Source organism: Glycine max, chromosome 10 (genome assembly GCF_000004515.6).
Source record: "Glycine max cultivar Williams 82 chromosome 10, Glycine_max_v4.0, whole genome shotgun sequence".
NCBI classification, from domain to species: Eukaryota; Viridiplantae; Streptophyta; class Magnoliopsida; order Fabales; family Fabaceae; genus Glycine; species Glycine max.
This window is the reverse complement of record NC_038246.2, coordinates 42,742,348-42,873,087: the sequence shown is the minus strand read 5'-3', so window position 1 is coordinate 42,873,087 and position 130,740 is coordinate 42,742,348. Positions and strand designations below refer to the sequence as shown.

Here is a 130,740-nt window from a genome sequence, read left to right as displayed (position 1 = left end):
GTCATTAAATTTTGGGATAAAATATAAAATAATTATAAATCATTCCTAAAATGTGATTTCATATTCAATCAATAATTTTTTCTGAGATTTTAATCATTGGTTTTTAATATGTTTAAACCTTCCTTTGCAAAAACAAAGTAATGAGGCCATATTAGGACTATAGAGGTTCTGTTGTATTCTGGTTAGAACTAACCAAAACTGGCCCAGGTAGGCCTAAAGTTGGACGAGATAACCCAATCTACTCTTATTATTGGGCCCATACCTCGTAACCAGCATAAAACAAAGTAATGGGTATAGTCAATAAAAACACTGAACTAGTAACATTAGCATCCATGTAGAAGGAAAATGGAGAATTTGCCCCACAGATGTTACGGGCATTAGCTGCATTTAACCATCATCGACACATATAATTACTCCACTGAAATAAGTCTTGAATTTCTATAAGTTTTTTTTTTAATTTCTATAAGTTAGTGTGATTATTTTCAGGAATTATCAAACCTTGTATATTCTATGCCCCTATGTGAATATATGATCCATGAAATATTTGTGTTTATCAATCATCCTCTAACTTGTGCTTGGTTGGTGGTTGTTCAACATCTTAAGTATTGTATGTCACTATTCATTAGCTACTCAAATTGGTGAGACCCAATTTGTCTACATCTGCAAGAGATACTGCCTGAATTGTGTTGTTAGATATGAACTTAGGCTTGATTAGGGTTTTAGACATATATGACATCGATACCATAAAAAAGCTACAATTGTAAAAAGAAATTTGTCTACTTTTTTTCTCATCACTTATAAATAAATACTTCATTCAATCCTTTTTATAAAAACCAAAAAACTAATTTATTAAGCCCAATAAAAATAGTTAAGTTATTTAATTTTTTTACACGCCTAAATTTTATTAATATATTATAAATTCAAATTTTATTTTAAAAAATATCCATATAAATAAATGATGACGTGATTTTAATTTCTATACATCATCCGTGTAATACTTTTTGAATAAGATCAATTAATAAGAAATTGTAATAAATATTATTATTATAGTAATTATCATGTAAAAAAACTTATTAGAATTATTCACTTAAAATTATCACTATTATCATGTTTATCAGGATCACCATTATCACTTATAATGATAATAATAAAGACAATAATAATGATAATGATAATAATCATAATAATATATTATTATAATCATTACATAAATTATTTTTTTAAATGATTTTTTAATCTTAATGTTTTATTTTTATTTTAAGAAATGAGATTGATTTCATTCTCATGAAAATCATTTTTATTACTAATCTAAACTCATAAAATAAAACAAAAGTTTGAGATTAAGAGATTCCCTTAAAACCCATTACTTATCCAAGGTCCAGCCAATCTTACATATAACACATTCAAATATAGAGATTAACGGAACCATGATAACCCAAAACCACTCAATAATTTCTCCAATACAGCACGGCCATCAAACACATAGTGACTCAACATTGCAATTAAGGTTTTGGGCAGAAATTTGAGGTTAAGAAAAAAAAAAAACAAGAGAGGCAGAAATTAGAGATCTTCCTGAATTTCCATTGATCACTCTGTGTGAAAAAGTTATACGGACTTGGTATCCAAAGCAGTATTTGAAGGGTCGATATCCAATGATGATGGAAACAAAAACAAGGGTCAATATCATTAACCCTCAATTTCTCAAAATATCTTCATCATTTTCTCTGCAACGTCTCATGGTACCAATTGTCTCCTTTTCAAACTCAATCAAACCATGTAACCTGGTTTTGTTTTAGTCTTATTTAAGAAAGAAAGAGTCTATAAGGTCGCGGACAAACTGTACCAAAATGAAAATAATTTGGATTTTGAAATGGATGTGTTGTGTTGTCCATTCTATATCGAAGAGAGGGATCCACATTATTCTCTTCATGACTGAGTCAAGTCAAGTCAAAGTCAAGTACAAGTCTAAATTCCATCTCCTCCTTGATAAATGCATGCATGTCTTTTGAAAGGAATATTAATCGATCAAAACCTTAGGCTATGTAGCCTCCATGACATGACCACTGCCCTCAGACAATAATGCACGCTCTCGTTATAATATATATAAATCATTCAATATTCAAACCATAACTTTAGGGTTCATCACACAGGGAATCACATTTTGCTATTTCTGGTTTAGTTAAACAACAAAGGGTGTCATATAACTTGCTGTTTACCTCATACAAGAGGATAGTCACAAAAATCAATCAGAACTTGGTCTTACAAACAAAGTGTGTTCCAACCCAAGAATGGTTTTTCAAATTTACATTAGTTAAGAAGATGGTTCACCTTAGGCAATCAAAGAATCTTAAGAGATAAAAGTATATTTGATTTTTTTTTAATTGGCAATGTGCTTTCATTAGATGATGTTATGTTGATTTGTGCATATCTTTGGTTTTATTGTTGCTATTTTCATGTGTCAGGGGATGTTCTGTTTTTTTTTTCTTTTCCCAAGTTTGTTTTCATCCCTTGTATAGTACTGTTTTCTTCGTACAAAGAAAATATCTCAATGTCAATTTTATGATCCTCCCTGTCCCTGTCTCTTTGCTTGTTCTTCACTAGTAACTACGCGTGCATTAGAATTCGCGAATTTATTGTTGTATGCAGATCAGTTTTTGATGATGAAGTATTTATGATAAAATAATTTGTGTTTTCATATTTAATTTTAGGTACGTAAATAGCTAAAAGAGCATTTGTTTTGTATATTTGTTTAGAGGGTAACATTATTAAGGGTCGTTATTTAAGACATAAAATTTCTATCATACTGGCAGAAAACATTTCCTCTCTATCATGACCCCTAAAATCAACTCCTACATGCAGAATTAATTTTCTTAAATTTTTCTCATATATATATATATATATATATATATATATATATATATATATATATATATATATATATATATATATATATATATATAATGACGCACCCTCTAAAGTATGTGAGAGGAAGCCAAAGCCCAATAATTGATTATATTGGCACAGTTGAAAGTGTTTTGGACTCAAGCCACTCTCTGTCTATCCTTCTACATAATAATGCACTCCAACTTTGCCTTTTTGGTATTTGGGCTTAAGCTTCTCTCTTTCCATTTTTTTAGCCGTTTTTTTTCTTACAAATTTTTGGTTGTCCTCATATTAGTGCAAAACAGGCTTTATGAAGTTTTTTTTTTCAATCCTTTACTGTGTTATTTGAATAAATTTAGTACGTCTTTGTTTTAATTTTTTTAATAAAAATTACTTTGCTTCAAAAATATTTTAAGAAATTTTTAATTTTTTAAATAAATTAATTCAAGCATATATAATGAATATTGGATTGTGGATGTGGAATGACTCAAATGAGCCTTGGAGCTAATGCAATCTACGCGGATATTATCACAATGGGATGGGGTGACATTTCTCATTGTTTAGATTATACGACCTTAAAATTTATTTTCCTTTTGCAATTACATTAAATACTTACACAGGAAAAGTTCATTATCCACTGTGGTCTTAGTCCTCTTTGGTCTAGTCTAGACCAAAAAATACATAGAGAAAACATAAATTTATGTTATAGAAATGATAATTTAGGCATAAACTCAAATAGTTAAGATAAAAATTAAAAAGAACATAAATTTAAATTGAGATAGTAAAATCTAATATAAAAATGAATAAAAATTGTTTATTATTTTCCGTCGACCTTTAATTACATCAAGACCACCATGTTATAACTATAAAATGGATTAATTGGTTAAATTTGGAGTACTTTATTTTCTTTTTTATATATGAAAAAACTATTACTATTCATGCACTTAATTTTTTGTTGCTGCTTTGATTTAAGACACAAAGGTAGTATCATTTTAGTCTTATATACAATGAGTGTAATTGAGTTGATAATATATGCTGAATTTATGAAGAAATAATTGAGTTCGATACCCACAAAATATATTTTGAAAAGAGATGATAAACTTTAAGTTTTATTAAGTTTCAATTAAAGATTAATTTCATAATTGATTCAAAAGGCCGAATGAAAATACTTTGAAATAAAAAAAAATCATTTTCTTATTATCTTCCCTTCAAAGTTCTAAATTCCTAATAACCAATTGCATGTAATATATTTCAGGTTAATAGAGTAAGTTCTTGAACTTCATAAAAAATAGTGAAATTCTTAAATTTGTTAAGAATATTTAATTATGAGTTTAATGATTATACCGTTATCCTTAAACTAATTTTTTCAAATTAAATTCTTAATTTTAATATTTTTTCTAATTGAATCTCTGATTAAAAATCCTCAAATAATAATTCAGAAATGTACATGAATTATTGTTGTATAATACTGTATGTATGATGTTGTTATCTTATTTCTCAAAATGTGTCAGGCAACAGAAAACCATGATTTAGACTCATTAAAACGGTGGTGAGGAAAGCCAACTTTTTGGGGGAGGAGCGAATTAGAAGTTAGAAGAGAGACAAAGTGTCATATTTAGCACCAAACCAACATTGGTTTTCATGCAATCTGTTTTCATTTGGAGGTTGCGATTATTCCATCAATCATTCAAGGCATTATTCCCTCTTCTCCTCGAGAAAAGATAAAAGCTAACTAAAGCCCACCACCACTGTTCCCTCTGTCCATTCAACCAGACAGACAGTCCTCACTCTCTTTTTCTCTCTCTTCCCCTTCAGTTTCAGCTTATTCTTAACAAAAGTCATTTATTCCATTCCTTAGTGTTTAAAGCTTGTTCTCACTTTGCCACTTATTTTACACTTCCCACAATATTGAGCTCTAGCTTTTCATAATCCCACTTCAGCTTTACATTGTACAACAAACAAAGAGAGAGAAAGAGAAAGTTGTGCATATCACAGCCAATCCACTTTCATATAAAAAGCCAAAATTTCCCTCACTGACAAGAAAGGCACAAAACCCTCACAATATCTATCTTGCAGACCCTTGCTATAAGTGTACCAAACAAAGTATAAACCACCATACAGATCGATATATCTATCTCCATATCCTACCTCCTAGCTAAGCCACCATAGCATAGATCGATAACCCTTTTGCTTTCAAACCAAATGAGTTAACCTCATTATATTGATCCAAAACTCCATTAAACTCTTATCTAACTCTTAAGTTTAAACCTTTGTAGTTTGTTCTATACATATAACCGTGTGAGTGTGAGTTATTGTTACTAGTTGAGAAAAATGAGAGGAGGTATTTGTAGCATACAGCTTCAGGCTCTTACACCTGAAGCTACAACTGTTGTCAAGCAAGCTGTGAATCTTGCAACAAGAAGAGGCCATGCGCAAGTGACACCTCTTCATGTTGCAAGTGCCATGCTTGCAACTTCCACAGGCCTTCTTCGTAAGGCTTGTCTTCAGTGTCACTCTCACCCTCTTCAGTGCAAGGCTCTTGAGCTTTGTTTCAACGTTGCACTCAACCGTTTACCAGCTTCCACTTCAAGCCCTCTTCTGGCTCCTCAATATTCCACCCCTTCACTCTCCAATGCCTTGGTTGCAGCCTTCAAACGTGCTCAGGCTCACCAACGCCGTGGTTCTATTGAGAACCAGCAGCAGCATATTCTTGCCTTGAAGATCGAGGTGGAGCAGCTCGTGATTTCAATCCTTGATGACCCTAGTGTTAGTAGGGTCATGAGAGAAGCTGGTTTCTCTAGCACCCTTGTGAAAACAAGGGTTGAACAAGCTGTTTCAATGGAAGTTTGTTCACAGAAGGCTTCTTCTGATAGGAGCCATGCCAAAGAAAATATCACTAAGCCCCATCATGTTGTTCTTGGTGGTAGTAATAATGTGTCTCCATCATCTGGACCTTTTGGTCAAGTTGCTGGTGGCTCCTTCATGAAGCCTAATTTAGACCATGTTAACAATGATGATGTAACTAGTGTGCTGAGTGAGTTGGTGAGGAGAAAAAACACAGTTATTGTAGGGGAGGGTGTGGCCAATGCTGAGGGAGTAGCTAGGGAAGTGATGGAGAGGTTTGAGGTAGGGAATGTTCCTGGGGACTTAAGGTATGTGCAATTTGTGAGCCTTCCTCTCATGTGCTTCAGAAACATTAGCAAGGAGGAAGTTGAACAGAAGCTTATGGAGATTAGAAACCTTGTGAAGAGCTATGTGGGAAGAGGGGTTGTTCTTTACTTGGGTGATCTAAAATGGTTGTTTGAGTTCTGGGCTAATTTTTGTGAGCAAAAAAGAAACTACTACTGTTCTATAGAGCAAATGGTCATGGAGCTTAAAAAATTGGTATGTGGTAGTGGGGAGTCTAGTAGACTGTGGCTTATGGGGATTGCAACTTTTAAGGCATACATGAAGTGTAAAATATGTCACCCATCCCTAGAAGCTATTTGGGAGCTTCACCCCTTCACAATTCCTGTTGGCAGCCTCAGCCTAAGTTTAAATTTTCACAGGTAATTAATTAATTAGTTATTCTTCTATATTTACTTAATTATTAGTCTGGTTTAGAATTTTTTTATGCTTTTCAAATTTCTCTCTTTCCTTGTCCTATTGTGTGCTTTGTTGTAACTTAACTTCTCTGTTGGGTCACATTTTTCAGTGATTTTCAAGCTCAAGAGAGAAGCAAGGTGTTTTTCAAGGATGTGGCTTTTGAAGATAGAACAGGAGTCAGAAACCATCTAACTTGCTGCAGGGATTGCTTGATAAATTTTGAAAAAGAAGCTCAGAGCATAACTAACTGTATAAGTAAGAAAGTTTGCACTGCTAGTAGCTTGCCAACGTGGCTTCAAAATTGTAAGGAAGAGAGAAGTGACATAATGGAAGATCAGGTTTGTATACTAATAGTCACATTTGACTAAAAAAAATATAAAAAAATATCTATATTAAAAATTATTTGTAACATTTCTGATTATTTTTTCTTCTTTCTTAAACAGGAAAGTTCAAGGCTTGAGTATCTGTGCAAGAAATGGAATTCCTTATGCAATTCAATACACAGACGACACCCTTCCATTATTGAGAAACCAGCTGTTTTCTTTGTTTCATCATCCCCTTCATCTCCCACTTCTGTTTCCTCAAATGAAAGAAAGTCCAACTTTCATCACAGCCACCTAAATTGGCCAATCATTTCTGAATCAGAAAAGTCACCAAAAGAATGTGAGTTATACACTGAAACTGGTGATGATGATGATGATGGCTATGATAGCAACTTTATAATGTTCATGCCAGATAGAGATGTCCCTAAACCAGATCTTCTGTCAAATCCAAACTCTAGCCCCAACTCGGCTTCTTCAAGTGAAGCAGTGGATGGTTTGGAAAGCACTCAAATGTTCAAGGAACCTAATGCTGAGAATCATAAGATTCTGTGTGATGCTTTGGAGAAAAAGATTCCACAGCATAAAGATGTTATTGTTCCAGAGATTGCAAGTACTGTCCTTCATTGTAGATCAGGAATGAGAAAAAGAGGATTAAACCACTTGATGAACAGAGAAGAAAATCAAGAAACTTGGATGTTCTTTCTTGGTGTGAATTCCCAAGCCAAAGAGAGCATCTCAAGGGAGCTAGCTAAAGTTGTTTTTGGCTCTTATAGCAACTTTGTCTCAATTGGCATGAGCAATTTCTCTTCCCCAGAAGATGATCATGATTCCACTGATGAAAAATCCAAAAGGAAGAGGCCAAGAGAAGAGTTGAAAAGCAGTTATGTTCAAAGATTCGGGGAAGCAGTGAATGAGAACCCTCATAGGGTGTTCTTCTTGGAAGACTTGGATCAAGTTGATTACTTCTCTCAAAAGGGTGTAAAGCAAGCAATTCAAAGTGGAAGCATAACACTCCCTAGTGGTGAATCTGTTCCTCTCAAGGATGCCATTGTCATTTTCAGTTGCGAAAGCTTCTCTTCACCAAAGTTGAGAAAATCACCATGTGCTGAAAACAAAGGGAAAGAGATCACTGTGGATGATGAAAGTTCTAGCCTCTCTTTGGATCTGAACCTAGCCATTGAAGATGAAAGTGGAGGTGTGGCATTAGGTGGAGACAATGGCATCCTAGAGTTAGTTGACAAACAAATTAATTTCAACATACAAGAATTGTGATGATAGGAATAATGGAGAAACAATCTTCTGTGTTAAATTTGAGTGTTAATTACTTTTTTTTCTCTTGTATTGTTTTTCAGCTACACTTAGTGAGGTCGGGGGAAAGAAAAACATGAATGGAAAAGTAATATTAGAGACATAGTTTTGATCTGCGTTTCTTAAGCTTGAATGCAGATGGTATATTTAGGAAGAGAACGTGTCTGTGTATATGTTAATTAATGTGCTCCAATCTTTTGCATGTAATTTGGTTCCTGTTTTAACTAAATATATTTTAATTTCTTGTTTCGAATAAAATTTTGTCGTGTTCCACATTCACCCACATTCACCCGTCATTGAGAGTTTATTTAAAATAAAAACAACTTTAAAATAAATGTTTTTGATATAAATATTTTTTAATAAACAAATAGAATCACATGCATTATTCATTCAATAAATTTATACAACATTTTTTATAATATTGTTTTTTTTTTCATTTCTCCCTCTCTCTCTCACACATTACGTTATTTTATCATGTATTCATGATTCCAACTAATATTTATTTGACAAATTTTTAAATTGAAATTTACGAGAAAAAATAATAACACGTATAGTATGTGTCATGAAGATGAATAAGAATCGTGGATTACTTAATATTTTTTCGTTTCGCATCGGTTATCTGAATTCTTATAGCATATTCCCTCTCTCTTCTTCCTATGTCTTTTAATTATACAGAGTTTAATATAAAGAATTGTATAAATATATTTTTCTCTTATCATATTTGTTAATTAAAAATTTCCATATTATTTATTATTTATTATGCTCCATATATTATATGACATATTAAAAAAGTTATATATACAAGTCAATAGAAATATCTTATTTTCGTGGGAAATTTGAACAAAATGACGTTGTTTTTACTTAAAATTGTCATAATCCTTTTGTCTTGTCTTTTGTTTCCCCTATATTTTTATTATGGAAACAAAAATTAAAGATTATAAAACATAAACTTCCAATACCCGGAAAACAAGACTCAAACTTCTACCATAATTATAGGGAAAAAGTAATAATATATTCTAGCATTAAAAAATAAAGGAAAATGAAGCAAAAAGAGGAAAGCAAGTATATATATTTTAGATCACTTTCAATATGGGATCCAATTTTTCTGTTTTCTTTGAGAAAAACAACTGGAAAATTACAGGCCTTCTGTTTCTGAAACAGGACTTTGGCAGTCACAAATGCTTGGCATTCATACAATTCCTTGTCAGGACAGCCTACTATTTATTTCAGCTTTACTCATACATACATCTCCTTCAAATCAAAATGTGAATCTCCAATATTTTGAGAGAAAAGGATGTATGGACCAATTTATCCTATATTTAGTATCTAAAAAGATAAAATAAAATGTATGTATAATGGTAATATAATATGATAAAAAAAATAAGTATTAATAAACTCACATTTTGCTCCGCGAACTTGTTTACTTCATCTTGCGATTAAAATAATAAGATTGCATGCGTAATTAAACTGACAATCTCCCTAGAGTGGAGATGATCACCTATAGGAGGTGTTTGAAAAGTATATATATAAACTATGTACACGATGTGTAATTGATTTTGGTCTTGTGTATTATATATGTCTTGTTAAGGGATGTTTTACTTGTAATTAATGAGTACAAGCAGTCAAGCATTAAGGTGGTATGAGGTTGTCCAAGTTGATAAGCTCAAATACTGTTAAAAGAAATTAAGGTTAAAGGTTTTGAAAAGGTGTGGATGAAAGAATTATTCATAGCGTAAGCATTCTGCAATTTAAAGTAAAAACAAAGTTTTCAAAAGCTTTTTGTTTCAAAATCGTTTTATCATGAATTGGGGGGAGTACTTTAAAAGCTTTTAATTTGTTTCAAACATTTTGTGTAATTAAATGGATTTTCACTCGAAAGCCTTTGCTGACAAACAAACTTATAAGTTAATCAATCATATTACAAGTTATAATTTAGGTTATTTTCATTGGTTTGCTAAACATGTTACTAACATGATATATCATTATTAATAGCCTAAATTGTTAGCAAAGTGTCAAATTGAGGCTTTTAAAGACAGACATAAGTTGATCCTTAATGCTCTAAAAGATGCAAAGAAGTGGACATGAATTAAATGGACCTTTCTAAAAAAAAATATATGCATTCAAATGTGCCTTCCTCAACTTACAAGAAACCTACGGCCTCCTTTCGAAAAGATTGTTTAACCTATCTTTTCAATGTTTCAAGGTCTAGCATCTTATAAGCTGACTCTAAATTATGCAATATTCTAAACTATCATTATATGCAAAAGCTATTAATTCTTTACCGTTAGTTTACATCAATTTAATTTATTAATTGAACTATGTGTGGAGCTAGGTAAACAATAGCAATAAAGGTAACGAGAATTAAATAAACTGTTTTATTTTATAAGCATCAATAAGGGTAATGAGAATTAAAACATCGTTTTATAATGTTTTAGTTAATACAATTAAAAATTAAAAATTACTTTTACATTATCTTTAATTACAGATAGCAGAATTTGTACTGAAGTGGGACATGTCATATTTGCTTGCATTCGAGCTGAAAGCAAAACGCACAATTTTTTAATGACATTAGGATGATAGCGAGTCCCTCTTCGTCATTTTCTCTTTAGCAAAAAAGTGGTCAAGGTATAGCAGCTAATGTAATAGACTATGTATGAACATGGTTTTTAATAGACTGTGTATGAACGTGGTTTTTTTAAATAAAATGATAATTTAGACTTTTGAAATTTTGAATATTCGCACAGTGCAAATGCTTTCCTTTTTCATAGCACATACATATTATTTTATTATATTTACTTTTTTTCTCTTCTATTTTTTCCCTCTTTGAGCCAATTGATTTATTATAATTTTGTTCACGTACTCATGCACCACAACAACTAATTGGAGATTAATTTCTTTCGAGATATAAAAATTACCAACGTAAGTTTTGCCTCTTTTAATAAAAATTTCTTCATTCATATGGTTACAAATCAAACCCTTAATAATATGTTTAACGGGTGTCTGAACTTTGTTGTTACATGATATGATCTATATTTCTTGTATATACTTATATATAGTTTTAAATTAATTAAAACTGGTTAATGCATGTTGGTGACATAATTTTGGTTTATTCATATTGCATTAAAAATCATTGTGATCATGTTTCTCATTTAAATATATCGCTACTAAAAAAAGCGTCAAATATAAATATGTTTTAGAAAATATTTCAGTTAGTTTTTAATTTTATTTTATTAGTTAAAAAGTTTGTTAGATTGTTCGATAAACAAATTTTTTTAATAATTTTTTAATAGTTTTTAGCATATATTGAAACATTACTTAAAATAATATTTTTTTAAATGTTAATTTTTAATTTTTAACTTTTTTATATTTTCTTTCATTTTTATCTTTGATATATATATTTATTGATTTCATTATTATCTTTTTTAAATAAATCATGATATTATTATTTTTTTGTCATTTTATATTTTTTAGTTACTCTAACAGTTAATATTATCAAACACTTTTAATTTGATAAACTTATTTTTCAACCTAACCTAATTTTATCAAACATATCAGGTGTTTTTTTGCAAATACAATTCAAGTACATTTGTAGGGAAATAAGACTTCAGAATTAAAGATGAAAAAAATTAAAGATCTCGAAAAGGTGGATAAAAGAATTATTCATAGCGTAAGCATTGTGCAAAGGAAAAACAAGTTGTCAAAAGGTTCAAATAAATGGTGGAGGTTAAAAACCAAGGGAACTCGCAGAATCAAGTGTGAATATCATTGAGAAGCATCACGGTACATACATTCCAATGTTCTGCTTGGAATTCTATACGAGCTAGTTTCCTATGACTCTAAAGAGAATGCTATTTTATTCCTTTCAATTGTCACAGTCATAGTAATCTCACCTCAAAAATGGAGGGAAAATCTTTTAACTATCAAATACCAACCATATAACAAAATATATGCCACTTGTTTAAAGTTGCCATAGCTTTTATACCTGACAAAATTGTGAATTATTCCATGATTTAAACTTTTTATGTGTACTCAGCTTCGTTTTTATTTTTTTTCAAGAACTCTTTTGCTGAAAATACTAACCAAGATTTCTTTTAGAAAAAAAATTCTCTAATTCTATTTTTTCTTTAAGGTTTCAAGTATTTATTGACTTTGTTGATAATTATTTTAATTTTTACTGAAAATTTTGATTGATTATCATTAGTTGAGTTTTTTTTCCTCTTATTAATAACATTTTTTCATAAAAAAAACTTAAATTTGAGACTTTATCTAATGAAATTCAAACTTTGTTTTATTCAAATCAACCTAATTGGTATCATAGTTCTCATTTAATTTAGCTGAATATATTTAAAAGCTATGTATTAATAATATTTTAAATAATTAATTGTTTGCTTATATGTGTCAAATATTTTTGCCAATTTTTTTTCTTTTAAACTCCTCCAAAAAGATAAATATTATATAATCAATAAAAAAACTACTTATTTTTAAAAATTTTGAGTAAACAGTTTCTTCTGCCAGTATGTTGCTAGCTGCTATGCTGGTTGGGCAGAATAAAACTTACACCTTTTATACTCTCTTTTTAAACAATATAACCTACCCTTTAAGTTATATATAACTACGTAAGCATAAAAAAATAATTCATTTTTTTATTTTCCTTGTTTCTTTTTCCTTCAAAGAAAGTAAATAGGAAAAGAAAAGTTATAACCAAACTGAAGTGACCCAAAGTATTGCTAGCAAAGTGTCAAAGGCTTTTAAAGATAGGTATAAGTTGATCCTTTATGCACTAAAAGATGCAAAGAAGGAGACAAAAATTACATTGGCCTTTCATTAGTAGAAAAAAAAAATAATCTGTGAATTAATATGTGCCTTCCCTAACTTACAAGACACCTACGGCTCCTTTTTGAAAAGATTGTGTAACTTTTCTTTTCAATTTAGCATAATGGAAACTATCTTCAATAGAAACTATTTTCTTATCTTTAATTTACATAAACTTCATAAATGAAATTTTGCGTGGAGATAAACAAGATATATTAATTTTTAGTCCTACTTTAAAGAAATAATTTATTTAATCATATTTTTCTTAAAAAATATTTTGTTCATATTCAAATAATCACCACTTCTCGCTGGCCTACACGTTCAATGTAAGACATTATAAACGCAAACATTTGGTATGCTATATAATGAACAATTATCTTCTCACTCTAAAAATGCTTTGAATGTGATTATTATTATTATTATTATTATTATATTCATCTTAAATAGCCAATTTCAATTGAAAAAGGTGAAGTTGCTTAGAGTATTTCCACTGAAGTATTGGGGAACAATGATAGCATGCGTTCTGTTTCTGGCAGCAATAATAGGTGCCTTCTTTCCCTTTTGCTTATTTTGCCACCAATATATATATATATATATATATATATATATATATATATATAGAAAGAAAGAAAGAAAACAGTTGTTTATAAGGGTCGGAATATGAAATATAAACATTTAATTACTTATTATAATTCGAAGGAATGGAATATGATTAATTAAATAAAAATAATTATAATTTAAATTTAAATTAAATTAAATAAATTTAGTTAAGTGATCACAGTGCTTTATGAAAATAAATATGATTTGATAATGTAAATTTATGATTATGATATTTTTATTATTAAAAAAACACATTCTAAAATGTAAAAATTCAGCGATGGAGAGAGAAACCGATAATTATATCAAAGTAACATCGGTCCCTATTTCAATAGCAAAAACATATTTAAAGAAATCCGACTGTATAGTGTAGTATATACAATATTTTGCCACCCAATTTTGTCGATAATGTTATTGAATATTTACGACTGAAATATTTGGTCGCTAACTATGTAAAAATAAATACAATAAAAAAAATGAGTACCAAAAAAGTGGCAATCCAAATAATTTATAAAGCTAGTATATCACCCCCTTTTTCGTGCATGGAAGTGAGCACAAAAAAAATGAAATCCATAATTATTCTATAATCTTTAAAAAGAGTGGGAATTTAAAATACCTGAAAAAAGTTTGATATAAGTACAAGTTTTAATGGTTAAGATTATATTTCGTTTTTTCTTTATATTATTTGATCCTTTATATAAAAAGAAAAATGTATACAGTAAAAGTGGAAAAATAATTAAGTTTGACCATTTATGTATACGGTGAAAGTAAGATTTTTTTATATAAATAAAATAATATACAAAAGCATTATAATAAGTAATTTGATCTCAATTATATTGACACCACACGTCTAATGTAACATTCATTTGCAACACACTAAAATTCTCTTATATTAGTTCTTAGTTCTTACTAAATATGTTTGCTCTTTTCAAGATTTAGACCAAGCTAACATGTTTGAGGCGTATTGCACATTGATATCTCGATTGAAATACTAATCAATGGTATTTTTTTTTCTCTAGAAATAACATTGTTGCTTATTTTGATTATCACATTTGATGTAGATTGTTGATTTAAATTGAGTTTTGGTGGATGTTAATTGATATTCTCTAAGTAGATTGATGTTTAAGATATCCTGATAAGAATAAGTTGACACTCAAGTTAGTAAATATTTTACTAGGGTGACAATTCATATATTAAATTTTAGCTTATAAAATAATGTTAGTTTATAGAGACTTGAGATACCAACAAGTCGTTGGTCCGAGTGGTATTGGATTCAATTAGGTCTTGAGATTAAGTCTTATAGATGAAAAAAATGTGATTAGGAGAAAAATAATCTTACTAGAGATGGACAACCAAGTTCCTGATGAATATTAGTCATAAACAAAGATATTAAATACTTCGTATCAATAACATGCTAATAAAAAAAAAAGACTTCAAGTGGACTTAATTATCTAGTAGAGAACTAAGTTGATCATCTAGAAGGTAATATTACTCTATCGTGATATAATAATTGAATAACTTTGCTTCAAGATAAGATATGATCTATTATTCATAAGTGCATATCACATGTTTAGACATTAACTTTAATCAACACTTATATTTTGGTGACATGTTATATGGATAAACTCAATCTAAAACAATGTTCATTTCATACACATATGTTATGTGGTGAAAGATTAACATCTTTCACTAAACTTAACATTATTGATCATATTTAATTGGTTTGGTACCTACATATTTATACTTGAAGAGGATTGATAGCAACACATTCTCCAATACACTTCTTTTAACACACACTTTATTATTAATTAAGTTTATTAAAAACTATAAAATGAGGATATAAATTAACTAATTTAATAATAAGTGAGACTAAAAAAATATATGGTTTTCAATCAATTATAGACGATAATAGTTAAAAATGTGCTGTTCTTCTAAAAACTTATTGTATTGTTAGATTTTTTTTTTTTTACTTGGAATACGTTTCCTGCATGTTAAACAAATGGAGTATATGTTATCTTTTAAAATGTGTCATTTCTTCTTACAAACTAGTAAATTATGATTGCTTTAATATTAAAATCAATTAAAATAATTGTTGAACCCAAAAATAACATTTAAAAGTGTAGCAATGAACTCAATTAAAGAAATTTAAAAATATTTCAATTCTTTTTATAATATGTTATACATATGGGTGTGTATAGACATAAAAAAAAGTATGGGGCCAGTGCTATAACAACTAAATTTACCTATGTACTTATAAATATTTTTATTAATATCTTTTTAAGTCTAATATACAGTACCATTATCAATATATATATATATTATTTATCATGTACCGATACGCATGTTGTCCACTATCTTACTATTCATTTATTTTATGTAAAAGTGAATCGGCCAGTTTATATATATATATTTTGTCACTAAATAGTATCCATATCCTTGAGCACCGTACCCATTAGAGCAAGATTGTGGGATATAACACAAATTCTTTTGTCAAAAAGCCAATCTCGTGTGATTAATGTTTTTAAATATGCAAAAATCATTTTCACACGTCTTTATTAATTTGCCCATATCTACATTGATTTTCTATACTAAGTAAACTTGACGATAAAATCAAATATTCAAATAAATATCTTTGTCAAAGAAAACTATCCTCTTTCTAGATTTTCCGCTTATAACATTAATCGGTGCTATTCCAATGTTAACATAGTAATCCCATCACATAGGTTGCTTTGCTGAAGAGGGACAGAGAATTGAATCAATCCCCATGAATTATACACAATCCGACAGCAAAAAGAGTCTTTTCTAGACTAAATCTTTATAGGATCAAGCAAGAGAAAATTTGAAAATGCGTATCAAATGCTGTTTTATGAAGAAGCCGTCCATTATAGCTAGGCTGCTGCTGCCATTTCATAAAATATTATATAAATCATCAAGAATGTGCTATAAACGATGAATCATTATTATAATGCAAAACGGTATACAGTCACTTGGTTGTGCTTATAATTAATTAGTAAAGTGTTGTTAATTATTGGCTAATACAAGGGATGCCGTAGCCAGATCAGTTCATAGGTTAGCATACTTTTATGATTTATGAAGGTGAAACAAAACGAGGGAAGAAGGAAACAACTTAATTCCAAATGTATCAACCATGTTTTGACTCTAGAATTTTTTTATATCAATTTTCGTTTTTTTTTCTGAATAATAAGTTGGTATAACAGAGAGGCATGTTGGGACTTCAAACAAAGATCCACTTAGAGAATTATTGTACAACCTTAAACTACAAGCATCTAATTACAATTACTCAACTAATCCTTAGATGTCAAAGAATCTTCTTAGAAACAAAAATGGGACAGTTTTGTTTCTCCAATTCGAACCTTTTATATAAGAGGTTTAATATTTTCAATTTAGATCTTTCTTGATTATAAATCTTATTTTATGGGTGAACGATTTCTAACAAAGGTTGCATGGGTTCTATAAAAGAATTTTCATTGAATAGAAATTTTATTATTATTATTTTAATATATGCAGTAAAAATAACTACGAGAATGTCCGACCCATATATTTTTAAAACAGAAAATAGAGTACGTGATGTGATATTTTATAATTACAATAAATATATATCAACCAAAATAAAACTTGGAAACAAACGAGCAACCCTTAATTAGTAAAAGAATCTATTTATTGGTATAGCTTGAAAAAGTCATATTATACCTAATCTTAAGTTGTAACTATTTTTTTTTACTTTTAATATTTTATAAATGTAAATTATTGAAAGATTTTTACTTGTCAATCATGTTTTATCTACCTACAAAATTTAAATTCAAAATTTTATTTAAGAAATCTGAAGTCAATTTCAATTATACCAACACTATTAGTTAGGAGGGATCACTTTTATCAAATGTCAATTATTTGAACTATTTCGTACAATATGATCATTTTATTTAATTTTCTTGAATTTCTTTATTTTATCGTCATAAATTTATTGCACAACGCATCCCAACGGCCAAAAGGTTCTTTAGATACCAAGATATTGCCACCAGTCGTTATGGATACTTTAAATCTTACAAATATGATCTATAAATCATTACAAAGGAAGAAAAGTAAAGATAAAGAGAATTGAAAAGCATGACCCCACTAATTGTATTCTTTTTAGGGGTCATTAATGCTCAAAAGCATTCAAAATGTTGATACTTTTCAAAGGCAGTGCAACCTTTGTTCTTTGCTTTGAATATTGCAGTTCTTTGTCACCCAAAACGACCCATAACACCTCAAACTTTTGAGGCAAGGGAGATAGTGGCATATGAGATTGGCATGGAGACAAAGTTTCCACACCTTGAGCTTTTGCAGTCTTTAGGAAAGAAAGAGAAAAAACAATAAAGTTTGAATGGCTGTGTTCCCTTTATGCGTAGAAGGCCACCCTCTTTTCAGTTCTCTCTTCTTTCTATTACTACAAGTGAATTTTTTGCATGAAAGTAAGGGATTTCTCGGATCTAGAACTCCCAATAATCAGTGTATAATTGTGGACAACTCTCTCAGACACATTCATAGCATCATCTGTGCAGTGACCTTGGATCCTTCAACTAGCTGGGGTCAAACAAAGATGGATCCATTAGATCATTAGTGGGGGGAATGTTGTGTAGGAATGATCTATCTTCTAAAGGCTAAGAGACATCACAGATGACCAGTCAAAAAGGAATGTTGCCATTCAACTTAACGAGAATGGCTAGAAAAAAGATAAAGATTATATGAAACTGCTTACAAAGATTTTTTTTTTTTTTGAGGTCCTTCCTTATTTTAGGCTTACAAGGATAGAAAAAACAAAGTAGGGGCTTCTGGAAAACAGAGTTACCTAACAAGGATTCCATTTTCCTCTCTTCATTTTTTTTTTAATTTCTCATCATGCTAAATATATCAAGCAACATATAATTTTCATAATATAGTTTTGGCAACTTATATACTCAATGCTTTAGGTTGCTAAATATAGTTTTGGCAACAAAGTCTGTTCCATACAAAATACAGCATTCTAGTATTCATCAAAGCCACAAAAAGGAATAAACAACGTCAGGTAAGAGCATCATACACAGGCCCATGTATAATAAAGATACAATATTTTGCATGGATTTTAGTTATTCACACATTTGGGTCCTTCCCAAACCTCATAAGCACATGTGTTGCCAGCATTGATCCCCTGCGAGTCATTTCTGCTATTCTACCAAGCAGTGGCAGCTTCACCGTTTCTCTATTTGAAATTGGTTTTTTCTCCCACCTATTAGTCATATAGGATTGGAGGAATTATTATTTCGTACACTGTTTATTTAAAGAATAGAAGAAATATTTACTTTTTGAAACACAGACGAAATATTTGCCTGGGCCGTAAGGATTTATTTTTCTTAGGTTATAGAAAGAACAATATTTTTTTGGTGAGAATAGAAAGAACAATATATTGACTTTAGTATCTAGGGACCAAAATGATCTATCATTTAGTTTAGTGAAATCTATTACATAGTCCCCTTACTATCACTAAATTTGGAAATTTAGGTTTACAAATTATAAAGCAGATTCTTTGACACGAACGACCTCAGTAAAATCCTTGACAATGATACTTGTTGATAAATCAAATTAGATATTGCCTTCTACTTAGAGTGAAGATGCGTTTATAAATCTAATCCTTTTCTAATTTATAATTATCAAGTACTAAGCTGTAAATTCATCAAGTTCATATTAAAAATCAAAGAATAACCTGACATAATCCTTACATATTAAAGCCCAAGATTGCTTTATATTGTTGTAACAAGCACAAAATCATAATCGCTTCTAGAGTTACTTGAAATCACCAGTAATCAGTTTATATGGAAAAACATGCTGACTCTCTTCATGCAATCATGCACACATGCAAATGCAAGTATACGTACTAGCATGCAGTTAGGGGTGGAAATGAGCCGAGCAGCTTGACAAGGGTCTTTGACTCGGCCTATGTAAGGCTCGGCTCAGCTCAGCTAGTTTACTATAAAGGTCAAGCTCAAGCTTTTTAAAAAGTCTTTTTAGATAAAAAGGTCAAACCCAAACTATAAAAAAAGCTTGTTAAGCTTGACAAGCCGGTCTCTTTAACTAACAATAATAATAATAACTTTATTTTATCAAATCTTATCTTATACAGATTTTATTTCGTCCAGATTTTATTTCATCCAATCTTATCTTATTTTGTCCAGATTTTATTTTATTTCGTTTATGGGCTTGGACTTAAAATAGATTTGTAAGTTTTGGGGCTGAGGACCTAATCCATACATTTTTTAATATTATGCTCTTTTTATTTTCTTTTGATATACTTTGTGTTTTAACGACTTGAATTCAATATGATTTTATTTATCAATTATTTTTGGATTTGTATATTACTTATACGAAATTTTATAAGCTTCTTTTTTTAGTTAGTATTTTACTAAGTTTTAAAATAATTAATTAATCAAAAACTTCTTTAAGCAAGTTTTTAAATAGGCTCGTTGACCAAGCCAGACTTTTATATAAGCCGAGCCGAACCTTTAAAAAAAACCTATGACAGGTAATGAGCCAAACTCAAGCCTTACGTATTCAACTCAAGTCGAGCTCAAGGCCTTATGGTGGTATGAGTTGTTTCGTTATGACTAAGTAAATAGATGTGCAAGATTGTGTATAAAACAATGTTGAATTCAACAGTCACTCCATAAGTATTCTCTTCAGTGGCAAAAATATGACACTCAGACAATATAGGATTAATTACCTTTTTTTCAGTACTATTAAAAGTACAGAGTAAAAAATAATCCTAAAATGTCAAATTGAGTATTTTTATTTTTATTTTTATTTTTATGGAAAGCAGAAAACAGTGTGTTCAGGAGATTAATGCATACCAGTCCTCATGGCGAACAACTTTACCCTCCTCAATATACAACTTGATAAGCGATACCATATTTATATCCTTCCCCAAGAATTTGTAGTATTGCTTATTGTCAATTAATATCTGTATGCAACATTCATCAATTTGGATCTTCCAGTAAGAGATCAAGCAAGCACTTGAACCTTTTTAGCAGAACAAAAAACTGAAGCGCTAAATTCTACATTAAGTGATACCAGATTTACTAACCTCTCCTTTTCCTGGTGAAACCATATTTTCTTTGATACTATATTCCACAATCTTTGACTCCTTAAATACCTGAGGTATATGGAAACAAATAGAAGTTGGAAATTAGCTAGATATTAAGAAGAAAAAGTGAAGAATGAGACCTGAAATAAGATAATGTTATAGATTATTAAATAAGCCATATAGTAATAACTAATCTACTTCTAATATTAAAAAAAATTCCATTCTAAAGAAAATAAAAACGGCACTCCTTACTGTTAAATTATTCACATGCTTAATAATCCACTAACATGATACAAGCTTAAGGCTTTTTCCTCTGTTACTTCAAAACTTGGTGACATTATAGTCACTGAAAGAGGGTTAATACCAGAATTCTATTATGCAACAATTTATATATAATGCTCTCTTTCAATGAGTACAAAAAAGATCAAATAAAAGCTTGAATGGACTCTGATTCAATGCCGAGTTTATTCAAGCAGGGCCTAATGTTTTTGTTACATGTCAGGACTTTCAGGCCACTACTATTCCTCAGGGAAGATTAGTATTCTATTTAGATGCAGTGCAGAATCCAAAGCAAGAATAAAAATGGAGTAATGTAAAACCTTGGGAAGAGTATAGAACGCTGATTTGATCTGTTTCACCCTGCATTACGTATATATGTATGCATGAATTAAAATCATGTGTGGGAAAAACAAAAGAAATAAGAAAACAAAAATACATGCATACCCGTGTGCACACATAAGTGGATCCTCATATGAAGCATGTGCGGCATAGATTTCAAAGTCGCGAGACGTTGCACACGATCCATACCTTAAATTGAAATTGAAATTGAAATTGAAAATACAACACCAATCAATCAATATGAATGAATACAACAGTTGTTCAGCCAAAGCAGAGAGAATTCATGAATGTGTTTAAAAAAAAGGAAGTAGTAAAAATAAAATGGTTACAGATGCAGAATGTGAGGAATTATGTGATCAGCGTAAAGCTTGTTTGCGGCGGAATCGAATGATTCTTTGTAAGTCCTCTCCGTGGCTTCAAAATTCAAATCAGAGCTGTTAAGTTAGGATGAAGAATGCATTTAGCAGCAATGATTAGGTTAAAAATTTATTACCAGCAGAATGAGAAGCCATTGCTGCAAAAAATTGTTCGAAAGCGTAACAGAATTGTTGACGAAGTGTTGGGCGGTGTATAGCATTCGTGGCGCTTTACCCATCAACGTGGCCATATGCTTCCCTCTCCCCATTATTATTTTTATTAAAGTAAAATCAATTCAATATAATCTATGATTAACTTGAAAAATATGCTGACAAGTATGGATTATCCTTGGTATAGGATTAACAAATGGAAACGAATGATTAGTATAGGAAAATTTTATCAGTATTTTTTTCATGATTTTCAATGTAAAATATTAAAATTGAAAAATTAATTTATAGATATTATACATGTTAAAAAATAAAAACTATATATAAGGATATTACAATTTAAAATTTACAGTATAAGGATATTACAATTTACAATTTCCAATATAAGGATATTACAATTTACAATTTTAAAAATTGAAGAAATAATAAATAACTTTAATAAAAAAAATTACAAAATATTTGTAAAACAAATGTATCTCTCATGACTTGTTTTCAAAGACTAATTTTAATTTTGTAAGTAAATTCCTGCAATTCACAACAACAAACAATGGGAAAACATTGAATAGACTAGATGGTAAATAAATCAAACCAAAGCTATCAAACGTTGGCAGATAAATATTTAACTAATTTGTAAAAACATTTCTATTTGTATTGTTATGGGATAAAATATGTTGATTCCTCTCAAATTTGAAAAGTTTGTCTTGAGTCCCTTTCTTTAAAAAATTTGGTAATTTTTTTGTCTCTTCAAAATACTTTAGATAACACTTTATAAAAGGATAAAAAATAATTTAGAGAGATATTAAGATTAAAATTGAACATTTCAAAATTAGAGGATTAAAAAGGAACAAATTTTTTAGAAGGATTAAAAATAAACTTTTAAAATTTTAGAGAGACTAAAAATATATTTTATCCTATTGTTATTTTTATGTGTTCATATCATTTATCTTTACTATTCATGAAGGATTTTTTTTTCCAAAAAAGTAGAAGCTTGAATAGTAACTTCATCATCGTCATTGATGACTTTACCACTATGAGTTAACCTTAGTTTTGTATTTGTTTACTGCAAAACTATTCATTAGAAAGGTCACAAGGTAATAAAATTTCCACATTTTCTAATTTTAAAGGAAGGTCGTTCATGTCCACGACAAAGAATGTAATACACAAAAACATGATTTTCCACACTTTGTATTGTTTATTTGTCATGATTACGAGCAACCTTCCTTTGAAATTAGAAAATGTAGAATTTTTCTACTTTCGATCTTTTGAATGAAATGTTTGGTGAAAACAATACACAACCAGAAAACTAAGATTAATTTGATAGCAGTAAATTCATCAATAACAAAGATAAAGTCACTATTCAAATTGTTATTTGTTGGAAAAATCACCTTCACAATGAAGATAAAAAAATGTGAAAACACACAAATAACAATAGAAATAACAAAAGACATAGAATTATTGTAGTTTTTCCTATATCCACAAAAACATTTCTAACAAGTATTAATTATCTCAAATTACATTTTAAGTTTAACAAACTTAAAAAAAGCCTCCTCATTACAAGTTACCCTCTCTCACTTAAAATAGTGACCCACCATCCCTAGGTTAGGTGGCCTCTTCTCTCTTTAGATGACACATTTATATAGTGAATGTCTATGATTTTCTTTGTAAATAAGACTGAACATACTTTAATTATATTTTAATTTGATGATGAAGAAGAACTATATATTACATCTAATAAATATTTTATTTAACAATAATATTATTATATATTATATCTAAAGAATATAATAAATAATTTCATTTAATGTTTATATAAATACTACTTTAATAACATTAAATATATATACATATAATTAATAACATTGAATAATATTATAATTTCATTTAATGTATTTAATTCAAATGCATTAAATTATATATATATATATATATATATATATATATATATATATATATATATATATATATATATATAACAATATAGCATCAAATACATATATATCATTCATTGAATAATATTACGGAGTATTAATTATATATTTACTAGCATTTAATAAATAAAATAAATGACATTTAATGTTTATATAAATACTACTATATTAAATAAAATTATATGTACTATATATATTTAATTTATTTAATATGAATGCATTAAATTTTATATTTAATATTATTATTATATCTAATGAATATAACAAACGATTTCATTTAATGTTTATATAAACATTATTCTCTCCATCTCAAAATAAAATATTTTCTATTTGACCCAAACCAAAAATTATAATAAATATTACCTTCTCCCAAAACAACAAAAAAATTATCTCAAAATAAATGTTATATTTGACTTTTATGTAACATTAATTGTTCTTTTCCACCAATATTTCTAATAAATGTTACTTTTTGATTTTTGAATTTAATATTAATATTATTATTTTTCATTTATTAATAAGATTATTTTTGTAAAAGTAATATTTTTTTTTCATTTATTTATTAGTTTTTCTTAATTTGTATATATAAGTAAAAACACAAGTATTAGGGTTGTGTGTGTGTAAACTGATATTTTTATATAGTAGTAATATTATTTATTATATTTATCAAATATAATTTATGGTTTTTTTTATCATATTATCAAATATTATTTTATTAAATACAATACAGTTATTTAATTTAATAAATTTAATGATAATATATGCATATCAAATTTACATTATAAATGAATCTATATATAACATACTTTTAAATAAAATATAATCATAAAAAAAATTCCATACTTTTAAGGGATTTGCTAGCATACTCGTATTTGTTCTACATATTTATTCTTTAGTTAGAGTACATTAGAAAGTTATATCTTAGATGAAATATGTTAACAAGTTACCACCTTATGTATGTATTTTAAAATAATTTCTATTCATAACTTACTCAGAATTCGTACTTTAAACAACTAAACATATTTCTTCATATCACAAATTGACTTCAAATTCATTCAATTATATATAATATATTAAAAATATTTCAAAATATATTATAATATTTCTCTTCAATACAAATCTTGCATAGAGATAATCTCCTTTCCTCTCCTTTATTAGCCGTCAAATATTAGCTCCCTAAAAACCATACTTAAACAACCTATAATGTATAATGTGTTAGTTTCTATAAAAAAGAATAGAAAGAAAACATTTTTTTTAAATCCTCTGACATTCTCTCTCCCTTTTTTGTCCATATATTTTTTTTAACATTCCCATAATTTTGGAAGATGTTAAAATTCCAACCCAGGGGAGGACAGCAGATTTTATTTTATTTTGCCAACATGTCTTTATTTCTTCCATTTTGTTTCTATTCCATCCCTTCCTTACATCCCAATGTACCATATATAGCATGCAAAAATTAAAAATGGAAATAACAAAAGAATTACAAAATAATGTTTGAAATTTGATGGTAGAGTATTACACACCAAATCCCGTGTTTACATATAATCACAAAAACTTGTACACGTGGTTCAAAAAATCAATGCTCCAATAAACGGAGATTCTACTAGCAGACATACATTTGCTTTGAAGACTAAACATCTCACGCAACAAATCAAGTGAACTATGCACAAAATGTACGGAAGCAGAGTAATTCACCATCTTATCACACTTGTGGCAGTACCCAAAAGACAAAAAATGATAACACTCCTTTTCAGCCCCCAAATACAACCTGGTGAATTATAACAAGTGAGAAAAGAAACAAATCCACAACAAAGGAATTAACCACTAAATAGTAAATAGTAAATAGTAAATAGTAACATGCACAAATTAAAAGACGCTTACCTTATAAGCAATTATTATACCTCAAAAAATTCACCCAACATTCGGTCTAGATCTTCTGCTGAGTATTTGATGTACTTCTGAGGATTCTTTCCGCTCTCCACTAGAGGCCTGTAACACAAATATGCACTCATTGCAAGACCGCAAGGCATAAAAAATGCAAACACATCAAAATATGAATTGTTAAATAGTGAAACAGTAACTAGATAAAACTGTAAGATGGGTTAATTTGCCAATAAGAAAGTCGAAGAAGGAAACACTAACAACTAAATGATTTTCATATAACCAACAACAACAACAACAACGCCTTATCCCACTAGGTGGGGTCGGCTACATGGATCAACTTCCGCCATAATGTTCTATCAAGTACCATACTTCTATCCAAACCATTAACTTCTATCAAGTACCATACTTCCGCCATAATGTCATATAACCGCCGAGATATATTTCAAAATAAATTATAATTAACCTCCCTATAAATTGCATCCTAAACACTTTCAGTGCACAAAGTTTAAAGACTTGCATTATAAACTACTCATGTTTGATGAACATACTTTAACTCCCTTGATAGAAATGACATAATAACGTTGGAAATGAACCAAAATGAGAACAAACCCAAATCGTTTGACAAATGATCTATAGGCAGGCAACAAGACTTCAGCAACTGCAAGCCTAAGAGACTCTCGCAACTCAGTGTCAGGAACTGTCCATTGAGATTGTTTCTGATGGAGTTCCTCAAACATAATATTGAATGACTTAAACCTGACAACACAATACACATTGATGCGTGAAAAGAAGTGCAGAAAATACTCTCCCTAAACAAAAAACTCCATAAAAAAGCAACTGAAAGGCTACCTGTCTTTAACAATTGCTCTTGAAGCACCGCTACTGCTTCCGGTTCCACCATCACCACCAGCAGTACCACTCCCACCACCAGATGAAGTAAGGCCCTGAATAGATAGGCACTGAAGAATCTGCCAAGGAAAAGAATCAAAATTAAAAATAAAAAAAAAAAGACAATTTTAACAAATATTAATGTTGGAAGAAATAGAGCAATCACATGCAACCAAACATCAGGATATTTTAAACCAATCTACTCAGATGCCTTTATCATTAATAACAAAATATCCAAGTGACATCTAAGCTGCAAGACAACAGTCAGCAAAGTTACTAGAACAACACCTTTGCCCAAGCATTTCTTTTGTATTGATTTGCATGCTGCTGCACAATCCTCCTATGTCGTTGTACCCAATCATCCCCCAGTAAATCCTTGGCTTCAGACCTAAAATAGAAGAGGATTAGGAGGAAAAGGGACTTTTTTTTTTTAAGTGAGGAGGAAAACTGATTTTGAACCATCAAAATATGCAATAAAATGATGATTCAAAGAAAATAGTAACCAAAACATGTCAAAGACATACCTCCGAACCGATCTGACAATATAATGAATATTGTTCATGAGAAAAAGATGTGTCAACGCAAGGTCTTTATACTGCTTTGATTTCCCATCTAAATTGGTTTGCAAAGCTTGCATTATTCGCACTGTCACAGATGCTAGCTGTGAAGAATCCTCACCACCCTCAAATTCCTGAAAAAGTTGCTTCAAGGTGGATTGGTAGCTGCAAAGTTTAAATAATTCTGATCAGATCATATATGTGAAGATCGGATCTGTGATGAAGATCCTGAATAAATTTACACAACACATTGGAGAAGAGTACACAAGCTTAAGCATTATCCTTCTTAAATAGGGAAGGAAATCCGAATTTTAAGAAATAATTTCTATAGAATATAAAAAATATAACAGAATCATGGGATTGCACAACGTATCAACAGGATGGTTCAGTAAAAATCTGACATAATGCACTAAAAAGTCCATGAGCAGAAAACCGCGGAACTGTAAAATAAATTTTTAAAAAACAATATAAAAAATAATGACTAACATTTTTGTCATCAGTGAACACAGCAAAAAATGCTAGAAATAATTGATGGTATGGCTACAAAATTGGGATCAGATGACAACATAGCTGAACTTACTCAAATAAAAACTTCACATAGTTAATTACATAGCTTGTTAGAGGATGGACAGTTCCATCTGTTACTGCAGTCTTCGTAGCATCTTTCTCAACTGCCTCTTCAAAATCTCCAAAGGTCTCCTGGGCTGTTTGTGCAAGGCGTTTTGTCAAACTAGTTGCAGCTTCTCTTATTGCAGAGCAAGCTTTGCCTTTAAAAAGAGTTTCAATCTGCAAATTGTCAGGTAAAATAGTTTATTGCATGATTTTAACACCACCACAATATGCCTAGCACTTGTTTTATGTACAAAACAACCACCCAAACCTATTCTGTACCATGAAGGTCAAATATACCACATCTAGTGTGGTGACTAATATAAACCTCTATCAGTTAGAGGTTGAAAGTAAGAGCTATGGCAGATGACACTAATGAGAGAATCATGATGCTTTAATTGACATAAATTAGCCTCTAGACATGAGCTGGAGCACCAATCAGAGACTTTTTATATTTACTAAATGTTTTTTTCTCATGAATGTTATAAATAGTGAAAGTATCAATATTATAGTTCAAAACTTGAGTTCTGGATAAAATCTATGTATATGTGAAAGACCAAAATTAAAGTCCCCTTTCATGGTAGTCCCAAGTTATAGAAGACATCCATAAAAATGTTAAAACATAAGACAGAGTGCAAGGCTGAAGTATAGGAGTTCAGTGATCATGACAAATTTCATGATTGCCATGACATGAAAGTTTAAAGTACACACACACAAAAAAAAGGCACAGGCACTTGAGATTTTACAATGGAATATTCTTTCTTAAAAAACAATAAATAATTATATTAGGGGCCTTTTACTAGTCTCATAGACAACTGAAAAGGAAACTACAGATAAGTTAGTAATCCAATTGAAATGTCACTGGCATGTATAGCCCCTAACCTGTTATGATAAATAAGGAGAGTTATGACTGGCTACAGGATACGAAATAAAACATTACAAATTGACCTCATAAGATTTATGAAACCAGTACACCAAAGACATAGCAGCAAGATTCATGATTTTGCATGTCAAAAGCCATACCTCTGAATGAAGTTCTTGCATTATTTCATACATGTCCAAAAGTACAAATAATTTTTCCGGGGATCTCTTGCTTTTGGCAATTGCTTCTCCAAAACTGAGTAGCATAGAGACACTGTTTGTAGTCACCTCAGCGAAGCACTGTTCACTGAGTGAATCAAAGCCTTCAAATATCTGATCACAAACTTTCCTCTCACCAGCAAACAACAATTTCACCTGTTCGTGTATAATTACATATTTGAAAGATATTAAAAAATAATGAAGACAAAAAACACAGCACCAATCCTACAATCATCTTCATCTTACTGCTATACGCATGAAATGAATCCAGTTTCCAATTTTGGCTTCCAAAATCTCCCACTGCAGCTTTTGAACATCATCTTTGTTGAGTTTCTCCACTCCAAGTTTTTGGAGGCTCTCTTCCAATACATGAGAACGGGCATCCCTAAATAATAATGATGGTGATAATCATAATGATATTATACTATTATAGTAGTAATATTAATCATTGTCGGAAATGTATATTAAGTACATTTATGCATTATACCTAGGGGTGTCAAAATCATGTTGTTTATTAAGCCACTGCAATGTTTCTCTAATGCAGTCTAATTAATTTTCAAGCTCCACATGCTCTCAGCATGAATTAGACTGGGTTAGAACAGGTTAGGGGTAGCAATGCAGCACCCTGTTCAGGACCTAGGAACGATTTTCTTACCAACCACAAGACCATAACTTCTAGTCTGCAAACTCAAAAAATCTAGAATCCAAGCATAAGACAAGCCATCATTTTTCCCAGGGATCAGTATCTAGAAGACACCACCCACAGTCCCCCACATAGACTAATAAATGAATCAATCCAATAAAATAAACAGCCTCCAAATTAATTCATAAGAACCTTAATCTACTGCTGTACAGATTGAGGCCCTAATATTATCAAGCAATTTCTTAAGATAAAAGTTCTGTTTTACGTTGAGATGGCTTCCATTTCATTCTTCCAAAAAAGCAGCCTACAAAATTAGAACTAGCAATAAAGGACGGCATATGTGTCTAAGATATACCAGCACCACTAGAAAAGAAAAAAGCTTGCCTCCCCATATTTACATTAGAACCCCTGACAGTCAATGATGATGTGTAACAGAAACAGACCAAGGTTGGGATCTAAAAACAGAAAATCTTAGGGGGTGTTTGGTTTGGTTGTTTTCTGTTTTCATTTTCATTGGAAATAGAAAATGGTGATGAAAATGTGTTTGATTGGATTTCTGTTTTCATTTTCAGTGAAAATATTTTTCCAAACGAACCAAAAACTGGAAACAATAAAATCTCGTTTTCAGTTGAAGTCAGGAACCTCATTTTGGGTAAAATGAAAACGCGGTGGCAAAGAATGTAATTTTAAACAAATCTAAAAATACATTTCCTTTTGAAAACGCATTTTCAGTGTTTTTATTTCTTGAAAGCAGAAAACAAGAAGTCAAACCAAATATGTTTTTAGAATTCTAATCTTTTGAAAATGAAAACAGTTTTCAGAAAATGAAAAATGCAAACTAAACACACCCTTAGAGATTGTTGTAATGATTGGCGGGAAACTAACCAGAATAATGACAACATAATGTTGAAACTGATCACGTGACAGAATTTTTTAACTGCAAGCTAATTATTGACCCAGCAAACTAGAAGCTAGAAACATAAGAAGACAATGGACTACGAATGATTTCATATCCCTAACAGGCCTATATAAATTAATCATTTGGAATCAATCCCCAATTGACACTTCCTTAATTCACAAGCATTTCTTAAATAGTTTCCTTCCTATACTTTTAACTTAAACATCCTTGAATGTGGTAATGTTCTAAATGGTAAGATTTTAATTTTCATGCTCAGTACAATTTTTCAAATATAGACGTCTACTACAAGGCAATGTAAACTTTTCCTTCTGTAACATAACAGACAACTAAACAACAACCATTACCTGTATATTTTGAGTAACGGTTGTTGGTGGCCAGCTTCAACCATTTGCTGAGCTAAATCATGTAGCAGTGGCAAAAATCTTGGCGGTATAAGAGCGGGAGGTGTGTATACAACAGCCTCAGCATTATTGTTGTGAGACTCAGAATGGTGATTCTTGCCACTAGGATCACCCTCATGGCCAGGTGATGAAGGTCGCATTGAGTTTGGAAGGCAGTCAAAGAGGCGCTCAGGTTCCACAGGTTTGCTGTAAGCACACATAATAAAAGAAAATATCATGATAACATAAATAAAATTTTCTCAAAGCAAGAGGAAGAAAAGAATCACATGTATACTAAATAGCCATACTTCATAGGCAAATTTCCATAGATGCCTCAAGGAAACCATATCCTTTTATCAGGAAAATCATATTCCTAAATAATTTGAGGATATTACAATAATAAATAGCATCAAGGAAACCGCCGTGCAACTAACATCTAAGAACCACAGACAACATCAACACTCAACACACTTAAAAATGCATTGGACTTACAAAAGTTGTTGTTTTATTTAACATCATACGTAAATAAACCAAAAACAATAAGAAACACCCAGTAATGTTAGATATTAGCAGCAAGCAGTTGGAGGAACCAACTATTACACAGGTAATTGAACTGGTTTAGCATTAGTGATCGGTTTATCTGATGAAACATCATTTTCCTGACAATCTGACACAGCCATCAATGATTATTGAGTTCATGTATGCAAATAAATTTTTCACCAGACAAGCCAAAAGATGAACATTAAGAACAAAAATATATACCTGTAAGATAATAATAACTGCCTAAACTCATCTTCTAGCTTCGAAATAGCCTTAGCTAGCAAATTATTAGCATGCACGACAATGCCATCACTACTCTTGAAACCCTTCTTACTACCAAAAAACTGAATGTTGCTTCTCAACTTATCAATTGCTTCAAGATAGTTTTCCAAGTCTTCATGTGGCCCTTTAAGTATTTTTGCCTCTGCCTGTATAATAGATCAATGCAAACATAAAACAATGCAAATGAGATATATGTACCACATATCTTTTAAAAAGGAGGAGAAAAGTCCTGAAATTGTCATCTTGTAAATCAATTTTTTTTTAAGTACGAGCATACGAAATTTTTTCTCTTCCCAACTTTATCAAAGTTCAGCCCAACAGAAAGCACTTCAAAACAATAAAAAAAGATAGGAAAAGAAGACATGACTTGGAGGAGAAAAGAAAACAACAACTACAACAATAAAAGCCTTATTCTACTAGGTAAGGTTAGCAACATATAGCATATGAAGTCATTTGGCTCAATTAAAGACCAAATCTCCAGAGATATTATTATTCAGCATGAGATCCCCCTAACAACCTTCTCCATTGTCCTTCTTGGTCTCTCTGTCCCCTTCTCCTTTGTCACAGGACTAAATACCATTCAATGTACTCTCCCCACCAGTGCCTCTAATGGCTTGCTTTGTAAGTGTTCAAATTACCTTAACATATTTTCTGTCATCTTTTCCTCAAACCATGCCACACCAATATCTCCTCATGCTGTCATACACAATCATTTTATATCATGTCCTTTCTTTTGTGGTCATGCATCCATCTTAAAATTCTCATTAACATTACTCCCACCTTTTTCTCATGTTGTCCCTTTAAAGTCCAACATTCACTATCACAGAGTATACTCAGAAGTATAACAATACAATAAACCTTATCTTGGAACTTGATAGGTACTTTGTGATCCCAAATAATCTTGAACATCTTTTTCCTTTTTAGTCATCCTGTCGCATCCTGTGGGTGACATCTCATTAGTTTCCCCGTCATATTTATCTCAGATATTTAAACTTAGAAACTTGTGGTCTACATCCTCTCCCATTTTTACATCCAAGTCATATTTGTCATCTCTTGCTAAAACTTTAATGTGTATACTCTGTGCTATTCCTACTTAAGCGAAAACTCTTTGATTCCAAAGTTTGTCTCCAAAGCTTGAGAGTAAATTCAACTGCTTCTCTAGATTCCTTAATCACAATTATATCATCCACAGAAAGTATGCAACTAGTGATAATCTAGAGTTTGTCTCCAAAGCTCAAGTTTAAATTTAACTGCTTCTCTACATTCTTTAATCACAACTATATCATCCACAGAAAGCATGCAACTAGGGATAATCTAGAGTTTGTCTCCAAAGCTCAAGTTTAAATTTAACTGCTTCACTACATTCTTTAATCACAACTATATCATCCACAAAAAGCAAGCAATTAGGGATACTCTTTTGTATGTCACTAGTAAGCACACACATCTATGACAAGAGTAAACAAGTAAGGACTTAAGGGCACTTGATGTAATCCTATTCCTGCAGTTAAGTCCTTAGTGTTCTTTCTTGGAGGTCTTTCACCAGTAGTCACCACATCATACATGTCCTGTAGCCTGGATATAAGTCATGTGAGCACCTTTCTTTTCCAAAGTATTCCAGAACACCTTTCTTTTGCTGCTCCAGATACCTAGCAATTTACTGATAAAAAAAAAGATTCCTAACAATTTTGTAGTTGTTCAAGGCATGTTCTTGGACATTTTGTTGAGAATTGTGTGTGAGCTTCTGGTTCAACTTCAACACATCTTGTCTTTCATCTTTTTTTGAATGATTTCAATAACATTGTATTAAAGCAAAAACAAAATTTGCAATAACATCATAATGCACAGATCAGTTAAGTTGACCAAATGAGACAAGGGTCAGACCTTCAGGTTTGCAATTGACCAAAGCAAACATTTGCAACAAGCATGTCCTCCACTAGATTATAGAAACAAAGCTAAAATGAATATAAGTCGCATTGCAACAACAAAAACATACAAGTGACAAGCAGAAATGAGTCATGCAATCCTTTTCTAAATAAAAAGATAAATACTTTAACCTGAATTTAGTAACACATTCACGGTGACAGAGAATCTGATATTGTAATTTCAATTCATCAATTCAACAAAGAGCAACTTAATTTAAATAATAAAAAATAAGACACATTATGAGAAACGGATCACGGTAGCACCAAAACAAAACCAACCTGACGATATTGATCGAAGTGAGCCAATATAACCTCCGCAGCCTTCAAAGTCCTATCAATATTCTCATGAGCCTTCCTAATAGAGTGAGTTCTAATCTGCATACACAAATGGAAAAGATCCAACTTTTAACAACCCTTCAGATCCCCAATTCAAAAACGAACAACCCCCTCCAAAACAAATCCCCATTGCACCCAAGTCAAAGAAAAGTCAACTCATTTCCCAAAACCCCATTTTGAAGCCAAAAAAAGCAAACTCGCTCCCAAAATCTCGCCCATTTAATGGGCAAGAAGAAAAAGGGTACCTGAGTTGGACGCATGGCGGTTTCGAGGGCGGAGAGACGGTGGTCGAAGGAACCGAGAATGGTGACGACGTTGTCTGTGATGGTTTCACTCTTCTGCAGACACTCTCTCATCATCGCCGCTTTTTCACTCAGCAAATCAACACCTCCCACTGCAATTCCCATCTTCTTTCTTTCTTTCTTTCTTGTTGTTTTTGTTTAAGTTCAATCTTCTGAGAAAACCATAACCTAAAGAAAGTGAAAGAAGAAATCAGAGGCTATTGCTGGTAGAGTCTTTTTTTTCAACAATCGGTAGAAGCTGTGAAGGTGATGTTAGGGATGGTCCCACACTTTTCTGGTCTTTCCACTGTTGTCACGGATTATTTTTCTACGAATAAAAAAAAAACACTCAATTAGCTGTGTTTTTAAGATTCATATGTTTGGACTTGGTTGGTTGTAGATGAAATAGTTGTTGCATTATTATTTTGTTTCCCATGCTTTTTGAATTGTTTTATACCATAATCTTACTCCTTCAAGTCTTCAACAACAATTTTGTTGTTCTTAACAAAAAAGAAATTGTTTTATGTGTAAAATAGGCTCCCCTTTTCCACATGGAATCAATAAGTATACATTTGTTTCAGTGATAACTCATAATGTTCCACATCGCATTTTCATTGTCATTTTTGAAATTTAACTAACAAAATAACGAGCTTGTCATTAGAGACTGTTTTTTAAAGTAGTAATAATAATTACAAGTATGAGTGAAAATGATTTTCCGTTTAAAAAAATTTAGTATTCTTATTTTGTAATATGTTCTTTTAAATAAGGTAAAAATATTTTTTAAAATAATTCAATGGATCTACACTTGTAGTACATAAATTAATAAGTTTAAGTCTTTAAATAAACTTCCCTAAAAAAAGATTTAAAATAAACTAAAGAGTATACAATATTAAACATTTAATGACATTATTGGATTTGTGTGACTTCAGCTCTTTTTGGAGTGATGGAAATCTTTTCATTTTTATTTTCAAACTAAAATTTTGAAATAATTTTTAAAATCACTTTAACTCACTATTCAAATAGAAAAAAATAATGTTAAGTTTTACAAGTTATCACGTCCTTTTCAATATTTTTCTCAACCATCTTTTTGCCTCTCATTCAATCTTCTTCGTTACTCATTTAATTTTTGTTAGAGATAATAAAATAGGTCGACTCTACTTAAAAATGTATTTGTTATGAAAGAGATAAATAATATGTCAAAGAAATTTTATATTTTATTTCATGAAACTCATACCTTTTACGTTCTATATTAATTCAAAAATTTATCTTTTTTATTTTTTTCTCTAAATCAAACACACTCTAAATTCATCCAAAAAAAAAAATAAAGAGCTGGCATGGATCGTTTTAAACATGATTTGAAGAGGAGTTTTTATAGTCTAATGTGACCATAGCCATTTGAAGTACTTAAACTGCAAAATAAATCTGTACAAACTACACTTGAATATTATTTTAAAAGCTTGAATTGAATCTAAGCCTTTTACATCCACTTACCAAAGCCTACAACCCACAACAAATTTGGCTAGAGGAAAAAAAAAAACATTATGATAACAAGTTCACACATCCTTATTGTTTCTTTTGTTGTTTTCTTGACACGGTTCAACTTCAGGTAATGGCACCTCATTGTTAGGATTTAGATTCCTTTTACTTCCGCATAGCTCCATTTCCAGAGGAGCTTGCTTTTTGATCTTGCTTGCTCTTTCCACCTAGAAAAATAAACACGATTCCAAATATCATGAAACAAACCACTCAACTTTATTACACACCGCTTTCGTCATTAATATAATACTTTTTTTTTATAATTTTCTTCTGTTTTCCCTACCTTACAAACTATATATATAAATTTTGTTAGCAAGATTACGTGTTATGTATTAGAATGATATGTATAAAATTTTATCTAAAACTTATCAAATATTATTAGTTTAGGTCATGGTTGGTCTTGAAAATTAAATCAAAACAGCTAACAAAATTCAGATCACTAGACTCACAACGTGTCTCATTTCATGTCTCACCAATAAATTTTAGGCACTTCATTTAAAAATACACCTGTACATTTTTTGTATTTCCTCTATAATGCGAAACGGTGTTATTGAGTATGTCAAGGTCTTATGGATAATATGGGAAATGCAAAAATGTACAGATTAATTTTTAAATGACGTGTGAAAATTTTATTGGTGGCACTGGTGATCTGAATCCAATTAAGGAACACTCCTAACAAAAGTCGTAAATGAAGAAAGTCATATACTTTAATAAATTTGTAGTGACACCTTTCTATTTCACATCCTGTTTGTTGTTTGTTGTTGTTCTTTCATATTTAGAAATATTTCCTTACCTTCTGATTTCTGACATCTTAGAGTGGGTATCAAAGGAGAAAAGGATGCCCTTGTCCCTACTAAAAAGTCATTGTTTTTGTGCTCTCCTTTAACTATTTGTGCCCAAGTGTATCTTTGATGCATTGGTAAAGTTTGCACATTTTCCTCAACACCCTGAAAAAATATATAAAATCAACACCAAACTAATTAACACTCACATCATAGAATTTTTTGCTGATTATAATATCAATTTAATATTTGGAGTGGACTCGAGTTTGAAGTGTGAAATAAATTGAGATTTAGAATTTGAAATAGAATTGAAAAATATAGTTATAGAGGTTCGCCCAAAAGGAGGTGTCCAATTCAATCTTGAAAGAGAGTCATGAGCAACAAAAGAGTGCGATGGTGATGGTAGAGATAAATTGATGAAATGAAAAAAAAAATCATCTCTACAAACTTGTTATTTAATCCTTCTCTTTGTGTGTTTTGTGAGTGTAAACAAAAATATCAATTCTCACAAAATCATATTCAGACATTCAATTCAAATTTCATGCAAGACTTTCTAAATTTGATCTAGATGGTTGATGTTTTTCAAATTCAAATCTGGCAGATGTTAATTTTCGTTCCATTTGGGGACAACTTAATCACTAGGTCCAACCTAAAATTTGCCATGATTTTAGATTGCATGCAGGGATACGTATGATCAAGAGTCACCCTTATGGATCTAAGAACATAAATAATAATAATTCTTTTTTCTAAAAATAAAAAATTTGTTTCAAATAAAAAATACTGTTTTTAAATAAATTAATAAATTTAAGATTATATTATTTTGGTACATTCAATTAGTGATTTTCAAATACTGTTTCTTTTAAAAAGTTTTATTTCTTATTTTTCTATATTTTTTCCCTAAAAAACTATAGTGGGCGACTCCTTTATTTTTATAACATTTTTTCCGTCGGTCCATTGTGACCCTAATTACAACATAATTATAAAAAAAATGTAAAAAAAAGGAACTTATTCATAAGTTTTTCTCATTTTCTTTTATTTTATTGGATGTTAAAGCTAGATAGAAGTTGAGTCAACAGAAGATGGAAGAAACAGATCAAAACCTGGTAAATGGGAACAAGTTGATTTGATTGTTGATTATCAAAACTAGCTACTCGAACAATGACTTCTTCCTCACCGTTAATGAGAATATCATTGGTAGGTTGATTTTGACTGTCTTCTGAAGTAAGGCTTTCACCAAATAGTTCATTCAAAAGATAAGGAGGTAGCAAAAACTTCACTTTTTCTAAATCCAAAGGAAGGTCGTCACTCATTTTTCTGACAAAGAAAAAAACAATAATGGGAAGAATATATGAAAGTCTGAGACATGTACTCTGAGTGACTATAGATTATAAATATAACAAATGTAAAATTTACGATTAAAAATAGCATACAATGTTATTTCAAAGCTCCGATTAATGAATGAAAAATTCGGTATGAAATGAATAATATATATATATATATATATATATATATATATATATATATATATATATATATATATGTGTGTGTGTGTGTGTGTGTGAATTTTAATAAATTTTTAAAATAAACTATACTGATAACTTAATTATTATATGCAGTCCATTAACATCTGCTAGTATTTTGACACATGATATGATATTTTTTGTTCAATTAAAGAAAATTAAAGAAATAATAAAAATTAGAAAATATTTGTAAAATAACTTTATCCTTCTTCATGACTGGTTTTCAAATACCAATTAAAGACTTCTTGAGGGGGGAATGGAATATGGAGTTTGTTGACACCTTGAGATAGGGAAAGTCTTATGCAGACTTCCTTGCAAAAATGGGTCCTAATTCTGGAGCTTGTTTCCGGGACTGGACGAATTGCTTTTAGCAGATGCTATGCTTCTGCCTTTCCTGATATTGTAATCTTTTATGTTCTTTTTCTTGTCTTTCTTGTCTCCCTTCAAAGATAAAAATGATTTTTTTCAAAGATAAATTGATTTTTTTAGAAAATAAATCAAAACTTTTAGTTTTATTGAAAAATAATCTAAGATTACATCCTATGTCTCAATCTATGGAGTGAAAGATATTTATTGAAAAATGTTAACTTCTTAAATCAATTGAATAAATCTCAATACTTTTAAGGATTAATCTATGACTTTCATTTGGGGATATCCTAGATTCATAGAAAAAAAAAGTATACAGTCAATGCTTTTAGTGTTGAATATTCTTATAAACATATACATTTATTTTATGGTAAGTTAAATGTACATCATTTAAAAGGAGTGACGTAAGTGTATTGTAAAATTTATGACTATTAAATTAAGTTTTTATAGATGAGAACCGTTAAGATTAAAAAATAAAATAAAAAATTATAAATTTTCTTTTCTTATCGCTTACGGTAACTCCTTGTTTGACTATGTATAATAATAAAGTTTGAGACACGTGTTCTTGTTTGTGAGAGACGTCATCTTTCTTACACACATCTCTTCACCTAACAAAATTTCTCTTACACGCATTAGTTGCGCATGGGCACACACACCTCTTCACCTAGCAAAACTTCTCCTTCACTCATTAGTCGCACACAAACACATACCCACCTCACCTGGCAAAATTTCTTCTTTGCTCACTAGTCGCACACACACCTCTCTTCACCTAGCAAAACTTATTCTTCACTCATTAGCCACACACACACACTCCTTTTCACCAAGCAAAACTTCTCCTTCACTCAATAGCCGCACACACATAAGTTTTAGACACATGTCCTTGTTTGAGAGACATCATCTTCCTTACGCACACACCTCTCTTCACCTAACAAAATTTCTTTTACACACATTAGTCGCGTGTTCGTGTGTGTGTGCGCGTGCACACACTCCTCTTCACCTAACAAAACCTATCCTTCACTCATTAGTCACACACATACAAACCTCTTCACCTAGCAAAACTTCTCCTTCATTCATTAGTCAATCGGCATGAGCACACACACACACACCTCTTAACCCACCAAAATTTCTACTTTACTCATTAGTCGATCCGCACATGCACGACTTTGTGGTTATGATATCCTCACAATACAAAAAGTTTTTATATGACATTTTCCAGAAGTCCCCCTTTGATTATAAAGGGACACATATTTTTTAGGCTAGTAGTTTTGTGGGTTAATGGATTAACAACTTCTTATGTTGTTTATATTTCCCACCCTTTTTGCAAGCTAATTTCAATAATGTCTTTCTTGGGTTTTGCATTTTATTTGTTTACGAAGGCAACTGCTAAATGCACCTCCCTTGCGTAATTTTAATTATTTATTCTCAAAATTGATCCTTTTTAAAATCTAGATTTGCAAAGTATTGAAATCTTAATACTTCCATAAACTACTTTTCGAAAATGCTATCATGCTTTCTAGAAACTACTTTTCATAAGTGTTACAACTCTTTCCAAAATTTACTTTCCAGAAAACAAAAATAGGGGTTTATGAATTTTTCTCAAGAAAAACACCAAGCATAATTCATTAAACGTTGATGCCTTGGAGTCCGCGCTCAACACTTTCATAAAAGGATTCCCCTCAACACTACATATTAAAAATAGGCTTAGAAGGTTGAATTTGACCCCAAATTTTTAAAAAGCTTAATTTAATAATCAAATTTTTAAAAAAATCAATTTGGTCTCTAAAATATTTTAAATGGTTCAGTTTGTTCTTTAAGTTCTAAAAAAGTTAGAAAAGATATTGATTCATTTTTAAAAATGTGAGAACCTTCACCTTTTAAAAATTTGAAAACCAAATCAATTTATTTTTAAGAACCTGAGTCTAATTAAATGTTTTAAAAATTTGAAAATCAAATTAAATTATTTAAAATAATCTGAAGATGAAATTAATAATTAAGTCTTTTAAAAAGATTTATGGGGTGATTTTTTTATTTATTTAAAAAGGAGTGATAATAACAAGCCCCTTCCATTAAGTGGGCTTAAATGGCCCATTATAAAGCCTTCTAATTTGCACTTTGTCTCTCTCTTTCCGTTCCCTTGATGTAATGGCTTTATGCCGATTCGCTTACTCTTATTCTCCTGCTTCTGCTTCCACCATTTTTCGTTTCCCGAAATACCCTTCGAAACACACTAAATTCTCCTTGCTACCACTCTCATTCTCAACGATGGAAGCTCCTCCAGAAGGTTATCGTAGGAACGTTGGTATCTGTCTCATGAACAATCACAAAAAGGTTCGTTCTTTCTTAATCCTTATGATTTTGGTTTCCGATTCTTATTCTTTGAAGCTTAACAATCTGTGTTGTGCAGATTTTCGCGGCTTCGAGGCTCGACATTCCCAATGCTTGGCAAATGCCTCAGGTCAGTGATTCTTCTTTGTTGCAATCTATCTCTATAAATTCAAATAATAAAAAATTCAAGGTTAATTACCAGTTGGTCCTTGAACTATTTTAGAAATTTTAAATAGTCCCTAAACTACTTTTTTAGTCGAGTCTCTAGTTTTCAAAACTGCCATAAATGATACTTTTTTTGCGGTTTCAGTGACAAAAATTCAAAAAACTAACGGCAGGACCTTTTTTTTTTAAAAGTTTAGGGACTCAATGATTTTTTTTTTAGTTCAGGTAACTATTTGAAAATTCTCAAATAGTTCAGGGACCAATTAGTTAATTTAACCTGAACTCAACTTTCAAAAATTATCATCTTCTTCACGAAATGAATATATTTTTTTTCTTCCAAAAAAGTGTTAAACAATTGAATAATGTTGCACAAGTGTGAGGATTTTGAAAAAAATTATGGTAACTAAATAAATAGCTCCGTTGGAAGTGTTGGTGCACTTTCACATGGGCCATGGCCATGGGGTATCATTGGTATTGGTTCTTTTCAAAATTTGTGATATTTTATAAACAATAAAAAAGGAAACCTGATGAGTTTGCACTTTTACTTTTCATTCAGTGTTTTGTTTTGCTGAAAGAGATGATGTACTGTAAGTTTGTAACATAATCATGTTAAATGTGGCATCTTTTAGGGTGGTATTGATGAAGGTGAGGATCCAAGAAATGCAGCTATCAGGGAGTTACGAGAAGAGACAGGAGTTAATTCAGTAGAAGTGATCGCTGAGGTGCAAATTATACATTTCTTTACTTGCTAACACCCTACAAATTACATGCTTGGTTGTGGTTAATTTGTAAGTGCCAAATCAGTTTTCACCATTCTATTAACTGGTTCATTTGATTCTAGTTGTTAAATTGTTGCATCTCACCTTTTTAGGATACCCGTATCTGCTTGTAGCTTTATTATATACAAGGATATGAGCACTTTGTATCATAGTTGCATCCTTTGTTATTTATTATTGATTAGTTTTAGAGGTTTTAGAATGAGTGAAGTGGACATGGTCTTCTGAAGGTGTGGTATTGTATGTGTTAAACTTTGTTTGATTTGATTGGATGCGATGCTTTTATCTTTGAAAAGAACAAAGAAGTATTTTAGTTTACATTGTCTAAGGTTAGATAGTTAGAACTTAGAAGTTGGTTTCTCATGGAAGGAAAGGAAAGGAATTTTGATAGGTTGGCAGCTTTCCAATTTGGTATAAGGACAGATCTATTCTGGAGGTTGCAAGTTGAGAGAAATCTGAAACTCACAAGCATGAACAGTGGTACAAGAAAGAACATAACGATATGGTAGAGAAAATAACAGCTTACCTGCTTCGACCTATCCTAATAACCATAACTTAAAAACTCATTACCTTAAAATTTTCTTGAATCTTGAGTTCATAGACATCTAAATATCTAAGGGTCCACTTGGTTTGAGAAAAATGTTTTTTTTTTTTCACTTTGTTTCCCATTTTCTAAAGTTATGAGGAAAAAATGAAAACAGGAAACAAGAAAAGTTTTTTCCCTATATTGTATAAACTTTTGAAAATAGGAAAAGTAAAAACAAAAAATGGAAATAGGTAAAGATGTTTTAATGAAATTATAAAATCTTTTAAAAAAAAATAATTAAATTAGGCCTTTTGAGGTGTGTTGAAGAAAATAACCAGCCCCCGTTCAAAGTTGCTAATTATTTTAGAGTTACAATGTTACATCTAATCATTGTAATCTGATCTATGAATGTCAATTAATACACTCACTAATATTAGTTTTCATCTAGCATAAAATCCTGATAAAACAACTTTTCTTTTTCCTTGTTATAATGATAAATGTTCATCTTGGTGGCTTTCTGTTGTAGGTACCATATTGGTTAACTTATGACTTCCCACCAAAAGTGAGGGAGAAATTAAATATTCAGTGGGGATCTGATTGGAAGGGTCAGGCGCAGAAATGGTAACCACTTGAATATGCTCTGTCTGGATAGAATACAACTCATAAGAACTGTACACAACCATATTATATAAAGTTTAACAACCTAGAACCAATCATATAACAATTTGTGGGGCAATAAATATTTTTGACATTTTTTTTACCCTCCTATTCAATGATGAGGCTCTAGAGTTATGCCTATATGCATACTTGTATAGTTGTGTGTTCAACTATGGATAAGTGCAGGGGACAAGGCATCAGAATTGGAAGGCATGGAAGAAGGGATATTTTGTTTTGGCTTTAAGTAGTGTTTTTGACACTTTTGATATACACACACAGGTTTCTTTTTAAGTTCACTGGGCAAGATCAAGAAATTAATCTTTTGGGTGATGGTACTGAGAAAGCTGAGTTTGGGGAATGGTCATGGATATCACCTGAACAAGTAATTGAGCTTGTAAGTATACGTGATGATGACAACTTTTTTCATACTTGTCCAAAGCCAATTAAGATGGGGTACTGTACAATATATGACTTGGTTTGTCTTCTTTGTGCAGGCAGTGGATTTCAAGAAACCTGTCTACAAGGAAGTCTTAGCAGTGTTTGCTCCACATTTCCAATAAATCTTATCTTTGGCTGAAATTGTTACTGATGCCTTGGGTGATTATGAGGGCTGCTTTAAAAAGAATGTATTCCAATTAACTAACGAGACCATTATTCTCTTTTTTCTCCTCTTGGCCATAATAACCCATAGGGCGGGAGAAGAGGGCTGTTTATTTTGTCTGAATGAAATATGTATTGTCATGAAAATTGTTGTGCAATGTATTGCATTTGCATCTGTCCGCTGTTTTTGTCATGATGAAGTATTGTTTTTTCTTATTCATAGGAATTGAATATGATATCAGAAGTTTTATAAAACTCACACACTATGTTGAACTAATTAGGCAAGACTCTTTTGGTACAAGGAAATATTGTAACATTGCATTGTAAAATTTATGAACATTTAAATTGATAATGCATAGATGACCGATTGTGATTAAACAAATGAATTATATAATTTAATGTATTTTTTTTACAAACTTTTAAGTATTTTTTTTTTTTTTGCTACAGAAATGAATGCAAAAAAGAACTAAAGCAAACAAAGAAACTAGCCCACCCTAAGGGTGTTTAGCCGAAACATAAGATATCTAAAGCAAACTTAGGAGCCTCATCCCAAATTGTAAGAGCACTATTCTGATTCACTCCCCACCGATCTATAGCTAACTTACCAGCCACTGAATTCTCCTCTTGGGGAATAACTGAAAACGACATGGTGCAATCACGATGCAGCATTCCTCTGATCTCTAAAACTATGTCCCCATGTAGGTAGCTAGAAGTTAAGTCTATGTTAAGAGGGTAGAAACTCATAATTAGGACATGATTTGTGGTTAATGAGTAGAAACAATAGCATGAACATTGACTCCATCTCGCCATGATGACATTGCCACACTGTCATATTGATTTTGATTTGTTTTTTCGGTGTAATGCTTTCACAAAACGGTTCATTAAAAATATCAAGAGGTCGCAAAAATTCCAAAGACCACTGAGTGTCAAAGCTTTTCCTCCTGATATTTTTAATTAATTGTTTTGTGACCAAAAACATTACACTGGGAATAAAGTTCAGAATGATAGTGGCAATGTCAACAATGACGAAATGAAGTTACAGATCAAAATGTTATTTTTGCTCATTAACAATCAAATTTAGTTGTTTCTATTTATGAGTTTCTCCATCTTCTGATCATAGAAATCATAAGTATTTTTTATTGAAAATAATTTTGCTTGAGTTGAAGGTAAACATTATGAACAACAAAACTCTCTATTAAAGTATGTAATTACATATTCAAAATTCAAGAACTAGAAATCCATTATTAAGCTAAAACAATGTGATTCTAGATTTTTTGGTTTAAGAAGAATGTCTCAGTATCGGTGGCAAAGAAATACACGAAAGTTAGAGTGATTCTAGATTATAAATAGAAAACCATGAGGTAACGGCTATCAATTTTAAATTGTAAAAAGAAAAAATATACAATGCCCTTTCAAGACTATGCTTAGTGACTAAACATTTAAGTAATATATAATATATAAATTAATAATAAATATATTCTACAATTGTAATAAAATTAAAAAAATATATTATAATAAAAATTTAATTATTATACACCATCAATGTATTTAATATCCACAAATATTTTTACACATTCTTTTTTTATTCAATTCAATAAAATTAAAGAAGCAATAAATATTTTCCATAAAAAATATAAAAATATTTGTAAATTATTTTCTCTCATAGCCGTTTTTCAAAGAACGGATTGAATTTTGTAATTAAATTCCTTCAACTCGTGCAAATCAACAATGAGAATGCGTTGAATTTTGTAGATGAAACATCAATAAAACCAAGACCAGAAAAAGTCGATCGAAAATATTGAATTAACTCTATATTAGATAATGTATTAAATGAATCATAAATATGTTTTACAATTATAATAAATTTAAAATATGAATTATAATAATAACTTAATTATTATAGACCATCGATATAAAAAAATTATATTAACGTCCATTAATATTTTGACACATTTTTTTGTTGGATTCAATCAAATAAAAGAAACAATAAACCAATTCAATAAAAAAAAATTAGAAAAAATGTAAAATTAATTTCTCTCTCATGACATATTTTCAAAGATTGGCTTTAATTTTGTAACTGGATTCCTTCGATTTGCGCAATGTTGCAATGATGGTAGAAAAATATTTAACTAATTCTATATTGGGTGATATATTAAATAAATAATAAATGTTTTATAATTATAATATTAAAAAGTTATGTTGAACATTAATGATTATACACTGTGAGTGTTAAAGATTCAAAGAAACAATAAATAACCTCAATAAAAATTGAGAAATATTTGTATATTTAATTTCTCTCTCATAACCTCTTCAAATTTTGTTTTTTAATTTTGAAAATGAGTTCCTTTAATTTCCGCATGCCATAAAGAGAATGCATTGAATTCTTGAGATGATACATTAATTTTGAAATTGAATTCCTTTAATTCGCGTATGCCCGCAATGAGAATGCATTGAATTTCAAAGACGAGACTTTAACTATTGAGATAAGATTTTAATTTTATAATTGAATTCCTTCAATTTGCACAAATGGACAATGAGACTGCATCTATCAAGTGAGAACGCATTGAATTCCTAAGACGATACATTAATTTTGAAACTGAATTTCTTTAATTTCGATAGACTCACACTGAGATTGGATTGAGTTTCAAAGACAGATTTTAACTCTTGAGATAAGATTTTAATTTTGTAATTGAATTCCTTCAATTTCCACAAGTGAAAAATGAAAATGCATTAAATTCCTGAGACGATACATTAATTTTGAAACTAAATTCCTTTAATTTGCATGACCCACAATTAGAATGCATTGAATTTCAAAGATGAAACTTTAATTTGAGATAAGATTTTAACTTCATAATTGAATTCCTTCAATTTGCATAAGTGGACAATGAGAATGCATTGAATTCTTGAGATGATTCATTAATTTTGAAACCGAATTCCTTCAATTTCAATCCATCGAATTTTTGAGATGAGACTTTAATCTTGTAATTAAACTCTTCAATCCACGAAAGTAGACAATGAGAAATTTATATTTGACAATGGAGAAATTTATTTTTCGTGTGTTTCTGTTCATGTACACTAAAAAATCCTACATTACTTAGAGTTAAAATCAAATCAAAGGTTATTTATAAATACTCTCATCTCTTAACTATCATTATCAAGATGTCTCTTAAGAACAAAACCATGACACTCCATTGAATTTCAAAACAGACAATGGCTAGAATGTAGTGACTAGCAATGTCACCTAGTTAGTAATATTATGCCCCCATTGAATCAATCAAAGCTAGTTCTCGAGTTTGTGACTATGTATTGAGATCTCAGCTTCGCATCGCTCCACAAAATTACTTATTGCTAATTGTTGGTAAAATATTATTTCTGAGATGGACTGAATCCAGCTTTTAAGAAGAAAAAAAGCTTTTTGCAAAATACACTTAAAAGAGCAGTAGAAATTAAAAAAGACATAAAAGTATTAGCAAAACTGATTTTTATTATGGCTTGAACTTTAATTTAGTCTCTATGTTTAGTCTTCCACTCAGTTGTAAGATGGAGCTTCCACTCAGAAGTGATATCTAATTTGTTGAATAAATGAAAGTTTCAAATTTGTGATAGGATTTTTGTCTCTGGATAAATGTATTTGATACACGTATTGAAAGAGTAGTACAACTGAAGTAAACTACACGTATTGAAAGATGTTAGGAAAATGTTAGATGGGAAAACAAAGCTCAAGTTCAAGATTTTCTGCGTGCTCAAACTTTAAAGTAGACAACCCAATATGAATTTCAAATCAAACTTATTTATGAAGAAATCAAGGTTGCAACTGATGAATTTTTTTTATCAAGAACTCTCTATTTGAAAGCAACGATGGAACAGCTTTCAGGAAGAGAACACATTTTAAGTCTGAATTCCAGTTTCTCACAAATGCTAGACATGAAAACGAGGTCATTCTTAGCAAGAATGCATCTCTAACCTGAGCAGTACTTAACAAGGGTAATCTATGAGTATAACATGTAGATCTTATCAATAAATTAGGTTAGAGCACTTACTATGGACTTTCAGTTAAAAAATGAAGTTAATACCAAAGCAAATTCCTACAACTGTGTATTAAGAAAGAGTAAGATCTGTCTCATGAATCCTTGGTAATGCTTCACAGCATACAATGTATTAACTAAGTTATCAATAAGCAGTTTAAATACCCTATCAATCATGCAAATGTAACAAATTAACTTTTAAGAGCCATTAACAGCAGTCTAGCAGCATAAATATAAATCATCAAAGCAGATCCATTCAGGGCAATTAATTTTCACCACGTGCTTTTCTATTTACACTTAACAGGTGGAATAAGAAACAGAACCTTGAGAATGTTTTCAGGAAAAGCTGGAACATTGTTGAAATTAGTAAGTGTTAGAGAAAAATACAGAGAGCGAGATAAATTGATCCAGAATTGTACTATTGATTAGTGTACAAGAACCTAATAATATATACACTTTTAGGACTAATGAACAGAAACAGAGAACCTAATTAACTGACCACTGTCAGTTCAGGGACCTAACTAACACATGAGCTTAAGACCTAAGTACAATAGAAACATTATCTGTGATAAAAATCAATGATACTTGTTAGAATCGTACTCCAGATTCATTTACATAATTAGCACATGTTGGAATGTAAGTCAACTATTGTTGAATTATGACTTAGGAGTATGGAAATAATTGTTAATTTAGTCCTTTGATAAGTAACTGTACTTCAATGCACTCATGGTACATATAAGATTGAATGTATGTAATCTATTCTCGGGTGAGAAATTTCATAAGATAAATTAATTCTTCTAGGTTAAAGATATTTCAAACTTTTTATAAATATATTATGCATTATGATGTTGCAGGTACATTGAGAGTGCATGGAAGTCTGGAAAAAAACTTCAAACATAACTGTATGGGATGAGTGAGGATTGTAGGCACTTTGAAACAACATTCAATATCTATCGGCACCAAACATATAATTATGGCTCAATCAGAATTTTGCAAGTTCAAAACAAGCACAGTAAGAGCACACAAGATCGTCAGAGCAGCAATCTTTTATTGACTTAGAAACCACGGCTATGTAATGCACCTTACTACCCTGTACCAGAACAACCAGTTAGTTGGCTACAGCATGATCATAGTCATTATTCAACAACGGCAACATGGAACAACCACAATCAAAAACTAAGGTCCCAATAATATCTTCGAGACTACTGTTTGAAATTTGCAATTTAATCTATATCAACTGAGATACTTCACAATTGCTTGATTCAAATCAAATTATTACAGACTCAAATCTCAAACTGCAAAATCAGATTAAATTGCAGCATTTCTAATCCCAAAGAAATGTTCCTGTGTTTAAACTAACAAAGAGGAATTAGGTGCAATACTTTAGAGATTTTAGAGAAGCAGATATAATAGATGGGTCTTCTGATCAATTTCAACCCTTGATACCAACGATGACTGGTAACAATTCATGTATGGTTGGACTGAGTGAATGGCAGGTTGCTGGATAATTGTGTCACCTTTACACAAAACTGTCCACAGAATCATTGATTAGAAAGGTTGTATCATAGATCAATGAATGTGAGACAGTTTGAGTTCTTTTCATTTTTTGGGGGTTGTCTATTTGGTGGGTACATAGAAAGAAAACATTAAATATATTTACTAAATGATCTAAATTACTTAAAAAAGAAAGGAGTGAATGATTTTTGTGACCCCAATAAACTAAAATAAATACTTTATTATCTGATTCAAATTTTTTATTTGACTTCTTATCTTGTGCGACGGGCACACAGTAGAAAATATTTTTTACATAATTATAAAATCATTTTATATAATTGTTGTGTTTCACTAGCATTACTCTTCAGTAAATCAGATTATTTGCACAAGGACGAAGTTATATTTTTCTTTCAAGTAGATCAAAAGAGGAAGCATAAATGTAGTGTATCTTATCAAATCAAAATCCATTCTAAACAGCCAGATATCGTTCCATAATGATGAAGATTTTCCATGAGAAACAGTATTGTGTTCCTCCATAAATGCATAACCCTTAAGTGAAAATTCCCAGAAAGAAAAATAACTAACTATCGAAGACATTACCTTCCAGAGGTTAAGTTACTGTTCCTCAATCATTCCCTGAAAATAAACAATACTTACACTTACAATCTCAATCTCCTTGTTAGTGAATCACAAGACAAAGTTGGAGCACAACAGCAGTGGGGAAACAGAACCAGAACCAGAACCAGAACACAGTCCTCATTGCGCTAGTATGTTTTGTATGTGGTCTGCAACAATGTCGGCCACAATCTCAGGCGAGAACCGTCTTATCATGTCATCCCTTGCCTTTCTGCCTTTAGCTGTAGCCTCAGTGAGATTATCCATCACCTGTCTCATAAAAACCCGAAGTTTATCCTCGGAAGGTTCAGCCCAAAGGTGTCCCTTGAATGGACCTTCTATTACTTCACTCATTCTATCCACAGGCAGTGGATAGCTATTATCCTCTGTCAAAAACTCAGTTGGTCCTGACCAATTTGTCGCAATCACGGGCAATGCCATTGACATGGCCTCCACCAGTGGTCTCCCCCATCCTTCCCCTCTGGAAGGAAGAACAAAAGCATCAGCTGCCCTGTAAACTCTCGGAAACTCCCTCGATGCTATGTGGGTATCAATCACATACACTGAAGCCCAACCACTAACTGGTTCTACCATATCAGAACTCTCCACAAAATCCAATATCTTGTTCCCGAAATCCCTGTCGGTATGATAAGGATTTGTTAACAAGTACAAAGCAACCCTATCATCCTGTGAGAATTCCTTCAAGTATGATTTCAACAACACATCCCACCCTTTTCTATACTCCCACTTGAAGACACTTAGAAACACAAAACTCTTCCTCACACCAGAACCTAAGACAAGTTTTGCTCTAGAAGCAAGATCCAATGGCTTGTACCTCACAGGATCAAAGAACTCCACATCAACAGGTTGAACAATCTTCACCACCTTGGAAGGATGAACCCCACTTTGCACAAATGTAGACTTGTGAAACTCTGTAGGAACCCAAACATAGTCCATTCTATTACAGCGCTCCACGTGTTCATCGTTCACCCTATCGGTCTCAAACATAGTCCTGCCAATCACAGACTTGAAATCATGGTAAGAAGATGGAGGGCATGGAAAGGTTTCAAACAGTGGAGGGTACCAAGCACCAGGTTCACTGTGGCAAATCACAATTGTCTCATTCATTCTACATTGATTTTGATACAACTCACTTGCCAAGTTCTTCATATCATGTGGCAAACCCTCCCAAAACTCAAGAGATTCAAGATCACCATGGTGCTCAATTGCCAACCTAAAAGATTGCATTTTTCTGTGGCCATGAAGGGCCAAAACATAGGACCAACCTTCTGAGCTATACCCACCACCTGAAAGAAAGGGGGCCATCCATAGCACACAATGGGAGGGGAAAGAAACTGGTTTGGGGGGTGAAAAGAGAGACCCAATTGCATGAAAAGGGGGTGGTGGTGATGTGAGGGAGTATTTCAAAAAGTGAACTTTGAAGTAGTTTGTTCTTGTGAATCCCAAATAGATTGCTGTAAAGAGAACCAATAAGGAAAGTGTGTGAATTGTAAATTTTCTGAATTTTGATATGAAGGGTTGGGTTGTTGTTGGATTGGGGAGAACATGTTGTTGGCTTGATTCAGAGGAATTCATGATAACATATATGGATGTAGGAATCACAGTATGATTGTATAAGGCAGAAAATGAGGGAAATCAACTGATCCCATTTCTAATGAATGATAAATTCATAAATCTCCTCACTCCTGGGACTGGAGAACCCTAATTAGTGTTGCACTTTTTGCTGATGACTCAATGTTTCATTGGCTCTACATTTTATTTTAGGATAAAATAGTAAATACACTTTGGCTCCTTTGTTTATTTAAATTTTCTTAATCATAATATTAATAAGAAATATTTATTACAGAGATTAATCTCCGTCAAATAGAGCATACACTATTTTTTAAGTTGGGTATCCATATTCTCCTCCCAAGATTTGTTTCTAACCTTTTAAAAAATATAAATATCAATCATATTCTTAAGAGATATGTTAAAAAATTAATTGTGGTTTTTTTATTAAAATACATAAAATTATGCTATTTATAATTTTTTATACTATAATAAATATTTTTTTCGTTTTAATTTCTTAATCAATTTCTTAAGAACATCGAGAACAAAATCTTTAAAATAAAATTTTATTCTTTTCATATTTAAAACACTATTAATAATTTTTAAGATATTGGCAATCATAAACCGCCAAAAACGCAAATCGCAGAACAAAAGAAAAAGGGCAAATGACACCCCACTTCCGGTTATGAACCCCCCAACCGCCGCAGCCACACCGTCCCTCCACCGGCGAAAACTTCACCGGCTTCATGACCTGCCTTCAATAGAACAGCGAAGCACACACCGAGAAAAGCCTTAAACTTAGCCTAAAAAAGGTATGCAAAGTATCATCTTTAGCCGCTTTACGTTAACTCTCACTGACTTCATACATTCCCTCCGATGCAGAGAACACAAAAGACCACCATTGAAGATTCACCTGATTCCCATTGAACTCAGAGTATCTTTCCCCCATCCTTGAGTTTGGGCCGGAAAAAACCTTAATTTGAAATTTCTTTTGCAGTAAATTTCCCAAAACTATAACTCCAAGTTTAGAGCAAAATTAACTACTCAAAGTCATAGTTATAGACTTATAGCATGTGCAAGTTTTTGTATGCATCGTCAGCTGTGAACGATTTAATATTGAACTCCATCCAATCTCAATATAATTTTGTTTCCCTATCTATACACAAATAAATGCATGTGATTGAATAGAACATAAACTTTGTACACTAGAACCAAAACCAGAGAGGCAAAACATAATAAAACTTTTTCATGATTATACAAGTTATAAATAAGCCTTAAGCAAACTAGAACATCTTTTTTAGCATCTCTACAAATGCTTGATAACATCCCTCATCGTAGGTCTCTTGCGTGGATCCTTTAATGTGCATCTCAAAGCCACCAAAAGCACCTTGGCAACTTGTTTCATCACATCAGAATTTGAAATTTCATCAGCCATCTCTGGATCAACAATTTCGTCAATAACTCCTGTTTCCTCCCAGACAGATCTAGCCCAATTAACTATATCCGTCCCTTCCATAAATGATGCATCCAATGGCTTCTTTCTGGATATCAGTTCCAGCAAAACTACCCCATAACTGTATACATCAGATTCCTTACCCTTTGTTGTTGTATAGGATTTCTCTGTAACATACCAACATTTAAACATGTTATTAGGAGGATTTGGGAATAAAAGACGCTGTTATGTAACAAAAAAAAAAAGATGCAGTTAAAATCATATGGACTGGTGGATAAGAATTACCTGGTGCTATATATCCAAGTGTACCAGTAACAGATGACGACTGTGTTGAGGTAGAAGGCTGATCTAAAAGCTTGGAAATACCAAAATCTGCAATATGAGGCTCCATGTCAGAATCTAGAAGTATATTGCTGGTTTTGATGTCTCTGTGCACTATGACAGGATCACAGTCATAATGGAGATAAGCCAATCCATGAGCAATTCCAAGAGCTATCCTATTCCGGACATTCCATTCTAAGGAGTATGGTGGATTCCTCTCATGCAAAGCACCATGAAGGCTTCCATTTGGCATGTATTTGTATGCAATTAGACCATAGTTTTCTCTCAACCAGCACCCTTCCAATTTGACCAAATTTCGATGCCTAATCTTTCCAATGGTTTGAATTTCTCTGGTCATGCTTGAGCTTTTCCCTTCATCATGAGCAAATACAAATTTCTTTATAGCCAAAATTTTGTCTGGACCTATTGCTGCTTTGTAAACCACTCCTTGAGCTCCTCTGCCAATAATATATTGATCATTTAGATTTTCTGTCGCTTCCATTACTTCATTAAGAAGTGTTGGAAAATCATCCTCCTCAATGATTATGGCTTCCTGCTTAATTTTTCTGATAAAGAATATACAGATTAACCCCAGCAGCAGAACAACAAATACTAAGGATCCAAGTGCTATCATCACAGCTTCAACTTTACTCAGCTTTTTTGACTTTTTTGAATTTGTGCTACATGGCTGTAAATAGCTGCTCACAGTGAAATTCGAGTCACACAGACCAGGATTGCCCAAAAATGATAAAGAAGAATTTGGTAATGTTGTTAGCTGTTGTGGCACAGGACCTTCAAAAGAATTAAATGAGATGTTGAATTCAGATAATGAACTGAGCTCATCAAGAACTTGTATACTTCCTGTCAAATTGTTCCAAGATAGATCCAGGCTTAGCAGATTCTTCAGGTTTCCAATCTCCCTAGGAAGTTCACCTATCAGCCCATTAGCACTTAAATTTAGCTCATATATCAAATTCACCAATTCTCCAATTGATCTAGGAATGTTTCCTCCAAACGTATTTCCACCAAGTCGTAACTCGTTGAGCTTTTTAAATTCTGACAAGAAAGCTGGAATACCACCATTAAAACGATTCTCTGAGAGAATTAAAGTTGTTAATGTTGTCCAGCTCTGAAAACTTGAAGGAACCGAACCATTCAAAGAATTGAATCCGACATTAAACTTGATCATTTTGGCACAGTTTGACAGCTGATGTGGCAAAGGACCTTGCAAGTTATTGTGAGAAAGATCCAAAGTCTGAAGATTCACAAGGTTTCCTAGCTCTGAAGGTACAAGACCCGTCAAGCTGTTCATGGACAAATCTAAAAGAGAGAGATTTGTGCAGTTTCCCAAACTTGATGGAATTGCTCCACTGATATTGTTGTTGTTGATGCTCATGTAAGAGAGGTTTGGATTAGTTTCAAAATCAGGAAGTGCCCCAGTTAAATTATTATCTTCAAGTCTCAACCTTGTAAGAGTTGTACACCTTCCTACATCAGGAGGTATGCTGCCAATAAATTGATTGCCACCCATATTCAGCCTGACCAGGTGCTTTCCAAAACAAAGATTTGGTGGGAGGGTACCAGTGAAATTATTATACATAAAATCTAACACCACCAAACTGCTATTGATTCCTAAGCTTTGAGGTATGACTCCGGAGAACTGGTTGTTAAACAAGGAGACATTCTTAAGATGTTTAAGCTCTGTCATCTCAAGTGGTAGCTCGCCCGAGAGGTTATTAATGTACATATGGATCTGCTCAAGGCTTTGAATTTTCCATATGCCAAGTGGAATTTCTCCTGTCAAATGGTTTTCAAACAATCTAAGATCACGCAATTTACTCAAGTTTCCTAATTCGCTTGGAATTTCTCCTTCAAGTTGATTGGAATTCAAACTCAACTCTTTCAGTGATTTGCAATTACCAATCTGTGGAGGTATTTTCCCTGACAATAGGTTCTCCGGAATGAATAACATAGAAAGGTTGGGCAGGAGGCCGAAGGTTGATGGTATAGTGCCAACTAAGTTATTCCCTGAAGCATAAAACTCTATTAGACCACTACAATTCCCCAAGCTTGATGGTATACCCCCACTAAAGTTATTGTAAGAAATACTCAAAATAGACAACTTTTTGCAATATCCAGATCCCAATTGAACAGTACCTCCAAGGTTATTATAATTGAGATATAACTCTTGAAGATTTTTGAGATTATTTAGACTCTCAGGAATAACTCCCTCTAATTGATTCCTTTCCAAATACAGATTCTCTAAGTTACTACAATTTCCAATGGATATTGGAATTGTCCCTGACAACTGATTATAAGAAAGATCCAGAGTGACAAGCTTAGTGATATTCCCAACACTTAAGGGGATTGAACCAGTTAAACTGTTTCTGCTAAGATCCACTTCTTCCAGGTGAGAAATTTCAAACAAGGATTCAGGAATTTCACCATTAAGGTGATTAGATAAAAGGTATATATGCTTCAAATTTTGCAAGCTTTTGAAGCTCTCAGGTATTCCTCCGCTAAAGTTGTTTACAGAAAGGTTCAAGTACTCAAGCATGCTACAGTTCTCTAATTCTGGGGGGATTTTCCCAAAGAAATCATTATATGATAAGTCTATGGTTTGCAAGTGAACCAAACGTCCAAGATCAGGTCCTAATTGACCCAAAATCGAATAACTAGTGAGGTTTAGAGAAACCACATTGTTGGCATTATCACAATGCACTCCTGCCCAAGATGAGCATGGAGTGGAATCAGACAACCTCCATGTGGAGTTTATGTCACTAGGCACAGTAGTCCAATCCCTCAAGAGGGACAACAAAGCCAAACCATCAGAGTTCAATGCAGAAGCAGCATATAACAAGGAAGAAAAACATAGAAGCAGCAAGAGATACAGATACCCCATATAGAAAGGAGCTAGAAGGAGCCACAACAAGGTACCACAAAGACAAATATGATGCTAATAAGGTAGCAAAGGTTTAAGAGAGAATAAGCACTTACCTTCTTGCAGTTTGCAAGAAGAGCAAAGAAAGGTGGTGAGTTGTTTTGCACATGAAATAAGAGAAGAGGAGGTAGAAGCTGAAAATGAGGAATCTATTTTGCTCTTCTTCATATAAATAGTAGCATTGATCCGGTGCCATGCAACTTTGAGCAAAGTTGGTGTCTGGTAATTTTTGGCTTGTTTAATGTATAGATTACTGTGGGTATGGTTTTTTGTCCACTTGCACTCTTTGGTATTAGTTTTTGTTTTCCGTTTATGGATGAAAATGATTAGTTGCTGACGTTGGAAAATACATATTATAGAAATACTAATAATTTAATTAGAATCTACGTACGAAGTGGCTGAGGTGTGCGCCGTCTTCTCTTTTATATGCGTTCTGACATGTTTCAAGGTGGTTCTCTCTTCTACGGTACTAGCTAGCTACTTGAAAAATAAAGAGGGGGTGATATTTGAATATCTAAAAAATTTGCAAACATTCCATTAACATAATTCATTTTTTTTCTATCATTAATTTTATTAATAATTTATTTTTCATCTCTTTCAATATCTCCGAAGGTGTATACACCCACAAGATGTCCAATAATGATTTTTGTAAAACATTTTAGAAAAAAAACATGTTTTTAATCTTTATATTTTTTTGAATGTGGAATGTTTTTATATTTTTGTATTAATGAATTTGTTCTTCAAATTTTAAAATAGGTTTAATTTCTCTGAATTGATTATTATTTATTTATATGTTGTAAGATTATTAATTTTATAATAATTATTTAAAAAGTTATGTTTATATTGGTTTTAAAATAATTGACCGTGTAAAACATTAATTTATAATTAGTAATGGATTCACAAAAATGCATTAACGATCAAGCAGCGATTCGATAATAACAAGGTTTGTCAACAAAGAAATGCGATTCCGATTTATTCTTTATCATTATTAGTATTCCACGTCAACTCATGAAATTTGTACGAAAGCTTTTTCGGATGAAATAATGGAAGTGTTCAGTGTTCACACTTATGACTTACCTATTGTCTCTCGTGGACAGAACTTGTCCATAACTTTAAAATCAAAGTCCAAGTGTTCAGTGTTCACACTTATGATTTGCCTATTGTCTCTCGTGGACAGAACTTGTCCATAACTTTAAAATCAATGTTCAATGTTCACATTTATATGTGCAACCTGTTCTTTTTAACTTTTTTTTATGCCGGCTGCATTTCATATTGATTTTTATTAAATATAAAGAGTTCATTATCACTAAATACAAAAATTAACTGCCTGCAAATTATTCTAATTTAATGAATGATTTTGAGTTTAAATACAAATACGCATTGTGTTAAATGTTCAAAGAGATAGTTCAAGTTCAGTCACAAATACTTTGTAACTCAAGATGTATCACTTACTACTTTAGAATTGGAAATGGATTTTCTTACAACCTCTAGTATCAACATTTTTTTAATGTTTAAATAACAGAAACTTTTTGGCTGTTTTTTTTTTTTTTTTACTCAGAGGAGGAGGAGGATTCGAAACATTAAGAAAAAAAAGGATAAACTGATAAAGTAGGTACTATTCCACGGGATAAAGTAGATTCTACTAAACCGTGGAGAAAATCTTAAAAGTCAGTTTTGACAACTTTGAGGTCAACAAAGATTGAATTGAAATTCAAGTCCTTGGAGCAACTGCGTTCCATCATAGAGGCGCGTTATTATTAAAAATAATTTTCTTTTAGTATCTCAGAAGTGTATTTAGTTAGTTGTTATTTAATATTTTGTAATACTTTTCAAGATTTAGTTGATGGAAAAAATGTGAAACAACAAAAAAAAATGAAATTAATAGTTGTGTTATGAGATAATTTATATGTTTATAGTTTTTATTGTACAAATAAAAAAATAGATAAAATATGAGAATATTACTCTTTTTAAAAAAAAATAAAATTAAGCTAACAATCTTGACTTAGGTTTTATTTATGTCTATTTCAAGAATTGCAACCGGTGGGAACTAGAAACACAGATTTATCTATTTTTTCGGCGAGTGAATAGACATTTTGGTCTCTGTTTTTATATCTATTTTGCAAATTAATTCCTATTTTTTTGAAATATAAAAAATAGTTTCTATCTTTGCATAAGTGTTACAAAATAGTCCTTAACGGTTAAATTTGAAAGTAATGTCATTAGTGAGGTGTATTGTTGGCAATTTTAGAAGCTTCTAACAATGAATTCTTTGAAAACTTGATCAAAGTTTCTCCAATCAGTAAAAAAGTGACAGATGCAGGTTTTCCATGGGCTTCACTCCTGTCATCTATTGCAAAGGAAGGGTAAATCTCTTGAAATTATGAAGCAATTGTACTTCAAAATTAAAATAACAAAAAACACAATGCAGTTTTCATTTCAAAAACGTAGTGCAGTTCTTTCATATTTCTTCAAGATACGTTAGCATTTGCCAACACGAATACACAGTGGTGTTCTTTACACGGTAAAATATTGTTTGTGAGTCAATCAATTGTGGAGATTTTTGTGAAAATAATGACAATTGAAGTTGAATTAATAGTTCAGATGAGTCCTCATAGATGCATGTGTGACTGCAGGACTAGTAATATTAATCTTTCATCGTTCATTCACAAAACGTACTTAATAGCTTTGGTGGGAGCTGAAATTTGTAGCCAAAAGCATGTGGCCATGTGCAACTGTGTGAGTTATTTCAAATTATGCAAGAAAAGGGAAAATTTTCATATTTATGGTTGTACTGTGTATGCAGGATAAAGTTATATAAAGTTTTGCTTTGTTTAAGAGAGTGAAAAGAAACAAAGTAGGAAAAAAAAGATTTTTTTTTAATTTGTTTAGTAGAAGAAGATTTTTTTTCTTATCTCACGTTTGAATGTGCAAAAATAATATATATATATATATATATATATATATTATTTTTGCACATTCAAACGTGAGATAACTATGGTGAAATTTTGCACGAGAAAAATCCTTTTGTATTAAATGACAGCGCATAATATTTAAATTCTGATAAATTATTGTTTTTAGTCTCTTATATAATAAATTGATTTTTTTTACTGATTTTTAGTCTTTTGTGATGATTTTAAAATATAAATATTAACGTCTAAAAAATAAAAATCAATTTATGATAACAAAAAAATGTCATAAAGTATTAATTTATTATGTGAGAAATTATGAAGAATAATTTGTCAAAATCAAGACTATAAAATATTTTTAAATTTTAAGGAACTAAAAAAATACTCTCCAAATTTAGGGACTAAGATAATAATTAAGCCTATTTCTAAATATAAATTCTCGATTTTGTTTTTGTTATAGTTTTTATATACTTATATAGGTTGTATTTGTTAGGTAGTACTACTGAACAAAGAGAAAAATATAAGATAAGTATTTGAATTTTTTTTTATCATGTGTATTTTTTTTTACTAACAAATAAACAACACAAGCATAGTAATATAAAAGTTATTAAAATATCCTTTTTATTATTAATTATCTTAATATAATTTATATTATTATTATTATATTTTATAAGAATTCAAAATACATAATACATATAAGCAAGTTAACTAGGGAATAATGTAAATTCGAAATACATGACATGATATATTTATTATAACTAATAGATAATGTGAATTTAAAATACATGACACAATATTGTTGTTATAGTATAGTTAGTAGATCATATAAATTTAAAATACATGACATTATAAGTTTATTGTAACTAGTAAATAATGTGAATTTGAAATATATGACATGATATAATTGTTATAACCAGTAAATAACATGGATGTGAAATATGTGACATTGATGCGACTAGCCGATATTAAAATATAGATGTATTTTTTAAATATTTTGTAATTAGGATAAAAAGTTATTCCATTATTTTCTCACCAAAAAATTGAATTTTCGTACTATCCTCGTCCGATCAATTTGTATTATCCCATAAATTATTATTTTAAATCAAACTTAGTACACAAATATTTATCCTATCTAGTATCATAAATTTTAACAAATCAAACGAACGGATAAAGGTTTTGAAAAGCTATTTGCAATATAGAACTCATAACTTTATATTTTTTGTTGAATATATAGAACTAGTAACTAACCATTTGAGCCGTAAATACTCTCCAAACTGTTATTTTTGAACAACTTATAACACGTAAATAATTTATTCTAATTAATTAATCTGACCCTGACCCAGACCCAGTAATGAAATTGGGCCGCGCCTCATTTGAGTTGGGCCTGAAATGCTGTGTACGTAATACATACGCAAAATTTCCCTTGATGATAGCAATATTTGGGTGGAAGCTTCTATTCTATCACTGCAGAAATTGATGAGAAAGTTCCCATCCCAATTCGGTGGTTTATCGCGTTAAGCAAAAAACCCAATCAAAATTCTAAGTCTCTTTGTTTACGTTGTTCGTTTCCCTCATTGCTTTGTTCTCTTCTCTCTTCTCTCTCACATTCAACTTCAAAGGCGTAGAGTGAGATCCGAACGATGAAGAGAGTATTCGGCGTCAAGAAGAACAAGGATCCTCCTCCTTCCATTCAGGATGCTTCCGATAGGGTTCTTCCCTTTCCCTCTCTCAATTATCAATTTCGTTCATTCGCAGATCTGTTCAATTTTCGCATTTGGATTCGCGTTTTGAAGCTAATATATTGAATGATATTATGGCCCAAACCCTAAATTGGAATAAACGATAATTTAGATTATGTTAGGATGCTATCTGTTGAATATTTATGTTTGTTAAGATTTTGTAATTCGGATTTTATTGAAACACTTATTTTTTGGAATAGTTAATTTTGTTTCATAAGTTTTTACGTTTACATTGGTTTTTATGGCCATTGTATATTCATCTATGTTTAGTTGGTTGGCTTGGTTTATTGAGTTGCTAATTGTTGTGTATTTTTCAGATTACTAAACGAGGTGACTCGGTGGATGACAAGATTAAGAAGCTTGATGCCGAGCTTAGTAGATATAAGGAGCAGATTAAGAAAACTAGACCTGGTCCTGCCCAGGAAGCTGTTAAAGCTAGAGCCATGAGAGTTCTTAAGCAAAAACGAATGTGAGTTTTTCTCATCTTTGTTTGCTTAGTTTATTTGTCGTCGTTCAAGTTTATTTGTCATTGTTGACAAATTGATTGAGCCAGTTATGGATCAAAGATGGGAATTTATTGCACGATTTGAGTTTGTGGGCATATATAAAGAAATTAAGAATAGGATAGCTTTGTATTAATGAAATGGTACATTGATCAGAAATTTGGTAAACATGAGCTACTGTTGCAACTTAATCTTTACGTTGATAATAGGGTTTATTCTGTCAAATGATAATAACTTTGTCATATAATAATACACATGAAATGAATATTATATAGCGGTATTCATATAACAATGCACTACGCCTTTGGTCAGGTATGAAGGCCAGCGTGACATGCTGTACAATCAGACATTCAATCTCGATCAAGTTCAATTTGCAGCTGAAGGCATTAAAGATGCTCAACAAACTGTATGTATCAAAGCACTTATAGTTTTCTCTGTGACCCTTACCTATATTGAACTGTGTTTTATCTCGCATCCATTTGTGTATCATATTTCTTTGTTCTGTGCAAGAATATGTTGGTGATTTAATTCATAATAGAAGATGTATATCATAAGCAATATTCTACAAAATTAAATCAAATAATTTGTGGAACAGCTTCATTCTTCCCTCTTTGAAAGCAAGTGATATGATTGGTTGCATTATTGAAGTTGTGGCTAAGGTTATTAAGCAGGAGGCTTATTAGCTGTGTGTTTATTGAATGGGGAGACTTATGGTTCTTGTTTTATAATTTACCCTGGGGTGTACTTTGGCCCAAAGGTACTGCTTTGTGAGTTGTGACCTATTGGTTACATATTTTAGTCAGGAACACAGCCTCTCCACTAGTTAGGTAAGGCTGTGTTCATCTGAACCTCTCTAGCCCCCACAATAACGGTAGCCTTGTGCAATACTGGCCTGCCCTTCTGTTTAATGATTTACTGTTTCTTAACATTTAAATTCAAATTATTTAGATGTCTGTAACTATTTGTAAATTCTAGAAGTCTGAAGATGCCAATTGTATGCTATATAAAGTATAGTCGATTGGGGTAACCATATTTACTATAAAACATTCATCTGTCTTGGTAGCGCTTTAAGGGGCATGGTTCGAGGCGGAGCTTTGTCTGTACCCTGTTTGGAACCTGCTGCCTACCTCATGAGAGGTAGGTCATGAGGTAGGAGATGAATCGTCTGTCATTTGGGAGGGGTCTCTTCATAGAGATATTTACATTATGCCTTCTACTTCTGTATTAACAAATTCTACTATATTTTGTTTTCAGAAATCGGATGACCTCAAAAAATATTTTTTCATGCTGATATAAAATTTAAATTCGATTGTTTACAACTTGTTCCTTTTTTCCCCTTTCCTTTTTCAGATGACAGCTTTGAAGTCTGCCAACAAGGAGTTGAAGGGAATGATGAAAACTGTGAAGATCCAAGACATTGATGTATGTATCTCTTTCCTTTTCTCTTATAGCTTCTATCTAAAGTGAAAATTTTTAAAAATTTTGTCTTAACTGTTGATCCATGCTATGTGTAGAACTTGCAAGATGAGATGATGGACCTCATGGATGTAAGTAATGAAATTCAAGAGACTTTGGGTAGAAGCTATAATGTGCCTGATGACATTGACGAGGATGATCTTATGGGTGGTATGTTAAAAATTTGGTTAGGAAGCTTGAGATATTTGTTGGAAATCATTTTCAAAAACTCCTAGCTAACATGGCTCCATAGTTGGGCAGGGTAGTGGGATTTTGTGGCTGTGATGAAAATTGTTTTTTGTTGTTGTCATGAAGCGGTTTGAATGACATGTTTCTTTATTTTTTGGTTTTGGTAAAACAGAACTTGACGCATTGGAATTAGACATGGGAAATGAGACTGAAGCTGATGGGGTCCCATCCTATCTCCAACCTGATAAAGAACCTGATTTGGATGCAGAACTTAACTTACCTCCAGCTCCAACAGGACAAACGGCAGTGCCACCTGGCAGATTCAATGCCCAGGTATAATGTTTTGCTCCTTGTATATATATACTGCTGCTTTTTTGTAGTTGTTAACTGTACTTAAAATGAGGGGGTTGGTTTGGAGGGGGGACTTAGTCAAGTCTCATTGTGGAAAACTTGGGTGTAAATCAGGTGACTTTTGTCTTTTGTTTGAATATTACTTGGCTGCAGGTTGGTCATGAGATATAGTTGGCTATGGGTAGACAGTAGACACATTGTTTCTCTTGTGAAGCGATTATTTCTATAATGCTGGAAAAGATGTTGGAAAAATGGTTTTTATTCAATGCAATTTTGGCTGTAGGATGTCTAGACTGAAATATATTTTCTTTATGTAAAATTGATTGTGGCACAGTCTTGGTAAATTATTGGCCAAAACTGTCCAAGATAATTGAATTTGATTTTGCCGTAGATTTAAATTCTGAAGGTTGAAATACAAAGGCTGGAATTAGAATATTGAAAATTAGCATAGCGAAGTTGCTAGAAAGTGAGGCTGTTGACCTCAAGCACTTTAACTGGCTGTAGTTGAAATGAATCAATAAGTGGAAAGTAGTATGGTAGTTTCAACACATCATCCACTGATTTCTTAATTATATAGGGAGGAGGGAAAGCCCATACTTAGTGCCAATTTTTGTGACAGCTGTATAGGATGTTAAATTTAGGGATATTGAGGTCACATTCTTATGTATGATGATGTAACTTGTAGGATATGAATCACTGCTTACTTTTCTTTTGTTCATCCTTATTTGTGTCAGCCTTTGTATAGCATAGGCAGAGCAGATTATCTGTTGGTCTGGTTAATAGCTTACTGACAAGTGATTCTTGAGAGACTGTTCAATACAAGAATCTGAACTGAATAAATTACTCAATTTTCTGCTTTTTTGTTTTAAATGTTATGTACCTTCCATTCCTGATTGATTGCTTTGATACTGACAGACTGAGGACGAACTGGGTTTACCTGCTGTCCCTCGGGCATCCATACGCGGTTAAAGAATGTTTTTTTATATCTTGGCATAGCTAGTGAAGTCACGAGCAAGCCCTTGTAAAGATGTGCAGATCTTGAGAATATTGATTGATACAGTGATTTAATTGGTCTGGTGTTTCCATTATAGACTTAGTGCCTTTTATTTTCCCTTGTAATAAACCATGTGGAAGCATCTTTGTTTTTTGTATGAAGCTTTTGGCTCGGGAAAAAAAGGGAAAAAATGTTTGTCGAAAGCTTGGAACCTGCAAGTAATGTTTATAAAGGAAATTTATGCATACACATTTGTTATGCAAATTTTGTTGTCTCCATTCAGATGATTTTAGTAGATTTCTTAATGTATTTGATATTAACTGAACCCATGAATGTGATAAATCATGGTAAAATTGTGAACAAAATGTGGGGAACTTGATTTTGCAAGACAGATTGGGTCGAAAGCATAATGATTTTTATACAAATGATTCTGATCCTGAAATGATTGTTTCCATTTTTAAAGAGCAAATAAAGGGCAATTGAGTTAAGTGGGCTTAAACTTTTTGTCTGAGAATATTACCATTTATTTTTGGATTATTACTTTCTTTTTCATCTCATACCCATTTTTCTTTCTATTTTTCTCTTTTCCATCATATCAATTAACTCATTTATGACTTTGTTTATCTTAATTTTGTATTTCTTATTTCCATCTTCCTCGCCCATTTGGGTCTTGTTATAATTCGTTGGGATATCTGAAAGGAAGTTATTAGTTGAAAATGTGATTATATTGCTGAGCAAAGGAACTCCGTTACTTCTTGAGCAGTTGAAGACTTGAAGTCCAAGAAAAAAATGATTTTTTTTTTAAAAAATATTTTGGCTAGTTATGCAGCCATCATTTAGGTGCTTTATAGTTTTAATTTTTTTCTTTTTTTGGGGATGAACATTGTGCATGGATTTTGGTTTATACAGGTGTGCTGCGAAGATCACCTCACCCAATCAGAATAAAAAAAGTTCAAATTAAAGTTTGGGTAATGATGCAACCATAGTTTAAGTGCAACTTCAGTAAACGCCAAAGGAATTTCAATTCATCAACTAGAGTTGAATGTTAGGGAAAGTGAATTATTTTTCAGAAGTGAATCAACAATTTGACGAGTGAGTATCAAATTATAATTCTCAGACACAGTCTATAATTGTTATAACAATATTAAAGTTGATTGATCTTATGCAAAATATTTTATATATAAACACACACATAAGATTTTTATAATTTGAATTATTAAACTTTAATATTATAATCATAGAAAAAAAAAGTTATCCTTGAAAATCCACGTCCAATCAAAATATTGCCAAATAGTGGAATCAAAAATTGGTTTTGAATGCTTCAAATTGTAACCCGCACTAGATCTAAAAAAACAGTAACCTCAATCCCGTACACGCAAAGTTGGTATTTTTAAATACATTTATATGTATATATGGTCAACTTGTACAAGTCGTTAGTGATTATCAATTTAAATAATGTTTTATAGTCTCGAATTTTGGCTGCTCTAGTGTAATTACTCTTCCAATTTTCTCAGTTGATAATGGTTCAGAACTAATTGAATATAAAGTTGTCACAGTCACACATAAAGAAAGAATTTAGCTTTGCACAAAGTCCTTGTCATGTCCACACCGTAGGAAATTTCTCGCAGAACGAGAAGCCAACTAACAAATTAACAAAATTAAATTAAAAGAGGGTTAACACATGAAATATGAAAAAGACATGTACAAACGTTGACCCCCCAGAAAAACTATATATGATGCTATTTCCTACCTCATCAAATTTTGTTAAACCTCGTAAATCACCAAATTAAGAATCACATTAAGCAATTTCATTCCACAAATTAACCCCAACCCATTCCAAATTTTCGATCCAAGATGAACAATAGCACCAACAACAAGGAGAACAACGGTTTTGACCCAAGTGAGTTCACATATGGAGTAGCTTTTGTAATTGGCTTGATCTTCTTACTTGTCAGCATAGCTTTGGCATGTGTGCGTCTGCGCATGGCTCGTGGTCCTAACATGCTGAACATTTTGGCTGGTATTCCACCATCTCGCCATGCAAGATCATCAGAAGAAGACAACTCAGCTGAACAAGGGCTTCATCACATTGACAAAAGTTTTGAGAGGTATCCAAAGCTGCTATACTCTCAAGTAGAGAAGGGTTCAAGTTCATCAAGTGTTGTTTCTTCTAGTTGCTCCATATGCTTAGGTGACTACAAAGAAAGTGACACGTTGAGGTTGCTTCCACACTGTGACCATCTTTTCCATCTTGCTTGTGTTGATCCTTGGCTTAGGTTGCATTCAACTTGTCCCATATGTAGAAAATCATCTATTCATGCTTAGTATTGGGGATCACATCTCTCCTTTGTTGTTGTAGAAGATTTGTTATATTAGTTAAATCAGTATATATATATATATAAGGTTGTAACTTAGGAAGATTAATTAACCATATATTTGATCGATCAATTGTTCTGCTGAATTGCACAATGACCTGTTGCTACTCTGATGTCTCATGATAGTGCGCACACAGTTTTGCTCTCTTTTAGTATTCTACAGCAGCACTCATGGTTTCGTGTAGATAGAGTAATTAATAACTAATAACTACAACATGATTTTTTTTCTTACCCTTATTCTATGTTACTTTTTGTTGTATTACTTTTTTTCTTAGCTTCTTCCATTTTTAATGTTTTTTTGACTGAATGTTAACATCTCAAATATTCTACAGTGTCATGATGAATATTCTTTAATTTTAAAATAAATAAACAATGCTTGTTAAATAGAGTGGCAAGTGACTTGCTTACTTTAAATAAGTATTTTAATTAAAATGCACCAATAGTATAAATTTTTATTTTATTTTATAATTCAACTATAAATTATTGTGTATGATAACGTTGCATATTTTATAATAATTATTTTAAAAGATATATTTATTGGATGATTTCTAACTGATAATATAAAGGTTTTTACATTGAAAATGTATGAAAAAATAAATTCTTAAATAAAATATCAGACTGTATAAGTTTTGTGAATATACAAATTAAATATTATTAAAATGTTTATCATTTTAAATGAAATTATCTTACTGGACTAATTTATCAGGGTCTAATTACATTGACTTTTAAATATTAAAGGTTTCATAAAAAAATCATTAAAATAAATCATATAATTGATAAATATATAATAAAAGAATTCACATTTGTTTATTTAATTAAAAGTATTACTGTTAATAAATTAAGAGTGCGTTTGGATATAAAATTTTAATTAAAGAAAATAATTTATCATAGAATTTAAATTTTTTAATCTAAAATTAATTGTTTAAACTTTTTATGAAGAATTTAAATTTTTGGAATTTTAAAATAGAATTTTAAACAACTAAAAATATAAAATTTTAAATTTCTTTTAAAAGGTGAGAAATTGAAATTCTCTTGATAGAAAAACTCTCCAAAACTTTTTATGTATTTCCTTTATAACCTTCTTCCTCTCTTTCACCCGGAAGTTTCCGAAATCATGTTCTCAAACTTGCGACTTTCCCCTCACGCCAGAAATCCTATTTTTTAAGAAACATCGTCTGAACTCATGGAACGTTAATCGGGTGCAGACGTAGGGGGACACATAGAGCTGCATCCGCCAGTTAGGAAGGAGAGCAGTCGTAGCTACCCATCACGTGATGGAGGTGGTCGCCGACGTGGAGGGTTTGGGTCATGTCTTGCATTGTTGACGGAGTGTTGTCAGGTACGGTGGTGTACGTCATCGTGTTTCAATTCCCCTGTGACTCTTCATGCCGCATCAATATTCTTCTTGGAAGCAAATCAACTGTATTTTCTCTTCTCTTTGCATTCATTTTTTTTTCATCTGACAATTTTTTTTTATCCAAATACAAAATTTTAAAAATAAAAAAATTTCAGAATTATTTAAAATTCTTAGAATTTAAAATTTTCTCATCTAAACACACAAAGATCGTATAAGTATAATTTTTTTTACAAAGACCTAAGAAAATTACAAGAATGATTAAAAAGATAATTTGGAAAATGAGATATAACTTTAAACCAACAGTCGTGCCCGGGAGGGGAAAAAAGTATAAATGCTTATAACACATGACCAAACTATCCATCTTCTATATTAAGCCCTCATCAGATTGAAATTTTAATTTCACGTCATTTATTGATTTATTTTAACTTCACATAAATTAACATGAACTGAACCATTGATCGAAAGTTACAATTAATAGTAGCCGTTGATTGAATTTCACCAAATTTAACATTAACGAGTGATTAAATTATTCAATTAATGCTTCTTAAAATGATTATAATATTTCATTTAATTATTAATTAAGGATAAGTTAAAAAATATATACACACATGATTATTTTTTTAATTTAATTTATATTTCATGAACAATAATGATTAAAAATAAGGATTTTTAAATAAAATAACATATTATACTGTTAAAGAAAAGTATATTATAATATATTTAATTATTTTATAAATACGTAATTAAATTTAAAAATACATATTTTAAATATATATATATATATATATATATATATATATATATATATATATATAAGATCTCAATTAATAAAATCAATATCAAAATTTTTTTTAGTCAAGTATTAAATAAATTATAGTCTTTATTTGTTGAGTGAATAATAATAAATAAATAAAAATAGCATTTAATTTTGAAGTATCTATATAGAGCTAAATTTTAAAATTTTAAAAATAATATTTACTTAAATGTTTATAATTATATATTAAATATTTTTTTAAACCATAATTAAATTTGTAATAGTCAACTATAAAAAAATTTCAATGTCATTTTATTGAAATCTTCAACGGACCTAATTTTCAAAATTAAAAACATGAAACAAGTATATAGGATTTTTTTTTTCTGTAAGAATTGAACACATTAAGAAAAAATTTAAAACATTCATATATTGTGCTCAATCAACTAGTTAAACTCCTTTGGTATATAAGTTTAAGAATGAATATGATCATTGTTTTCAATAAAGAGACAAGAGATTAGTGTAATAGCATGTTGGAAAGGAAAAAAAAAAGAAAAAAATATCATAAAATCTCTAAGTTTTTGTAAAATTATTTAATGTATATTTTTTACTTAAAAATCTTATAAAATTTATTAAAATCCATCAAAATGTATATATTTTTAAATACCAGAAGATTTTTTTAAAATTATAAAAAATCTTAATTGAATATCAATCAATTTTATTAAATTTCTTAAAATATTCTTATAATCTTGATTGAATATCAAATGACTTATAATTTCTATTATTTAAAAAATTTAATTAAATACCTCAAAACTCTTTTAATTTTTTAAAATCCTAATTAAATACACTCTCTCCTTGATTAATTAATTATTGGTCATTAAAAAGGATACTTGACAGATTATATAAGATCCAAAGCATCCTCTGACCCATTTACATAAATATTTGATCCAAGAATATTGCCAAGCGTAGACGGAATGAAGTGCCTGCCATAAATGATAGTCCTAGCAATTGAGGGCAGTCGTACCATTTAATTTAAATATTGGTAGAATGTGATTCATATAATTTTGCTTGCTTACAATTTTTTAATACTTTGTTAGCAAATTATAACTACTTGCATCGGTTCTCAACAAACAATTGCTTGTTGCACGTTGCAACAATGCCGTCAAGAAGTAAGATATTTCTACTAACGAAGAGTAGCAAATTCTATATAAAATTAATATATTTGTTATCCCTTTGACGTATAAAAAGTATGGTAAAGGTGAGTTTTGTAACTATCGAACACTGTCAACATTTTTCAAAAGAAAACTTTAATTAACACATATACGGTAGCATGGATATAGTATGTTTTCTGACCATATTTCTTAATTTGTGAATGTTGATCAAATTATAAAATTCAATTAAACCTAAGTCATTTTTTATTCATTTTGAATTTAGATAGTAAAAGAAGAGAGATAGCTACAACATGATACAAGTCTATTACATGCAACATGAACTTTGCCGGCAAGGATACATGCATTCACAACCTCTTAAAAAACAAATCATATTTTTTTGTTTATTCCTTTTGCGCATAATTTTTTTTTAGTTGACGTTTTTAAAGTTCAACTTTACAATATTAATCTTTAACATATTAATACTATTTTATTATAGAATTATCCAAAGATTTAAAATATCTTTTTCAAAATCATATCCATGCACAGATTTAACAAAAAAACACATTTATTGGAAATTTAAATATCTAATTAATTAACATACAATAGCAAAATAAAATAATGAGAATTCATTTATATTCATTTGTATATCTAATTAGCATACACTAGCAAAATAAAATACCTGATCTAATTAACAAAATTTCCTTAATACATATATTGAAAATTTAAATTGTTCACATTAATGCTTTTATTATATAATTTATGCACAATTTTGAAATACTTTTAATAATCAAATTCATGCACTCAGTTAACGGAAAAAATATATTTAATGAAAAATTACATTACTCATATTAATGCTACTCATCATTATGCAATTTTAATTATTATAATTAAGCTATACCTAATTATTGTTTTAGTCCCTGAATTTAAGGGATGTGTTTTTTTAGTCTATGAAATTTAAAAACTTTTTTTAGTCTCTCAATTTCAACAATTTATTTTTTTAGTCCCTAATGTAATAAATTAAAACTTTATTTTTAACACTTTGTAATAGTTTTAAAATACTAATTCAAAAAAAAAAATTATTCATTTTTTTTCCAAATTGGTTTTAACAACTTTTAAAATAAGTATAAAAATTGATCTTTGTTACCAAAATTAGTTTTAAGCACAACTTAAGTACTGTTTTAGTATTTGAATATTGGGTGTGTGTTTTTTTAGTCTCTAAAATATAAAATTATTTTTTATGTTTCTGAATTTTTACAAATTGTTCTTTTTTGTCACTAACATAATTAATTAATATTTTATGGTGATTTTTAATTGTCATAAATCATTTTTTATTTTTTAACCGCTTAATTTTACATTTTTAAATTGTCACTAAGTATTAAAAAATCACCCCAAAGTGTTAAGAACTGTCATAATGTGTCAATTTATTGTGTTATATGCTACAAAAACAATTTATCAAAACTCAAAAACTTAAAAAATATTTTTAAAATTCAGGACCTAAAAAAACCTCTCAATTTCACGAATTAAAACAATAATTAATCCATCAAATTTATAATATATTTCTAAAATCATATTCATGCATAATCCTGGTAAGACCAAATAAAATTAACAACACAAAATTATATTTAATGAAAATTAAATGTCTAAAATTAAGTATATTTATTATACAATTTATTTAAACAATTATAATTAAGTTAATAATAAATATTTTGAAATCAGGTTCATGCATGTAAAACAGATTTTTAACGGTCAATTCGTGATTTAAAAGAATGATGTAACTTTATATAGTTTATTTTATAAAAAGCTCAACGTTTAAAACATGAACAATCTTAAGGTTTAGGGTGGTAATAAGTTGTGACTTCCGACAACTAAACAGGATTTTAAATAATTTACTTAATATAACTTTATACGTTATATTTTTTTATAAATTCAAACTTTAATAATAATAATAATAATAATAATAATATCTACCAATAAGAAGAAGATCGAGTAAGAAAAATTAGTTTCTTTTTCTTAATAATCAATTATAAAATATTATGATTTTTATTTTTATAAATCCAAATCTTAAAAGATAATAAATATCCATTACATATCATAAATATAAAATAATTTTCGAATATATAATAATAGTGTAGTTATTATTAATAATGTTATCTTTTTAAAAAAATTAATGAGAAAAAACATAATAATCAGTAATATATGAAAATATAGTATGTAAGATTTTTTTTATAAGCAACGTTAAAAAATTAGTAAGACGTATAATTATAAATAATAAAAGATAAATTAAAATATATAAATTTTGCATGCAAAATATGCTAATTCTCAATATTGTCAGAACTGAACCGGTCATTAGATTTACTGATCGGTGAGGAAGATACTAGTTCAAGGGTTCAACCCGGATCAAATCGATCTTAACAACCTATTTCTTTTTAATGATTTAATGTAATATCCTTGTGACATTGGACAAAAAATAACATAAGATGCATAAATTGATAAAAAAAATTTTACTTAAAAGTGTTATAAGCCATAACATATGGCAAATCTAATCCAACATAATATCTAAGTTCAATATTTTTTTATAACCAAAAATATGTTGTTTTGAATTTTTTATATAAAAAAAAAACAGTTTTAAGCAAAACCTATTAGATTGAGCAAGTGATCGGTTTCTGGTCGAATCGACCGGTCCAGTTCGAGTTTCAAAATCATGCTAATTCTTATCAAATAAAAATAATAATTCTTATAAATAAATAAATTTTAAAAATATAAGAATAACAACAACAAACACATAAGACACGTTACTTTTGAGGGCATTTAATTTAGGTTGGGACAAAGTTAACTAATTCAAAACTTCAACAATATTATATAATAAACCTAAAAAAAATAACATGACTTAATTAAATATATATTTAAAATGATTAAAAATATCCTTTTAAAATAATCTTTTTTTTAATAAAAACACTATTTCAACAGTACATGTTTACTATCCTTTTAAATAATTAATAATTTAAAAATTATTAATTATAAATAGACAAAATTCAAGTACATGTTTACATAATATCCAAAATAAATAAATGAACATTCAAACTGAAACCATTATACATATATATATATATATATATATATATATATATATATATTCATATTTATTATATCTTTTCTTTTTGAATTTATACATTTCATATAAGTATTTTATCATTATTATTACTTAGAGAAAAAATAATGATAATAAATTTCAATAGGTTAATATTTTTTAAGACAACATATGTTTAAGTTAAATTTTAACTAATCATTTTCTTCAAATATATATTGAAAAATAAATATAAATATAAAAAATATTTAATTTAAATAAACTCGTGCAAAGTAGGGATTTAAAATCTAGTTTAGTATGTACTTTCCACCAAGATTGCTATTGAAACTCATTCGCAATAAATATTAACACCGAAATAAAAACAAAAGAAGATTCATGTTTTTTATATGAACATCGCCCCCTAAATTTTGACTTAGAATGCTGTGAAATACGTATTAGATCGATGTCACCATCGATCATAAGAATCATGAAGATATATCAGCTTGAACGTTCAACTTATTATATAACCATACGGTACGCAGCGACTGCAAACAAAATAGACTTCCCATAATATAAAAATTGAGAAAATTAATAGGTAATGCTCAAGGTAACTCCTTAATAGGATTTCTATCACGCAAATTAAGCATTAACAAAATCATATATATATTAATCCACATTGCGCATAGATACTCTTGAGCCTCACATAAACTATTTTATCATGTGATGAATAGTTCAGAGGAAACCGCGCTATTGCTTGTGAGCTTTATTGTTCTAACCCTTATAATTACACTCACAGCATATGTGTGCTCTAATAACATTCCACGCACTGTTCCATCTGTGCCTGGTGGTGCCACACACTCCAACAACAACCACACTACAATCACTGTGGAGCCACCCGAGCCACGCTTAGATCACACCAATGTACGAAGCTATCCAAGTCTTCAATTCTCCAAAGCTAAATTGTGTAGTAGCAATAGTAGTAGTAGTAGCTCTTCAAGTTGTTCCATATGCTTGATGGATTACAAAGATTGTGATTCCTTGAAAGTGCTTCCTGCTTGTGGTCATTTCTTCCATGTCAAGTGTGTTGATCCTTGGTTGAGAATCAGTTTGACATGCCCGGTTTGTAGGACCCCAATAGCACTCCCAGATATATGTAAAAATTTGGAATGATTAATAAGGATATGTTTCATATTTAATTGACTCTATAATATATAGGGAGCTTGAATGTTGAGTATTGATTTTAATTGAAGAGAAAGAAACTAAGAGGATCTAACTAGGTACATGAGTTGTTGTAAACCGACTGGTATTTGTCTTTTATTCTTACTAATAAAAAAAATTGATGGGAAAATTCTTCTTTGTGGTGTGGCATTTGAATGTGATTTTACGGTTTATTTAGTTGATGAAATATGGTGTAATGTTTAAGGATAGTGGTTGAGAGGTGCTTGACATGTTAAATTTGATCAATGCCCATTCATGGTTGTGGTTTTCAGACAAAGTTGGAAGGGAAAATTTTACCTTCTCTTCTCAAACTGCTGCTTTGATCATCTTCTTGTATGAAATATTTAGGTTAATCAAGGTTGATACCTGTTTTGTAAAAGAGTTTGTGTATCCCTTAAACTTCTTTTAATAATACTCCTTAGCTTAAATATATAGAGTAATCAACCACTAACTTAATTATTTACTGTTATTTTAGTTCTTTAACGTGTGTTAATTTAGACTATTGTAATTATCAATCTGCAATTTTAACTTTTTTGAATCTGAAACTTAAGTGACTATTTACTCATTATATCTGCATATAAAATTACTGTCACAATCTTCGTTCTTATTTCAACTTATTAACCCATCCTTGCATCTTGTATTTCTACAAAACGATAGAGAAATATACATACATATATATATATATATATATATATATATATATATATATAAACAAAGAAGCTAGATATGCCTCCATTGAAGGAATCCAAGATATTAGAAAGCAAGCAAGAAAATCCAAATATCCCCTTACAAAACTACCATATGAAGAGAGTTCGCAATTGAAAACCAAATCACTATAAAATCAATCTAATCAGCCTAAAATGCACTTACCCTGCATGCATATTACACCTACATAATCCAAAATCCAAATAAAGCACCAAGCACAGATAAAAGTTGCCCCAGCGACACAGTGAAACTTTTCCCACCTACCAATGCCACTGCATTAGACTTTCCCTCTTGAGTGGAAGATGGAACAGGAGAATTCCCACCATTACCTCCTGAAGTGTTTGTAGTGGGAGATGGAGGGCTACTCATGCCACTAGATCCATGAGGTTGAGGAGCAGAAGCATTTGGTGATGGTTGTGGAGAGATATTGATTGGCACTTGAGAAGGTGATGGTGATGGTGATGGGGGTTTTTCTATGGAACCTTCATGTACAGAAATCACAATCTTCTGGCCTAGACAACAGTAGTTTGGGATGTTGCATATGAAGAACATCACACCTCTCTCCCTCAGTGGAAGAATTACTGGGCTAGTATTGAATATCCTTAGAGGTTCAAGTGATGTGCAATGCTCGTACTCTTTCTGTGATACCTGAATTAGGTTGTAGAATTTGTCATCGAACTTGAATTCTGTGTTAACATATCAAAATTCATGAGAACTGCCATATGATAAATTTAGCAATAACAAGTATTGTACATATATATAACTACAAGCAATCATCATTCCACCAACCTTTGGAATGATTGAAGACAAAGAAAACAAATAGACAGTTAAACAATTGATAATAAGATCGATTACAGATCCTTTATTCTATATAGTGTGTTATTGTACATTTTAAAGGATCTAAATCCATGTGCTCTAGCCCAAATTAAATTGTTAATATCAAATGTACTTTTTTATGAAGATAAACATAGTGTTGGAAGTACCTGTACCTGTATGTTGTCATCATTTATCAAATATAAAATGCACATTTTTAAAAGGATGTGAAATATATGATATATGATTATCAAGAGAATGGTATTCCAAGCAGTCAAATGACATACATAAAACTAGAAAGAAATTAATTTTTTAAATAACCTGCTTAATGAAGCTAGAGTATAATGTAAGAAGATTCAAAACATACAACAGTTTTAGAAGTGATATTTTATAGCCATGAGAAGCAAATTTGAGATCTTTTGGAAGGAAGGAATTGAACTATCCTACTATGTTTCTATCTACCATAAATATATCAAAGCATAAGTAAGACATAATCCTCCAAAATAATATAAGAGCATTTCTCATTAGGCTTTTACCTACAGAATCGCCTACTCTTATGAATTGGGAATGTGACCAATTATTGTAGTATGTTGGATATGGTGGAATAATCCAGCCTGCTGAATCCCCCACTGTGAATGTCGTAGCGGAACAGTGACAAAAGAAGGCTAAAAACAATGCCGAAAATGAAAGAACAAAGGGGTTTTGATGCTGCAACATGTTGAGCTTTTGAGCAAAGAAGGAAACAAGACAGACTAAAAATTGAGGAACAGGAGAAAGAGATGTTAAAAATGTTTGGCATGCAAATTAAACCATCCAGAGATGTAACTGTACATTTAAAGGTGATGGGGGAATATTAATATTTATTTATTGATGGTTTTACGTTAAACGTTATAGAGAGAATAAGACTAAACTGTATTTGTTGAACTGATGTCTTTTGACTATTTTAAAACGGGTTATGAATTTATTTATGGTGATTACTACACTGGAAAGATGAAACCTATCCAAGATATAATGAACCAGGTAACGAGTGGTAGAAACTTTCTATTACAGTTTTTAATACAATAACTGGAATTCAACATGCAACTGTTTCAATGCCTCATTAATAAAAAACAAAGGTCTCAGCATTCTTATTTTTCTTAAGATCTTATGCTGCTGCATAATGCTCATATTCTTATTTAGTTTCTTGGTGACGACTATGTTATGTAGTTTTCTTGTTTCTCATATATATTGGTTGTGCATATGCATGCATCTATCCATACAAAAGAAAGATTAGAGAGTAAAATAAAATTGAGCAAATTACACCGACACTCAGCTTTTTAAGATTGCACATAATATCACTGTCTTTTTAACGTTTATAGTAACTCTCCTGATGAGGGTATATGATATTATGTGTTTTTTAGGTAAGAGGGAGTGTCATTGTGTCAGTGTACTGTATCCAAACGAGTAATGTATCAAAAACATAAGAGGGTTTAAAAAGACAATAATATTGTTTACAATCTCAAAAAATCACATAGAACCGGTCTAATTTGCTCAATAAAATTTAGTTAGCCCACACTACAAAGGAAAAGAAGGATATTCCCCTGGCTTCTGATACAAGAAATTGCTCTAGAATATTCATACCTTTCAACAAGTAGGATCCTTTTATTAAGGTATAAAACTAGATACATTGAAAAGGCACACTGAATCTGAAATTCTAAGGACCTTCAGATTGGTCCAAGAACAGTACAAACAGGCAATGCAGGTGCCTATCACCGGTAAAAAGAATTAAAAGAATGATCATTATCCAAAAAAAGAAAGAAAAAAAATCCAGTTCACACAAATTCAATTAAGTACAAACTCTATCACAATGGATAGAACACACTAAGTATAAAACTCTATTACTTTAACTGATATTCTTCTTCATAAGCTAACAGCAATATGGGCACAAAATCAATCCATTCTCATTACACTGAAGGCACTGATTGCTCTCTCCATTTTCCGCCATAACCTTGTGGCTTCCATTACACTTGAAGCACAGCACAAACCTTATCCCTCCACATGCATCACAAGGACCATTAGAATAATCCATTGGAACCCCTTCAAAGATTTTCCTCAGCTTTCCCTGCTCATGCAAACTCAGAACTTCTTCTGCTCCACCAATGTACCTGCCCTTCACAAAAAGCCTTGGAGGCACTAATTTCCCCTCCAAACTGCTCCACAACTCATCCCTGAACTCCTTGTGCATTGAAATGTCCCTCTCAAAATACAAAACCTTGAAACTCTGGAGGAGGAAGCGGATTTTGTTGCAATCCTCGAATGTCTTCAGGATTCCCCTAAGTGTCGTGGTGTAGAAAATAACCATTCCGTCGCCCCCGGGTGGACACTTCTCTTCAAAGAACATCAAAGGGTCAGGGTCATCATCTTCCACTTTCTGTGAAGACTCTTCTTCGACTCTGCTTCTCCTCTGTTCTTCTGTTATTCTAGAATGTTCCTTCACGGCTTGCTCGAACGCGGCCAGTAGATTCGGATCGAATAGGCTGCCGGAGTTCAAGTCCGGCCGCCGGAACGATGGAACATCAGTGTCTAACAAAGGGATTTTTCTGTTGCTGTTTCTGTTGTTGTTATTGTCAGCATTTTCTGGTGAAGACTTTTTTTCCTCCAAAACCCCTCTCTGTTTTGAATCTGTTTTTGCTCTGTTCCCGTTCTGCAAAACACCCTTGTGGTGTTGTTGGGGTTTCTGTGAACATGGACCTATGTTCTCTTTGTTGTCATTGTAATCATCTTCTTCCTCAAGGTCTTTCATCAGCTCTGCAACGTCGATCACCTCGGGTTCGTCCTGCATTTTCTCGCAGCTCTGAACAACTTTCTCGGGCTTGTTTTCTCGGGAAACAAACGGGGAATGCAGATTGAAACTCGGAATCTTTGGGAGAAAATGGACGTACCCATCTGAGGCCTTGATCTGGAGAATTAAATCTTGCTTCAGGATTGGTTTGATGGATTTGAGCTTCTTCAGGAATTTTCCTTTCACCCCCTTCATTTTTTTTCCTGAGATTTTCCAACGGAATTATCTGCTAAACAGAGAAGATTGAAATGGGCTTAGCTGTCTGAATTGGGTTAAAGAATAAAGAGTGTGAAAACAGAGAGTGCCAACAATTTTCTTCTTCTTGGATTCTACTCACAGAGTAAGAGAGAGAAAGTGTTTGTGCGTGTGATGTCACATAGTTGCAACGGCTATAATTTTTGCTGAATGAATTTTAAAATCCAAAAATGTTACGAAAAAAAGTCTCTCGCAGTGAATGCGCGCCACGTGTTTAGCTAGATGGAGACAATTATTATTTTTTTATTCTTACTATAATAAAGTATTTTAATAATAATAATAATAATAGTAGTAGTAGAACAGACTGAGTAGTGAGAGCTGTCAACTGTGATTTATTTATATTTATATTTTTGTTGTTTTGTGTTGGCAAGAAAAAGTTTGTGACCAACGTTCCGGATTTGTGAGGGGCCTACCGTTTCTAGTGTATATGCCATGCATAAATTGTTTTTTCATCTTTTTGGTTTACTTTTTCCGTTTTGATGTGAACTTCTTTTAAAGAACTTTTAAATTTGTCTTTGAGAAATTAGCGTTAGATTTTCAAAATACTGTAAAATTTTATCATTTTTAATCAATATATAGTATGCTTATTAAAGTGCATTGGTAATATATTTATCAAAACTCAATTATTTATGCACCAAAAATGTAAAATATATATATACCAGTGAATATGAAAATTTTGTTTATCAATTAGTCATCAGATATTAATAATATATATATATATATATATATATATATATATTTTAAGGATATTAATATATGTTTTAGTTTAATTATTATAAATGTTATCAAACTTATTATATATAACAATTCGTAATTATAATTCAAATGACAATATAAACATCATTTACATTTTTTTTTTTAAAAAAACTCTTGACATTATTTACTGCTGTATAAACTATTTATTCAGACTTCTTCTAAAAAACAATTTATTCAAATATAAATAAATTTTACATTATTATATATCACCATAAATCATTATATTGATAAATTACCTTAAATAAATATATAATTAAAAATAATATCAAAAATATATTTTGATGAATTAATTTTAAAATTAACAATAAGATTGAACTGTCAAGATAGATTTTAAAATTTAAGAGTTTTTTCTTAAGTAGGACTCTAGAAGTAAGATACGATATATGCATAGTAAATTTAGCAAAAGATAAAAGGATTTTGGCTTAGAAGTAAAATTGATAGAAGATACAACATGTTTCTAAGCTTTATTATATGAAATCAATCATATAAGATAATCGTAAAATTAATGAGAATGCTAGCAAGATGTGTTAAATGGAGAAAAAACATTGTGAAAAATTATTTGTGATCGCAAAGTGTATACCAAACTCAAAGATAAGTTTTATCATACAATTATACATATGGTAGTGAATGATGAGATTTAAAGGAACACCATAAAAAAAAGTGAGAACAACATAATGAGAATATTAAGATAGATGTGTGATCATACAATAAAATATAGGATATAGAATGATGTTATACTAAAGATTGATGTAACATCTATTGGAAAAAAAGTGACAATAAATCAATTAAAATATTTTGAGTATGTACAAAAAAGACCACAAGGGATGTCACTTAAAAGAGTGAATTGCATTATTTTTAGCACGTGAAAAAGGAGAAAAGGGAGACTAGAAAGGCATAAGAAAAAATCATCAAAATATCTTAGATTTAATATTTTTCAAATTTTGATTTTTAATCATGTTAAATGACATCGTATGATCCACATGGTTGACTTCACGTTATGGGATAAAGTTTTGTTGTGATTTTATCTTGATTAAAATGTAATTTTAATCTTTTTATTTTTTTCAATATATAATTTTGATCCCTTCATTTAAGCTTTAACTATTAATGCCATTAAATTGGACAATTGGTTTAAAATGATTGATTATAAAAACCAACAAATTAAATGTCTCAATTTTTAAATAAAGGCCAAATTTCTGAATTTCAAAAAGATAGGAAGTTTAGCCTTTATTATTTTTAACTTGGGAAATGACTATTTTGATTAAATCGGTAAAATTTTAGTTTTTAGAAGAATGTAAATTATGATTTAGTTCTTGAATGTTTATTTATCTCATTAAGAAAAATAATGACTCTCTTTTTAAGAATCTTAACGATTGATCGGTTAAAATTTAGTGAAAATTTTAATTTTTAGAATTCTCATTTAATAATTATCTTTATATTTATATTAAATGAGAAACTTAATAAAATTGATAACCTTCAATAAATTATAACTTATTAAAAAGAGATTTTTTGAGAGGAAAGAAAATGTCAAAGAGATCGTGTAAGAGAGAGAGAGTATTGCTGACATTTTTCTTATTCATTTTGTTTTTCTCATGTTATTTGGTAACAGCAGTCACATCACATCGTTGAATGAATGACGTGTGATGATATACTTCCATTAAACTCGAGCTGATTCCACTCACTCTATAATGAAATGAGTCATCGCCTCCAACTTCAAGGCATTATCGTCACTTCCTTTCGCCAACCCCACTTTTCCTTCTTTTCCCGTTACACTTCCACAACGACAAGGTTCATTTTTCTTCGCACCCCATTTTATAATACATGTTAAAATTTGTATTTTTATTTTCCTTTTTTCAGTTTGTTAATTATTCTGACACTTTTCCGTTAAAGGTTATCATTTTCTAGTTTTAGTTGCGGGAAAAATTTGGAAATGGAGGAAGTGAAGGGTGCTTCAGACTTGTTGGTGGGTGACCCTGCTTTACTGGAGAAGAAAATTGATGCAATTCGATTGGGTGGTCCCCAGAAGCTTCAGGTTTCTTCATGCATTTGGTTGATAATTTATAATTAATTTAAGTGTTGTATATTCCATTTTTTTTTGTGTGTGCGCTTGTTGAATTGGTTCAGTGTAATGACTAGTGACAATATAAATGGGTACCAGTCAAAAAACTTTTTTTTTTTTGAGATTTTTCCAGCACAATATGTTTCTCTTTTTATGGTTGTGTTAACAGATTCCTGCTACCGGGTGATTGCTGATTTTGATGCTACGTTGACAATGTTTTGGGTTAATGGAACTCGTGGCCAAAGTATGTTGTTCTCTCAACGTTTTATTTCTCCCTTTGAGGCTTTGATGCAAGAAAAAAATGGAAAAACTGTCATTAGGAATTGATATGTATCATATCTCATAGAATCATTTATACTTTTGTAGCCAGTCATGGTCTTTTGCAGCAGGGTAATCCAGATTATAATGCCAAAAGGCAGCAGTTATATGAATATTACCATCCATTAGAGTTTTCGCCAAATATTGGACTTGAAGAGAAAACAAAGCTCATGGAAGAGTGGTGTGTGAATTTATTAATGGTTATAGGCACTAAGTTAAACAGTGACTTTCAGTATTGACATTAATGCTTTTTGCTGAAAGTCTAAATGTGGTGTATCAGGTGGGGAAAGGCACATGGTCTTCTTGTTGAGGGAGGACTTACATATGACTCAATAAGACAATCAGTTGCTAATGCCAACATAGCTTTCAGGGAAGGTGTTTGTGAACTTTTTGAGTTTTTGGAGGTAGATTTCCCATCCTTCTATAAGTTCTTAAATGTTGATATGTTCATTGTATATCAGGTGAATATATGAAATGAAATATAGATGCGTGAAAATTCAAATATTCAATTGCTGAAACTGGTTCCTGTATTCTAGTTGTAATTTTCAGGAAAGAGATGCTCCTGTGTTGATATTCTCAGCAGGGCTTGCTGATATCATTGAAGAGGTCTGATAAATTAATTTTGTTATATGATGACAAGGTTGCTGGACAGTTGCTTTTCACTCTCTTCTCTATTGTTGTTTATGCCTCTCAATTGCATTGTATTGCTTTTTTTGATAATAACAGGTCCTAAGGCAGAAACTTCACAGATCCTTCAAGAATGTGAGGATAGTATCCAACAGGATGGTATTTGATGATGATGGCCGCCTTGTAACTTTTAAAGGTGATTCTATGTTTCCTGCATTCATTAGCTAAATATTTGTTGGTTTTCCATCTCGGTTTTTATATCCAAATACATCTTTTTGAGGCCAAGGCATTAAATAAGTGCCTTTAGGTTTCACTGTCAATAGAGAGAAGCAAATATATTTATTTATTTATTTATTTCTGTCTACACCCTGGTGAGTGGGTTTGGTAAAATAACATTGCAAGTAATATTTGCTGATAAAAAAAACATTGCAAGTTTTATTAACAAAAACTAACCAGTAATATTTGCTGATAAAAAAAACATTGCAAGTTCTATGGTGTCTCTCACCATGACTGCCTAACAAACACGAGCGCAATGGATGATATGTCACTTAGTGTTGGGTGGAAAGTCTTTGATACCTGCAATGTTTATTGCATATTTTGATGAATGTTTCCTTGCTTGGGAGAACAAACAGCTAAAGAAATTTATCTTATGTCAGTAAATGTTGTTAAATGGCGACACCATTGCCATGGTGGAATGGCATGACAGATTTTTTGCCAACTGCCATAGGCAATTTGTGAAGAGAGGCCTGCTAAGGTTGGTGCCATAGGTTTCAATGGCGTGTTCATATGGAAGAATTTTGCCCTTCTGCCCGTCTGCCCGTCTGCCATTGGTAACACTTCTCAGTACCTTATTATGTGCTGTATCATACAGGGTTTGAAATCATGGGTGGGGTGGGGGTGGGGGGGTAACAAAATACTTGGTGAGCTTATGCATTGTAATTTGAAGCATGGCAGGTTGCTCAAATAATGCGACCACTATTTTGAGTGTGAACTGGATATGAACCTTGCCTTAGGTTTTTAAAACACTCAAACCTAGACGAAATCCCTTGATTCCCAAAATATAGAAACTTTGGATACATGTATTACTGTCTCTTGCAGGGTAGCTAATAACATTCTAGAATCTCTAACCTTGGATATCTTCATCATAACACCAATGATACCACTTGTTACTAATGGGTCCAGAATATGTATGAGAAGTGACTCAAATGTTGGTTGGATTGACACTTATTATTAGTAAGTTCTATATTCACTTTCTAGAATTGAATAACATATTGCTAATGCAAGTCATGACCAACAGATGAATTTCTTTTTGGTTTTAATAAATCCATCTTATGCAAATCCAAACTTCTCACGTTAGTTAACTAGGAATTCAGCAACAGCAAACTGAAAAAAACTTGCTGAAATGTAAATGTTGTCTTTACTCCCAGTCCTAGAGTCTTGGGAAATTCTACTTTTTCCTTAAACTTTTTTCAATGCTTTTTCTGTGCTGAACATAAAATTTAAAACAAATATTTAACTGTAACTCTGTAAATTGATATTGGCTTTCATGTATAATTGTGTTTTCTTATGTACAAATATTATGAGTTCGAACATTGCAGTTCATGGCTGAGTTGAAATATTTAAGTGCTTGTTGAATCACTTGAATGCTATTGGAGTATTTTGGATAAAATACAATTTTGGGGTGCTTTTAAACCAAAAAAGAACTAATTATCCCGAAGCTAGAAGGCTCCTTGCTATGCAAAGGTATGGAAAAGGGTCATTGTACGCAGCCTTACCTTTGGATATGCAAAGAGGTTGTTTATGGATTCATACCCATGACCAACCAGTCACCAAGGTGCAACTTTACTGCTGCACCATAGCTCACTTTGGGTGGCTTTTAATCATCTTGATAAAATTAGTTCTTACTTTTTACTTATAAATTTTTATTACAGGAAAATTGATTCATAGCTTAAATAAAAATGAGCATGCTCTTGACATGGCTGCTCCTGTTCATGAGAGATTGGGTGATATGGATGGTTGGTCCTACTGATGGCAATGCCTCATTGAAGAAGAGAACCAATGTTTCCTTCTCGGTGATCACACCGGAGACTTGGGAATGTCTGATGGTTTGAATTATGAGCCTTGCCAAATTTCTGTTCTTCTAATTACTTGGGTAACATGTAACTAATACATATGCTCAAGTGTATAAAATTATTGTTGCAGGAACCACAACGTTGAGAACTCACTTAGCTGCTATCAAGAAGCTTTTGATGTTGTTTTTGTGGTAAGTGGATTGGATGGATGCTAGAATATGTTTAGATTCTTTGTTCCTTTAGTATGAGAACAGTCCTTTTATTTTTTGCTTCGGTAAGTGCCTCTGCAATTGTGAGGAATAACATCATATTAAACTAAACTAATGCATTGATGCATGTTCATATGTAATTTGACTTTAGGTGACTACTGTTTACTCTTGCTGTGGTGTTTGATGTTGTTAACTGATAACATTTAACTGACATTATATTTCTAACGATTTATGTTCAGTTGAAGTGAACATACCTGGAGAAGGAATTACTATGCAGCTAACCGTAACTTGCATTTTATTACCTGCAGAATGATGCACCCATGTGGGGAGTTATCAAACTGGTCTCTCATATGTGTTCAAGTGGGAGGTGATGTTTCCAGCAAAGATATATCCTTAAGCAGTCTCATTCTTTTTTGTTATATATCTTAGGATTCCTCGTCATGAAATTTGTATTACCTATAGTTAAGAAAACCGTACACGAGCTCAACCATTAAAATGTTTTGTTTTACTGAACAATATAAATATAAATTATAAAAGTTGCCAAACAAATGGAAACATTAAGATATGTATCTGCATGAGGTGCAGTTGTTTTTGAACTGCATATGATCTATTTCTTCTCATTATATATTGTCTCTCAGATTTTCTCTAGCATGGTTATGCCTGTCAGTTTTCCCTTCCTAGACATGGCTGGTGATTAATTTTGCTAGTCCATAATTAATTTACTTAATATGTTACAATAATTCTGTAGTATGTGCAAGGTACTCCCAACTTTTTATGTCTCGGCTTTTCTGTGCTTTTGGTTTTGTGTACATAACCATTTGGCAGGTTTCATAAAAAAATAGCACACCAAAACATTAACTGCGTCAGGTAGGCATCTATGAGAATATGAAACTTAGATCTTAGTGCAAGTGCTTTGTAATAAGCATAGACAGTATTTGAAGCTGTAACGTATATTTGAAATAATTAAATTGCACTATAGTTTGAGTGATTTAACCGAAATGAAAAACTACCTCAACTTTGGGATAAACCTTGACATTATGTTGCTGGCTGTAATAATTTTTTTTTTTTGCTTTCTTCGTAATTTTTTGGTCCATAAGAGGAAAACACGCTAAGAGAAACAAATGGGGCCCAGGGCACAAATGAAGATACAACGGAACTTCTTTTTGTAATCCGTTTTTTCTCCTAGCACTGTCCTTATTTTTTTAACAATTGTTTACAAAAATATCATTACTAAAAATTAGTTTCTGAAGTGTTATGGAAAAATATTTTCAAAAATTAATTCTTAGAATGTAAAATAATTACTAAAAATTGGTTTCTCAAGTTTTGTTGGAAAAGATTTCCTACAACTAATTATTAGAATGTAAAATAATACATTCCAGATACTAGTTTTTAAAATATATTTTAAAAGCTTGACATGACTAAATCACTATTTAAAAGTATATTTTATAATAGGACATTTTCATTCAGAAACCTGTTAAAAAGTCTACATTGTGATAAAACATTTTAAATAAGTCAAGAAACCTAAATCAAAATAAGCTAAAGAACTTAAACTTGTACACGAGTGCCTTAAGCCTAAATGCTTTGGTAGAGAGGAAAGAAATAAAGTATATAAAAATGAAAGAGAGATAATTTTAAAAAAGAGAAATATAGTAGAAATAAAATTAAATGTTGGATTTCTTGATTGAAAAAATTAGGTGAGAAATAAAATAAAAATAGAATGATAACATATTAAATTACTTATTCACCCTGGAAAAATACGAGCGTACAATTCGGGGTATTGGGATAAGGTTCATGACCAACAACAATCCTCAAAAGGATAGAAGAGTCAATCCATTGTAATCTTAATTGCTTAGGTGACTTGTTAAAAGAAGCTGAGACTCACTATATCATGAGTTAAGTCTTCCTTAATTCATCTCAATCAAACCAGCAATGTTATTTTGGTGGTCATCTGTTAATATATTATTATAAAATCTAAAATTGTCTTTTTCAAATGAAATAGATTTTTAAATAAGTTTTGTCCTAATCTATTTAATAAATAAGCGTGAGCTAGGCTTAAGAGGAACAATCTATGTTCCCTCTTTGCCAATAATATTTTGGTGACAATCTTTGTTCCAAGGATAACTGATTGATGAAAGAAATAAATCAATCATATATGTAGCAAGAGAGCACAACTTGTTTGAAATATTTGGATGAAAGTCCGAATCCTAGTCCTAGTCTCCTAGGATAACTGTTTCTGCCTCATTGCTTCCACAAACACCACACAGCATTCGTTTTTCAGTGGTTTACTTGGCCTTCAATTGTCGTCGTGTTGTGGATTTCAACGCTAGCTTTGATCCATGATTGTCACTTAATTAACCCTGCTGCAATTTGGATAACTAGTCCCAAACAAACCATCCTCATTAATTCCTGTGAAATGAACTGGCTTATATATCTCATGAAATGTTAGGAATGTTAGATTTCCAAATAAACATATTTCCTTACATTATTATGATTTTTTTATTCAGAGAAGACAGTATCTTTCACCGGAGATAATTATACTTGAGCTGAATAAAACTAAAATTTAATATATTATTCTTAGCTGTTCTGATTAAGCACCGTCAGGGTCGGATTTCACCTGAATTTGATTCATATCCCTAAAATTGTTAGATGTATTTGTTGGTATAATTATTAATCATTATTATTTAGCTGGTGTTGGGCACAAAATGCCAATCCATTTCTTCAAGACTCAAGCTAAGTGTTCTACATACAGCTTGTACCAAATAAGAGGGCCGATCTCATGGATAATGATGTATGGATATCTAGTGTTATTTGACATCTTGAAAAAAGAAAAAGAAAATAATATGATATGATAAAAAAAAGGTCAAATAAGTGTTTATTATATATATATATATATATATATATATATATATATATATATATATCATCAATGTTTGTTTTTCTCTTCCAAGTTCCAATGTAGGTTTCCTTCTCAACTCCACTAAATACGTCCTACATACTGTACTAATGTTTTCTTTCATTTACTGTTCAAGTATGCTATTATTGGAAACTTTTGACAACAGCTTTAAGCATGACGTTTCGGCTTTTAGCAAATTGCTAACTCCCATTTACATAAGTATTGCATTTCCTTTATCTAATTGCACGATTGTGTTGAGGCTTGAGATAAATTAAAAATAACCAGCCCCATATATATCACCTGACAATTAACAATGAAAAATACCTACATATAGGTGGAAGATCATGATGGTCTTGCTAAACTTGAGTATGATTATCTCTTATTTAGAATAATACCTATGGTCTGAAACTAAAATAGAGACTTAAGATATTGAAATGGCATTTTCACAGTTAGTGTTTTAGATTTTAAATTACCTGGAGTCTAGACTAAAAAGTGCTTTAGATTTTTCAGTTTTTTTTAGTTTTCAACTTGATCATTTTTAATTTTAGTAGTCTACCAGTTTTTGAATGCTTCTAGGTCATACACAATTGTGAGTTACATTTTTTTATCAGCCTTGAAAAAAATAAATATGAAAATAGAAGGGAGTGACAACTGACAAGTAACATACATATAATGTGCTTCTGTTAGACAACCAGTGTTAAGATCCCAAAAGTCTTAACATAATCAAGAACATTATTATTTAGAAAACCAGGCCACGAAAATTCTAAAAAATTGAATCTTCAGCTCAGGTTAAGCAATTCAAATATGTTTCTAATACAAGTTAATCGTTTAAAACAAACTCAGAAGAGGAAAACATGAGTTATCAATTAGAGAGTCCCTATAATTGCGTTGAAGCAACTGCAAACACCACCACATTGTTGGCAAATCAGCTATTATTGCATCTTGCATAATCATGGGTTACTTGAGGTGTGTGTAATGGAACTCAATTTGTAGTCTATGATGAAGTGGCATGGATGCTTTCAAGCCTTTCTTGACATCAACTTGAAGCTCTCTTATAGGAATTGCAGCCAAGAATTTCTTTATGTACTCTTTGCATGACTCCTTGCCACTACATATGATCCCTTCCCTTCTATCATTGCTTTCATTTGGGGTGATTATGAAAGATTTATCAACTACATTTTCTTGTGAACCATTTACCTCCACTGTTTTATTTCCCTTCTTACTCAGTTTCTCAACTTTTGTGCTTGTATCAAACTTCAAGATGTAGGCCTGATTGCATCCTTCATGTAGTCTCTCCCCCAAAGTGTCAATAATGTAGTAGGCATCTTTCTCAACCTTTAGGACAAAAAAATGGTCATTCCAACTTACTATGTACACCAAAGGCTCCCTAAACATGTGAAGTTCTGAAGCAGAATGGCTTATTTCCTCCCATATGCTATCAAAGGACATTGCACCATGAAGGAAGTCAAAACCTTCACCCTCAGGTTCCTCTGGAATGAAAAATCCAACAAAGGATTTTTCTGACACTACAGATACTGCACAGATTTTCGCTTGCAGAACAGTTTCAAGATCAAAGTGTTTATCTGGAAACTTCTTTATGAAGTCCTTGTTCTCACAAAGAGTTCTCCATTCTGATGATCCATCTCTAATCAGGCTATCAAATTCACACTTGATAGGCATCACAACTTGGTTTGCTTTCAACCAATCTGCAATGAGAGCAACTAGGACAGCACATGCACTCTCCCCGGCAGCGCATTCACTCCTTTGATCAATTGAAGCAAAAAAGATTTGGGTATGGAGCTTCATCTGTCCATCGCGGCTAATGACTTCTTTTTGCTCCCAACTCCCTACAGTGAAACTGTTCTCCTCAAATTCAGGAACAAATGATGGACTAGTTGTGATATTTTCTATTTTATGCCACTGCAAGAACCATGTACACTTACTTAAATTGCTTTAAAGGCTGTTCTAAAATACAAAGACAGAAGTAAAAATGGAAGAAAAACTACAAGTTGTACATATGATATATACCTTTCCACTAGTGTAATCATCAGAAGAGCTCAGCAGCCTACGATCATAGTCAATATCATCTCCACCCTCTTCTCCGTGTTTTTTCAGAAGTAGCTCCCCTTTCACCTTGGAAGATCTAAAGTGAAGTTTCCTTTTCCTCCAAGAAAGGATTCGGTGTTTTGAATTCTGATGCTCAATCTGATCACATGTATTATAATTCTCAACATGTGCACCCCCATAATCAGACTTTTGGCTACTATAGTAGATCCAGCACTCATCTTTACCATTAATAGTTGAACCTGAATATGGTGATCCTCCTGCATAGTTTCCAGAGGCCAGAGTCTCATAACTCAATGAATGTCTCACACAAGAATCCTCCTCATTCACCTCTGACTTAATTGCAGCATCATTATCCAGTGAATCCACGTCCGATGTATACCTATTTTCAAAATCTTCACTTCTGTTGGAGCTCCTACCATCACTTCCTTCATCTTTGGAGCTTGCCTTCTTGGCTCTTCCAGTTGATACATAATCAGCAAAGAATTTTACTCTTCTCAGACCCGCTTTAAGTGTGGTAAACTCATCTTTATTTATTGCGAGAGCATCAACAGAACTGGGTGATGAAGGAACACACATAGTTGATCTTTGCACTGCATCCAAATATTCTTGAAGGGCCTCCAGTTTCAGTAAACTAAGAGACAACTGAAAAGAAACACAAATGAAGTTCCATATAATTTCTCTTTTTTGGATCAGGGAAGTAGGTTGTGCATCTAATCCAGTTAGGCAAGAGAATCATTAAAAGTAATTATTATGAGTAAATAGTGCATACACTAATGGTGTAAAGGTTTTTACACTATCATCTAATCACAAAACATCATGTATAATAAGTTTGCTGATTTTTACATTAACTAAGTTATACCAGCGACGACTTCTTATTGGTTGAAAGTGTACAATAACTTACATTGATAGTGCATAAAAATCAAACTCAATTATAATATTCTAATCAATTTCAAAGCATAAAAAGAAAAGGAAGGAACAAAAAAGAACTTACAAAAAGTGAGAGATTAGTAATATCATTGGTGCCAGGGACATTCAAAGGAACTACAATTTCAGTCTCTTTATCTACAGCTGCAGGAACGTATTCAGCTAAGTTTATTGATGTAACACCAGCTACAGAAGCTCTGGTTTTTGGCCCTTGCTTAGATATCTAATTCAGTACAAAAGAAAGTAAAGAAAATTCAAACTATAAGATGAGGAATTGGATCTTAGTTATTTACTCCAAAAATTAAATTAAATTAAATTTCAGCATAAATAAAATTCTTGGTTGAAATGCTGTAAAATGCTAGTCAAACATACAAGAGTATGCAACTGCATTGGTAATAACACTGTAAAATAATTTTTTAAAAAACAAATAGTGAAAGATAAGAATACTGAACTGAAGGACAAGAACTTTTTCTAAGAAAACAAAACCAAGAAAGATAATAGCTCATGAATGAATACAAGAATCAGATCCCAGAATAATTTTTTAAGAGAAAATTGTCATAACAAATTGTTTTATTAATCCTAAAAGATAAATATTTTTTCATAACAGAACCAAAATTGCAACTAATAAAAAACTGTCTTTCCAAACACAGTGACAATTGATAGCATTTGGTAAAATGGAATGGAACATTTAGGAGTAGGACATGAGGTTAAAAATGATATATATTTTAGTTCCACTAAAAGGGTGAAACCAAAACGGAATAGCACAAGATGCTCCATTTTGTTTTATCCATGTGTGAATAAAAACATTTCATGTGCTTCATGGCCCATCAAATTACTTCATGTTCTACAAGCTCATTTAAGTCATTTGGCCATAAATAGGTGATAGATAGATCAATAACTGATCAGAAAAAGTTCCTGCCAAGAAAATTCTATTAAATCACATTTCCATTCTAAAGGATGTCTTTCTCCTTTTTTGTTCTGCAAGATTTTCTAGTGACAGCTTGAGTCAAGACTAACCCCTCCTCTGCCAGCTATCTTACGGGCATATTCTCATGTCCAGGTGCATTTATAAGGGAATTACTTCCCTTACGTGTTGGTAAGTTTCACACCCAAGAAATCAAAAGTAAAAGCTTGCCTAATAAACAAGGACACAACAAGAGACAGGAATCTTATAAATATAAATATAGATACACATGCACTGTAAAAAATTTAAATTATAATAAGAGGTGACAAGATCATTATACAATATATAAAATTAACATAAAAACATAAATCTTTAATTAAAGAGAAAATTAATATTTAATAAATTACTATCATTATTAGTTATTGCTGTTTTCATTTGTGTTTAATTATTTGTATTACTTTTTAAAAAAAACTATCGCATGTATTTACAGCTATTCTGAAGTATAGGTAAAATATCTGACATGAATGCTTGTTTCCCAATTTGGTAAGACAACCCTTGTGTAGTTGTGTTACTTTTGGTGTCTTTATTCATTAAAATTCATATACTTAAACTGGATGACAAATTGTTCAAGATAAAATGATTTAACTTGACTAATTTTTCTTTACATTTTGAACAACCCATTCTGCAAAAAAAGTGCAAGCAAAAGGAATGTGTAAATTCTTTCTTGAAATGCGCCTTTCAATGTGCAAAAGCCTGAAATCATGCTTGACAAATGTGCAAGCAAGGAATGCCTAAAGGGGCATTTCACCATGGTTCCTTCATGTTCTAATTCTACCAGCTACCAAGCGTATCCTAGTCCCCAACCCAAATAAAGTTCAATTGTAGCCAATGGCCATCAAAGAACCTTAATTTATGAAACACCTCCAGAACTAAGAAAGGCACTGTAGTCTTGTTACTGCTTAAAAGACCAATGATGACAAGCCAAGATTTAATATATATATATATATATATATATATATATATATATATATATATATATATATATGAAGAAATTTCAATATATGCGTAATGCATGGCCAGTTGTGTAACAACCAAAAAAGGAACTAATATTATTATAATTGAAATAAATAAATAGTAGAAAATAAGAAACAAAGTGGATATTATAAATTTAACAAGGAACTCACACTGGAGACTGTTAGCATAACTTCCCATGGATAAAACACGTTCTCCTTATACCTAGTAAAGTTGCACACATTTCTAAATTCCTGATTCCATTCAACTACTCCTGCATCATTAAGACCTTCTTCTCTGGTGAAATTTCTCTTGATGGAACGCCTCAATGAGCTCAAAGCCACACCTTTCTGACCCTTCCACTTAATTTCAACCACCTTGGACTTCACCTCCTCAGCTTTCTCCATACTTGTTGACCCTTCAAGCCTGCGCACTATGAAAACTACTTCAAATTTCTTAGATGAGAGAGGTGGCCATGGAGGCCAACTCATCATCTTCACCACCATTATTGGTTCAAAATTGGAAACTTCCAAGTTCAAACCAAGACCAACAGAAGTGGTACTACTGTGGAGAGACCAATGGCAAGGAGATTGTGGGGTGGAAAGGAAAAGACTGTTTTAAGGGGTTACATGAACCAAAAGTTTGTATCTTTTCAGCAAAGGGTGTCAGTGATTGAGTAAAGTTCACACTCACAGGGTTCTCAAACAGGATGAGAGAGAAGAAGGTAACATACTTTTGGAAGACGGTTGAAAACTTTTTGAGGGTGAAAAAATGAAGGTACAAACAATGATGGGTTTTGGAAATTTAGAATATATATATATATATATATATATATATATATATATATATATATATATATATATAATGTATTAAGTATGAATGTGTTAATAAATTATAATAATAAAAATATCTTAAAATATAATAATAATAATGTAACTTATTAATATATTTATATTAAAAAAAATAAAAATATGTACTTTAACAAATCATATATATATATGTTTTGTGACACAGTGACAAAAAGATTCTGAAAATCCAAAGGTAGACACTAGAGACAGGTTGTTCACACACAGTTGGAAATTGAAGTGAGTGGGGTGTAACCTTTCCTCAGAGTGCCGGCCCGGCTCACAAACTATTTCCACCTATGTTCCAACAAAGTACTACACTAGACAATGATGATGATAATATGCATTTTCCCAAATTGCACAATTCACTCTTGCTGTAAGACTCCAAAAGCAAAATGACATAGGACTCATGTTGCACTAATGTACTGTTTTGGCAATATGTATTTCTATGCTGCAACTCATGTTATTTGTAATCTTTTTAACCTCATTGATCAACATCTTCTAAGTAACTTTTGTGTCCAATTAAAGATAAATGGGTTGGTGGCTCCAATTGAATTACACGATTCCATAAAGCCAAGGTTCCAACTCTACCTTGCTTGTTGAGTGATATGACATTATGACATTTAAGATAAATGCTATTGACACATTATTTGATATTTTCTTTTTAATATTTTTTTATAAATAATTAAAATTTATTGAAAATAATTAATTTTGGTGGATCGGACTTCTCACTTAATGTTTCTATTTCCTTATTTAGTCACAAAATTCGATGATTTTTAATAAATGTCAGTAAATGATAGAGTGTTTGAAATAAAGTGTGAACAAAATTCTATTTAGCTTTCTTTCATCAAATAGGAAATATTTTTAAAATCCCTCTCAGGTGGGATCTCAAATAATTAAGATTTTACTAATACTTGTAGTTAAGTTTTTTTTTTTCCATAGACATTATTAAAAAAAAAATTGTTGGAGATACCCTGGAATGCTAAATGTAGACATTTATCATATTTGAACCTTTCTTAATTTGTCATGTTATAGAAAATTGACTTCTTTATGCTAGACTCAATTCCGCTGGTAAGCGTAGTTAAGTATAATCCTATTTGTTAAATTAAAGCTAATTATTTTCCTAAGATTTCATTATACTTCCTAAAAATAATGTTGGTCATAAATGTAATTATCTTTTTTATTGATGAATAAAATTTGCATTTTTTCTTGACAATTATTTAATCAAGTCATTTATTGATAATGCAGTGGGCAGGGACCAGGGACTGGTTCTGTTGTTACATAACCTACCACGCTTCCAAACCAAATCAAATTAACATGGGCCTTAGACGTAGTAGGCTTGTTTTGTCCTACAAAACACTGCGTTGGGTCGAACCTAACACCAAAGTCACAAGCACACAAACCTGAGGGGCTCTCACAGTTTCACTTTCAACCTACCATTTGTAGCACTGCTAAATTTAATAAAATGATTTTAAAAGTTTAGAACTGAGAAGTTTAATAAAATTTGAAGAATTTTTGTAGGATGTAGTATTAATATTTGAAAAGGGGAAATTTTGAGATTTTCTTAGGTGAAATTTGATTTTTGATTGATAAGTTTTGAGTAAAATAAGATCTAAAAACAATTTAATCATTTCATTTTGCAAATATTTTGAGCAAAATGAGAATCTGGAAGTCTTAGGTAAAAGGCCAAATTCACTTAATATTAAAAACAGAGAAACACAATTGAATAAGAAAACATTGAGATATTAAATTCAAATAATTAAATCACTTATTCATTGTCATGATTTTAACTAAGATTAAAAATAACTTAGTTTATTTTTTTGTAAAATTAACTATTATTTGAATTATTTTATTTTAAATTAAATAATTATTCGTTACAAAATATGTCCTTGTTCTCATAAGATATTTTTGTTTCTTTCACATATACCTTGAGTTCAATAGCATGCATGTAGTAGATTTATATGAATATACTTAGAATATACTGTCTAAATTTTTTAAACATTATTATTCAATTGTCATGTATATAATAAAATTATTGTTTTTTAATAATTGTTTTTATAAATTATACTTAAGATGATTACTTTTATAACCAACCTAACTAGGACATTTAGTTTCCCAACAAAAACCTAGGATATCCTTACAAGCTTGAATCGTTTCAGTTGGAAAAAATCCCTTGTGCATGAAGATCAAAGGATATGAACACACAAAGATACATCACCAAAAAAATAAAATAATGAAAGATATAAATTTAAAGCAGATATCTTTTATCTACATTCACACAAACATCTAAACAATATTCACTATCTCAAATTTTAATTTGACAATGAATTACATTTATCCTCTATTTAATAATGTCAAAATAACAATAAATTGATATCTTGACAGAACTATAATTATAATAAGAGTTTAAAATAATTTTACATTATCATCTACTCATCAATCATTGTTGTTATGATTTTTAAAATAATTTTTATCAAAGTCAACAAACTTATATCATAAATGATGATTGAATGATAATGTAATTTTACATTATATAATATTTTTTCTCTTATAATAACCTAAGCAAAGGATAAATGCACACATTGATCCGATGCAAAGTTTATTTGTATCATTATATAGTATGGTTTCATTGGGATGATCGATGATGCTGAAACTCAAAGTGAGCTCCAAGGCTGGGGCTTATAGAGGCGTTCACCGAAGGCAATTAAGAATTCAGCATAACGACAAATTGTAAGAAGACGAGATAATTGAATCAAGAATTGCTGGCGAACATGATCGGCCTATTGTAACAAGAAACCGTGTTAATAGCAAAATAGAGAAATTATACCCAAAAAACATATCAACATAATAGAGAAATTGGATTCTCATGATTATGCATGCATTACCTGCTTTAAAAATGACATTTGTTGTGAGACACACGTCAATTTTAATCCTTTGTCACCAGCTGCTGATGCTTTATCAAGGATTTGGTGGAGTTTTTCCATGCCTTGTGCAAGAGCATCTTCTGCTTGTTGACAGGATTGTACAAAATTAAAAATATCAGAAAGTTGTTGCTGGGAACACGAATGCTGAACTTGAGGCAGAATAACCTGGATCCATATATAGCACACACTTAGGCAACATGTAACACTTCAGTTTTCGGGGTATATATATATATTATATTTATTAAGTATGTATTTTGAGTTTTTATAATTAATTGAATTAAGTAAATATTTTGGTGTGAGATATTGGGTTGAAATTGAGTTTTATATTAGTCATGCGGATAAAAAATTAATAGAATTTTTAGAAATTAAATAAATGAGAGAAATTATTTTTTGTTAATTAAAATAAGGATTTCATAGTATTAGAAAATAAATAAAGATAAATGATGTTTTAGAAAATAAAATGATATTTTAATTGGTTACTTATTTAATAAAAAGAGTAAAAAGATTTTTTTTTTATAAAATAAAAAAATAGAATAAATAATAAATTTAGAGTAACCTAACTATAAATAAAGACGGTCAATTTTTACCATTATGATTCCTTCCATATTTGTTCTCCCTTCTTTCAAAACTCTTTTTTTTCTCATACACACCCAAACTTGTCTGTCCCAATAAAACTATAATACCGAACTCGTTAATCGTTGGATCATCCTAAAATTTAGACAACACCTTTGGAACTCACTTTTGCACATTCCCACTGTTGGAATTTGCGAAATAATATATGTAGAGAGAGAAATCTTTCTCGCACGGAGACAGTGAAGTTGAGGCTTCAATCCCTTCTCCTTCTCTCTAACGCTTGGAAACCCTAACAGAACAACTAGAAAAAAAAAACTTGAGGAATCATAGGGAACTGCTAGAGACCCTACTATCGCTACCGGACTACACGTGAGCCCTCTTAGAGATAAGATATGAGTTTATCACAATTAGGGTTAGAATGAATATGTGTAGGGGTCTCTAGATGATCAAATTGGGATTAATTTTGAGGTGTTTTATGCGTTTTAATTTTGTCTGTACAATGATAACTACAAATTTCTCATGTTTGATGGGTCAATTGATGCCCTAATGTGAATTGGATGGTTTAATTGAGTGTTTGACTTTAAATGTTAGAAACCTAGAAATTGGGAATTCTTGATTCTTGCATATTTTCTTGAAATTGATTGAAGGGTTTTGTTCCCCATGACATGGTAATGTATTAGTGAGAAGGTGTGATGAGACATGTGTTGTGAACAAATGTGGGATTAATACGTTCCTTAATGTGATTATACATGTTATTGTGAAGTGTAAAGTGATAGCATTGAGTTGTGAGCTATAAACTGACAATCACACAACTGTAAGACCCTTTAAGAGCGACAAGTTAATGCATGATGAATATTGTGATGGGATTCCCTGTGGGAACCCAACGAGTTGAATAACTTGGAAACACAACGAGTTAAAATGATTTTGAAAATAGTTGAGTAGTTATGTGTATTACGTATTTCAAACTTTAGTGGCACATATATGATTTTAAATGTCTGTTTTAATGAGATGATTAGTTATATAAACATAACATATTAATATTATTACTGTGTGATATATATATATGATGCATGAGGCATGATAATGTGATGTCTTTGGATTATGAAAGTGTGATGAACTGTATGTAAGTGACAAGTTGAATATGCGTTAAATTGTGAGATCACACGTGTATTGAGATGTTGTATGCATTGAACTGTGAGTTATGAATCGTACAATCACACGACTGTAAGACTCTTTAAGGGCGACGAGTTAATGCACAACGAATATTGTGATGGGATCCACTGTGGGAACCCGACGAGTTGAATAACTTTGAGGCATGACGAGTTAAAATTATTTTCAGAATAATTGAGGAGTCGTGTGTTTTGTATAGTTCATAGACGGAATCTGCGTGTTAAAATATTTTATTGATTGGACTTCAATCAAGAGGAAGAGCCCCTAATGGACTCTTCAGAGTCTAGGCCTTATACACCCAATTTGAGTGTTCCTTTAAGCATGTGTTGATCTCACATGGTTGAAACATTCTTGCAAAACAGTGTGACTCTGACTGGTCTCCCTCCTATGATTTTACCTAGTGAGAGTGATCTGACTTACTAGTGTGTGGTCTGTTTTGTCATATACTCCTAAGTGCTTGACAATATTTTTTCACTGATATGGTATCACATTGCATATAGGATCAAGTATTAGTGTATCTATTGCATAACACCTGTGTAATGATAATTGTGACTTGTTATGTGATGATAGATAATGAATTGTGTAAGTGTGAGATATTGTATTGTACTTGAGATGTGTTATTTTGAATACATAATTAATGTAAAAGTGTGAAATGTAATTTTATGATTAAATCTTTGAAACAAGTGATGCTACGCAATATTGTTATGATTCTATCGTGGGTTCATAATTGATTCTTTTTTACCACACCACCATCCCAAATACACTAATAATAAATTGGTTTACTTTTTTAATAATCATCTTAAAAATTATATCTCCTGTCATTTCTATTTGGTTGATTTTTACAATAACAGTACATAAAAAAATGTTGAACGGATAAATGTATAATATGACACACAGAAAAGAAAGAAAAAAAAATTGAAAGTAAAAAGACCATGTGCATGTGAAGGTCCAAAATGGAAAAGTGAAAATTAACAAGATGCAAATATGATTAAAATTAGATTAACCTTCTAAGCTTTTCTAACTTGTTATATAGAACTTTTCAGCTGAAATAAATATTTGATTCATAATTACTTACATAAGGCTTTTATAATAAGTGTATATATCGAAAAGTTTGATAAGAATTTTTTGAAGAAAAGTTTGATAAGAATTTTGTGAAGAAATTGAAGTGTATAAGTTAACTTTAATTTATATAAAATGTTTAATTTATTTTACTTCATTAATTTTCTCTAATTTTTCTTCTACAAAGTATTTGTTAAGAAGTTTATCTAAACTAACTAACCAGCTCAATATCATTTTTTATTAGCCCCACCAACCAATTACAGTTTTGTTTTTAAGTAAAACAAGCATTACCTGAAGCAGTTGAGAAGGGCGAAAGCCTCCAATCCACCACAAATTGCGTTCAGCTGTTGTGCACCAAATAGCAGAAGCAACATTGAAGACATCTAAATTTTCAGCACTTGAATTCATCTCCAATAGTTCAAAATAGTGCTTCATGACTGTTTCTATAAGAAACACTAGTTTGTCATCAAGAACTTGGTCATTATGAAAATTTAAAGCACTCCGCATCTCATAAATAAGTCTCTTATGCTTTTCTGACCAACGCCCATAGTTCATCACAAATGTTGTGTTTCCTGCGGAATTCTTAACTTTAGTTGGTTTTATGTTACACAAGAAATAAAGGAAGTAGATACTAGGGAAAAAAATTAATATAAGTCACTACAAGCTTTAATTAGCTAAAATTGACCTTAAAATAAGGGGAAAAATCTTTTGATATATGAAATAAACATGTCACTTCCAAAGCCATTCAAGTTACATAATTAACCTTTTTTCAAATAATAATGATAATAAATATCTAATCATCATCAATGATTCATGAGCACTTAATATCACATCCAATCTAAAATCTTAGCACACTAAATCTTCATCGATGATAGTGAACTATACAAATAAACTATAAGTGACATTAATTCTTGGTTGTTTTTTCTAAGAATGTATTTTGTGAAAATTAAATTTAACTTTTCTCTCACAAACTCAACGTGTGTTATCAAATGATACACCTATTAGATTGCACTGTACCAGACTAGTTTAATTATAAAAAAAAAATCCTTCATTTTTCTTTTGTTTTGTCTTCTAATATTTTGATCAAAGAATAGAGTATTTAGACCACCCACAATAAGAATATCAATTTTGAAGATGAATTTTAAATATTTGGCAACAAAAAATATCAATTTATTTTAGGTAATAACCAAGGATACCAATTTAAAAATTGAGTTGGTATGTCTACTGGAAAAGTTCGACTAAAGTATTTGGTGGATTAGAAAACAGAACTGAGGAGTGACAAAAATATCTATTTTGCAAGATACTTTCTTCCTAGTATTCCTTTGTTTTGCCTCAACCAAAAATATACCTTGATTTTTTTATGCTAAGAACAAGACTAACTTTATATTTGTTCTTACCATCAATTATGAAGATGCCTCCCTGCACATTAACCTCATTCCTTGGTTTATTTGCTAGAAACCTGCTTTGGTTAGATGAACTCATGATTTTCTTTGAACTGATAATTAACACTAACAGAATGACAACTAGTTAGCACTCAATTTCATAATGAGTTAATGAGAATGGTACGAAGAATGAAAGGTGTATATATATATCACCAAAAGGAAAAAGAGACCACTATTCACCAAGAAGGACACCTACAATAGTGCAAGATTTTTGTCCTTATTTCTACCTAACTCAAATAAAATGCCCCTATCACCCACTTATCTATAAAAAGGATACACGACATGTATTATTAACCATTTCATGTCATCATACATTTCTCAGATTTATTGAATATTTAGGAATGTCCAACCATTAACCACCCATCTTAGTGTACTTTTGGCCTTTCAAACCATCATGGGACAAAAGTACTGAATCACTGATGTGGAAACTAAAAGTATATACTCATGATTTTTATACCAATTCCATTTCAAGGAGGTAGATTCCCATTGAAACTGATGTGGCTCTTTGATTCTGTCTCTTTCTCTCTCTTTTTTATTATGCAGGTATCAATATCCAACGTTGTCTTGATTCTTGAACCACCACTGAATCTCCTTTTTGTCATTAAATAAAACGTGTTAAATCTTTTCACACGTGAGAAAACATTGCTTTTCAAAGTGTGGCATCCTTCTTGAGTGACCAGAAGAATTTAAATTCTTAAAAAATATAAAACTAGTGCATACTTGTGAAGCCCCTTCTCCACGACAATTCACAAGCAATGCAGCAAAAGAAATTTCACAGAAAATTAAAAGTTGATTTTTGCGGATGTGGGTGACTGAAAATATCTTGTAGCCACGCGATATCTTCTACTATAAAAATCAAGGAAACTTGATGCAGATATTCACCTAAATGGACAAGCCATAACCTTGATGGATAAGGTCATCTCCATTTCCATTTTAGTAACCTTGAGATTCTTGTTCAGGATCCTATATCCACTGATGATGAAATTAGAACCTATCTTAACAAATGTTATTGGACCTATCATGTAATTTGTTATTGGGTCTATCATGTCATCTATTGTTCTCTTGTTGGACCTATCATCTCACCTATTATCTTAAGGCAGTTGCTTTGGACATTCATCATTTTTGTTGGGACAACACAGACTTCTCTGATGTTTCTTCTCCAGCTGTCCTTGTGTTGTCCATTTAGTTTGTGTTAATATTTAATTTTAAAAATCATGGAAACTGTATGATTTCCAAGGCACGACTGGAAAAGGAACAACAAAGAAGCCAAATCTCCACAGTGAAAGGGCTAAAATACCCTATCATGTCAATCTATATGTTTTAATTTTTTAAAAATTATTTTTTTACAAATTTTTATTCATTTACTTTATTTACAAAATTTGATAATTAAACAAATTTAATATTTAATTGAATGATGTATTTAGATGTTTATTATAATGATTAAAAATTAAATAAATATGATTTTTAATTGAATGATATATTTAGATGTTTTTTATAACAATTGATAATTAAATAAAATTGATATTTTTTTACATATGTAAATACTTATTAAACCTATGACTTTTATTTATAATTTATATATGTATACAAATTAATTATTAGATAAAAAATAATTATCACAAAATTTATTATGCAAATTTATATGTACATTAAATATAAATTAGAAATTTTAGTGTTATACATAGCGACACTATTTGTTTATAACATAATGTGTTTATTAGTTTAGTTGATTTGAGTGTTTTACTAATAATGCGGGTCACTGTGCTGTTGGGTGTCCCAACAAAAATATCGCCGATCCATGAAAACGTGAAGACCATTTTAACCCTTTCATTGTGTTGTTGGGTATCCTAACAAAAATGATGGATGCCCAAGATGGATGCCCAAAATGATGGGTATCCCATCATCTCACCTCTATAGATATCATATCATCATACAAACTTATTTTATAGGTCTAATAACATTACACATATCTAAGAATTCTTTAATGAATTATATTATTAAACATTACACATATTTACTATACCTCTCTAAAACAATTATAAAAATTAATCAAACATATCTTAAATCATAACACATTCTTATGTTTTATGTTTTATGAACATTAATTATATATCATACAGATTTTTTATTAAAGAGTTTAATATTCATGCTTAAAATATCTTTAGTGATAGAATTTATTTGAATTCTTAAACACCTTCACTATCACATATGTTACAAGAACTTATAAGCACCTGGTGCATATCATTATCTCAGGTCCTTAATAAGGAAAAACTCCAATAAGAAAATCTTAATAGACATAGTTCTTAATAAGAAAAATAACATAAGCAACTCAGAATGAAGATGACTTAACTCTTAAGTATTATTGAACTTGATTGTAAAGGGATTGTTGATGGAGTTAGGGACAATTGTATAGCTTAGTCTCACTAAAGAGTTACTATTGGTACATGCAAACATATAGACTCAAGTTTTTATCAAACTTTTAGATATAATTTATTAGGAGACAGACAAATTTTGTAGTCCAAGGGGGACGAAATTTCATGCTAGTCGCCAATTTTTTTTATGATATATCATAATTTAGGGTTTAAGATTTATAATTTAGTGGATTCACGTTATGACATTATTAATGCATATTTAAATTGAGCTTTTTGTTAAAAAAAAATAGGAAGACTTGAAAAAAGTTTTCAAGTTGTTGGAAACTAAAAACTAAATAAAATCAGGTTCTAGATTATTGATAAACAATGGTATGATAAGTAATACCACCGTGTTAATTATTTTATAATTAATATTCCAAATAAAGAACATTTTATTGCAAATCGTGCATATCACTCAAAGGCTATATAACCTTTTTTAGGCACAAAGGCTATATAACCTAGTTTGTTGAAAATGCTATTCACAAATTAAATTGCATGTGACATGAATTATTCAAGTTCTTTTCTACCAAACCTGTCTATATATGTAACTAGTGGTGGAACATGACTGAAGATTTTCAACCGAAAGGTGGGTGGAATAACTTTTTCAAACCTTTTTTTTACTGCTCCTGACTAGACTAATTACTTACATAGTGTTGAAGAGGCACTGCTTACTTGATTTTGCTTTTCTTTTTTTTGGGGGAGGGGCAATATCATTAAAAATTAACAATACGATTTTAATTTAATAATATTTACACATAATTTTTTATTAATAAACATAAAATTATTTAATAATATATATATATATATATATATATATTAAGAAAATGAATGATAAAAATAAAAAATAACTCTAAAAAAATTATTATTAAAATAAGTAAATATGCAAATGTAATCAATTACATCATAATACTTAGATCTTAATTTCAATAATATCGAATAATATTTATTGACAAAAAAATTATCTTAATAAAAAAATAACAAATATTTTAAATTGTTTGACAAAAATCACAATAGCATCGTATCAAACATTTTTTGTTTGCATGTTATAAACTGATTTTTTTTAATTTTTGGCTAATTTTGGAAACTTTTTATTCTTTTACTAATTTTTTAAAAGTGTTTTAGTGGTTTATTTGAATTACACACTTGATTGTTTTATTAATTTTATGGTTAGAATAGTTAACTTGGTCTGATTTTTAGAACACTATTGTGCATATATGAGAGAATCTTTTGTATGTAACAATAAGACGAATAAATATTTACTATTAAATTCTATCACCAATGCTGAAAATTAAAATACATGTAACATGAGCTTTCTAATTAAAAATGCACATTTTATATGTATATATAATAAGAAATTTCGGACCAATTTTCACCTCAAGTTCATACAAACGGAAGGGAAGACATTGGTTTTTCTTTTTAGTTTGTATGAGTTTTAAATAACTTTTTATAATTTATAAAATTTAAAATAAACAATTCCATATAAAGAAAAATAATAAAATAAAAATGTTTTTTTTTTGTAAATTTGTCTTTATTGTTACACTTTTTATATAATTTATTTATTTTCACATTCTCTTTTATTTATTTAAATGCAAAAAAAAAATACTATTTTTTTATTATGTCACAAGGTTGTTGTTCTGTTATCTATATTTATTTCCATTTTCAATTATTCAAATCTGACATACCCTTTTTGGGGGTAATTCTGTTACTTTTCATTGATTCTTACTGATTAATCTCTGTTTCATAAGTGAAAATTTGAGTGTAAGGAAACCTATAGCTGTGATCCTCTCTCTCTCTGTAATTTTACAAAATTTCTTAACATTAAGAAAAATTTATTAACCAATTGTTACTATTTAGCTTATGTTGAGGGATTAGAGTCATAAACCTATTAGAATTCCCCATATCATGAAATAATTCCATTGTTGAGTGTTTGCAGTGAATGGGATAATATATATATTTCCCTTCATCGGTACTCATCTCTGTTTCTTCAAGCTCAAATACCCCACCATTCCCTGCTAGTGTCACCCACAATCCCACCACCACCTTTCTCTTCACTGACCCCAACTACTTCATAAAATGCATTGCAGTTAGACGGTAGCCAGTTTAAGCAATTAAGTTTAGTTTAATATATAAATTAATTACACCTTAAAAAAACCAAAACAGGAAAGTGAATGCCTTTTTATATGATATTATTTTATGAATAAAGAACAGAAAATATTTATCTGACACTTGAAACTATAAGGAGTTAAAAAAGATTTGGCTTTTTAATAATTTTGTAATCTACTCTAGTGCAGTATGCTCACGGTAGTCTCATATATCATACAGTCATCATCTGTTTACCATGGTGGCAAATTTGTTCAGCTTTCCCACCCTAGAATCAGTCTTCTTTATATGGTCTTACAGCAAATCCATAACTTTGTTGCATTTATATTATGTTCAGTCCTGGTAATCTTGTGTACGATCTCATGATTGATGCCAATATTGCATTGACATCAATGACATTAGAATTTTTCCATCTTATAATCACTTTTTACCTCTAGATTTGGGTGACCCGTTATATAAAATTGAATTCTTTTTCTTCTCACTGCCTGATGGTTTTTTAAACTTCAGTGTGACTTCTTTTTTTGATATTTCTTACTCTTGACTGCTGTTTTGTTTCCGGAATTGAATGGAGAACAAAGTCATGCACTTTGTGGTGGTGTTAATTTTGAATGAGGTAGCTTTCAGTTTTCACCACTCTGTCAGTGATATCACCACTATCAGTGAATCTTGTTTTTGTGGCAGTAAATTTTTATACAAATAATTACATATCCTACTACCAAGAAATGGAAAGATTTTCCTGTGTATATCATTTGTCGATGAAATGAACATAGGTCAAGTCACTAGTTAGATACAAAAAAATTATTACTAATCCAGTTCAAGCCTTATTGCTGTGCTTGTTTGAAAATTCCTTGTTGGTATATTATCTGATTATTTCAAACTCAATGTGTATTGTTGTGGTAGAGAACCCTTGAGATAAACACCGAGTACCAGAAGTTATCTTCACTTAGAGCTCTACAAGCAACTCGGCAAGAAGAGTTTCTCCGGAAGGATCTAAAGGCAAGATTGAATCAATATCATGAAGGTAAAAGAAAACCATGCCCCAACATGGAAGTGCTAGCCTATGGCTGTGAATTGACACCTTCTATCCCGACATACATATAATTAAGAAAAATATATAAAATTTCGAAATTTAATTAAATAAATTTTATTCAAATTACTTAAACAAATTCACGTGGATAAAAAAGTCACATTCGTTTGACTGTTATCAAATAAAATTTATTAAAAACATCTCCAGCTCAAAATAAAGCTGTCCAAGTTTACAAAATAAAGTTAAACGGTAAGATAAAATAAAGTAAAATACATGTTTGGAGCATTATGTAATTAAAATAAAAACTCATGCCCCAATGTTACATCCTATTATATCACTATATCTCAGCGTCCTTTAGCGTGAGATTCTTTAAAGTCATCCACCTAGTCATCTACTCCCACAAACACAAGGTTCGGGATCATCACAGAATCCAAACACAAACAACACGCAGGTAGGGAGTGAGTTATCATATTTCTAAATAAAATATAAATAAACAAAGACATAAGCAAAATATATTATAAAAATATTTATAACATAGCTCAATTTAATATAATCCATGTCATTTCATCACTTTATCATTTAAAATTCATTTTTCAATCACCAATCACATTACACACGAATCACACACTCAAGTCAAGACATAACAACACTTGTCAATTTCATAATAAATAATTCACAGGTGTTATGCAACAACTATACTAAGACTCAAGCTCATATGCAATGTGATACCATGTCAGTGAAAAATTACACTAGGGCGCTTAGAAGTACATAACAAGACACATCACACAATGTGTATGTCAGATCACTCTCATTAAGTAAAATCATAAAGTGACCAGTCAGAGTTACTTTGTTTCGCAAGAATGCTTCAATCATATGAGATTAACACAAGCTTAAAGGAGCACACAAATCGAGTGTATTTACCCTCAAGGCCTAGATTCCGAAGAATCCGTTAGAGTCTCACCTTCCTGATTTAGGTCCAATCCCTAAAACAACTTCTACACGTAGACACTACTCATGAATTATATAATACCCATGACCTCACACTTGTTTTCAAACACATTTGACACAATTTAACACTTCAGGTTTCTAACTTGGAACCCTACACTTTCCTTTTAACACTTCGCGCATAAATAATTTTCTCAAGGTAAATACCAGTTGGATTATTGTCTAATTCATAACTCACAACGCAAGTATTGTTACATCAAGTATTAACCACACACTTACTCACAATTATATCCCATGCCCACAATTTAACATCTCATAATGTTACAATCTATCATCACATGTTTACGTGTATCTTACAAATTAACACATGTTCAACTTTACATTTAAACTCAATCTCAATAACAATGTTATAATCTTAAAGCAACATATTATCTCACAATTCATCATATATTCAATTTATCACTTACACACAATTTCAATCACAATTTCATGATCCCAATATAACAATTTATCACACTAATATAGTAAATATTGTCCAAAACACAAACAAATTATACAAAAATGTTTCTCACAACATGAGGAGTAAAATCCTTCAAACAATTTCACATAATCATATCAAAATCAAAGTAATCAAAATCATATGCCAAAACACGAAAACACCAAGAGCACTCAATTTTATCAACCAATTCGCATAAGGATATCAATTAGTCTGTCAAACACAACAATCTTGTTTATAATCATACAGGAAGAATTACAATACAATAAAGATCTCAAAATAAACTCCAATTTGATCATCTAAGGATCCCTACACATGTTCATTCTAACCCCAATTGCGATAAACTCATCCCTGACCTCTAAGCGGGTTCACTTGTGTAGTTCGACAGTCATAGCAACGTCTCTAGCGGTTCCTTAAGATTCCTCAAGTTTTTCTTGAGGTTGTTTTGCTATGGTTTCCAAGTGTTAAAAAGAAGGACAAGGGATTGGAGCATTCATTTCAGTGTCTCCGTGCGAGGGATATTTATGAGGGATATTTCTCTCACCGCAGACACTATTTCATAAATCCCAATGATGGCAATGTGTGAAAATAAGTTTCAAACTTGGTGTAAAATTTTGGCAATGATCCAACGGTTAACGAGTCTGGGATCGTAGTTTTATTGGAACAGGTTTGGATGTTTGTGGGAAAAAGAAAGCTCCGTGCGAGGGATATTTTTCTCACCACACACATTATCTAGCAAATCCCAACGGTGCATATGTGCTAAAATGAGTTTCAAACCTGGTGTTCAAATTTCACGATGATCCAACGATTAATGAGTATAAAATGATAGTTTTACTAAAACAAATTTTGAGTGTATGCGGAAAAAAAAAAGAGTTTGGAGAGAAGGAGAAGGGAAAACGAATTTGAAATGAAAAAAGAGCGTATAGTAAATGTAAAATCTGACCTAATATGTCTTTATTTATAACTAGGTACTCTCAACCTATTATTTACTCTATTTTTATTTTATTTTATAAAAAGAAACTCAATTTTACTCCCTATCAAATGAATAAATAAAATATATTTTTTTATTTTCTAAGAACATATATTTATTTTATTATCTTTAAATAATTATTTTAATTAATAAAACTATTTCTTCTTATTTATTTAATCACAAAAATTTTATTATTTTCCTAAAATTTTATTTATTTTTAAATAAAATCTTTTTAATTTATTTTACGAAAAATGAGGTGTGTGTTCCAACATTTACTGATGGAGAAGAAGCAATCAGTAGTAGATCCCACGATGCTATTGAGTATTGAGTATAAGTATGATGGGGAACGAACCCTGCGTTCATCAAGTGGGAGAAGTCAAGGAAGAGAGGTAAAGGCAGCTCAGTGCTAACTTCGTTCTTAAACCTATTCCATCCTCATTCACTTGAGTGAGAATCAAATACCCTCGCCACACGGTAAAAAATTGTGTATAAAGGTTATATGTTTCCGGTCCCTATTCATAACATTCATTTTCATTTTGATTCCTATACAAAAAAGCTTTTTAAACTAGTCTCTTTACATGCAATTGATTTTAATACTGTCTCCTGCTGTGGATTGTTTTAAGATCATGAGAATTGCATGCCCAAGTGATTATGGTGTATAGGGAATAAGTTGAAAAGGAACTGTTTATTTATAGAGAACAAATAGCCTTTTGCATGACACAATTTCAACAAACAGAAAATAACAGCTAATGAGAACTGAACTGAAAACAATTGTTGGACTAAATTGAAAATTCCTTAATATTTAGGGATTAAATTGAAAAATAAATAGAGATTAAACATGTGCGTAAAACATTTTTTGTATAGGTAAACGTCCGCACCAGTTCATGATTTGAATATATTCAGAAAAAAATTTGAGCTCCGTCTTTTGCTAAAAATATTACACCCACTGTTTTCTAATTTTATCGACTTCTAAACAAAAATAATCATTTCACAGATTGCTCGCTAGAACTTTTAAGTTACAACCAGCTAAGCTATAAATTGATTCTAATTCTGGTTATATTACACGTAACGAGGATACAGCGATCTTTGTGAATACCATATCATCACAACTGGCTAAATCATGGACTGTGACCCAAAACCATTACTAGTAGTACAGCACGTCATGTTTCTTCATATCATACTAATACAAAATTGGTATAAACTTCAGCCTTGTATTCTATTGAATATGGAAGGCAAAAGAAGACTGACGACAAGCTTGCATATGCTGATTAGCATAGCACCCCCTTGTCCAGACTGTCATGCGAGCAGTAATATCCGGCAATCACTCTTAAGGGCTTATTTATTTGTTCCACAAGTGTCGCCTGCAGCACGATACAAGGTAACCATTTTCATAATTCTTTAGGTCTTGTTTCTTGTGCTGTTAGGTCCTACTTCTTGCGGGGTTTATGTTTAACTTTCACAATTCTTCTAGCAGATTTGTCACCTCCACCTGTGCCCAATGAGAAACTCCCTCCTAGACTGCCAGAAGCCTGAAAAGGAGAAGGGTTCAGTGGAGCAATATTCTGTTGACTACCAAACTGGAAAGGACTGCCTCCTGATGGAGTCGATGCTCCAAATAAAAAATTTGATTGAACTGGGGCAGGTTGCTGACTGTATACAGCAGTCGCAGGTGGAGTTGCTAGACCTGTATCCTCAGCCATACTGTCCTCCATACTCATCTCACCATTATTAACAGGAGCTGAACCGAATGCGAAGGCAGGATTAGGACTTCCAAAAGCAGGCTGCGTGGAGGTAGAGGCTGCTGCCGGAGTGAATGAGAATTGAGGAGTTGATGCACTGGAGGTTGATAAAAACATCGAGGGTGAACTGGCAGAAGTAACAGAAACAGTGGATGTTCCTCCGAAGGAAAACCCAGATGACGATGATGAAGTAAATGTAGAACCAAATGGAGACTTGCTGGGCTGCCAACTAGATCCAAATAAAGTAGAACTTGGGCCACTATTGGAGCTCACAGAGTTGACAGCTGAAGAGGAAGCAGACGTGTCAAGTCCAAAAGATGTGCCAGAATTGAAAACATTTGTGGCAGGACTCGAAGAAGGAAACATCGAACTCCCAGAAGGAAAAGCTGCACTTGCTGTAGGGCTGGACGAAGGAAATGAAGACCTGCTCGAAGAAAAAGGTGGGTTCCCGGTCAACCCAAATGATGAGGATGATGCAGATGAACCAAATGAGACTGACTGGGTCTGAGTAGAAGTTGCAAACCCACTGGTAAATGAAGTCTGGGCACCAAGCACAGAACCACTGCTAGCACCAAAGGCAGAACTCTGAGACTGGCTATTTACAGTTGTCATTGCTGAAGAGCTGAAGCCAAAAATACCACTGCTAGCACCAAATGCAGTGCTGCTAAGACCACTGATTCCTGCATCCTGTCTGCTTTTAGTTTCTGGTGGTTCTGAACCAGAAGATGACACAGGTAAACCTGCTGATTGGACAGGAGAGGATCCAAATTTAAAAAAGGAAATTGCTGACGATGAGGATGCCACCACTGGGGTAGAGAAACAACTATTACTAGATGCAATTGTGGCAGGTGAGATAGTTGCCATGCTAGTAGAATTTCCAGTGGCACTAATGCCACTGCTTGTGGCAGCAGATGATGAACTAGATATATTCTGACTGGTAAAATTATTTGATACAGGAGGTGGAAAAGAAGAAAATGAAGTGCTTGAAAGAAGAGACCCGTTATTTTGATTCGAATTGTGGCCAAAATTGAATATACTCTTGGATGATGTCAACAATGTTGATGCAGCAGATGTAATAGCTAGTTCTGATGCCCTAACAGAAGATCCAGTATCTTTATTAGTTTCAGTATTGCCATTATCAGATTCACGAACTTTTGGCATAGAACCAGTCACACCAGCAACAGTAGTAGAGCTGCATGTGAAGGGAACACACTTAGCACACGAATCAATGTAACAGTTTACTGAACATAAAATATACAATGCTAAATATTTATATTCAATTTCACTTGTACAATGCACAAAAAGGGAGCAAAAAATGTAATTATGACACATCACAGAGAAAGCAAACAAGAATATTCTCTTGGTTTAAGGCTGGAAAGGGGAATGAATTGTGATGTGATGCAAGCAAGTTAAGGAGAATAAGGATCTAATGTAAAGGGGTGTGGTTTACATAAGGGGTACATGTACTAGTTTTCTATCTTCTAGGTCAGCCTTGGGCCTTAGAGTTTCCTCCAAGGCTGGGAGCAATAGCTCTTCCTGTATTTCTGTCCCAGCTTTCATTATACTGTCTTGTCATCATATTATAATTCACAGTATATTGGCTAGAATATTATTTCAAGGAAAACCAAAGAAATTCAGTATATTGGCTAGAATATTTACTCATCAAATAGAAAGTCATTCCCACAGTCAAAACAAAAGGTGTTATCAGCTATCACTGATGTTTAAAGAATTGTGTTGAGGTTTATCAAAACTGTGGGGATGACTTTCTAGGGATTGCATAAAGAAACAACAATATTTGCTCATCATGTTGGTGAAGAAAAATGAATAAAAGTAAACAAAATGCAGAATGGACAAAGACAACCTAGATGTGTAAAGCATTGTGTTGAGGTTTTTCAAAACCACAATAAATTATATAGACTAACCTAATTGAACTTCCCAGCTTTGAGTCAAAAGAAGCACCAAATTTCAGAAAAGGGGATTCACCAACAACTGATGATGCAGCAGTAAATGGCGTTGATGGAACCTTGTTAACATTTTTGTTGGAGCCAAAGTCCACCAATGGAGCATCAGCAACAGGCTCCTTTGATGAAACAACTTTTTCCAATCCAAATATTGGACCAGATTTGGTTATGTCCTTTGATGGAGCACCAGGAGCCATAAACTCTGTCAACGAAATCACTTTATCCCCAAAAGTAAAGGAAGGTTTAACAATTGATCCATTTGGTGAAGCAGGCTTGTCAAAACCAAAACTTGTTTGTGTAGCTGCTGTAAATGGCTTGAAGGTTGGATCAAGGATAGATGATGTCATAGAGGTAGATGCATCAACTTTCTCACCAACCCTAGACTCATCGGCAGTCCCAACATGAGCCTCACCATCTACTATAGAACTTTTAGGTGGCATTATTACAGATAATGCCGATGGATTCTCCAGTGCAATTGCTTCAATACCAGAAGTAGTTTTCCCCATCACAGCAGTGGAGCTTGTCATTTCTTTCTCAACAGGAGAAAAAGAAGAGACAGCTCTATTTAGATAAGCATCATCATCCAGATCCAGACAATCCTTTTATAAGAGGAGACAAGAAACAAATTAAATACAACTATTTCAATAAGATCAAAGAAACAAATTGCTGTAAATGAAGCAACAGATTGCTGTAAGCAAGAAGCTTACAAGGATAGTAATGTGGTTATTTTCGCTTTGCTTAGTTTGGTAATGTAAAACATTCCACATACCCAAATATTAAAAATAACATTTAAAATCATGACAACTACAGAAACCAGTTAAATGGATAGCTATAAAAAATCCCATACCTCATGTGCACTCATATGGAATGCCCTCTTCTTTGGTGGAGGGTCAGAAACAGATTTTATCACAAAAGAATCCCCAGATTTTGCACTATACAAGACTTGATTCCTTGGGTGTGTAGCATCCACAGCTGTTACAAGTGGAATTAATCCAGTGGAAGGAGCAACAAGCTTCAATGGACCATTTTCAACTTTATCTCTCTGAGAATTTGACTTCTGATTTTGAGCACTAGCTGAAAAATTTCCAAATGGGCCATCTAATTTATTACCATGTACACCGTCTAGCAATTTTGACGAATCTACCATTTCCATGCTTCTAAGTGCCTGTCCACGTAACATGGAAGGCGACAACTTTGTTGGTGAATTACCATTCACAATTGGTAGCCTTAATTCAGATGATTTTTCTTTTGGAGAAACCAACTTATCAAGTTGATGTAGTATTTTTGAGGCCACTTCACTGGATTTTGAGGGTAAAGAGGGTAAGCTCGAACTAGGTATAATGCCATCCACATTTTCTTTTGCAGACTTCTGCATGGAAGACAAGGGTTGCAGAGCAGCATCCATAACCATTCCGCTCCTAGCAACAGATGAAGAGCTACCAGAAATAGGTGAGCATGAGCCTTTAGAATATAGAATATTAGACTTCTGACGAATTTGCCGAAAAGGACCACCAGATCCTATATCATTATCCAATACTGAACTTCTACGTTTTACAGACTGCAAAAATAAGAAAAACACAACACAATTCTTGTAACATATCTATAATTAACACTGGAAGACAGGACATATAGCTCACAAGTACTTGTACCCCTAGTTTAGATCCTGAACGCACGTCATGATTCAATGCAAACTGACTTGAAGATGATGGCTCACCTTCAACAGCACACCCCCCACCCTGTAAAACACAAACCAAATTAGAAATTTAATCCTAGAAACACTATGATCCAAAATGTCATTCAGGAAAAAAGCAACCTTGAGAGTGGATGTTGGATAAATTCTGGCATATGGTGTTCGAGCCATATTATATATTGCAGATCTGCCACGAGATCTTGAGGTCACAAAACCATTTTCATGAACTGCAGCATGTCTAGTAGCCCTTGGCACAATGGACATAATAGGGGATTTCAGAGGAACGTTTTCACTGTTTACAAGAGTTGGATCCTCCCTGAGTGCAAGAGTTTGCATGCCTAAAATTGAAGAGGATACCTTGGAAGGCCTGCTCCCCATGTAAGACTTTGCAAGCTCCGCAGGTGAAGCAACATCCTCAACAGGAAACTAGGGACATTACAAAGCAATACACGTGAGATAGAGCACAAAGAACAGTAATTCAAACAATATGTAAAGGATGACTATGAAGGCAAGTTCTTGTACACTTGAAGCATGTGGGGTTACAACAAGACCATTTTTAGTTCCATTTTCTAGTGCAGGTGTTTTGGGATATTCCTTTATTCCACTCAGCAACATTGGTTCTGAGGGAACCATTTCTGTCCCCTTTACTTCTTCCTTGACAGGTGCATTGACAGTTCTTGAACGCATAAGTGCTGTCAAATGATCAATCTCAGATCTGTGGAAAAACATACAAAAAAAAACTATCACAAGAGGTATACTATTATCGAAGTAACTCAGAATGGCATGAACTGGTTATGGACGATATGAATAAGTCAAATTGATTGCAACATTAAGTTCATAAAACTTTGAAACTTATGTAAGTGTAAATTTCAAAAAAGCAACTATAGATATATGAAAAGCTGGATTAGAGGCAATGTGATGAGCAGCTTGGTTGTCACACTAATTTGATCTCCCCTAACATCTCCTAGTTTTAGATATTTTAAGTAATTGGCTAATTGCTTAAGCCATTTGATTTCACATATTACTGCAGCCATGGCCCAGCATTCTACTTCTTACTTCTCCATGAAATCAAGTTACCTCCAAGAACACCACAATACCTTGAAGTGGATTGTCTATCAGACAGTGATTCTCCTGCCTAGTCAACATCAAAGTAGCAAATAATTTTAGCATTACCTTGGTCTGCATAAAGAACTTGCTGCATTGTTCAGCACACTTATCTGTTATGTATCCTCCTTGGCACTGGGAGGAGCAATAGGAGGCACACTGGAGAAGGGGTTAAAGCCTAGACTACCAATACCATGTTATGATTTGGGTAATTGTGTGTCTTGAAACAAAACAAACATACATGTGCAAATCTAATATAAACATGAGGTACATATACTATTTCTAACACAAACAAAACATGCCTGGTGAAAGTCTTCTGCTTTAATAGTTTCTCAAGTTCAGTTAATCCACCCCTGTCAGAACAATTAATTTGAGCATCACTTCCGCCAACAGGTCCTTGCTGTGTGCCAGAGGAATTGTTGTTTGTAACCTGTTTCAGAAGTAAGAAAACGACAAAGCAAAATGATGAGAACAGCAAAACTATTTCACCAACCAAAACAGAACATTGCAGCTCCAATGCTCCACAACAGACAGGGAATATGCATACTTACAAAGACGGCATCTTCCAGATGATTGTTCCTCGCTTCCTGTTCCGTCTCTGTGCCCAAAGAACAAAATTGATAAGTGATAAGTAATAATAATAATAATAATCTTTTATTTTTTATCGGCAAATGTTAGTTTTTGTTAGAAAGTTAGTGGGAGGGATTCGAACCACAACCTCTATCCCACTTCTCTTTTTAACCACATGCCAACCTTATAACTCCACAATAACAATCATCTAACTACCGCCTTGTGCTTTAAAAAATGAAGACACTCACGAAAGTTTTTTTTAATCGGCAAATGTTATTTATTAGTATTGTTAGTTCTTGTTAGCGGGGTTTGAACCCGCGACCTTTCTCCCCTTCCCTTATTCCTTCACCACTAGACCAACTTTATATCTCCAGACGAAAGTGACATTAATTGATAAGTAATTAGCATAATGCGGGCAACTGAAGCTTGCACTGAACAATTCCCACGTAATAAACCCTAAAAAACAATGCCAATAACAAGAATAATAATTAAGGCGAAGAAGTGGGAACCTGAAGAAGGTGGTGGAGGAAGGCGCTTGCGGAAAAGCGAGGAGAAGAGAGAGTGAGCGCTGTAAGTGATGAGCCTCTGAGCGGGATCCACCAGCTTCGACAACCAACCATTGTTGTTCTTCCTGCTAGGGTTTCTGAGGGACGTTGGGGGCCGATCGTACGGCGTCGTTTGGATCCTGCTGCGGAAGGGGCGTTTCCGAAACTTCCCTCCTGCTCCCCCTTCGTATCCCTTCTCTTTCTCTTCCGTCGCCATCACACTAACACTGAGGGAGAGTGTATGTGTGTGCGTGTGTGCGTTCGTTCGGTGAATCGGTGCTTCGAAGAGGGAAAGAGAAAATCGAAGGCACTGCGAGTTAGGGTTTTAAGCGTAGAGAGAGTAAAAGAACAAGGGTGTACGCTACAGTACACACTGCACTGCAAGATACTACTATACTTGGTAAGGAAAAATAAAAAAGAAAACAAAAATAACCAGGATTATTTTTTTTTTAACAAAAAAAATCAATAGATTTTTAAGCATAAAAAGAAGAAGAAGAATCAATACATCAATGTATAAATAGAATCAATTCAATTAAAGTTATTCAAGACAAGTAATTAATCTCTTAAAATTAATGTTAAATCGTTAAAGTATTATATAAAGAATTAAATATATTAATATTTTTTATAAAAAAATCAATAAATTTACAAAACATATAAATTCTGATTAAATGACTTTTACACTTTCAAATCCCAGTTATTTTTCTATATAAAGAATCAATATAAATCACATCCATGATGCAATGTCTTGCATTGTTGTCCTATGAATGCTTAGATGGAAAAGTTGAAGTCTCAAAATTCTATTCTAATCATCTCTTGTTATTTGGTTGTTAAAACTTTTCCCAATTTAATTAAAAAATAACTCTTCCCTATCCTTTAAATAGTCAACAAAATACCCATAAGTCTAAAATAGGGTGGAAATAGGTCAGATCGGCATACAAGAATCTACGACTTTACCTGAACTAGCCTGTTTAATTAAAAGGTTAGGCTTAGACTTTTTTAAAAGTTTATTATGTCAGGCTTATTAAAAAACCTTATAAGTCTGATATGCCGGCCTATATATATATATATATATATATATATATATATATATATATATATATTTATATTATCTTTTTGGTACCAATATATACTATTATTTTTATTGACTTTCCTCTTTCTTTAACTTTTCTATTACATTCTTACTCCATAAGATATTAATTAAATATTTATCGTGAAAAAAACTTTAAAAAAGACAATCAGGTCACCAGCGTAAACTAGACTCAGATCTTTCAAAACCTGGTCTGACTTAACTTATTTTGCACCCGTATTCTAAAAGTTGTGAAATGATAAATGGAAATAAAGATGAAGATCGTGATAAATGAAAAAAAAATTCAATTTACTCAAATGCTCATCATTTGTTATATGGTCAGTCCTCCATTGTTGTTTCTAAGCGTAAACATTTATTCTCATTTTTTCAATTAAATATTTTTAGCATTATCTTTTTTCTCCACGTAGATACATCTTACACACCCTCGCAGTGAACAAAAAAGTATGTCTCTTAATTATCTTAAACTCGCCTTAAAAATTATCTTAAACTAATATTCTTTTCTCTTAAACTATCAATCTCTTATCTTTACAAAAATGTATATTTGTAATTCTTCAGCACCTATTTATTTTAGTTTAAAAATAATCTCATATCATAAATTTAAATTATTTATTATAATACAATTTTTTTTTACAAAACTACACTTTATAAATTTAAAAATACTTATTCAATATAAATTATAATTATCGTCATCATCATATAAAAAAATTACTATTTATGCCGTGATTCCAAAATACTAATTACATAACTATTATTATTTTTATTGGTGTACATATATTTATTCCAATTACTTATGAATTTTCTCGGTGCGGATAGAACAGGTTCGGATAAACTGAACCGTGTCAGTGTGTCATCATCGACTGCTCCAAATGGCCGAGGTAATTTTGAATCTAATCGTGGAATCCATGATGCCTGATGGGTAGGTACGTTGTGATTGTTCTGTGGTTTGGTCGTTGATAAAAATCCTTACTTCAGCGTTCTTATGCAATTAAGACAGAAAGATCTGAACTTTTCTAAGCAATGCAATGTTATTATAAGTTAAATCCCTTGAAGGATCAAACCCAAATTCTTATTAGAACATAGAAGCTTTTTGTATCTCATTTGGTTCAAGTTCTTCCTTACTAATGTGGATGAGGATACATAATTTTCCCCTGCAATTCTCGTTTGCTTAGTTCATAGATCTCAATTGATAACAATTTTACAGTTTCATAGTTCTTGTTAGTCCTCATTCGTCTATAAGCATCAACATAACTAATGGGGAGTTGGCTCTAGTAAAAAGGGTTAGTTTTCCGTAACGTGATGAACTAAGATTTGAATCCGTATTCAGTGTTCTTCCTTATCTCGAATAGAATTGCCTTCAAGAAAGGGTACATGTGGGAAACAAACATAACTATTTTATTTGTTGTAGCATAGTAATGTGAATTTTGTTGGCGATTGGGTTTTTGATAGGTGTAACACTTCTCAATGTGTAGGAATCATTGCAGCCAAAAGACATCATACCAGTTCCTGGTTTCCTTGATTGTCTTAGAAGAACAAACAGCCTTGCATATCTTTTGGTGGTGAGTTAGGTCTTTCTTGAATGTACCCATGAAATCAGGCTATCAACACGGTGGAGTTGATATTACTCACACTAAGGCCTTTCTAACATCACTGTCAGCTATGGTGGCTGAGACCACAACTTTCCCCATAGATTTGATCAAGACCAGGCTCCAACTCCATGGCGAGTCACTTTCCTCGAGTCACCCCACTAGTGCATTTCGAGTAGGCTTGGGCATTATTCGTGAACAAGGTGCCCTTGGCCTTTACAGTGGCCTGTCACCAGCAATTATTAGACACATGTTCTACTCGCCTATTCGAATTGTTGGGTATGAGAACCTGAGAAATGTTGTTTCTGTTGATAATGCTTCGTTCTCTATCGTTGGCAAGGCTGTAGTTGGTGGAATCTCTGGTGTCTTGGCTCAGGTGAGAACTTTGTGGTTGTGTTGTGTATTTCTGCATAACTCTTGTTATTATAGTCATTTCTCTCAGTGTACATTTGTAATTGGAATTTTTTGTACCTTCCAATTGAAAATGTTGAGCCTGAAGATAATAATTAAAGGATAAAAGGTCTAAGAGTCAGACTGGAGGTAAAAATAAAAAAGTTACAGCCTTTTGATTTTTAATTCTGATGTTGAGGGGTTCAAGAAGAGAGATTTTTGCTCCCAAGAATAACATCTGCAAGATTTTATGAAAATAGTAAAGCATATATGATATATGGCCTTTAAATCAGTTCTCAGTTTTGCATTATTGATTGATTTGCCATAGCAAGGGTTTTGTTGTTTTGACTAATGTTTATCTTACTAGATGGGTTAACCAAAAAGGGAAGTAGACTGTAGTATTCAGTTCTATACATAACATCTGCATTCAATCCTAATCGATTGTCGTGATCCTGGTCTAAGTTATTCAACCGGTATGGGGGGGCTTGTGTGTGTTTGTGGTTTGCCTTTGTTATAATATACTGACACAGTGACACTCGCCTCAAGCTTAAAGCTTGTCACTAGTACCAAACCCACAAACAAACCAAAGAGCTTAGACAACTAACAACCTTTTAGAAAGGTGTAGGAATTCACATATTGAACTAGTAGAGATGCTTTCACAATTTCCACTGTGTCGCATGCTGGAGAGATAGAAGTACAAGAATAAAAGTATCCATTAGATATAAAGGATAGACAAAGGTCAAATAAAAAGAAAGAGTTATATATGCTTAGCATGATGATAAATTGCATTTTTACAATGATATATTTTTGGGAAAAATCCTTGTTTTAGCCATAAAGTTTAATTTACCGCTCAAATTTAATGATATTTTTCTTTCAAAATTATAATATTCTGCTGTTTGCTCTTGTTATTACAGGTTATAGCCAGCCCAGCTGATCTTGTCAAGGTGAGGATGCAAGCTGATGGCCAAAGGGTGAGCCAAGGTCTTCAACCCCGGTATTCGGGGCCATTTGATGCTCTAAACAAAATTGTTCGTGCTGAAGGATTTCAAGGATTGTGGAAGGGTGTTTTTCCTAATATCCAAAGAGCCTTCTTAGTGAACATGGGAGAATTAGCCTGTTATGATCATGCTAAACAATTTGTTATTAGAAGTAGGATAGCTGATGACAATGTTTTTGCCCACACTTTTGCTTCCATCATGTCAGGTTTAGCGGCAACGTCTTTGAGCTGCCCGGCTGATGTTGTGAAGACTAGAATGATGAATCAGGCAGCTAAAAAGGAAGGGAAAGTCTTATATAATAGCTCTTATGATTGCTTGGTGAAGACAATTAAAGTTGAAGGAATAAGAGCATTGTGGAAAGGATTCTTCCCCACATGGGCAAGGCTTGGCCCATGGCAATTTGTGTTCTGGGTTTCCTATGAGAAGTTCAGGAAATTTGCAGGGCTCTCTTCTTTCTAATATAACATTTTATTTATTTATTTATACTAGCACTCATTCATCCATAATAAATTCACAAGTCACAGCCTACAGGGTACTAACACCCAGATTTATATTTTTCTCAACTTTTAGCTCAGTGTATACTTTTTTGAGATAAACTACATTACTCTTTCCTAAGAAGATTATATTATACTACCTGTGTTTTACTGCAGATTATTTAATGTGAATTATCTTCTTAGGAGTTTTTCTTTTTCTATTTAAATCCTTACTCAACTTTGAAATTTTAGAATATAAAATGAATGTTTTGGATGAAATTCCAAAGCGTAGAAAGTATTCAGATTTTCATTTCATCTTCTAAAGTCTCAAAGTTGACGGTAGGGTGTTTTGGTCTTGATTATTCGTAGTGAACGGTGTTGTCAAATTCAAACCAAACTATATGTTCTGCATGCCTGTTATGAAATTATAGTTTGGTGGTATGCTAATGAGGTTAAATAACTTAGAATTGGAACAAACCAGCCAAAATCCGGGGAATTGTTTGGCTTAATCAACTGACCTAATCAACGATTGCTTTTAAAAAAGTATGTTTTCGCATTTGATTATTTTATATATATTAGGTGATGTGATTTATAGATATTTGGTTTTATGCAACCTACTTTAAACAGTTAAATTGATCGAATTTAAATTGGAAGTTTTTCCTATTTATTATTTGATCAAGACAACACTAGTGGAGAAAAACCAACGAAGGGAGGAAAAAGGCAGTGGGCTAAAGATGAAATCTTAGTCCCTGTTTTGATTGAAAAAGAAAATATAAGTTATGTAATTAACTGGTTAAATTCACTTCCCCATACTAGCAATCGGTAAGTTGACATAAATACACTTGAAATGCATCCTACCCATTTATTGGGTTTGACGTTTGAACAAACACCAATTCATTTAGTGGCTAGGGCATTTTTATATAAAAAAAAAACTATAGTAGTAAAACAGTTTTATAACCTTTCTCTCGTATAAAATACAGAGTTAAATAACGGAGAAATGAGAGGACAATTTTTCTATTTTTTAATTTACAAAATTTCTGTAAAAATAATAGTTGAAAAAAAGGCATTTTTGAATACCTTATTTGTTGGTTTCAACTTGGGACAGTGTTAGACTCAAATCTAGTTTCAATGGTTTGAGAAGACATCTAGCAAACCATAAAGCGGGAAACAAATAGACGACATTAAATTAGAAACATATGCTGTAGTAACTATTTAGTTCCCATTTTATGTTTATTATAGGTTTAATTGCAATTTTTTATTCCCACATTTTGATAAATGATATCTTCAACAAAAGAATTTGATGCATTTTACTTTTAATTTTTAAGAAATTTGTGAATTTTATTGTCCGTCATTTTATTTCTAACATAATTGCATTTTTTTTATCTAACTTTTTTTAAGGCAAATTTTGCACCAAACTTTTTTATTTTTTGGAAAATTTTACCTCTAATTTTTTGGAAAATTTTACCTCCAATCTTTGTGCTTATTAATAAATAAATGATGAAAGGTAAAATTCACAAATTTCTTAAAAATTAAAGATAAAATATGTTAAATTAATTTGTTAGGAGTAAAATTGGTCTAAAATAAAAAATGCAATTAAATATTTATTATATTTAATAAGGTACAAATAAAATGATAGTAAAGTTGTGCCTTGCGGACTGGTTGTTCATGAGTTCGAATTTGAAAATAGTCTCTTTGTATATGCAAGACTAAGGCTGAGGAGATTTAGATGTGACTTTATCTGTAACCGAGGAATAGTCTGATAGCTTTAGGCTGTATAGATCTCCTATTAAACTTTTACTTTAAAATTGTCTGATTTTCATTTCATAGTTGGATTAACAACTACTAGATGCTTGAGCAAGTTGAAGTTTTACTTACTACAATTCAATTCAATTTGTACATGTTCCATAGACCATGGATATAGAAGATCTTATTTGTATAATATAATCTAACAAACAACTCTCTTTAACTAACAAACCTATAAAATCTGTTAGGATCCCAAATAGGAAGAACTCATCAACAATTCATTTACATGTGGAAAAAGGGATATTATACTTGTCCATGTACTATGCTTAATCCAAAGCCCAAACCTGCATCAAAAATCCATGGAGGAAATGAGTTAGTGTTAAAGAAACGACTTAGTTTTATGATATCATAAGTGTTCTAATGATCATGGCCTAACCTGGATCTTGCCATCAGAGGAACCAACAAAAAGCATCATACCATCTGCATCTGATACTAATGATGTGATCTTTGTGTGACCACCAGCCATTTTGATTGAAGCAACCCGGGTGAGCTTATCTTTTAGCCAAACCTCAATGGTGCCAAATTTTGTGCCAGCAAATATGAAGTCACTGTTGATGGCTATGCGATGGATGTCAAGTCCAGTGGAGAGTGATCCCACCACCATTTTGGAGGAAAGTGAAAATATCTTTACATCAATTGAAGGAAATATCAGTTCAGCAAGCAAGGATGCATATCTATAATGAATGACAACAACTTTGATATAGAACTAGAATTGCCATTTACCTTTCCTGCATTTGCATCAACAGAAGAACCACAAGCAAAGAGGAAACCGTCATGAATTCGAAGGGAGTGTATGGTTTGTTTTCCCAACAACTTCCTTGTACCGGAGAAGAATGAATTGGATGTGTTTTTGGACAAGTCAACCTCCTGCCATTATTCACCCCCATAGTTTTTAAGATGGACAATAATTTCTAGAGAACTTTTTGCATGTGTAGTTGAGTGGCATGCTTTATAGATGGAAAGAACATATGGATCAAAATGCTTTAGCACTCTTTGTTGGTTGGTTTATTAGGTAAAGAAACTACAAGAATATAAAGCAATGTATAAAGATGTTTACCTGGATGCTGTAACCAGAGCAGCCACAATACAGTTTGTCTCCAGCACCAGCAAGGCATTTCACATATTTGTTGAAATTGATGAGCTTTGGAGCCTCTGACCAATTAAAAACCTGTAACATCTCAAATTTTATTAATTTTATCTTGTGATGGAACTACATTTGTATTTGAGATGTTCAAGCAACATATTAAGCTTGCCTTAACTCCACTTCCTTGAGATACATAGCATGCCAATTTGGCATTGACCGTCAGCTCATACACTGGCTCCTTAACGTCATGAACATCTATGCATTTAATCTCATCTGGTTTGACTGTCCAAACCTGTACATAAGAAGTATTATTCAGTGGTGCATATTCAATACCATAATTATGCTAGAGGATCAACAAAAAGATGCAAGAAGTAATTAATCATCCAAATCTGTTCTTGCAAGATGTTAATAACATCACTCTTCTACTGTTTTCAATCATTGTAGAGTACATGATAACTTAATCTGAGCTGTTTATCAAGTTTGAAATCAACTAATGATGAGAGATGTAAACATAAAAAAAAAAGCCACATCACCTCAAATCTTGGCAACAATTTTAATTCGTATGCACAACAAAATAAAACATTGGCTAACCAAGTATCAGTCCAAATTTTCTTGTGACATAGCAAGATAGGTTACCCGGATGGTTTTGTCTAAGGAACCACTGTATAGCCTATCATCTGAAGAACAAAGAGATGTTACAGCTTTTGTGTGCTCATGAGTTTCTTGAATCACTCTTGGTATTCTCTTTCTTGCATCCCATACCTAGTAGGAAGACACAAAGTGGTACTGTTAAGACAAATAGTGGGAAATAGGCACACAACCACACTGCTTCTAATTGTTAGGACACTCTACCTTGATAGTTCCATCAGAGTGTCCACTCAAGACCTGACCATTCATATAAAGCAAACAAAGCACCTCTCCATTTGAGCTCAAATCTAACTCAACAACTTCTTTACAACTCCACAACTCTGTCTATAAAATAGAGAATTAAAATAGTTATTTTTCTAAACAGATATATTACATGAAATGAATCACATCCCAAATTACAATTCTACTCAGTACTCACCACATCAACGGAGTTTAAGTTTAGTAAGGTTTTCATAATATCAGCAGCTACTGTTGAATATTTCTTCAGCTTCCTCATGATTCTGTAGATGCTTTTAGCATAAGCTCTAAGTGCTTCTTGAGCAACTGAACCATTGACAATTTCCAATTTAGTACTCCTTTGTATAAAACTCAAAGATATTGTAGACAACTATTATAAATAAACCTACTTGGATCATTTATGAAATTTTTCAAAGCTAGGGTAGCTAGGATCTTTTCCTCCAGGTTCTTGGATGACTGCAGGACATTTATAAGCTCATCAAGCAAGGATTTGCGAGCAACATCCTTTATGCCGGTATCAGGAAAAGTAGAGAGCATGTGTGTGAGCCATGTGACAAGAACAAGGCAAGATTTTGCCATCTTTAAGGAATTACTCCTTAGGCATTCTTCCAAAGCTTGGAATATTGAACCATTTTCATGATTGCAAAGTACAAAAGCTACCCTTCTCTGCCAAGAGTTCATAGCATTTTTTTCATCCTCCTACATAACAAAAATTGGTGTTAGTAAGGAGAGAAATCAATTATCAACTAAACCCAAACATTAATCAAAATGCCACATAGCCCCAAACCATTGTTTCCATTGAATCATTGTCATACTGCCCCAACTGCTCCGCCTTAATTAAAGCATTGTAAGGTTGCTCAAATCCTGCAATCTTGAGCAACCAAGCTTCAGTATATGACTTTCCCGACAAAGTTACGTGTCCAATAAGAAATATTAAAGCATCGAAAGCCTTCATTTGAGTATTTGAGAAATCCTTTTGCCAAAGTGCTTCAATTAGTGTCTCTACAGCTTCTTCCCTGTAAATGCTCATCTTTCGTGGCTCAACCTGAAGGTTTGACAAGAACAAAAATATAGTAAGGAAACAGGGGAGCATAAATTACATTTTAGTAACAATAAATTGGTCTCAAAAGGCTAACCAGAAGATCAATCTGAAGAAGAAGACTGGCAACAGCAAGCTGATGTTCCATTGGAGCCATCTGAAGATACACAAGAAATGTATGCATCGTACTAAATGCTCCTTCATCCTTGATTGTCTGTAATATCTGGTTGCAGACTGTCCTTCTATAATGCCATACAAATAATAATAAATACTATAATTGCTGATGGAAGATAATTAGCACTGCAAAAAACAGTTTAATATAACAAAGACGAACTACTGTAAATTAGAATGTGGGGAGTGTTTATGAGGAAAACATTTAGGTAAACCTTTGCTGAATACTATGAAAAATCTGCACCTATCCCACCTTCTGAGTTAATATTGGTAAAAAAAAAATGATATTATTGTTGCTTTAGTTTCTCCAGTTTAGTGTAAACATATGTGTGATACTTCTAAAAGCACAAGAATATGGTGTCTATTGTTTTCTAACAGATAGCATCAAGGAACTAGACTCTAGTTATGCATATCCAAAATATTGAACAAGATAAAAATAATGGCAGATCAATGAATATTTCATTTGAGAGAAAATAACTGAATGGAAAAGAAGGTTTGGTTTGTGATAAGCAAGCTGCTAGCTTACCTATTCAATTGAACCAATTCTGAGAGAAACTCCACACAGATGCCTCTCACACTATCGTTTCCAGCATGAAATAATTCAAGAACAGGAGACAATTCAATTTTGTTTGCTATCAAGCTCTTGCAACCTTTTTCAGCTTGCATACAACACAAAAGTATGGAAACAACAGACCTCCTTCCTTCCATCCTCTCCAAATACTTCACTAAGGCTGGAATACCATTTTCAGAAACAACACTCAAAGCATTAAGGGACCTGCTATATTCATCCCCTCCTATTAAAATTTGCTCAAGAATTGCTATGGCAGCATCTCTGGGGTCTAAAACTAACTGAAAATCATCTGACCCCTCATTTTTGTTCCGAATCACTTCCACAAGAGATGGTATAAGTTCATGCGCAGAAAGCTGAGCAAAAACTGGCCTTAGTTGGTAAATAAGAAGAGCAGCCTCAGCCAAACCATTCTTAAGTAGAGTAGCCAAGCAATCAAAGTCAGAATCTACACTGTTAAGCGTTTCTCCAACTCTTTCATCTATAAAGATTAGCTCAGAAAGAATATAAATTGATGTTCTTAAAACTTCTCTATTCAGAGAAGCTGAAAGTATTTCCATCAAACCACTTATGATAGTTGGCTTTGATAAATAAGCATGAATCTGAGGGTCAGTCTTTGAATCTTTCCATAATCTTGCTATTTCCAATACAGCTTCTTCACATTCGTGCAAGTTTTCTGATGTACAAAGACTTGAAATGTAAGGTTTCAAGGAATTCATAATTGTTTCAACTGCAGCTTGAGTCAGCACACTAGTTGGAGATGTTGCGACACGCATAAATCTGTTGCTCCTTTGTCTAATGTAATTTTCTTTGCCCTTAAGACTTGGTGAATCAGTTATTCTTTGTGTAGTGGAGAGCATTGAGAAGTCTTTTGCAGATGGAGAACAAGAAGAACCCCTTGGCGTGTTAGCATTCGAGAATTCTTGCGCTAGCTCAGGATTCTGTTCTTTCCATGATGTTATCAATCTCTTCAAAACATAGTTTGTTTTGGGCAACGTATTTGCAGATAGAGGCTGCCGCGTAATGGGGCATGTTGTGTTTCCGGTTCTGAGCCACTCTTGAATTGCTTTTCTTTCATAGGTCTGGCCAGTTTCAAGGGTGACAGGATCACAAAATATCTGACCTGTGATTGGGCAAACAAAGTCTTTGGGTGGTTTTGATCCAATCATCAATTTCGGCAGCGAAATGCAGCTTTGATTTCCCTCGTCACTTTCACAAAGGGAACTGCCAACTCAAACATATTTGAACAACAGGAGTGAAATGATGTATTTTACTTGTCAGAAGCCCAAAGATTAGCATAAGAACTATAAGAGCATCCTAGAGTATATAAAAAAATACCAGAAATGATGATTACCTGTCATTTAGTCCTTGGCTATTCTCATTGTCATCATTCATACTGAGTGTTTGGTTATTGTTTTTCCTCTGAGTATTCTTCAAAGCCTATATTGCAAAGAAACATTACATAGTTGAACTTGAGCAATAGCCATTACACTTGGCAATAATAAAATAGTTACGAGTAATAAATAACAAATGGGATTATAGAGATCTTATCTGGCATACCATTACTTCGTTATCAGAGTTTAATATATGATCTTTGCTCATGTCCAGAGATAGATGATCAGAAATAGTTGAGTCCCTCAAACGAGTAGACAGTAAGCGAAGATACTTGGGTTCTCTTTTACTGTTTGTATCAGGATTTGTAGATGAATTATTTGGTCCAGTTCTTGGGGAACCCAAGGGAGAGAAGATATCAGGAGAATGAAATTGATTCTTCTGGTTTGATAGAGGCGCCATTGCTTCGATATCCTCATCCTTGACCATCTTCATTTCTGGCGAGAAAATATTGTTTTTGTTATCTGAATCCATTGAAGCATCATCAAGCTCAGAATCTAAATCCTCTTCATTCTCATTCTCTTTCACGATACTCTCCTGCATGTGATAATTTATCATAAGGCCTATACACAATGCCACTCCAAATTCATGTACCTCAAACTATATTATTAAAAACAAGCATATAGATATCTTTGTATCACCTTAGCACCCCATATGGATGATTTCTCCACCTTTGAATGGCTGGAAGTTGAATTATCTCTGTTGAAATTCAGCATCCAGAAAGTACAGGTATTATGAGTCTCAAATGATATAAACCAATATAACAAACCTTTTGGTACTGAATTGTAGAACACATACAAAACACAAACACACATGTGAACACAGATTCAAAGAATCTAAAATTTATGTGTATGAACTCTAACCTGATTGTTTCATTTACACCATCTTTAGATCTTGGTGTCAAAGAAAAGCCAGCACTCTTGGGCAAAATAGGACCAAATTTTACAAAATCAGGAACAGACCGGCTCAACTCATGCATAGGAGTCATTGGTGGCTCAGCAATAGGCAACATAGGAGCCACCTTCTTGCCTGAAGTGGAATCAGAATTCATGCAATCCTTATAATATTTTGCGTATAGTCGTGTGTTCTCATCCAAGGATTCTCCATAGAGCTGCTCCATCTTTTGCAACTTGTCTAATTGATGTGGCCTCATAGAAAATACCAAAGACTCATTGAAAAATTGATCAAAGTCAGCTGTAAAGGACAAATCAGAAGAGTCAGGTATCACTTCCATCATAAGCCTATGCCTCTCTTCTGAATACCACCCCACAATTGAGCTCATGTGTGGAAGAAACAGGTTTTTCCAGAGTTCAGGAGCAAAATCAATCCTCGAGAAAAAGGGATCAACAATGAACATCTCAAGAGCATGGAAAACACAATTTTGAACATTGTTCCTCAACTTCCATAGGTAGGATAGATTTAGGTGTGCCCAAGCTGAGAGGTAGTAGTTTGGCACTCCAGCAGTCTTTTGCTTAGGATTCAACATTGCACACACTTGCAGCATTTTTTCGGCATAATCTAGCCTTGCAAGCTTAGTTTCCATGTTATAGGTATTGATAGCTTCTTCAAGGGCTTCAATACCCCAATCCAGATTTGCTAATACTGCTTGATCAGAGTATTCCACCTCAGTGTCCTTGTCACAACTTCCATCTTCAGCTGCCAACCTCTCTGCACACTGTTCTTTGTGTTGGGTTCTTTGTTCTTTGTTGATTAACCTATCTTGAATGAAACTATCAATAGTTGTAGTCAAGAATCTAACAATATCCTTCTGGTCCATTGTGAATCTGAAGTTTCCTGCCATCTGTCAGGTGCAATCACAATAAAGAAAGCTTAATAGAACTTTATCAAAAAACATGAAAAATTAATATACAAAGAACCAAATCCATAATCTGTAGAGAGTTGGAAAGTACAAGATCAGTCTAAGAAGATTTCATATTGCAACCAAACAATTGAAGGGAAAAATATAAAGCAAAGAACCTATAAGGTGAAGTCAATATTCATCATAAACCATCATTTAGGAAACACACTAAACTCTTCTAGCCTTCTAGGTACACCAGGGTTTTAACCACCAACTTGATTTGCAAATTATATAAAAAAATTTAACCTAAGGCACTATTTCAAAGTCAAAGCATAAATCATTTTAAGCGTGACAATTGACAAGAACTAAAGAATGGTCAAGATTAATGTGTGCTGACATGAATGATGAATCCCTCAAGGCAAATGATTAAGAAAATGCAGTTAACGTTTCTACTATCCTTTTGAATCAAGCACTTTTCTCATACAGCGTTGAATAATCTATCCCTATTGGAAACAATCAGCACTTGTGCAAGTAAGTTGACCAACTAAGCAAAGAGCAAAAAAGTATTTATATATACCTAACAAACTTAACCCAACAGTTTGAATATCAATAAGTATATAACTACATATCAAGTCAGAATCTAAAAGGGAACAAGAAACAAAGCATGACCCTGAATATGATCACTCCAGATTAGGATTTTCCAAATAGATTAAGCCTTTGACCTTATTTAAGTTTCTCCGTCCCTTCTTTTCTTCAACCACTACAGATTTTCCAGCTTGGCACGTGAGTGAGAGGGTGTTATGGATGTTCTAGCAGGTGATGGTGGTGCACAAAGAGAAGTTAACACGTGTGGTTGCACTGCACCGTTGAACACCTCAAATTAACTCTGATGAAACCAAAAGCTGTATTTGACAATACAATAGGCTTTGACTTCAGTTTTGATCAAAGAAGAAGCTTTCTATGGACATAACGAATGGGCCAACATGTTGAAGCCATATAGGGGAGAATTTTTCCACCAAAAACAAGAAGAAAATTCAGAGGAAGACTATGATGCAAGGTTGGAAGTAGCTATGCCGGCATTGGACCAAGGCACGTAGTATTATTATAATGTTCAAAGGTTAAGGTACGTGTATATTATATGCTTTAATTATTGACAATGTGATTGGTCACGTATTACCGTGACACACCTTGGCCTTTGGGTTTTAACTTGACATGCTTGAAGTTGTGAAACAAACAATTCTCTTAGCCTTAGGACGGATCAAAACCAACACCCCATTAATGTCCAAAATACTCTCCTGTTTATTCCTGCTTTCGGTGGGATGGGGAACGTGGATTCGAAGCTCTTTTGACTGTTTTCCTCTTTTGGTTAGTGAAAAAGCAATGTTTGCGGTGTCAATATCACACATTAATAGAAATGAAATGCAGCTAATCTAACTCATTTAATTGAATGTGTGACTATTATAATTCTAGACGGATCTAGAGGGGGGAGAACAGTCCTCTCTTGTAACTTTTAATTTATATACATATATATTTTTAAGTTAATCAAGTCTAAAATTAATTTTGTATATTATTAATTATAATAATAATTAATGTTAATTAGTATAAAATTAATTGTGTTTGTTATTTTTATTGCAATACTGAACGTGATAACTAATATAAAATTGTGTAAAATTAATTATATGTTGGTTGTTATTATAATAACAACAATTAGATTTGGACACGTCACCGGATAG

At 31.7% G+C, this 130,740-nt stretch overlaps 16 protein-coding genes and 1 pseudogene across 20 annotated transcripts; 7 read left to right on the top strand and 10 right to left on the bottom strand.

The window, feature by feature from the left end:
* The first annotated feature begins 4,766 nt into the window (after positions 1-4,766).
* Positions 4,767-8,357, top strand: LOC100818716 (protein SMAX1-LIKE 3). The gene is made up of 3 exons (XM_006589284.4): positions 4,767-6,431; positions 6,578-6,806; positions 6,912-8,357. The coding sequence occupies exons 1-3, from the start codon at positions 5,215-5,217 to the stop codon at positions 8,061-8,063; spliced, it is 2,598 nt and encodes an 865-aa protein (XP_006589347.1). The 5' UTR covers positions 4,767-5,214; the 3' UTR covers positions 8,064-8,357.
* A 10,106-nt stretch (positions 8,358-18,463) lies between these two features.
* On the bottom strand, positions 18,464-21,863 carry LOC100778272 (uncharacterized). The gene is made up of 7 exons (XM_041005831.1): positions 21,734-21,863; positions 21,570-21,654; positions 21,346-21,429; positions 21,222-21,261; positions 20,623-20,691; positions 20,390-20,499; positions 18,464-18,774 (listed from the first exon to the last, which is right to left on the bottom strand). The coding sequence occupies exons 1-7, from the start codon at positions 21,750-21,752 to the stop codon at positions 18,639-18,641; spliced, it is 543 nt and encodes a 180-aa protein (XP_040861765.1). The 5' UTR covers positions 21,753-21,863; the 3' UTR covers positions 18,464-18,638.
* Positions 21,864-25,169: 3,306 nt separating this feature from the next.
* Positions 25,170-34,364, bottom strand: LOC100777735 (exocyst complex component EXO70A1). The gene is made up of 13 exons (XM_006589283.4): positions 33,975-34,364; positions 33,673-33,768; positions 31,412-31,617; positions 30,614-30,856; positions 28,954-29,092; positions 28,651-28,863; positions 27,599-27,804; positions 26,986-27,183; positions 26,750-26,849; positions 26,423-26,541; positions 26,183-26,329; positions 25,591-25,678; positions 25,170-25,457 (listed from the first exon to the last, which is right to left on the bottom strand). Exons 1-13 carry the CDS (start codon positions 34,134-34,136, stop codon positions 25,440-25,442), a joined length of 1,935 nt encoding a protein of 644 aa, XP_006589346.1. The 5' UTR covers positions 34,137-34,364; the 3' UTR covers positions 25,170-25,439.
* A 5,957-nt stretch (positions 34,365-40,321) lies between these two features.
* LOC100499956 (uncharacterized) lies at positions 40,322-43,257 on the top strand. Its single transcript, NM_001251637.2, has 6 exons — positions 40,322-40,542; positions 40,619-40,669; positions 41,334-41,426; positions 42,533-42,627; positions 42,943-43,057; positions 43,158-43,257. The coding sequence occupies exons 1-6, from the start codon at positions 40,357-40,359 to the stop codon at positions 43,221-43,223; spliced, it is 606 nt and encodes a 201-aa protein (NP_001238566.1). The 5' UTR covers positions 40,322-40,356; the 3' UTR covers positions 43,224-43,257.
* Positions 43,258-47,686: 4,429 nt separating this feature from the next.
* On the bottom strand, positions 47,687-51,159 carry LOC100818182 (uncharacterized). Of its 2 annotated transcripts, none has more exons than XM_003535430.5 (2): positions 49,383-51,159; positions 47,687-48,378 (listed from the first exon to the last, which is right to left on the bottom strand). In XM_003535430.5, the coding sequence occupies exon 1, from the start codon at positions 50,991-50,993 to the stop codon at positions 49,539-49,541; it is 1,455 nt and encodes a 484-aa protein (XP_003535478.1). In that variant the 5' UTR covers positions 50,994-51,159; the 3' UTR covers positions 47,687-48,378; positions 49,383-49,538. The 2 variants fall into 2 exon arrangements, with proteins under 2 accessions (XP_003535478.1, XP_040861764.1); XM_041005830.1 differs by lacking the exon at positions 47,687-48,378 and adding an exon at positions 48,416-48,817.
* Positions 51,160-52,053: 894 nt separating this feature from the next.
* LOC100817655 (receptor-like protein kinase) lies at positions 52,054-55,880 on the bottom strand. Its single transcript, XM_003535429.5, has 2 exons — positions 52,705-55,880; positions 52,054-52,586 (listed from the first exon to the last, which is right to left on the bottom strand). Exons 1-2 carry the CDS (start codon positions 55,640-55,642, stop codon positions 52,273-52,275), a joined length of 3,252 nt encoding a protein of 1,083 aa, XP_003535477.1. The 5' UTR covers positions 55,643-55,880; the 3' UTR covers positions 52,054-52,272.
* A 4,142-nt stretch (positions 55,881-60,022) lies between these two features.
* LOC100527083 (SNF7 family protein) lies at positions 60,023-64,082 on the top strand. The gene is made up of 7 exons (NM_001251507.2): positions 60,023-60,296; positions 60,644-60,795; positions 61,142-61,235; positions 62,180-62,251; positions 62,344-62,455; positions 62,646-62,806; positions 63,740-64,082. The coding sequence occupies exons 1-7, from the start codon at positions 60,228-60,230 to the stop codon at positions 63,791-63,793; spliced, it is 714 nt and encodes a 237-aa protein (NP_001238436.2). The 5' UTR covers positions 60,023-60,227; the 3' UTR covers positions 63,794-64,082.
* A 1,300-nt stretch (positions 64,083-65,382) lies between these two features.
* LOC102663718 (putative RING-H2 finger protein ATL71) lies at positions 65,383-66,227 on the top strand. The gene has a single exon (XM_006606859.4). The coding sequence runs from the start codon at positions 65,673-65,675 to the stop codon at positions 66,141-66,143; it is 471 nt and encodes a 156-aa protein (XP_006606922.2). The 5' UTR covers positions 65,383-65,672; the 3' UTR covers positions 66,144-66,227.
* Positions 66,228-73,239: 7,012 nt separating this feature from the next.
* LOC102663850 (RING-H2 finger protein ATL70) lies at positions 73,240-73,686 on the top strand. The gene has a single exon (XM_006606860.2). The coding sequence runs from the start codon at positions 73,240-73,242 to the stop codon at positions 73,684-73,686; it is 447 nt and encodes a 148-aa protein (XP_006606923.2).
* Positions 73,687-74,622: 936 nt separating this feature from the next.
* On the bottom strand, positions 74,623-75,969 carry LOC102662708 (cucumber peeling cupredoxin). The gene is made up of 2 exons (XM_006589280.3): positions 75,789-75,969; positions 74,623-75,125 (listed from the first exon to the last, which is right to left on the bottom strand). The coding sequence occupies exons 1-2, from the start codon at positions 75,967-75,969 to the stop codon at positions 74,623-74,625; spliced, it is 684 nt and encodes a 227-aa protein (XP_006589343.1).
* Positions 75,970-77,077: 1,108 nt separating this feature from the next.
* LOC100802583 (uncharacterized protein At5g39865) lies at positions 77,078-78,455 on the bottom strand. The gene has a single exon (XM_003555435.4). It carries the CDS (start codon positions 78,266-78,268, stop codon positions 77,159-77,161), a length of 1,110 nt encoding a protein of 369 aa, XP_003555483.2. The 5' UTR covers positions 78,269-78,455; the 3' UTR covers positions 77,078-77,158.
* Positions 78,456-80,681: 2,226 nt separating this feature from the next.
* Positions 80,682-84,974, top strand: LOC100816585 (7-methylguanosine phosphate-specific 5'-nucleotidase-like; annotated as a pseudogene).
* Positions 84,975-87,900: 2,926 nt separating this feature from the next.
* LOC100816062 (uncharacterized) lies at positions 87,901-92,932 on the bottom strand. Its single transcript, XM_003535426.4, has 4 exons — positions 92,339-92,932; positions 90,318-90,473; positions 89,288-89,968; positions 87,901-89,179 (listed from the first exon to the last, which is right to left on the bottom strand). The coding sequence occupies exons 1-4, from the start codon at positions 92,669-92,671 to the stop codon at positions 88,217-88,219; spliced, it is 2,133 nt and encodes a 710-aa protein (XP_003535474.1). The 5' UTR covers positions 92,672-92,932; the 3' UTR covers positions 87,901-88,216.
* Positions 92,933-95,295: 2,363 nt separating this feature from the next.
* On the bottom strand, positions 95,296-100,294 carry LOC100777211 (DOG1 domain-containing protein). Its single transcript, XM_003536230.4, has 4 exons — positions 100,134-100,294; positions 99,028-99,308; positions 95,896-96,099; positions 95,296-95,790 (listed from the first exon to the last, which is right to left on the bottom strand). Exons 1-4 carry the CDS (start codon positions 100,216-100,218, stop codon positions 95,665-95,667), a joined length of 696 nt encoding a protein of 231 aa, XP_003536278.1. The 5' UTR covers positions 100,219-100,294; the 3' UTR covers positions 95,296-95,664.
* Positions 100,295-109,136: 8,842 nt separating this feature from the next.
* LOC100815527 (nuclear pore complex protein NUP1) lies at positions 109,137-116,123 on the bottom strand. Its single transcript, XM_006589278.4, has 9 exons — positions 115,701-116,123; positions 115,173-115,219; positions 114,924-115,051; positions 114,040-114,232; positions 113,641-113,943; positions 113,477-113,563; positions 112,675-113,385; positions 111,789-112,426; positions 109,137-111,058 (listed from the first exon to the last, which is right to left on the bottom strand). The coding sequence occupies exons 1-9, from the start codon at positions 115,951-115,953 to the stop codon at positions 109,555-109,557; spliced, it is 3,864 nt and encodes a 1,287-aa protein (XP_006589341.2). The 5' UTR covers positions 115,954-116,123; the 3' UTR covers positions 109,137-109,554.
* A 1,482-nt stretch (positions 116,124-117,605) lies between these two features.
* On the top strand, positions 117,606-120,422 carry LOC100776673 (mitochondrial uncoupling protein 4-like). 3 transcript variants are annotated; one of them, XM_006588366.3, is made up of 3 exons: positions 117,606-117,743; positions 118,293-118,782; positions 119,711-120,422. In XM_006588366.3, the coding sequence occupies exons 2-3, from the start codon at positions 118,408-118,410 to the stop codon at positions 120,251-120,253; spliced, it is 918 nt and encodes a 305-aa protein (XP_006588429.1). In that variant the 5' UTR covers positions 117,606-117,743; positions 118,293-118,407; the 3' UTR covers positions 120,254-120,422.
* Positions 120,423-122,059: 1,637 nt separating this feature from the next.
* Positions 122,060-130,102, bottom strand: LOC100776142 (putative E3 ubiquitin-protein ligase LIN-1). 2 transcript variants are annotated; one of them, XM_014763287.2, is made up of 17 exons: positions 129,677-130,102; positions 128,073-129,010; positions 127,851-127,908; positions 127,378-127,746; positions 127,172-127,257; positions 125,776-127,041; positions 125,176-125,320; positions 124,827-125,084; positions 124,429-124,738; positions 124,221-124,345; positions 124,007-124,126; positions 123,791-123,916; positions 123,324-123,446; positions 123,128-123,238; positions 122,794-122,937; positions 122,447-122,695; positions 122,060-122,354 (listed from the first exon to the last, which is right to left on the bottom strand). In XM_014763287.2, exons 2-17 carry the CDS (start codon positions 129,008-129,010, stop codon positions 122,337-122,339), a joined length of 4,446 nt encoding a protein of 1,481 aa, XP_014618773.1. In that variant the 5' UTR covers positions 129,677-130,102; the 3' UTR covers positions 122,060-122,336. The 2 variants fall into 2 exon arrangements, with proteins under 2 accessions (XP_014618773.1, XP_003536276.1); XM_003536228.4 differs by having other exon boundaries at positions 129,730-130,102.
* Positions 130,103-130,740: the final 638 nt, after the last annotated feature.

Coding starts and splice junctions, on each gene's coding strand:
- LOC100818716 (XM_006589284.4), top strand. CDS start 5,215: ATGAGAGGAGGTATTTGTAGCATACAGCTTCAGGCTCTTACACCTGAA. Junction 6,432..6,577: donor CTAAGTTTAAATTTTCACAG/GTAATTAATTAA, acceptor CACATTTTTCAG/TGATTTTCAAGCTCAAGAGA. Junction 6,807..6,911: donor GTGACATAATGGAAGATCAG/GTTTGTATACTA, acceptor TTTCTTAAACAG/GAAAGTTCAAGGCTTGAGTA.
- LOC102663850 (XM_006606860.2), top strand. CDS start 73,240: ATGAATAGTTCAGAGGAAACCGCGCTATTGCTTGTGAGCTTTATTGTT.
- LOC100802583 (XM_003555435.4), bottom strand. CDS start 78,268: ATGAAGGGGGTGAAAGGAAAATTCCTGAAGAAGCTCAAATCCATCAAA.
- LOC102662708 (XM_006589280.3), bottom strand. CDS start 75,969: ATGTTGCAGCATCAAAACCCCTTTGTTCTTTCATTTTCGGCATTGTTT. Junction 75,126..75,788: donor AAGAGTAGGCGATTCTGTAG/GTAAAAGCCTAA, acceptor ATGTTAACACAG/AATTCAAGTTCGATGACAAA.
- LOC100818182 (XM_003535430.5), bottom strand. CDS start 50,993: ATGAATTCCTCTGAATCAAGCCAACAACATGTTCTCCCCAATCCAACA.
- LOC100816062 (XM_003535426.4), bottom strand. CDS start 92,671: ATGGTGGTGAAGATGATGAGTTGGCCTCCATGGCCACCTCTCTCATCT. Junction 90,474..92,338: donor TTATGCTAACAGTCTCCAGT/GTGAGTTCCTTG, acceptor GTACTGAATTAG/ATATCTAAGCAAGGGCCAAA. Junction 89,180..89,287: donor ATGATTACACTAGTGGAAAG/GTATATATCATA, acceptor TGGTTCTTGCAG/TGGCATAAAATAGAAAATAT.
- LOC102663718 (XM_006606859.4), top strand. CDS start 65,673: ATGAACAATAGCACCAACAACAAGGAGAACAACGGTTTTGACCCAAGT.
- LOC100776673 (XM_006588366.3), top strand. CDS start 118,408: ATGAAATCAGGCTATCAACACGGTGGAGTTGATATTACTCACACTAAG. Junction 118,783..119,710: donor TCTCTGGTGTCTTGGCTCAG/GTGAGAACTTTG, acceptor TTGTTATTACAG/GTTATAGCCAGCCCAGCTGA.
- LOC100815527 (XM_006589278.4), bottom strand. CDS start 115,953: ATGGCGACGGAAGAGAAAGAGAAGGGATACGAAGGGGGAGCAGGAGGG. Junction 115,220..115,700: donor TCCTCCACCACCTTCTTCAG/GTTCCCACTTCT, acceptor CTTTGGGCACAG/AGACGGAACAGGAAGCGAGG. Junction 111,059..111,788: donor AAGCTGGGAAGTTCAATTAG/GTTAGTCTATAT, acceptor CTTCACATGCAG/CTCTACTACTGTTGCTGGTG.
- LOC100817655 (XM_003535429.5), bottom strand. CDS start 55,642: ATGGGGTATCTGTATCTCTTGCTGCTTCTATGTTTTTCTTCCTTGTTA. Junction 52,587..52,704: donor ACTTGGATATATAGCACCAG/GTAATTCTTATC, acceptor GGTATGTTACAG/AGAAATCCTATACAACAACA.
- LOC100527083 (NM_001251507.2), top strand. CDS start 60,228: ATGAAGAGAGTATTCGGCGTCAAGAAGAACAAGGATCCTCCTCCTTCC. Junction 60,297..60,643: donor TTCAGGATGCTTCCGATAGG/GTTCTTCCCTTT, acceptor TGTATTTTTCAG/ATTACTAAACGAGGTGACTC. Junction 62,456..62,645: donor CGAGGATGATCTTATGGGTG/GTATGTTAAAAA, acceptor TTGGTAAAACAG/AACTTGACGCATTGGAATTA.
- LOC100778272 (XM_041005831.1), bottom strand. Junction 21,430..21,569: donor ATTCCTCACATTCTGCATCT/GTAACCATTTTA, acceptor TTTCAATTTAAG/GTATGGATCGTGTGCAACGT. Junction 21,262..21,345: donor CCACTTATGTGTGCACACGG/GTATGCATGTAT, acceptor TACGTAATGCAG/GGTGAAACAGATCAAATCAG.
- LOC100499956 (NM_001251637.2), top strand. CDS start 40,357: ATGGCTTTATGCCGATTCGCTTACTCTTATTCTCCTGCTTCTGCTTCC. Junction 42,628..42,942: donor AAGGGTCAGGCGCAGAAATG/GTAACCACTTGA, acceptor ATACACACACAG/GTTTCTTTTTAAGTTCACTG. Junction 43,058..43,157: donor CTGAACAAGTAATTGAGCTT/GTAAGTATACGT, acceptor TTCTTTGTGCAG/GCAGTGGATTTCAAGAAACC.
- LOC100777211 (XM_003536230.4), bottom strand. CDS start 100,218: ATGAGTTCATCTAACCAAAGCAGGTTTCTAGCAAATAAACCAAGGAAT. Junction 96,100..99,027: donor GCCCTTCTCAACTGCTTCAG/GTAATGCTTGTT, acceptor ATATGGATCCAG/GTTATTCTGCCTCAAGTTCA. Junction 95,791..95,895: donor AAATGTCATTTTTAAAGCAG/GTAATGCATGCA, acceptor TTGTTACAATAG/GCCGATCATGTTCGCCAGCA.
- LOC100777735 (XM_006589283.4), bottom strand. CDS start 34,136: ATGGGAATTGCAGTGGGAGGTGTTGATTTGCTGAGTGAAAAAGCGGCG. Junction 31,618..33,672: donor ACTTCGATCAATATCGTCAG/GTTGGTTTTGTT, acceptor TCTATTATACAG/GCAGAGGCAAAAATACTTAA. Junction 27,184..27,598: donor TATGTGAAGTTTTTATTTGA/GTAAGTTCAGCT, acceptor TAAACTTTGCAG/CTACCAATCCACCTTGAAGC.
- LOC100776142 (XM_014763287.2), bottom strand. CDS start 129,010: ATGGCAGGAAACTTCAGATTCACAATGGACCAGAAGGATATTGTTAGA. Junction 127,258..127,377: donor ACTCTGATAACGAAGTAATG/GTATGCCAGATA, acceptor TTTGCAATATAG/GCTTTGAAGAATACTCAGAG. Junction 124,739..124,826: donor ATGATTCAATGGAAACAATG/GTTTGGGGCTAT, acceptor TTTGTTATGTAG/GAGGATGAAAAAAATGCTAT.